General features: G+C 45.6%; 4 protein-coding genes across 5 annotated transcripts in view; 2 read left to right on the plus strand and 2 right to left on the minus strand.

The window, feature by feature from the left end:
- Positions 1-16,427: 16,427 nt before the first annotated feature.
- Positions 16,428-17,438, minus strand: mafaa (MAF bZIP transcription factor Aa). Its single transcript, XM_061078573.1, has one exon. It carries the CDS (start codon positions 17,436-17,438, stop codon positions 16,473-16,475), a length of 966 nt encoding a protein of 321 aa, XP_060934556.1. The 3' UTR covers positions 16,428-16,472.
- Positions 17,439-26,924: 9,486 nt separating this feature from the next.
- Positions 26,925-86,617, minus strand: zc3h3 (zinc finger CCCH-type containing 3). The gene is made up of 12 exons (XM_061078142.1): positions 86,567-86,617; positions 84,036-85,395; positions 83,622-83,794; positions 56,782-56,938; positions 47,509-47,672; positions 44,971-45,040; positions 43,669-43,824; positions 42,353-42,422; positions 38,859-38,990; positions 29,659-29,816; positions 29,392-29,549; positions 26,925-27,138 (listed from the first exon to the last, which is right to left on the minus strand). Exons 1-12 carry the CDS (start codon positions 86,610-86,612, stop codon positions 27,107-27,109), a joined length of 2,676 nt encoding a protein of 891 aa, XP_060934125.1. The 5' UTR covers positions 86,613-86,617; the 3' UTR covers positions 26,925-27,106.
- A 360-nt stretch (positions 86,618-86,977) lies between these two features.
- Positions 86,978-94,897, plus strand: cyldl (cylindromatosis (turban tumor syndrome), like). Of its 2 annotated transcripts, none has more exons than XM_061078381.1 (15): positions 86,978-87,243; positions 88,303-88,763; positions 88,962-89,234; positions 89,655-89,733; positions 89,811-89,992; positions 90,579-90,744; positions 91,028-91,175; positions 91,371-91,481; positions 91,662-91,753; positions 91,821-91,884; positions 91,983-92,115; positions 92,624-92,732; positions 92,824-92,942; positions 93,669-93,882; positions 93,957-94,897. In XM_061078381.1, the coding sequence occupies exons 2-15, from the start codon at positions 88,341-88,343 to the stop codon at positions 94,139-94,141; spliced, it is 2,298 nt and encodes a 765-aa protein (XP_060934364.1). In that variant the 5' UTR covers positions 86,978-87,243; positions 88,303-88,340; the 3' UTR covers positions 94,142-94,897. The 2 variants fall into 2 exon arrangements, with proteins under 2 accessions (XP_060934364.1, XP_060934365.1); XM_061078382.1 differs by having other exon boundaries at positions 89,814-89,992.
- Positions 94,898-107,372: 12,475 nt separating this feature from the next.
- Positions 107,373-122,500, plus strand: part of ghrhrb (growth hormone releasing hormone receptor b) — a 22,716-nt gene continuing 7,588 nt past the window's right edge. Inside the window, exons 1-5 of the mRNA XM_061078111.1 lie at positions 107,373-107,888; positions 107,986-108,061; positions 112,093-112,124; positions 113,731-113,833; positions 120,940-121,047. Coding sequence (XP_060934094.1) covers positions 107,373-107,888; positions 107,986-108,061; positions 112,093-112,124; positions 113,731-113,833; positions 120,940-121,047 — 835 coding nt within the window. The remainder of the gene's footprint in view (positions 107,889-107,985; positions 108,062-112,092; positions 112,125-113,730; positions 113,834-120,939; positions 121,048-122,500) is intronic.

Here is a 122,500-nt window from a genome sequence, read left to right on the forward strand (position 1 = left end):
CTTCTTCACGTCTCCTCTGTTCTTCTTCTGTGGTCCTCAGCCGCTCAAAGACTCCTTTTATCACACACGTCACACTTTCCACCGTCTTCAGCACATTGTGCGTTTGATTACACCTGTTTATGTGCTGCTGATGTTGTTTGCTCAGCCACTCTGCATGTGTGTGTGTGTGTGTGTGTGTGTGTGTGTGTCCATGATGCTCTACTGTGTGTGTGTGTGTGTCTCTTAAACCAACCTGCTGACTCCAGGTCTGTCCAGTTTAGATACAGAAACACGAGTTCACTGCTGAACCCGGGAACTCTCGTCCGGCGCTTCAGAGTTTGCTCTGATATAAGCGCTCGCTGTTTGCACTCGAGCTGCAGCTCCTGCGTGTACACATCCACACCGTGTGTGTTCTAGCTGCAGGCTCAACTGGATCAGGGTTTCTGCAAACACACACACACACACACACACACACACACACACACACACACGAACACACACTTAAGGCCTCTGGCACATTTCATTTTCTGCACAAAGATGCTTTAAAAATTTGTCTCAAAACGACTGAAACTGTAATTTCCTCTCGTCTTACCTTTACTCCAGGTGTGACATCATCTACCCAGCGGTCTCCCATGGCGACCAGATGAAAGGACAGAAATCGATTCAGTCGTCTGTCAATCATCTGTTTATCTGCAAAACTACAGTTATTTCCACATTCTGGAAATTTGGATCCTATTACCAAAGATCTTAAAACAGGAATAAATAAAAACAGCAGAATCACTTGAACTGAGACAAACACGACAATAAACACATTTATTTACAGTTTATATGAGAAACACAAACCTGAGCTGAAGTGAACAACGCCTGCAGCTCGTCACCTTTAAGAAGCTCCACTGAGCAGTGATCACTGTCCCTGCTCGTCTCTCCGGAGCCTCGGTCTTCTCACCAGGTCCATTCTGCTTCTTCATGTCCCTAAAGTCCTTCAAGTCAAACCCTGTCAACAATAAGAGAAACGATAAATTAACATTGTTGTTTCGCTGTATATTTCTCATGTAATCCTTCCACCTCTGGCCTTAGTTGAGATAACAACACTGGGATAAGAGCCTGAACCCTGGATACAGAGTCTGGGGAGTGTCCCCTGTGGTGAGTCCTGTCCCACCTGCGTCCCCCATGTCGTCCCCCAGGCCCACGTGTGTCCTCTGACCTTTGATGCAGCTCATGATTAGTTTTTATGAGGCCTAATGAATTCTTCTGCATTCTGCGACCTGCTCTGATGAATATTGATGACGTCCTGGTTTGCTGACATGCAGCTTCCCACAGAGACGTGATTATGACCCGAGGACGTCCAAGCCGTCCACGCACGAGTCGGCTGGAAGACGGACGAGAGGGACGGAAAAAACTCTGTAATTTACTTTACTTGATTTTGCAGTTAGTCATTATAAAACCAGGTTCAAGTTTAAAGAAACTTTCAATTGTCACTTTATGTAATCTTAATAAATATATGAGTGATCTTGGTGATCGGCTCCTCAGCGTGGACTCGTCTCCTTCAGGTGAGCTGTCAGTCATCAGCAGCACCTGGACTTAGCTCCGCCTTCAATAATTAAAGAAAATGGAAGTCAGAGATGGAGCGTCCCCATTAGAGCCACCTGTCCATCACAGAGCTGTCACACAAGGAGGAGGAGGAGGAGGAGGAAGAGGAGGAGGAGGAGGAGGAGGATCAGAGACATCTGTGTCCTCCTGCTTTGAGACTCAACCTGGAGTCAGAGGAACAACCAGAGAGAAACGGAGGGAGAGTTAAAGAGAAGGAAAAGGAAAGGTGGAACGACGGGAGCGGGACAGGAAAAAGGAGGTGTGAATAATTCAGTGGGGGGGGTCTGGCAGGATTTCATCTCTCTGTTGATCTTCACCTTCTCTGCTCCGGCTGCTTTTAAAACTCCTCGACCTCCTCACATCTCAGAACTGAGTTTCATCTGGATATTTGAAATCAGTAAAACTGAGATTTTTACAAAAGAATTCCAAAATGACAATTTAGAGACTGATGAAGAGGATGATGAAGAGGCTGAAGAAGAGGCGGAAGAAGAGGCGGAAGAAGAGGCTGAAGAAGAGGCGGAAGAAGAGGCTGAAGAAGAGGCTGATGAAGAGGCAGAAGAGGCTGATGAAGAGGCTGATGAAGAGGCTGATGAAGAGGCTGAAGAAGAGGCAGAAGAAGAGGCTGATGAAGAGGATGATGAAGAGGCTGATGAAGAGGCTGATGAAGAGGACGATGAAGAGGCTGATGAAGAGGCTGATGTAGTGGCTGATGAAGAGGCTGAAGAAGAGGCCGATGAAGAGGCTGAAGAAGAGGCTGAAGAAGAGGCTGATGAAGAGTTAGAAGAGGCTGATGAAGAGGCTGAAGAAGAGACTGATGAAGAGGCTGAAGAAGAGGCTGAAGAAGAGTTAGAAGAGACTGATGAAGAGGCTGATGAAGAGGCTGAAGAAGAGGCTGAAGAAGAGGCTGAAGAAGAGGTTGATGAAGAGGCTGGTGAAGAGCGGCCTGTCCACGTCTACGTCCCAAAGATCGAGTCTTGAGATACGTGTCGTTAGTTTATCGGGAGAAATTAATTAACAATTAGACTTTCAAAATAAAACACTGTCATTTCTGTGTCAGTTATTTTTTAAAGTCCGACTGTGATTAGTCGTTAAACGTCTGTAAATCTATAAGTTGTCTTTGTCTCCTTGTTCACAGACGGACGTCAGAGACAAACACAGTTAAAAGCTGGAAACACAAACATACAAATTAAAGATGTGCTTCTATAAAAAGTATTTTCATGAACTCGTTGTTGTTTAAATGAGCTAAAGCAGCAGAAAAGTAATTGAAAAAGAAAAGATCTTCTTCCTGTGGACGGACTGAGAGACACCTTTAAAGACCTTTAATGATCTGATTCTCTCCATCCTCAGTTCCTCTCATCACGTTTTCCTCCTGTCTCTGCTGACTCTGCATTTCTTCATCAAGAGTTGATACCACACACACACACACACACACAGACACACACACACACACACAGGAAATAGAAGTGTCTCTGTGGACAGTGTACGAGTCACAGCACTAAAGGCATCATGGGAGATAAACCCCTAATTGGACAGAGGAAGAGAGAAAGTCCGGTGACGCACTGGAGGTGGACAGACGGCAGAGAATAATAAAAGTGAGGAAAGACAGACAAGTGGATAGAAGAAGGTAAAGAGAAGGAGGTGAAGATTAAAGACGTTCCACTCGTCACCTGCAGGAGGCGACGAGGAGCAGGAAGCAGTTTGAATCCTTTAGTCCCTCAATTACAATATGAAACCAAAACTACCAGATCAGATGAAACTATGGAAGCTTCGGACTCTCAGGTGTGAAGACATGAAGTGAAGAATCTGGACGATGTGTTTTCGACCAATTAGGAGCAGCCTTCAGTCCCTCAGGTCACATGTCACAGGTCACATGACACATGTCTCCGGGCTGTGAAACGTCAACTGTGTCACTTTGAATGTGTTGTGATGTTTCCTGAAACTTAATTATGATTTATTCATTTAAAAACACTGTGGAGACAAGATGTTCTAATTATTAATGTGCATGAAGTGTGTTTGTGTTCCTGTGTGTGTGTGTGTGTGTGTGTGTGTGTGTGTAGTGGGGGGGGGGTGTCACTTTGCTGGATGGAGTGAGAACCATCTCCTTGGTAACTCAGCACCTTTCCTCTCTCTCTCCTCCTCCTGAAGTTGACCTCCCACTGAGAACACAGACACCCTTGTCACATCACATCCACCCCATCCAAACACACACACACACACACACACACACACACACACACACACACACACACACACACACACACACACTTCATGAATATTTCATCATCACTGGTCTTATGACATGCAGTATCAGAGCCGTGCAGAAACATCTCATCTGAGCCCCACAGTGACGGATTATTAACCCACCAGAGTGTGAGGGGGACACACACACACACACACAAACACACACACACACACACACACAAACACACACACACAGAGACACACAGAGACACACTTTCTCTTTTCCTACAGTTTTGTCTCCAGACTCGTCTCAAAAAGCTCTGAGAAGTTTCTACAAATGTTTTCTTCACATTTCAGATGAAGTGAGATTTGCATCTTCAGGCTCTGACCCGACTCGTCCTCTGTCCACCTGCGTCCGTCTGTCTCAACCCAGATTCATGTGTCTCCTGTTAATGTTCAACACCGCTGAGACGGATCGTGTCCTCAGGACGACGAGAGGACGAGAGACTGACAGAGACGCTTCTCACCACTTAAAGAAAAGGTGATAATTCATGTGTCGTTATTCTCAGCTCCGTTTATCTGCTCCTGATTGTTTCTGTTCCTGTCCTCAGATGAACCAGAGTCAGTGAACGACTCAAGGTCAACTACCTGTCTGTGGTTCTGTCTGTGTCTGATCTGACCTCTGACCTTTGGTCCCCGCCTGTCTCTTCATCCATTCGTTTCCACTGAGCCGTCACTCATCCATCGCTGACCTCACGTGCCCGTGGACGCTCGGTGGTCTGACAGGAAGTGGAAGATGAATCTGTCTCATCAGGACCAGGGTGGGCTTCCTCTCCGGGGGGGATTCCCCCCTGCGCCCCTCCTGACAGGTTTGATGAATCTCCCCGTCCCCTCGTCCTCGGACACAGATCCAGCACTGCTCCGTCTTCCAGAGGACGGAGACGCTCCTCAGGACTGTTCTGCTCTGAGGTCAGAAGAATCCAGATGTGAGGGTCACATCTTTTAGGCACATTGTGGTAACATGAGAGTGACCTGACAGATCATTTCATACTCGTATCTGTGAAGGATCGGTAAAATGAATTTGCAGAATAAACAATGCAGAAAAGATATTTATATTTTATATTAAAATTATGTTACACTCTTAATTCGAGCTCAAGATATTTAGTTGTATTTGTGTTTTCCATTTATTTATAGTTATTTATAATGAATTTTATGGTTAAAGAGTAAAATATTAAACCGAAATTACATTTCTGTCATAAATGTTTGATAACGACATCGTAGGAACCATTGTTTTTAATAAATAGGCCACAGATCAGGTGATTTATAAATATTAGAAATATTTTACCACCTTTTATCCATATTTGCCCCAAACATCGATTCCGTCACCTTTTAATTAAAACTCCTGGCTGCTGTCTGTCCCTGTTTCACACTTAATGTCGCATCAATGAAGGCAAAACACACACAAATATAAAAAAATTAAAAAAAATACACAACACATGGATCTGAAGGTTTATAGACATTGAATAGTTTGGGTTCCCGGGTCAGAAAAACATGTTTGAGTTAACGTGCAGATTTCTGTCCCGTCCCAGAACTGAAAGTCTCCGTTAAACACTCGTAACACAAAAGCTTTGTGTGTTTGTGTGTTTGTGTTCAGTTCAGAAGAGAATGTTTTTGTCGTCTGTCCTTAAATCTTAATAAAGCTCATGCAACTTTAATCCCTGTAAACAGGAGCAGGTGAGTGGACTGTGGAGGATGAATGATTCATGAGGGCCTATCTGACCGGGGGGGGGGGGGTGGGGTGGGGTGTGTGGGGGGGGGTGATCGCGTGTGACTGTCAACATGTTCACACACTGATGAGAATTACAGGTGGTGGAGTGAAGACAAACAGCAGGAGGAGGTGATGAAGAAGAGGAGCCAGACACATAGGAGACGAAGACGTCAACTTGGAAACACGAGGAGGTTCCAGATATTTTGGTGATGGTCATGTCCCGCCTCCTGCTGCTCTACAGGCTCCGCCCCTCGCCTGGATGTTCCCACATGTTCCTGTGTGAACGAGTCGGACACGACAACCTGCTGCTGCTTCACAAACACCAACTACATGAAAGGTTCCGGTGTTTACATCTGAAATCAACTTAAGGTCTAAAATAAGTGATATCGAAAGACGTTTTTAAAACTTGACGTCCAATCACACAACCAAAGGTGTTTGTAATGGTTTCAAATGTAATAATGAATAATAATAATGAGACAATATTATATAACGTAAATGATGATGAATTACAGAAGTGAGGTGGAGAGAAGAGTTCAAACTCGTCTGTTGTTTCCATGTCGTCGTGTGAATGTTGGATCGTCAGTTTCTGGAAAGTTACCGACTCGGCTCTCGTCTCACGGCCGGAGAAAGTGTTTCAAACTTTACACAGAACAACAGAAAAACGTTTCCTAAGAGAAGAAACCGCTTTATTTCCTCAAGGGAAAATGAAAACTGTGAATTTATATAAGGAATCGTGGGGATTTGGAAAAAGAAACGTGGAAAAAGACTTGACTTTGACCCAAGAAGAAGAAAAGAATGGACGAGAACCTTCATCAGAATCAGACTCTGAACGGAACAATAACACTTTAACAACCACAACAACAACAACCAGCAGCAGCAGCAGGAGGAGGAGTTACAGCAGCAGTAACAGCAGCAGCAGCGGAGGAAGGGAACAGCCTCAGTTTCAGCGTCTGGCCCCAAACTGCCAACATCCCTCACCACAAAAAACAGCCTCTAAATGAAAAGGCAACATGTCAGACAAGCAGCTCCTTCTCTTTCCCCGACTCCCTTTAGTTTCTCTCCGCTCTGCACCTCCTCCTCCTCCTCCTCCTCCTCTGTGACGGCTCGCCGAGCGGGAGGACGCCACGACAGCTCTCCTCACGTGCAGCACGCCGGCGCTGAGTCGGCGCTCCTTCACCACAAACACTTCTTCATTCTGTTTATTTCTCTTCCCGCAGCGCGAGTCCTTGTGCTCGGTATTAAACGGGCTAAATGAGGACATGCTTTTATAAGGCGGCGGCTTTGAGTGTACCCCAGTTTAAGTTACATCGCAGAAGAAAGACGAGCCGTCGCTTTCTGTTTCCTCGACACTCTCTGAATCCAGACGCTCACTCGCTGTCTGATATTCTTATTCTGAATTTAATTGAGACAAACTTTCAGGCAGGTGTACGAGAAACTTCTCAAACAAGTAGAGCGTCGCTCCTCCACCGAGGCTCCTGCATCAAACCAAGCTGCACAGACATGAAACCAGTGAAGACGTCAGACACAAAGATCCATGAATCAGCTGCTACAGTTCTTTCTTTGCCTCCAGGTTCCATCCTTCCTCTAAGTTCAATGGAAATTCATTTATCAGTTTATCCATAATTCAGGTGACAAACACACAAAGGAAGTGAAACCATCGCCTCTTGGTCGAAGGTGCAGATCCACTAAAGCTTCCTGTGTCTGGTTGTGTTTGACCTGAAGATGCAACCTGACACGAGGTCGGGTTTTATTCTGAAAGAGCTTCACCTGCAGACTTCCTGCTCGGGAGTCGTCCCCTCTCTTATCTCTGTCCTCTGAGTCTCTGTGTTGTCTCCTGACTGCTGCGTCCTCCTGCTACACAAACATGACACAACCCAGTTAAGAGACATTACACACTCACGCGCTGTCAGCCTGTCCTGGGGGGGGGGGGAGCCACCTTTTAGATGAGCATGAGTCCGGACAGTGTGTGTCTGCCTGTGGCTTCAGGTCCTCAGTGTGTGTGTCAGTGTGTGTGTCAGGCTCGGTGACGCCTCAGTCACTTCCACTCGGCTGCTTTAGCGTCTTCGCCACCGGGAGTCCCCACGCGACACTTTGCGGGCGGGGGGGCGGGGGGGCGGGGGGGTGACAGGGTGCAGGACAGCCGGGCGCCGCGGCCCTGGCACCTCGCTGTCACCAGGCAAACACTGATGGGCCCTCGGGACGCCCGGGGGACAGGGACGGGTCAGGAGACGAGTCGGAGGCTCACGAGTCCCGGAGTAAACGATGGAGTCGATCTGAGGAAGTGTCTGAAGGTTTCACCTCCGAGGAGCCGAGGCCTGAGGCCCGGGTCCGAGTCACTGAGCTCTACAGGGACTCAGGGGTCGGGGAGTTGTTCATATCTGACAGAGCGTCCTGAACAGTATTGCACAACCAAAACTCAACAATATATACCATCATGCATTGCGGTGGATGGGGAGAAAAATGGTGGAGAGACAAGAGGAGAGGAAACGTCTGAGTCTGTGTTTCTTCTCCTTCTTATCGTTACCACAAAAATCTGAATTATCGTGAGGATAAAGATGGGCAGGTTTATATTTGTATTTTATATTATACTAATATATCTGTTGATGTAGTTTAGATTTTTACGACGACACGAGACGAATGTGTGAGCTGTGATTGTAAAATATGGAAAAAGAGCAGAAACAAACTGCAGCAAACAAGTTTATTTCCCCATTGAAAAAACATTTTAAGACATGAAAATATCCAAAATACATCCCATCTCACATCTCCAGAGCGTCCTGAACAGTAGTGCACGACCAAAACGCAACAATAAATACCATCATGCATTGCGGTGGACTGGAGAAATATGGCGGGGAGACAAGAGGAGAGGAAACGTCTCAGTCTGTCGTTCTACTCCTTCTTATTATGGTATATTCTGGGCGGCCGAGATGTTGATGTTGTTGTGGAAGTTGATGATTATGAAGGAACCTCAGTGGACCTCTTGTTTGTATAATGTGTTTATTACACAGACGTTTCACAGGTCAGGACGGGCACCATGGTATACACGGAGAAATCACACGCCAATAGTGAAGTCTGACTATCGAACACGCAATATATATCGAGATATTGGTTCCGCCCATGACTTCAGGTTAATGACCTCTCACATAGGGGCTCTGACTAAATAAGGTCATGTTCTTGTACCTGATGCGTTACCACAAAAATGTGAATTATCATGAGCTATAGACGGACAGGTTTATATTTGCCGGCGTTTTCCCACAACAACTGTTTTAACATACTTATATATTTGTGATGGTAAAATATGGAAAAAGAGCAGAAACAAACTGCAGCAAACAAGTTTATTTCCACATTTAAAAAACATTTTAAAATCCAAAATACATCCCATCTCACAATGTTAAATAAATTGAAAATCTGTAGATAAAGTGAACGAGTTCTTTCCAGACTCACAAACACATCGTTCCACCGAGTTTCATGAGAATCTGCAAACTTCTCTTAATCCTGCTGACGAGAGAAGAGGAAATCAACAAAGAGAGAAACAAGAAAGCTGCTTTTTGGGGGTTTGTGTTCGAACAGAAAAGACTGAAGGAATGTGAGTGTTTCTGCTGGTGTGTGTGTGTGTGTGTGTGTGTGTGTGTGTGTGTGTGTGTGTGTGTGTGTGTGTGCGCTGCAGGAAGTGAGTCTGTGGTGTGGCTGCAGGCCAGGCTGAGTGGAATAATTGATTGCCGATTGACCCTCCACTGCCACTGAGGACAGTCCTCACCACTGCATTACAGCACCAGCTCCTCTGGTCAACAGTGTGTGTGTGTGTGTGTGTGTCTGTGTTCGTACAGTACAGTACAGTACAGTATGCATGTGTGTGTGTTTGTGAGTCATCGCTGTGACCACAAACCGCAGCCACACAAACAGAAGACAATTATGAAAAGAGAAAAAAGACCCGTGACACCAAGAGGTGAATGAAGTTTGAGAAATGAGGATTGAGACAGAAGTGCTGAATCACACAACCACACCCACACCCACACACACACACACACACACACACACACACACACACACACACACACACACACACACAGGGATGGGGAAGTGGAACATGAAGGGAAGTGATAGTGGTGGTTTTGGGGGATTCAGCAGGAACTCGACCCCTCGTTAAAAGGTCGACTCAGTGAATCTCCTCGTGACTCCGCCTCCTCGTCAACAGGGAACAGAACAACACCGGGGACTTTTCTTTCTGTAGGAGAATTACTGGAAACAAATAATGAGCACAAACTGCTGCAAAAGTACAAAACTGCAGCTCAGTAAATATAGAACAGTCGCTCAGTTATTTGCAATATCGCAAATTAGTGTGATAACAGTTATTCTGCTTTAAAGCTTTCAAGGAGAATATGTGGAGGTAATTTTCTCTTTATGGCAGATTGGAAAGTCTTTATTTTCCACTTCCTGGTTAAATGTAGTTTTCTGTCAGTCGCACACACACACACACAGACACACACACACACACACACACACACACACACTCCTCATGTCTCCGCTCTCATTTATTTGTTTGTTTGTTTGCCAGTTTGTTTATCACTGTATTTTCAAAGCACGGGACAGGGTTGGATTTGCTGTTCGGGCATATTTTCTCCTGTGATAGCATGTTTGAATTTGTCTACTCAGCATGCAGCGTGTGTGTGTGTGTGTGTGTGTGTGTGTGTGTGTGTGTGTGTGTGTGTGTGTGTGTGTGTGTGTGTGTGTGTGTGTGTGTGTGTGTGACAGCGTGGAGCCGGTGGAGACACACACACACACACACACACATCCAGGGGTCGCAGCAGCTCTACGGCTCTTTACACCGGAGCCAAATTGCTTCCCGGCCCCTGCCGCTCTGTGTGTGTGGGGGGGGGGGTCCCTCCAGCTCTGCAGCGCCCCCCACCCCCCCCACCACCCCCGGGGATCACTGCCTCAATCACCAGATCAGAAGTAATAATTATAAACACCCTGTGAGCATTAACAGCACGCAGGTGATTTATCAAAAATGTCGATTACATTTTGTGCAGGGTGACAACTTTTTAAAGCTGGACCCGTCCCCTGGGGGCCGGTCATGAGAACACACTTCCTGTTTCGGACCCCCGGTGTGGTGGTGCTAAATGAAAAGAGTGGCAGCGGGGACGCCATCATTAATACACCGACCAGGTTTTATAGATAAACAGGTTTATTTATTTCTGTTTCTGCTGCAGAACATTACACCTGGATTTCAACAGAAGCTCAGACAGAAGAATGAGATGATGGAGATGAATATTCTGCAACATGGAAGTCATGTGATTAATCATATTCATATAGAGACGTGTGCGGAAACAGAATCAATCCTTATTTAAACAATTAACTCTGATCTCAGGCTGGTTTGGATCTGAAGTAGAAAAGGTCTGAATGTTGGTCGAGTTCTGGAACCTTTCATAGTTTCACCATCAGGTGTTGGTTTGTTTCTCTTTGGTGACCGTGTGTGTGTGTCTGTCGTGCTGCACATGACATTGTGTTGTATGTGTGTTTACAACCTGAAAACAGACACACACACACACACACACACACAATAGAGCTATAACGGAGCTCTGTTAATTTGCACAGTGAAGTTTCCAGTTTCTCTGGTTGTTCCAGGACCTGGAGGAAAACCCACCAGGGAAAAACCCAGAGAGAGAAACACACTTCCTCAGTGGCTGGAAATCAAAGCTTCATTCTTCTGTGAATTGTTTTGAACTCAGTGGCAAAAAGAGTGAAATGGTGTCCTAAGTTTTTTGCCATTACATTGTGCAATCAAGGCTTATTTCATAATAATACGGGAAAAAAAACATGTTGATTATTCTCTTTTTCTTCACAGTCTGTGTGAACCTGAGGAATAAAACACGACTGATACGACTGATAACTCTCATTGTAAAGTCAATCTGATTTTAACCTTTAACCCCTGAAACCAGGATGTAGCTGCAGTGGCTGCATCTTCCTTAAAGATTTATCGTTATACACGAGATTAAAGTTATGATTTTCCATCGGTCTGAGCATCAGAGACAAACAGAGACGACCAGATGTTTAAAAAACACTTTGTTAAGAGAAAAGCTTCATATTAATAATCTAGAACCTCAAAACTACACTTTCACATAAAGCCACAAACTCAGAGTCAGGACCGCTGCACCCGACGGAGGCCGTGCTGCACCTCCGTCCTGTGAATTCTCTCCGTTATTACAGAGTGAACCTGGGGGGGGGTGGGGGGTGGGGGTGGGGGGGTCCCTGGAGGGTCTGACAAGAGCAAAAACAACAACAGGTGAAGGAGGAAGAGGCCGAGGTCGTTATCAGTCTTATTAAAAGGATGTGGATCTATCAGCAGCTCCCACTGTTTGTCTGGACGCTGTGTGTGTGTGTTTCTGTGTGTGTGTGTGTGTGTGTGTGTGTGTTTGTGTGTGTGTGTGTGTGTGTGTGTGTGTGTGTGTGTGTGTGTGTGTGTACTGTAGGTAAGCTGAGCCGAAGAGACGCTGACTGTGTTGAATCTCAGCAGCAGCAGCAGCTCCAGACGCCAGAGACACACTGCACCTCCTCTCCTCCTCCTCCTCCCTCCCTCCATCCCTCTCTTCCTCCCTCTGGGTCTCTCTCTCCGTCTCTCTCTCCGTCTCTCTCTCCGTCTCTCTCTCCGTCTCTCTCTCCGTCTTGCTCTCGCTGCTTCACTCGTTCTGCTTCTCAGACGCAGGTCCGACGGATGCTGCTCTGATTTATGGAGAAAAGACCAAGAGTGTAGTCATGGTGATCTCACACACACACACACACACACACACACACACACACACACACACACACACACACACACACTGCATACCACCATGATCTGTGTGTGTGTGTGTATGTGTGTGCTATACGCAAACACACACACACACACACTGTGATGATGGCTGTCACACGGCTCAATGTTTCCTCTGAGTCAGCAAAAGCAGGAAGAGGAGGAGAGGGATGGAGAGGCTGAAAGGATGGAGAGAGGGAGGAGGTGGAGGAGGAGGAGGAGGAGAAATATAAAGAGGAAATTAAAATTTAAACTGAGGTGAAAACTGCATTTTTCTTGCCTTAAAAAGATTTGATCACTTAGTTTAATTAGTTTGTGACACAGTGAAGAGAAATAAGAAATATGGTTCAGATAAATTGATAGCAGAGGGTTTTAAACTCTAATAGTTCATGTCTTACAAAATTAGGAATATTATATATATATGAGCACCGAGCTGCATAAAGGATCCATAACCTACTGGTTGTGTACGAGGATGCACACGTCTGTGATATCAGTAAATGTAGAGGAGAAATTAAAATATGTTTAAATAGGTTTAATGTTTTTATTTTAGGAGACTGATGTGTTGCAGAGAAGCTGATAATAAAGATGGAAGCTTTATAAAAATCTGACTTTAAGACGAAACCATCTCTGACAGTGAGAGACCGAGACCGAGACAGAGACAGAGACAGAGACAGAGACAGAGACAGAGACAGAGACAGAGACAGAGACAGAGACAGAGACAGAGACAGAGACAGAGACAGAGACAGAGAGAGACAGAGACAGAGACAGAGACAAAGACAAAGACAGAGAGAAAGACAGAGACAGAGACAGAGACAGAGACAGAGACAGAGACAGAGACAGAGACAGAGACAGAGACAGAGACAGAGACAGAGACAGAGACAGAGACAGAGACAGAGACAGAGACAGAGACAGAGACAGAAAGACGCTGCTCCACAAAGTCCAACATGAAACTCTCACGTTGAGCAGTTGTGTAAAATAAATCTGATTAAACACAAATACACAAACATGATCATCTGCACATGTGAACATGCACCTGCAGAGGCTGTGAGGCTGTGCACACACACACACACACACACACACACACACACACACACACACACACACACACCGGACCTGACGGCGGTGTCACATCAGCACCAACGCGGAGAGGCATGTGTCTCAACCCTGAGAGGAGGAAGAGAGAGAGAGAGAGAGAGAGAGAGAGAGAGAGAGAGAGAGAGAGAGAGAGAGAGAGAGGGAGGTAGAGAGCACTTAGTGCAGTTTAGGCCGCGTGCACGAGTGCGCGCACACAGTGGAGGGTATCATGCAAAGCTGCCTCGTGCACGCGCTCGGAACATGGAGTGAGAGAAAGAGAGAAGTGATCATCTACCTGGTGCGATGGCGAACAGAGTCATCTCCATTCATCCCTCCATTCATTCATCCCTCCATTCATCCCTCCATCCCTCCATCCCTCCATCCCTCCCTCCATCCCTCCATCCCTCCATCCCTCCATCCCTCCATCCCTCCATCCCTCCATCCTCCCTCCAGCTCTAGGCCTCTGAACTCGGATGCTCGTGCCCGCTCCTCCGCTGTTTCTCTTTCAGGAACAAAAATCTGGTAAAAATAAAATCTGTCCATTTCCCCCGGAGCTCAGAGCCGCTTCTCCCCGGACATGGAGCTCTGCTCAGCGGCCTCACGGACACACGGAGCCCGCTGATCAATCTAAACACCCGGAGCTGCTCCTCTCACACGGAAACACAGAATTCATAACACAATCAAAACTCGGCAGAGCAAAATTAAATGAAGGAAATCAGTAAATTAATTAATGCGGAAATTATTCACGTTATTTTGTAATAATTTGTGCGGGTTGTACGCACAGAAGCAACGGGCCTCTTGGTTTTAAATACGGGCCTTTTAAATAGATTCATAATAAAATAATAATTATAATAATAATGACATCTTTATTACACTGAATATTTTTACCTCAACAGTCTTTACATTTTATTATTTGTCTTTTCTCATCGCTCTAATTTATTTGGCACATTTTCGATTAATTTAAAACCTTAATAAACAGAATTGTGTTATTTCTATAAATCCGTAAAATATTTGAACATTTATTTTACACACATTTATCCTACAATATATATTATAAATAATTATGGTTAATTTAACGAGCTCTTTTATTTGAGTGGATTTATTTCATGTGTATTTTTTTGATCTTCATCTTTAAACCTGCACCGAAGCTGAGGTGGATTAAAATAAACTGAAATGTGTGACAGAGTCCGATCTTTAATAATTCAGAAGCAGGAAGTCTCCGCTGCGCTTCTGCTTTATTCATCCAGAACTCGACCTGTGCGACAATGACGCAGCAGCAGCCCGACAGATTTGGGACAGAACTTTTTATTAAACATTATGAAAACAAGATTCTCAACCACGTTCCACTTTGAAGGTTTTTCACTTGTCGACACGTTAGGACACGTTCATTGAATAAATATAGAAATCATATGTACAGATATACAGTCACTGTGCAGAACTTCCTTCTCCACGTTCCGCTCCGTTCATTTCGCGCAGTTTAAAATCAAAATCTTTTTCAGGAGGTTTCAGGAAAAAATTTACAATTCGAACCCAAAGAAAATTCATAATAAACAAAAGTTACAAGACGGAATTTGTAGATTTGTTTTTGAGGATTATTTCTAAAATTGGCTGCATTTTAAACAAATTAAATGTCAATTTTTTGATGACAAGGTTCAGATATTTTAAGCTGCGATTATTATTAACATCGAATTTATTGGAGGATTTTTCTGGTAGTTTTTCTGTGCATTTCGTTTTATTTTTTGATTTCTCTCTCCAGCCTCCAACAGGTGGAGCGACATCTGCACAGTATTGCACATCTGTCTGTGCAGCCGAGCAGCACCGGACCAGTGATTTAAGACACGCGGAGCCGCGGGAATCGAACCCACGGGCCCCGGAAACACGTTCCTCCACAAATACATTAAAAAGTAAAAAAAAAACAAAACCAACAAATAAAACAAAACAGAATCGTTAAAAACTAAGTCAAATCCTCAGGTTGGTGCATAGAGTTTTAGCAGCGAATGCAGTTCATCTAATAAACGAGATGTTCCCCCTCATCCAATTCACATCCAGGTTTTTCAGATTCATATCAGAAGGTTCCTATGAGAGTCGAACACAAAAGGTTGGATCTCTTCTTAGTGCAGTATAGGTTTTGCCTTTGACAGTTCAGCAGGAGGAGCAGGAGGAGCAGGAGGAGCAGGAGGAGCAGGAGGAGCAGGAGGAGAGATTTGCATGCTGTGTAACATACAAACATTTTGTATTAAGACATGTCGAAGAATCCAAGCAACAAAAGCAGTCGTCGTTTAAAAAGAGAGAAGGTTTGAAACCCCAGAGTTCTCTTCTCTACACGTTCTGTACAGAGTGGAAATAAATACACAATCTAAAATCTGGCTCAGTTATTCATCTCTTTTTTGTTCGTTTTTCTCTCTTTTTCTTTTTTAAAACAATAGAAAAGTTGATTGAAAACAGCATTAAGAGACGCGTCCGGTTTCTCAGCACATTGTCTCTCACGTCCTCTCAGGGTCCAGCGTGTGTGTGTGTGTGTGTGTGTGTGTTGTGTGTTGTGTCTTTTTTTATTCTTCATCTTCTTTAATGGAGGAACTATTTCTGGTGGCTTCTTGCATACCCAGGCCTTGAGGAAGAAGAGGGAGGAAGAGGAGGGAGGAAGAGGAGGAGAGAACCACGAGGCCATGCGTTCCATACATGTGGAGGGGCTGTGTGTGTGGTGGGGGGGGCTGTGGGTGGGGTGGGGGGGCACTGGAGGTTACCATACATGTCCTGCATGCAGGGTTGCAAAATGGGAAACTATAGACTTGCAGATATTGAACAGTCGCTTCTCTGCTTCAGTAGAAAAAACACAATCCTCCTCCTCTTCCTCCTCCAGTGTTAAGACCAAAGTGTGTGTGTCCGTGTGTGTCCGCGTCACTACACAAAACACCACACTACCGTTAAGACTCAAAAATGCGCACAAGGATTATTCTGTGCACCAGTGTTTGTGTGTCCAGATGTGTTTGTGTGTCTGAGGGAGAAACTGTCAACACCAGTACACACGCAGTTCATGTCCTGGTGGTGTTTGGGGTTTTTGGGTGGGACAGAGAGGGGGGGTGATGGGGGTCTCTACATGAAGAAGTCGCTGCTGCCCCCCCCCTGCTTCCCGGATGTCCCGTCCCTGCTGCTGAAGGTCCGGGTGGCCAGCTTCTCGTACTTGTCCTTGTACAGGTCTCGCTCCTTGGCCAGGCGCAGCACGTCCTGCTGCAGCTGCTCCACCTGCTGCGTCAGCGTGCACTTCTCCGACTCCAGCATGTGCCGCTGCTGCACGCGCTTGAAGCGGCAGGACTGCGCGTACCCGCGGTTCTTCAGGGTCCTCCTCTTCTGCTTCAGGCGGACCACCTCCTCCTTGCTGAAGCCCCTCAGCTGCCGGTTCAGCTCGCGCACCGTCATGCTCACCAGCTGCTCGTCCGAGAAGCGCTCCTCCAGCCGGTGGGCGTGGCTCCCCGGGTGCAGGTGGTGGTGGTGGTGGTGGTGGTGGCCCTGGTGGTGGTGGTGGTGGTGCCCCCCTCCGCCCCCTCCTCCTCCCCCCGGGGTGGTGGACAGGTCCTCCCCGGGGTAGCCCCCCTGCCCGTAGGCCTGGTGGTGGTGCCCGTGCCCGTGCGCGTGCGCGTGGTGGTGGTGCGCGTTCCCGATCAGCGCCTCCACCGCGTCCTCCGGGGTCAGGTTCAGCGCCTCCGGGTTGATGTGGTGCTGGTACCCCGGGATCCAGTACAGGTCCTCCAGCTGCGGCTTGCCGCCCCCCCCCAGGGTGGAGGTGGTGGAGCTGCCGCCGCCCCCCCCTCCGCTGCCCAGGCCCTGCGGGGGGGGCGGGGCGGCGCCGGGGCTGGGGTCGCAGCAGGAGGGCGAGGAGGGCACGGAGGAGCAGGGGGTGGAGATGGGGGTGGAGGACAGGGACCCGGCCGCCAGGCGGTGGCAGTAGGACTCCGGAGGCTCCTTCTTCACCTCGAACTTCATCAGGTCGAAGTCGTTCACGTACTCGATGGCCAGGGGGCTGCTGGGCAGCTCCGCGCTCATGGCGAGGTCCGAGGCCATGTCAGTCCATGCGAGGACCCCCCCCCCCCTCACAGCCGGACCCGGAGGACCCTGAAGACCCCGAGGACTCACAGGAGGAACCGCAGCCTGGGTGGTGGGGGGGTATATATAGACACACGCACACGCCCGGTGCACGGAGCTGCTGCAGGAAGGAGGAACTTATTCTGGCTGCTCGTCCCGAAGACCACTTCTAATTATAGTGGCGTGAACACACACAAGCGTGCATGTGGATGAGCGGGTCCACCTGCGGGTCCGGGTCCGGGTCCGGGTCCGGGTCCAGCTGCTGGTCCGGGTCCCGGAGAGGAAACTAGAGTCCGGTGGACCTGAAGACACCGACCGGTCGTGTCCTCGCGTCACCTCTGCAGCCCACGGGTCTCACAGGGGTTTACTGCCCCCCCCACGCAGCCTCAGGACCTGGTCTCCTCCTGGTCTCCTCCTGGTCTCCTCCTGGTCCTGGTCACCTCCTGGTCTCCTCCTGCTCCTGCTTTTCTCCTGGTCTCCTCCTGGTCTCCTCCTGGTCTCCTGTTCTCCTCCTGGTCTCCTCCTGGTCTCCTCCTGGTCTCCTGCTGGTCCGGGGTCTCACCAGTCTCCTCCCAGCATCCTCCTCCGGCTCCTGAGGGTCTGGACTCCGGGTGAAGTTCCGGTCCAGGGGGGGGGGGAAGTGTCTCCACCGGACACAGGAAAAAGTAAAAAGTCACTGTGTGCCAAAAAGTTCCAGGAGAAGAAGAAGTTCTCAGAGTCCACTTGGATCCACAGAGGAGCCTCGGTCCACAGAGTCCGGGTCTAACTCACAGGTTCGATCCCCGCGGTGCTGCCCCCCCCCTTCCCAGGGTGCGTGCTGACCTGACGTGTTGACTGTGTGTGTGTGTGTGGGGGGGGGTAAATTCCAGATGCGTGTCTCTCTCTCTCTCTCTCTCTCTCTCTCTCTCTCTCTCTCTCTCTCTCTCTCTCTCTCTCTGCAGACACGTAGAGTCACTGAGGAGCTGCACCGGGACCTGGTCTTATAAAGACTGCGTGAACCCCCCGCTGCGCAGACACGCCCACTCGGGGGTGGGACGGGCCAATGGGAGGAGAGAAGCCTCCCGTGAGGAGCCGAGCCGAGCCGAGCCGAGCCGAAGTGTGCCGAGCTGCAGCAGCGGAGAGAGAAACAGGTGCAGGAGATCCCTCCCTCTAGTGACCGAGCAGGTGCTACTGCAGGGGGGGGGGAGAGAGAGAGAGAGAGAGAGAGGGGGAGGAGAGGGAGAGAGAGAGAAAGAGAGAGAGAGGGAGAGAGAGAGAGAGAGGTAGAGAGAGGGAGAGGGAGAGAGACAGAGAGAGAGAGAATGAGAAAGAGAGAGAGAGGGAGAGAGAGAGGGAGATAGAGAGAGAGAGAGAGAGAGAGAGAGAGAGAGGGAGAGAGAGAGATGGAGAAAGAGATTTTTTTTTTGATTTTTCACAAACAATTTATTTATATATTCTTCATTTTATAAAACACTTGCTTGCATTATAATTCAAAATAAATAAACAAGAGTGCTGATGTAAAAAAAGAGAGAGAGGGAGAGAGAGAGGGGGAGAGAGAGAGAGAGAGAGAGAGAGAGAGAGAGAGAGAGAGAGAGGAAGGGAGAGAGAGAGAAAGGGAGAGAGGGAGAGAGGGAGAAAGGGAGAGAGAGAGAGAGAGGGAGATAGAGAGACCGAGAGAGAGAGCATGAGAGAGAGGGAGAGAGAGAGAAAGGGAGAGAGAGAGAGATCGTGTTTTCACAAATCAACACATCGAAACATTTAGACGCTGAGAAGTCATTTAAATATTCTATATGTTTTACTTTGACATTTTTAATCATATGTAACGTGTTTATATTTTAATGTGACTGAACACAATGTGTTTAATAAACAGCAAGTGGACAGAATCACGACAGATTTCACTAAAATATATAAAGTCTTTCCAATAATCACATGTTCACCTTTGACCCCTTTAATAAACCTATGGATTAAATTGACTGGTCCTGTTTGGAGACCTGCACAAAGGATCAGAGTTCAAAGAACAACTGCAAGAGTAAAAGAGCACAGATAATAAAATATAATATAATATAATATAATAAAATAAAATATAATACAATATAATATAATATAATATAATATAATATAATATAATATAATATAATATAATATAATATAATATAATATAATATAATAAAATAAAATATAATACAATATAATATAATATAATATAATAAATGATAAAACCCGGTGGAGGTATTTAAAACCATTAGAAACAGAAGTTTGAACATTAATATAAACAGAAGTAACGAGTCTATGAACTGAACTGAGGTCTGACTCTTAATAAACTCTTTTAAAATCTGTATTTTATATATTGGCTTTATTAAAAAGAGCTTATTGTTTCCACGGGACTCGGAGGAAGAGACCAGATCAATCAATCACAGATCGATCGGGACTAAGTGTGATTGGATCCCGGAAGTTCTTCTTCAGGGTTTCATTCCAATTAACCGCTTATTGGATCCGGGCTCATCATCCTCGCGGGTCGACGGGTAATGAAGCCTGCGTCGCATGCATCCGAGGGGCCGGAAGCACTGAAGCCCCGCCCCCCCTCCCCCCCCAGGGGTCCCATCACAGAGACGGATGCTTCCGGAAACAGAAAGTGCCTGCGCGGGAAAAAAAACAGGTGTCAACGAAGTTTAACTTGAAATCAGACGTGAAGAAGAAAAACCTGCACAAGTGCTGAGCTCCACTTCCTGTCTGAACTGACCATGAGACACCTGCCCCCCCCATCCATCCCTCCATCCCTCAAATCCTCTGGGCAGGATGAAAGGAAGAGCAGCAGATGAAGGGATGGAAATCATATGGAGGTATTTGAAGTTACGCTAAGTCATTAGAAGACGGGTTTTTCCATCAGATCAGCAGGAAGTGGCCGAGCTCAGCAGTCTGCATTGAAACGCTCCTTTAAGAAGATCTGCTGTGGTCCTTTCATTGTGAGGGGGGGGCGGCCGAGGGCTTGAGACAGGAATATTTGATGTCAGGGTTTTCCATTGTGCCTTTTGCATATCGGGACTTCGCTGCAAGTGCAGTTCTCCCGATTTAAGCCAAACGGACATCAGCAAGGTGGAGGATCCACTCGCCAGCCTCCAGGGGAAGAAAGGCCCGGCTGCAGGAGGTGGCTCCGGGTTATCTCAGGCCCGGAGGAGCCTCCCTTTGTCCGGGGGGGTAAGTCTCTAATGCCGCTGTGGAGGAATCAGCTGTAATTGTGCAGAGATGTGAGACGCTCGGCGGTGGAAGTGAGAGAGAGGCTTAGTTCAGTAATCAGGCGTTTCACCACATGGACGAGGAATCGCTCAGAGGAATCAGGTCTGTTCACCAGGGTGAGGAGAGGTGAAGCTGGAAGGAGGAAGAGGAGAAGCTGGAAGGAGGAAGAGGAGAAACTGGAGGTTTGATCACCACTTCCTGATTAACAGGATAAACTTTACTCACCAAAGTAAAAGCTGAAATCTGAGAACAGTGACCGTGTAGAAGTTGAAGACTCAGTGGAACCTGTGTGGACTAATGTGACAAGTTTCCACCAACATTTAGTTTGGTTATCAACTCTAATTAACGTCAAATGTTAAGGAAAACCTGCATAATATATCAAATATGAGTTTACATGAGTCTGTGTCTGAAAAGAAGCAGATCTGAGGTTCTACTTGGATAATGAGGAGCTGGATGGAGAGATGAAAGCAGAGAGGGGAGGAGAAAGAGAACTTCCTCAGAACCTAAAGATGATCGTAAAACTATCTCTTTTCACCTGTTTTCCACATGTTGATAAAGAGATGGTGTTATTATGGTGTTATTACCTGGAGGTTTTCTCCTGCTGGTCGGAGCCCGAGTGGGTGAAACTTTATTTCATAAAGATAGAGGTCAAGAAAATGGCAGAAAAAAGAGAGAGAGAAGGGGAATGACATGAAAAATGGATTTGGAAAAAAGGCCGAAGATAAAGCTACGTCGAGAGGAAAGTCAAAATCAGTTTGAAGCATCTTAAGGTTTCAGATTCTCCGACGCTCAACAAAAAGGAGTATTTTGTGTGCACAATATGGTTTTATTATTTTTATGTCTTGTTCTTAGGCAAGTGTTTTTAGTATTTGACCAATTGAACCAGTCACTTTGTTGCAGGAAAGGTTCTTATCTAAACGTATGTCCTCTTGCATTGTGTGATATTTTATGATCGAACCGGATTTTGGGCAGAGAAGAAACTTTAAACTTAACTTTAAAGTATATTTATTTAGGAATCTATTCCTGTGAGTTATAAAAAATAAGACTGACGGACAACTCCGCAAAAATAAGATCCAAGTGGTTAAAAACTGAGAATATGAAAGAAACAACTTTAATCTTAACATTAAAGTTAATTTATTTAAGAATCTATTCCTGTGATCTATAACAAATAAGACTGAAGGACAACTCCACAAAAATAAGATCCACGTGGTTAAAAACTGAGAGTATGAATTCAAGCTGAAGAGCAGAAACCTCCTGGATGAAGAATCACAGTTGACCTTTCCTTTTGTCTCCTGAGTCTCCGTGGACAGATGAGTTCTCTCCCTCCGTCTTCTCTCTCCGTCTCCGGCGCTTTTACTAAAAATTGAAATATTGATCTTAATTAGAGTTTGCCGAGCTCAGCAGCCGGCGTTGAGGGTTTGAGACAAGCGGCAGCAGACATCTGTCTCAGGCACTTATGTCTTCAGCACAGGAGAGGAGCTACGTGGGTGAGGAGGAGGAGGAGGAGGAGGAGGACAGGGGGGGGGGGAGCGGGTGAGAGGAGAAGAGTGATGGCCTCCTGTCTTCTAGCTTTTCTGAGGAACGTGTCGAGCTCTCCATCTCCGCCCCGCTGCTGTCGCTCCACCGGGGAGAGTCGCTCTCACACACACATCCATCCCGACTGAATGCACACAACGGGTCGTCATGACGATCTGTTCACGGCAGTTTCCAGGTCGCTGAACGGCCGTCAACCGACTCATCGGGTTTATTAGAGAACGAAGTTGGAAACGCACGAGTTCCACATCCTGAAAACCTCTTTCCTCTTTTTTAAGTACCGCTGTTTGTTCTTCTTTTACACAAAAAGATACCAGATAGTTTGTTTCCTCACTTACTCTATTGTCTTTACTTGTTCCCTTGTGAAGCAGCATTGATTCTGTCCTGCTGCCCCCCCCCCCCCCCCCGAGTCTCCTGTGGTGTGTTTGTTTGTCGTCTTGGTGAAACAGTAAATTAATACTGTAGATGTGAGACTCTCACTCTTAAACACACAAACTGTTTATTAATAGTTTTATTAGAGGCCTGAGAGGCGCTGAGCAGCGGATGAGTTACACGTCCCATCATCCTCTCTGTCTGTCCTCCACATGAAGACACTAACATGAGGACACTAACATGAAGACACTAACATGAAGACACTAACATGAGGACACTAACATGAAGACACTAACATGAGGACACTAACAGGAGGACACTAACATGAAGACACTAACAGGAGGACACTAACATGAAGACACTAACATGAAGACACTAACATGAAGACACTAACATGAAGACACTAACATGAGGACACTAACATGAAGACACTAACATGAGGACACTAACACGAGGACACTAACATGAAGACACTTACATGAAGACACTAACATGAAGACACTAACATGAAGACACTAACACGAGGACACTAACATGAAGACACTAACATGAGGACACTAACATGAAGACACTAACATGAAGACACTAACACGAGGACACTAACATGAAGACACTAACACAAGGACACTAACACGGGGACACTAACATGAGGACACTAACATGAGGACACTAACATGAGGACACTAACACGAGGACACTAACATGAAGACACTAACACGAGGACACTAACATGAAGACACTAACACAAGGACACTAACACGGGGACACTAACATGAGGACACTAACATGAGGACACTAACATGAGGACACTAACACGAGGACACTAACATGAAGACACTAACAGGAGGACACTAACATGAAGACACTCACACAAGGACACTAACATGAAGACACTAACACAAGAACACTAACATGAAGACACTAACATGAGGACACTAACATGAAGACACTAACACGAGGACACTAACATGAAGACACTAACACAAGAACACTAACATGAAGACACTAACATGAAGACACTAACATGAAGACACTAACATGAGGACACTAACACGAGGACACTAACATGAGGACACTAACATGAAGACACTAACATGAGGACACTAACATGAGGACACTCACACAAGGACACTAACATGAAGACACTAACACGAGGACACTAACATGAAGACACTAACATGAGGACACTCAAACAAGGACACTAACATGAAGACACTAACACAAGGACACTAACATGAAGACACTAACATGAGGACACTCACACAAGGACACTAACATGAAGACACTAACATGAAGACACTAACACAAGGACATTAACACAAGGACACTAACACGAGGACACTAACATGAAGACACTAACATGAGGACACTAACATGAGGACACTAACATGAAGACACTAACAGGAGGACACTAACACAAGGACACTAACATGAGGACAATCACACAAGGACACTAACATGAGGACACTAACATGAGGACACTCACACGAGGACACTAACATGAGGACACTAACACAAGGACACTAACATGAGGACACTAACCTCAGGACACTAACATGAGGACACTAACATGAAGACACTAACATGAGGACACTAACATGAGGACACTAACATGAGGACACTAACATGAGGACACTAACCTCAGGACACTAACATGAGGACACTAACATGAAGACACTAACATGAGGACACTAACATGAGGACACTAACATGAGGACACTAACCTCAGGACACTAACATGAGGACACTAACATGAAGACACTAACATGAGGACACTAACATGAGGACACTAACATGAGGACACTAACATGAGGACACTAACCTCAGGACACTAACATGAAGACACTAACATGAAGACACTAACATGAGGACACTAACATGAGGACACTAACATGAGGACACTAACCTCAGGACACTAACATGAGGACACTAACATAAAGACACTAACATGAGGACACTAACATGAGGACACTAACATGAAGACACTAACATGAGGACACTAACATGAGGACACTAACATGAAGACACTAACATGAAGACACTAACATGAGGACACTAACATGAGGACACTAACATGAGGACACTAACACAAGGACACTAACATGAGGACACTAACATGAGGACACTAACATGAAGACACTAACACAAGGACACTAACACGAGGACACTAACAGGAGGACACTAACAGGAGGACACTAACAGGAGGACACTAACATGAGGACACTAACATGAGGACACTAACCTCAGGACACTAACATGAGGACACTAACATGAAGACACTAACATGAGGACACTAACATGAGGACACTAACATGAGGACACTAACCTCAGGACACTAACATGAGGACACTAACATGAAGACACTAACATGAGGACACTAACATGAGGACACTAACATGAGGACACTAACATGAGGACACTAACCTCAGGACACTAACATGAAGACACTAACATGAAGACACTAACATGAGGACACTAACATGAGGACACTAACATGAGGACACTAACCTCAGGACACTAACATGAGGACACTAACATAAAGACACTAACATGAGGACACTAACATGAGGACACTAACATGAAGACACTAACATGAGGACACTAACATGAGGACACTAACATGAAGACACTAACATGAAGACACTAACATGAGGACACTAACATGAGGACACTAACATGAGGACACTAACACAAGGACACTAACATGAGGACACTAACATGAGGACACTAACATGAAGACACTAACACAAGGACACTAACACGAGGACACTAACAGGAGGACACTAACAGGAGGACACTAACAGGAGGACACTAACATGAGGACACTAACACGAAGACACTAACACAAGGACACTAACACAAGGACACTAACAGGAGGACACTAACATGAAGACACTCACACAAGGACACTAACATGAGGACACTAACATGAAGACACTAACACAAGGACACTAACACGAGGACACTAACAGGAGGACACTAACAGGAGGACACTAACAGGAGGACACTAACATGAGGACACTAACACGAGGACACTAACATGAGGACACTAACATGAAGACACTAACACAAGGACACTAACACAAGGACACTAACAGGAGGACACTAACATGAAGACACTCACACAAGGACACTAACATGAAGACACTAACAGGAGGACACTAACAGGAGGACACTAACAGGAGGACACTAACATGAGGACACTAACACGAGGACACTAACACGAGGACACTAACAGGAGGACACTAACATGAGGACACTAACATGAGGACACTAACATGAAGACACTAACATGAGGACACTAACAGGATGACACTCACATGAGGACACTAACATGAGGACACTAACAGGATGACACTAACATGAGGACACTAACAGGATGACACTAACATGAGGACACTAACAGGATGACACTAACATGAGGACACTAACATGAAGACACTAACATGAGGACACTAACAGGATGACACTCACATGAGGACACTAACATGAGGACACTAACATGAGGACACTAACATGAGGACACTAACATGAAGACACTAACATGAGGACACTAACATGAAGACACTAACATGAAGACACTAACAGGAGGACACTAACATGAAGACACTAACACGAGGACACTAACATGAAGACACTAACAGGAGGACACTAACATGAAGACACTAACATGAAGACACTAACATGAAGACACTAACACGAGGACACTAACATGAGGACACTAACAGGAGGACACTAACATGAGGAGTCACGAAGGACAAGAATGAAGAATGAATGTTAAAGTGGTGTCTTCAAATCTTCACACACTGACGGATGATTTGGGGGAAATTAAATTAACTGGATTTATTTCTCTACGGAGGAAAATGTGACTTTAACATAGTTGATCACTGATTTTAATCCTGAGTGTGTCTGTGGGTAATTTACAGAAAATAAATCTGGTGTGGAATAACTAGATTTAAACTTGTCTTCTTTTTCTTGATTTAAATATAAATATAATTTCTATGTTAAATATGATTTTATGTGAAAATTGGGGAAGTCCAAAAAGTTAGTTTTACTTAAAATGACAGAAACCATCTTTTAGATAAATTATTGTTTCACAAATTTGAGTTTTTAGTTTGGTCCATGTCCCAGCTGCTAACATGGAGGAAGACGTCCTGTCGTCCATCTTTATTTACAATCTACTTATTACTTTATTTCCTCTGTGGCAGCAGAACAAGTTACAGCTCAGACTCACTGTAGACGGACATGAGAACAATCACTAACCTACCTACATATTAAAGCTACACATTACCCAGAATGCAACAGTCCACAAACACTCACACGTGAAAAAGAGTCGGTGACACAACACACGGTAAAATTCAAACTTTATTTGTCTTTTTCTTGGACTTACAAAACCTGATCTGAGTTCCTGTTGTAAACATTCAACGTGATGTGATAAACCTGAAGTGATAAAAGCTCTGAGTTAAAACAGTTCAGAGGCAGAGACACAACCAGCAGACAAACCTGGAGACATGGTGCTCGTCCTCGTCTCACAGCCGAGGTTTGATCTGCAGCTTTTTCTCTGACGGGGGAACGACGAGAAGAGAAGAGGAGAAGAAACGGTTAGAAGAAGAAGACCAGGTGTGTGTGTGTGTGTGTCTGTGTGTGTGTGTGTTTTCTCCTGCGTGACTGACTCTGATCTACTATGTGTTGAATTCTGCTGAAACGCTGACTGATGACATCTCAGCTGATGAGTAAATGAGGAAGAGAGCAGGGATGGATGAAGGTGTGTGTGTCTGTGTGTGTGTGTGTGTGTGTGTGTGTGTGTGTGTGTGTGTGTGTGTGTGTGTGTGTGTGTGTGTGTGTGTGTGTGTGTGTGTGTGTGTGTGTGTGTGTGTGTGTGGCAGTGATACATTACATCACAGCTAATTTATGCAAAGTGAAGAGGAGCTTATTTGGCTGCGTTCCACCTTTAATGAGGCTCTGGGCGGTGTCGAGTGTTAGCGAGCGACCAGAGCGTCATTAGTAAAACTTAAGAGCACAAACCAACCGGTGCTCAGAAATCAAAAACTTCCATCCACACACAATTCACACACACACAGACAAACAAACACACATCTGCTAGAACAACGTTAATAGACCTGTGGGCCGTGTGTGTGTGTGTGTGTGTGTGTAGATTAGAGGGTTACACACGTCTCAGACCAGGTCAAAGGTCGAGTCCCTTTCCAAGCACTGAGGACTAAATATAAAACATGAAGGAAGAATGAAGAAGTGAGAGTGAAGAGGAATCTTCAGGTTCAATAAAAATAGTAAAAGATTCGTCACTGACCAAACTAAATTATTTTACATTTACACAATCAAACAGTTTTCAGCTGCTGTGTAGTTTGATAATTAATAAAATGGTTAAAACGTTTCACCACATCATCGTTAAGTCTCCTCGGTCGTTTTCATTTTGTTCATCAATGAAGAAAAACAAAATCTCTTCAGAAGAGATTAAATATTGAGTTATCTTCAGACTTTGATGAAATTAAAACTTATAAATTAATATTATTTAGAGAAAACTGTAGAAAACAACCTTGATAATAATAATAATAATAAGTAATTTCCTCAGTTCCTAAAACTCAGGATATGGACCAAAGAAGAACTTATTCAACTTTGGAGCAAATTACATGAAGGTCCATGTATTTTGTTTTAACTTTATCTGATCAATTATTGAATAAGAAATAAAACATATCCTGTGTGTGATTTGGTGCAGATCCAGATTGAATTTAAACGTGTTGGGGATGATAAGTTGGGGCTTGGAAGTATTTATATATTTATTCTTATTTGTAGTGAATTTCTCCTTTTACTCTCCAGGATTGTGTTTCATGCTGGAACAGGTGGTGGCTCTCAGCTCTGCGGTGGCAGCCCCTGTGTGTGAGTGAATGCAGCCGGGGGCAGGTGGATGGTCTGGCCTGGTGGGGGGGTGGGGTGGGTGGGGGGGGATCGGAGGGGGGGGCAGCCTCTCTCCTAATCCTCTATCTGTCAAGTCTGTCAACACAGAGCTCAGCTGTGCTGCTCCCAAAACCTAAATATTATTACCTCTGTGCTCTGAACAGTGTGGCTCCTCCCACGAGCATCATCAGTATCCAGACCCCTCCCCCCCTGAAGTTCTACAGCACATCAAACAGAGACACTCCCCTTTATCTTTCCAACTAATATCTCATAAAATGTTTGGGTCTGGATCCTTTCGGGAGTTTGTGTTTCTCCTGTGAAGCAGCAGATTGTTCCGGGTTCCGACTCAGGAACAGCAACAGGAACATGTGGGGAACATTCAGGCGAGGGGGCGGAGCCTGAGTACAGCTTCTACGTGTACCGCTCCTCTTCTTCATCCTGAGATATTTTATAATGATCATCATCACGTCCACTCGCTGGCTGTGAATGCTCCACACATGTTCCTGCTGTGTTCTCACATGGACTCTGACATTCTCCAGACAAGGAGGCTGCAGGAAAAGTTCTGACTTGGACGTTTGGGTTCTGTCACACAGAACCTGCAGAACCTTTCAGGAGAACGTCCGGACCTCAGTGTACATCTGTAAACAGCTAGAGACAAACAATCTTTCACACTCACATTCACATCTTAAGGAAATCTATAGTCTTCAAATCAGTTAAACAGTGGGAAGCAGTCACATGGAACCCAGACCCAGAGTCCTCAGGTTCAGACCCTGAACCTTCTCTGTTCTCCTCGGTGCCACCAGACCATCACCTGGTCCCCGGCTGCAGATCTTTTGAGTTTCATGCCACACACACTGAGGTGTTTCACTGCTGGTCACGGAGGCGCGGTGGGATTTGTTACCTTTAACCTGGGCGGTCTTGTCCGGCAGCGGGTCGGGGGTGTCCGGCTCCTCGGGGGAGCTGGAGAGGGAGATGAAGGACGGCAGAGCCAGAGGACCTCTGGTGGGCGTGAGCGGAGACGTCTGCAGAGCGTCGGGCATGACCACGGACAGACGAGGCCTGAGGGACACACACAACACACAATCACCAGGGATCAGAGTTGAACCTCATCACACAGAGGATGGTTTGTGTCAGTGATGATGAAACTCAAACAATCTGCTCCTCTGACCTCCTGCTGGGATCCTTGGGGCGTCCTCTCCTCGGTGGGACGCCGGGGCCGGAGCTCTGTTTGGCTCGTTGCCGGTGCTGCAGCTTACAGCCTTTTCCTTTCGGGCAGGAGCCGGACTTGGAGAAGTCGGGACACACCAGAGTGTGTTTCTTCTTGCACTGTCGGTGAGAGACAAGCAGAGCGTTCGGGTTCAAGTTCAGAAACAATTTGAATTGAGAGTCGTCGATAACCCTGCGTGTGTTTGGTCTCCACAGAGAAGAGAGCTCGTCATATTCAAACATCATGTCTCTTAAAACTACACCTGGATGAAGTCTAGGGACGGGAATCAGCAGGGAGCTCCCGATACGATACTATCACGATACTTAGGTGGCGATACGATATGTATTGCGATTCGATATTACGATTTCCTGGACTTTCTTTTGGTTATTTTTTTTTTTTAAATACTGGACCATGGAAAAAAAGTTGAATCATACCTTCAAATACAACACAGTCAAATTCACTTAAAGCTTTACAACTTTTTATTTAAAATATTAACATTAACTTAACGACTGCCGGGCAGCCAATAGAGAAAATAAATAAAAATGTGCCCTATTATTGTATAGCCCCTGTCAACTGCACACAAACTGACAGATTAAGAAATGTAAGCCACTTAAGGCTTCTTTTAAACAATAAATAAAAGGTAAATTAAATAGAATGAATAAAAGTTTACTTAAAATATAAACTTTGAAATAAACAAAGTAGGCTATTGTTGTTTGCATGTAGCCGATACAAAGCTAGTGTTTCTTGGGTGTGTTTAGATTCTTGTGCAAAAACAAGAGCTGGTCAACATGCTCTGGGGTGATGTTCCTCCCCCAATATACCCCCCGCGGTATAAACCAATAAATATGTTTTAAAAAAAAAAAAAAATGTAAAATCGTCATTCGCAAGAATCGCGATTTGTAACTGAATCGATTTCTACCCCCCATCCCTAATGAATTCACTCTTTAATCATGACTAAATCTGAGGATCTTGTTTAAACTGAAACGTCTCGAGCTGTGGATCGATGATCTCTCTTTGACGTCAGGAATCCTCCGACATGATTCCCTCGTGGGACAAAGAGCCCAAGTCCTGATTCGGTGCAACCTCTTTTTTTAATTTCCCCGAGCATAAGAGACGCCCAGTATCTCCTTTAATGTGCAGGTTGAGCAAGTGGGTCACAGCGAGCGTCATCCTGAGCAGCATTGTGCATGAGAGCGTTCACATTCATGTTTGCCACTGAGTGTGTGTGACAGTGTAATATGGGTGTAAATTGGAAGCCTCATTCTCCACGAGATCCGATCCCTCCCACCTGTCAGAGGAGCTAATTATATGCACTCTGGGGTGCAGGCTGCAAGGAGTGTGTGTGTGTGTGTGTGTGTGTCTGTGTGTGGAGGGGTGACGAGTGTGGGACTTGGAAGCAGATTGGTCTAGGAATAGTGTATTTGTGTGTGTGTGTTTCTGTGTGTGTGTGTGTGTGTGTGTGTTTCTGTGTGTGTGTGTGTGTGTGTTTCTGTGTGTGTGTGTGTGTGTGTTTCTGTGTGTGTGTGTGTGTGTGTATTTGTGTGTGTGTGTTTCTGTGTGTGTGTGTGTGTGTGTTTCTGTGTGTGTGTGTGTGTTTCTGTGTGTGTGTGTGTGTGTGTGTGTGTATTTGTGTGTGTGTGTTTCTGTGTGTGTGTGTGTGTGTGTGTGTTTCTGTGTGTGTGTGTGTGTGTGTGTGTGTGTATTTGTGTGTGTGTGTTTCTGTGTGTGTGTGTGTGTGTGTGTGTGTATCTGTGTGTGTGTGTGTGTGTGTGTGTTTCTGTGTGTGTGTGTGTGTTTCTGTGTGTGTGTTTCTGTGTGTGTGTGTGTGTGTGTGTATTTGTGTGTATTTGTGTGTGTGTGTTTCTGTCTGTGTGTGTGTGTGTGTGTGTGTGTTTCTGTGTGTGTGTGTGTGTGTGTTTCTGTGTGTGTGTGTTTCTGTCTGTGTGTGTGTGTGTGTGTGTTTCTGTGTGTGTGTCTGTGTGTGTGTGTGTGTGTGTGCGGTCTGGAGATCAATTTTCCAGGAACGCTCTGGACTCCTGCTCACCTCTCCCTGGAGCACCCGGCCCTGACTCGCTGCCACCAGAGCCCGGCTCAGCGCCCTCACACCCGTGTTCCTGCCCCCCCCACCCACCCCGACCCCCCACCCCCCCCGGTGCCAGGGCCAGCTCGCTGTCAGATGTTTCTCTGGATCATCTTATAGGGCTGCGGTTTGACACACATTTCCCTCAACAAATCAGACCTGCCACTGCCGGGGGGGGGATGACGCCCGGGGGGGTTTATATTCGGGAGTTGACATCACTCGCTGACCCCATCGGATCCGGTTATATCGTGAATCCTCAAATGTGATTTTTTTTACGGCGGCGACAGACTCGTTAAACTTGAAAAAATGATTATGAATATGATTACTCCCATTGCATTTTGTGACGATTAAAGTGCTGAGACCTGTGTGGAACATATCGACTGCTCTCGATCAGCAGGTAAACTGCCAATCACAGATTTGTTTTCAAGTACTCAAATTAACTGTTATTTGATTCCCCCCCCGGTGGCCGTGCCAGGAGCTTCTTTACTGCACAGCAACCTGCGAGTATGGAGGACCATACATGACTTAAGTATAAATAAATAAATAAATGTGGAAGACATTTATTTAGACATTTCTGTTGTTATTAACGTATTTATTTCTGTATTAATTAATTAATTAATTTGCTTTTTTATTTATTTATTTCTGTATTTATTTCTACATTTATTTATTTATTTATACTTAAGTCATGTATGGAGGACCATACATGACTTAAGTATAAATAAATAAATAAATGTGGAAGACATTTATTTAGACATTTCTGTTGTTATTAACGTATTTATTTATTTATTTCTGTATTAATTAATTAATTTGCTTTTTTATTTATTTATTTCTGTATTTATTTCTACATTTATTTATTTATTTATTCATACTTAAGTCATGTATGGACCATACATGACTTAAGTATAAATAAATAAATAAATGTGGAAGACATTTATTTAGACATTTCTGTTGTTATTAACGTATTTATTTATTTATTTCTGTATTAATTAATTAATTTGCTTTTTTATTTATTTATTTCTGTATTTATTTCTACATTTATTTATTTATTTATTTATTCATACTTAAGTCATGTATGGACCATACATGACTTAAGTATAAATAAATAAATAAATGTGGAAGACATTTATTTAGACATTTCTGTTGTTATTAACGTATTTATTTATTTATTTCTGTATTAATTAATTAATTTGCTTTTTTATTTATTTATTTCTGTATTTATTTCTACATTTATTTATTTATTTATTTATTTATTTATTTATACTTAAGTCATGTATGGTCCTCCATATGCGAGTGTCTCTGCATCTTCAGCTGGAGTTCACGTTTCCTTAATGGAGCCACAGCAGGGGTGTGTTATATATTTAAAGTTTTTGCTCATTTGACTGGGGAAAAAAATTAGGTTTCATTTGAAAATCGGTGTCAAATATGAAAGAGAATCTTTTATTTTTTTATTCAAACACATGTTAAGTGAGGTCACAGTAACTTTGATCTTTGACCTTCAGCTCTACGTTCTAGTAAATGTTGGTGTAATCGAGACGATCTCGAGATCCGACGTCTGTGAAACCTATCAACTGGTTTTTTAACGACCATCATTTTCAAAATAGATGTACAGCAGTTACGCAAAATCACAAGCAGGTTGTCTCTTATCGTATATGATTCAACATATTCATAACACGTCCGTTTGTTTTTTTTGTGTCGCTGCTGAAATATGAAACAACTCCTAAAAACACGAGTTAAAGCCGAAGCACTTCAGCAGATTGAGGAACGAAAAAAAAGTGTCGGAGGAATTGAGTGTCAAAGCTGCGTCCGCTCAGCACAGCTCCATTCATCCTCATTTTCATAAGAAGGTAGAGAGACAGGGACAGCAAGACGGAGAGAGAGAGACGGGAAATAGGAGGAAAAAGCCAAAGTGGACAGAACATCTTCATCCCGCACCAAGTTAACAATTTTCCACTTGATTTAAGGAATGCTGGGACATGTCCGGGGCCTATTAGAGAAGCTCTCTGCAGAGGAATGAACCTCCAGGAGTCAGCACATTCACACCGAGACAAGTGGCACGAGAAGTAAGAAAGAAAGGGAGAGAGAGAGCGGAGGGGGGGGGGCGAGAGATGGAGAAGACAGTAAAATAAAAAAAAAGAGCTGAGGAGAGAGGGGGGGGCATTACATGAATTTACATCTTGGCTAAAAAGTCGACACTCGTCCAGAGCAAGTTTCAGAGAGAGGAAGAGGAAACGAGTCAGAAGACTTCAGATCGATATCAGAACTGCTTTAAAAACACAACTTCTCCATTCATCCAGGGACAGAAGACACAGGGACAGAAGACACAGGAGACACAGGGACAGAAGACACAGGGACAGAAGAGGAAACCAGGAGGAAACGAGTCAAAAGACTTCAGATCGATATCAGCTCTGCATTAAAAACACAACTTCTCCATTCATCCAGGGACAGAAGACACAGGGACAGAAGACACAGGGACAGTAGACACAGGGACAGAAGACACAGGGACAGGAGACACAGGGAGAGAAGACACAGGGACAGAAGACACAGGGAGAGAAGACACCGGGACAGTAGACACAGGGAGAGAAGACACAAGACACAGGGACAGAAGACACAGGGAGAGAAGACACAGGGACCGGAGACACAGGGACAGAAGACACATGGACAGAAGACACAGGGGCAGAAGACACAGGGACAGAAGACACAGGGAGAGAAGACACAGGGACAGAAGACACAGGGAGAGAAGACACAGGGACAGAAGACACAGGGACAGAAGACACAGGGAGAGTAGACACAGGGACAGAAGACACAGGGAGAGAAGACACAGGGAGAGTAGACACAGGGACAGAAGACACATGGACAGAAGACACAGGGGCAGAAGACACAGGGACAGAAGACACAGGGAGAGAAGACACAGGGACAGAAGACACAGGGAGAGAAGACACAGGGACAGAAGACACAGGGACAGAAGACACAGGGAGAGTAGACACAGGGACAGAAGACACAGGGAGAGAAGACACAGGGACAGGAGACACAGGGACAGAAGACACAGGGACAGAAGACAGAGGGACAGGAGACACAGGGACAGAAGACACAGGGACAGAAGACACAGGGACAGAAGACACAGGGAGAGAAGACACAGGGAGAGAAGACACAGGGATAGAAGACACAGGGAGAGTAGACACAGGGACAGAAGACACAGGGACAGAAGACACAGGGACAGTAGACACAGGGACAGAAGACACAGGGATAGAAGACACAGGGAGAGAAGACACGGGGACAGAAGACACGGGGAGAGAAGACACGGGGAGAGAAGACACGGGGACAGAAGACACGGGGACAGAAGACACGGGGACAGGAGACACAGGGACAGAAGACACAGGGACAGAAGACACAGGGACAGAAGACACAGGGACAGAAGACACAGGGACAGAGAGATCCAGGGAGAGAAGATACAGGGACAGAAGACACAGGGACGGAAGACACAGGGACAGAAGACACAGGGACAGGGGACACAGGGACAGAAGACACAGGGACAGAAGACACAGGGACAGGAGACACAGGGACAGAAGACACAGGGACAGAAGACACAGGGACAGAAGACACAGGGACAGAAGACACAGGGACAGAAGACACAGGGACACCCGTCCATTCTCACAACTCTGTGAATCCGTCCTAATGGTTTCCTCACACACTTTGAGCACAAATTGATAACACGTCTTTAATAATTTAATCAGCGCTGGAATATTTAAATTTCCCACTGACTCTTATCTTTTCTTGCGGAAAAAAAGAAAAAAGACAAGAGTTGAAGAATACGGAGAAAGTGCAATAAAAAGGATTAGTTCACAGATTCATTAGACTAAACAGCCAATCAGATCTCTCTCCGTTACCAACTGGCTCGGGCGTGTAGGTCCAACCTGCTGAATCGGCTGAAAGCCCATTAATAAGAGCCAATAAAAGTTAACTATAGCCAACCGTCCACAAACTATACGGAGGAAAAGTTGGCAACAGACACTCAGCGAAGCCGGGGGTGAACGACCGGCCGCTTAATGTGTCCGAAACCAGAGAGGAGAGAACGTGTGAGTGATTATAAACTGATAGAAACTGAGAGAGAAGAAACAAGAGGGACAATTAGGAAAAACACAAACAGATCCTGTGAGGTGGAGGAGGAGACAAAGCCGGGTGAGGCAGGAGTCTGTGAAGGAGGAGGAGGAGGAGGATGGAGGGAGGAGGAGGAGGAGGAGGAGGATGGAGGAGGAGGAGGAGGAGGATGATGGAGGGAAGAGGAGGAGGAGGAGGATGGAGGAGCAGACTTAACCCCTGAGCTGCTGGAGTGTCTGCCTGGCCCATAGTGCCGTCCTCAGCACTTTTCCCATCTATAATTACTGCCTGCTATCCATCATAGAGCCACCAGAGCCTCACAGTGCAGCGCTCCACAAACACACACGCACAAACACACACACAACACACACACAACACACACACACGGGGAAAATCACAGACCTAAGCACTTCAGCTAATAGAATAAATATTAATATCCCTTTTGTTTTCTATATCCTCATTTCCCCATGCACTATTTAAATGAGGTCTGACAGTGTGAAAAAGCATCTGTTTCACACCCGACGCTCAACAACCAGCCGAGAGGAGGAGAGAGGGAGGGAGGGAGGGGGGGGAGACAGAGGAGGGGAGTGTATGTGAGGTGGACATGTGGACAGTGTGTGTGTGTGTGTGTGTGTGTCTCCAGTCATCTGGAGCTGGCTCTCTGTTACCCATCAGGTCCTCAATGTGTCACTCAGACATCACAGTTATGCCATTATGGACCACACCCCCCCCTGCAGCTGTTCCTGCCTGTGTGTCACTGTGTACAAGTGTGTGTGTGTGTGTGTGTGTGTGTGTGTGTGTGTGTGTCTGTGTCTGTGTGTGAGTGTGGTGGGGGGGTTATTGGTTACCTAACTACTTGTTTACCTAAGCCTCAGTTGAACTTCAGTGGAACCGTGTAAATATGTTTTACAAGATGATTTTACGAAGGAACTGACGGAGGTGAAGGAACTGACGGAACTGATGAAGGTGAAGGACCTGACGGAGGTGAAGGAACTGACGGAGGTGAAGGAACTAACAGAGGAGAAGTAACTGACGGAGGTGAAGGAACTGACGGAGGTGAAGGAACTGACGATGTAAAGGAACTGGCGGAGGTGAAGGAACTGGCGGAGGTGAAGGAACTGACCGAGGTGAAGTAACTGACGGAGGTGAAGGAACTGACGGAGGTGAAGGAACTGACGATGTGAAGGAGCTGACGGAGGTGAAGGACGATGTGACGGAGGTGAAGGAACTGACGGAGGTGAAGGAGCTGACGGAGGTGAAGGAGCTGACCGAGGTGAAGGAACTGACTGAGGTGAAGGAGCTGACGGAGGTGAAGGAACTGACTGAGGTGAAGGAACTGACGGAGGTGAAGGAACTGACGGAGGTGAAGTAACTGACGATGTGAAGGAACTGACTGAGGTGAAGGAGCTGACCGAGGTGAAGGAACTGACGGAGGTGAAGGAACTGACGATGTGAAGGAACTGACCGAGGTGAAGGAACTGACGGAGGTGAAGGAACTGACGATGTGAAGGAACTGACGGAGGTGAAGGAACTGACCGATGTGAAGGAACTGACCGAGGTGAAGGAACTGACGGAGGTGAAGGAACTGAAGGAGGTGAAGGAACTGACGATGTGAAGGAACTGACGGAGGAGAAAGATCTGACGGAGGTGAAGGAACTGACGGAGGTGAAGTAACTGACGATGTGAAGGAACTGACTGAGGTGAAGGAGCTGACGGAGGTGAAGGAGCTGACGGAGGTGAAGGAACTGACGGAGGTGAAGGAACTGACGGAGGTGAAGGAACTGACGGAGGTGAAGTAACTGAAGGAGTTGAAGGAACTGACGGAGGTGAAGGAGCTGACGGAGGTGAAGTAACTGAAGGAGTTGAAGGAACTGACGGAGGTGAAGGAGCTGACGGAGGAGAAAGATCTGACGGAGGTGAAGGAACTGACGGAGGTGAAGGAACTGACGGAGGTGAAGTAACTGAAGGAGTTGAAGGAACTGACGGAGGTGAAGGAGCTGACGGAGGAGAAAGATCTGACGGAGGTGAAGGAACTGACGGAGGTGAAGGAACTGACCGAGGTGAAGGAACTGAAGGAGGTGAAGGAACTGGCGGAGGTGAAGGAACTGACGGAGGAGAAAGATCTGACGGAGGTGAAGGAGCTGACGGAGGTGAAGGAACTGACCGAGGTGAAGGAACTAACGGAGGTGAAGGAACTGACCGAGGTGAAGGAACTAACGGAGGTGAAGGAACTGACGGAGGTGAAGTAACTGACGATGTGAAGGAACTGACGGAGGTGAAGGAACTGACGATGTAAAGGAACTGACCGAGGTGAAGGAACTAACGGAGGTGAAGGAACTGACGGAGGTGAAGTAACTGACGGTGTTGAAGGAACTGACGATGTGAAGGAACTGACGGAGGTGAAGTAACTGACGATGTGAAGGAACTGACGGTGTTGAAGGAACTGACGATGTGAAGGAACTGACGATGTGAAGGAACTGACGGAGGTGAAGGAACTGACGATGAGAAGGAACTGACCGAGGTGAAGGAACTGACTGAGGTGAAGGAACTGACTGAGGTGAAGGAACTGACGGAGGTGAAGGAACTAACGGAGGTGAAGGAACTGACGGAGGTGAAGTAACTGAAGGAGTTGAAGGAACTGACGGAGGTGAAGGAGCTGACGGAGGAGAAAGATCTGACCGAGGTGAAGGAACTGACGGAGGTGAAGGAACTGACCGAGGTGAAGGAACTGAAGGAGGTGAAGGAACTGACGGAGGTGAAGGAACTGACGGAGTCTCAAGAGAAACCAAACAGTCCCGTCTATTACTTTCTATTCACACCAGCACAGGTTAAATCTGCGTCTTTATGAATGAGAACAAACAGTCACTCCCATCGTCTCTCTCAGATTCTTCCTGACTAACCTGACTTAACAACATGTTAAATATCCTGATATTTTAAAGATGAATATGAGACCCTCCATGCTGAGAGGTGATATTAATGTGTGTACCTTCTCTCCCTCTGGACAGTAGCCTCTGACGAAGTCCTCACAGACCTGGGCATTGCGGGACACGTAGACGTGGCTGTAGGGACACTCGCTGTTGTTGCAGGTTCCCTTCAGGAAGTAAGAGCACACGGGCATCTGCAGAGGAGAAGGTGATCATCAGAAACACGGATCACTTTAATAATTATCATCATCATAACAAACAGTTTGGTCCCTGGTCTGTCTCCACTTTGTCCGTCCTCATGTCCTCATGTCCTCTCTCATCTCTAAACCTGACCAATCAGAGCAGAATCTGATTTATGACCCTCTGAACGTACAGTAAACAAGCTAAGGGTTTGTCAATGGAAACAACAACAAAAGACCTAGTTGAGACCATAGATATCATATATAAAGACTAGATGTCTCGTTCGACGGAGCCGGACGTCACCACATGGCGGCCATCTTGCTACGGGCCAGCTCGCTCACCCATAACACTGTGTTGGTAGTGGTAAATAACCATAACTTGCTCAATTTTCAACTGATTTTTAAACGATGTGGTTTGTTATAAACGTCAGAGATGTAGTTATGACACTGAGTATAGAAAATAACATAATTATTCATAAGTATGCAGTGTCATATCTACATCTCTGACGTTTATAACAAACCAAACTGTTTAAAAATCGGTTGAAAATTGAGCAAGTTATGGTTATTTACCAACACAATGTTAAGGGTGAGCGAGCTGCCCCCTGGCAAGATGGCCGCCATGTGCGGACTTTCGACTCCGTTGGCCGGCAACGCAGACGAGACATCTAGTCTTTATATATGATATCTATGGTTGAGACGAAGTGAAGCAGCAGAGGATCATGGGAGTTGTGGTCTTCAACACCAATGCTGATGAAAACCTAATTGACGTGACTCAGGCCCAGATGTTGTTCCCGTTACCTTGAATAAAAGTGGGAATTTCTCACTTTCTCAGTTTGTTGGAAACAATTGGAAAAAATACAAAACCTGCCAAATCATTTTAATGAAGAATTCTTAGATATTATATAGAGTTAAAGAGAAGGTGCTGATGCCTTAAGTCTGGTTCGCTCAGATGTCAGGTTTGTTGTGATTTGGTGCAAAACAAATAAAATGTAATTCAATGAAGTTCTTGGCTTTAACTTTCACTGTTGAAACTCCAATGCATGAAAACAAAGGGTTCAGACGAGTGTGAGAAGAGCGACGTGCCCGTGAGACAAAGAGTCGACGTGTTGAGACCACCAGATCAAACCAGATTCTACGGTTTGTAAACAAAGGTGTGGTTTGTGACGGACGCCGGCGCCGAGTGGCGAGCGCCAAACGCTCTGTGACACACACAGAGCAGCTAAATGACCTTAATTGCAGATGACAGTGGACAAGTGAGAGTGAATGTGTGTGAGTGAATGTGTGTGTGTGTGTGTGTCTGTGTGTGTGTGTGTGTGCCTGTTTATGTGTGTGTGTGTGTGTTTATGTGTGTGTGTGTGTGTGTGTGTGTGTGTTTATGTGTGTGTGTGTGTGTGTGTGTGTGTGTGTGTGTGTGTGTGTGTTTATGTGTGTGTGTGTGTGTGTGTGTGTGTGTGTGTGTGTAGGGAGATCTGCTGTTTGGCGTGTGAGGGCGAGCCTGGTGGAGGCCGCTCTAAATATACCTCAGTGAGGGGGTCCGGCGAGGGAAAGGTTGGGGGAGGTGGCTTGTGTGTGTGTGTGTGTGTGTGTGTGTGTGTGTATGGGGGGGGGGGATCAGTTTTACCTAATTAACTGCTGCAGAAATATTTATCCAGGCTGCAGCTCGTCCAGCTCTCATGATGTGTTTATGTGAACTGTATGTGTGCACAGACCGGGCCAGGGCAGGGGGGGGGGGTTGGTCTGGGGGTCTCGGGTGTGTGTGTGGGGGGGGGGTGAGATCAGGGGAGCTGGTGTCTGTTTTCGAGGTATTTGTGGTAGTAGGGGCACCGGGGGGGGGGGGCCAAGGAATCAGGATTCTGACTGGTCTTTACGTACAGAGTCCAGATCGGGTTTGGAGACCTGCCCCCCCCCCCGCACACTCCCCACATATCAGACCCCTCTCCCCTGCACCCCCCCACTGTCCCGTTTAAGGGGTCCACATGAAATTAGAGCGGGCCGAAGGTGGGGGGGGTGATGGGGGGGGCTGGTGTCATTACAAACAGACAGCTGGGCTCTCAGCGCCTGGAGGGAGAGTGTGACAACCCACACAGGTGCAGGGCATTGTGTGTCTGTGAGTGTGTGAGTCTGTGTCTGTGAGTGTGTGTGTGTGTGTGTGTGTCTGTGAGTGTGTGTCTGAGAGTGTGAGTGTGTGTGTGTGTCTGTGTGTGTGTGTGTCTGTGCGTAAAGACACATGTTGTAGAGTTGTTTGTCTCTGCTTTCCCTCTCTGGCTTCACTCTCTCTCTCAGAGTCCAGCTGGAGCTCTGGAGGTGACACACACTGATTCGCCCAAATGATCCGTTTAGCTTCGGTTAAATAACGATTCCAGAAATCAGAGAAAGTCTGAGGCTGTTTCCTGAGCTGCTTCCTCTTCTTCTTCTATTGTTTAATACCGTCTCTACTTCCTGTGACTGGTCCAAAAGTCCAAACCATCCAAACCAGTGTTTTCACTCTTCAAACCAACAGAACCATGGTTCAGTTTGATCCAGACCCAGAATTCTTCTTCTGGTCACTTCAGTAAGTTGGAGACTTTCCAATATTATAGAGAGAAACTCAACAGTTCCCACAATGAACAAACTCGTGGTGACAGTGAAGAGAAAAACATTCCCTTCACTTTCAGTTTAAACACATTTACTGAAAACTTTGATATCTTTGAGATTCACGTCTGTAATTCAATTAATTATTAGTTTCCGGGAGTTTTCTCTCAATAAAGAGTTTTATCCCGACTGGAACCAGGTGAATTGAATTGACCACCAGATGATTTACATACACCTTGTATGTATATCGATATTAAAATAAATCTTATTTTTCAGAAAGCAAGTTCCATTGGACATTTTCCCTCCTCGATAGATTAGTGGATTATTCAGTGGGGAAAAAAGTAAATTAAATTCCAAATGCTCAAGTTGAACTTTGCATTCAACTTTTAAAATCATTACGATGAAACTCTCTGCTCATCTACGAATCCTTATGATATTAATTTCAGCTCTAACACACAGACTGTGGCTGTTGATCATGACCCGGATCAGAATCATGGTTTCAAACTGCAGATCTTGTTCCTTGTAGCTGTGCGTGCAGACCCGAATGAGACACCTGTCCTCAACTCACATTTAAAAAGAACATATCACAACAAATGTCATCATGATGAATGTGTACATCGAACCGACCGGTGACCTTCAGTCACAAGTTCGACTCCCGATCGGGTCGAGTGTTCCTCACCCGTCCCTGCTTCATGGAGACAGGAGCCGAGCCAAGAGCACAAACACGATACATGACGGCCGTACCCGTACTGTCATCGTATATCTGTGCCCAACTCTGGCCTTTGGCGTGAAGACGTGTCTCTTACCTTCTCCTTCGCAACCTTATGGGAAAACGGACACGTCCCATCCGCCTGCTTGCACGTCCCGCGCAGAAACCTGCAAACAAACAAACAAGGCCGAGCCTGAAATATCACAAGGGCCGAGGAGTCTTCTGGGGTCAAGACGCTGTGAGCATCTTCTTCAGTAAACTGTCTGTGTTCCCAGAGAAGCTCAGCTGGTGATCGTGTTCTGTGCAGAGATAAGTTCTTCAGTCATTTCCTTGGTTTTTGCAACATTGATCTGGAGCAGGCTCGTGCAGCACCAGGTCTCCAGGACCTTGGTGTCACGTGCTGTGGGCCACGACTTTATTCTGCAGGAGATTCATTAGTTCCATGTCATCAAGTTTAAAATGTGCATCATTTGTCATAAAAAAGTAGAACAGTTGAGAGAACACAGCCCTGTGGGACGCCTGAGTTCACGTCCGACATGTTTCCACCAACACTGACCCTCTGGATGGCTGGAAAGGAAATCCCTTATCCCTTTATTAAGAACTAGATAATTTAGAGATCTTGTTAAAGAATATGCATCTTCATAGTAGCATAGAGACAGCATTGAGCTGAGTCAGCTTCGTCTGCACCTCGGTGGAGTTCAGGTGTTCGGCCAGAACTCTCAGAGACCAGAAATGATGGAGGTCATTGCAAACGGCCGGAAATCATTTAGCAAGCTTGCCCTTGGCTTTTTGAGTGTAGGTCTGATTATTAAAACTTTCCAGGACTTTGGAACTGTGTGCTTGTGTCACTGGAATCATTTTGTAAGAACTCCTTTCATTTGGGGGACACAGATTTTAAGAAGTCTGGCTTTTAGACCACCTGGGCCAGGGCCTGGGTTTTATAAGACTTCAGTTTTTAAGTTTTGGCAGCAACATATTCTTCATTTATGATTATTAATGCCTCTGACTTGCGTGTATCAGTGGAATCTTGCTACCGCAGCTCCATCTGCAGATTGCTACGGTGCAGACTGTGGACGGAGCAAATGTTTGGATATCGGGAGGAGGTGGAGTCGTGTCGTCCATCTTTATTAACAGTCTTTGAGTGACACGTGCAAGAAGATTTGATGGTTTGTTTCATGATGGATATTCTCTTTAGAAGCTGCAGCTGACTTCTCTCTTTCTATTGTTGTACCTGGGATTCTATTTATCAAAGAACCAGATTCTCTAGAGCAGTTGTTCATCTTTTCTGAACACTTCATGTCCATCAGAGCTCGAATCGGGACCTGACATAATTCACTAACACATGTAGTGTAAATAATTTCTCTCCTGTTGCTCGTCCCCCCCCCTTCTTGTGACATGTTGTGTAACTGTTACCTTGTGCAGACGGCCACCTTGTCCGGGTCGTGTATGTAGGGACAGGTGTTGCCGCGGTTACACTTGCCGAAGCGGTTGTAGTACATGCAGTACTGCTTCTCCTGCTTCTTCTGGTGAGCATGTCGGATGATGGCCAGGCTTCGCTGGACTGCTCGACTGGAATCAGAAGACAAACACAAACCACAAGTATCCACAGATCAATGAGCAGCCTGTTGCCACTGAAGAGGACAAACGATGCCAGGATGAGTTTCAACTCGCAGCCCAATGAGAAGCTTATGGGAAGCAGAATCCTCCCTATGCTAATTTTAATTTTAAGATTACTTCTGGCTTTGCAGCCTTTAGTTGACAGTGATGAAAGGCTGTTAATATTGGAGGGGAGGGGAGGGAGGGAGGGAGGGGGGGGGGATCAGTTGCTACAGCCTTGGCTGGATTTGATTACAAGATGGCATCGCTATATGAAGCCAGCCAACACGATGGCCCAGATATAAATGTCGTTAAAGTGCCCAAATTATGCTTTTCAGGTTTTTCTTTCCTTTAGTGTATCCCAGCTTTTTTATACATTTCAAAATTGTCTGTTAAGTAATTAGGTCCAAAGTTTAAAGGGACTCTCTGATACTGACGAGCCTCAAATGCGTGATTTACATTTTACATTCCTGGATTGTTTTCCATGAAGCTGCTACCAAGCTGTTTTCAGAATTGCACTAAAGTCAAAACATTTTCCTGAAAGGATCTGAGGGACGTGAGGACCCAAATGTTTCAGCAGCTACTTCACAACTTCTCCTGTTAGCCCCTCTGGTAAAAAGTCTATGTAAGAATACAGAAGGAAAATCGATGAGCTGTAAACAACAACACTGATCTTTCCACAGCAGAATTTATACGTCATGTCCCGCCTCCTGCTGCTCTACAGGCTCCTCCCCTGCTGCTATACAGGCTCCGCCCCTCGCCTGAATGTTCCCCACATGTTCCTGTTGGTGTGAACGAGTCCGACACTCTCCAGCTCTGTGGGAGTTCGGCCAACAGCTTCAACGGAGTATTTAAGACAGAGCGTAAAAAGAGGCGCCGCAGCCGTGAGCGGCCCGAGACAAATAATGAGTATTTTGAAAATTACAGCTCGTAAACCTCTTCTCGTAGAGCCTCAAATTAAAATCACGAACCTGTAAATGTCCATTAATACGGGCACTTTAATTAAGAAGTTGAAAAGTTGAATATGTATGCAGAAATGTTCCCACTACTCGTAGTAGAGTGCTTCTGATGAGAGGAGAGGAAACGTGTTAGAGCCGTAAATTAATAAAATGAACCTACCTGGCTAAGTGACGAGTGCTGGAGGGTCGGGTCCAAGCAGGACTGGAGCCGGGGGGGCTGGAGAACCGTCCTACATGTGGAGAACAGAGAACAACGTTTAATAAGCACGTCCAATCAGATTCAGAACAGGCAGAGACATTTCTTGAGCAGAACTAACGGCCCTGGGAACCGTTGGGTTTAAAAACTTCCCTGAGGACGACACTTTCCTCTGTTTTGCCTTTTTTATGATGAGTTAAGAAAATCTACAATACATGAAAATATGAGTTCATACTCCAGACATGTTCTGGTGCACGGATGATGACAGAATAAACCTGGCAGGACGGTTGATTTGTTTAGTTTTGTTATTGAAGCTGATGCACTCTATCTACCTCCAACAGTAAAACATGAAGCACCCACATTTAAAAGTGTATAATCTTGCTTTAACTCAAGTTAAATTGCCACATCTTCTCTAAATGACATAAAGATAATAATATTTTAACTATTTTTATCAGGCCAGACAGAACATGAGGTGTCTGAGTGTGTGGTTTGGTTCTGCAGCCAGAGGCAATAACAACCTAATATGTGAGTGGTTATTAATACCGTGCTGGTTTGACGCAGAGGTGCCAAAGCCAAACGTGACGTCCAGCTCCGTCTGAGAACATCATAAACACCATGTACCCGCTGCACTCCACACACAGAGGAGGGAGAGGTGTGTGTGTGTGTGTGTGTGTGTGTGTGTGTGTGTGTGTGAAGGGTGGGTGGAGGCCATGAATAGGAGCAGAGAAGAGGACACGGAGGTGAGGAGGTTGGGGTTACACATGGTGGTCGATCTAATTCGGACCGGACTGCTAACGGTCTTATCGAGTGCGAGCTGGGTTTGATTAAAGAGAAGCACATGATTACGAAGTCCACACAATAAACCGGTGGGACGATATGAAACCACAACTCCTGCAGAGAGGAACACCTGAGGCCGGTTTCTCCAGGAGGCTGGAGGGTCCGTGTTGGGATGCCGGTCACGAGCTCAACACAGTGGAGCTCTTCAATTTCCCCTGCAGGTGTAGCAGCTCCACAATGTGTTTTGTGTGAAGGAGAAGTGTGAAGGGGGTTAGAGGCAGATCCGGACTTTAATCTGCACCACCCCCCCCCTCGCTGCTCTGACAGATGACAAGTTTATTATTTCAGATGGCAAATCCACCCGGCGGTACTAAGTCCATTAGAGAGCATGTGGACGGAGCTGCAGCCACAAACATGAATAAACACCTGGAATCACCTCAGGTCTCCTGCTCTGTTCTCACAGGACTCGTCAGGAACACGGGTTCAAACCTCAGGAGCTTTTACTACTCACTGAAATCAGCTTGATCACTATTAAAAACCATTAAGTATCATTAAGTATTACACATTTTAATGATACCCCTGTTTCTTCTTGAATTTAAGCTCATACGTTGACCGATTCAAATCCAAACACTTGAGGATAATTGTCATTAATGATTAGGTCAGAATTACACAGTGAATCTGATTAAGTCAACTAACTAAACTTCTGAGGGTTAAAAATTTAAATACAACCTTATGTTTAGACACCAATGATCTGGATAAAAGTTGTGTTTCCACCCCTGTCTGTTTGTGTGTTTGTCTGAACGATTACACAAAACCTACAGATAAACATGAAACTTGGTGGAAGGTTTGGACCAAAAGGAAATCACTACATGTTGGTGTGGAGGAGGAAATTCTCGCCAATTTCCCAAGAAATGATTCATGGAACTCGAAGAAAACAATTCGACAAATTCAGGGGACTGGTGTGTGTGTGTGTGGTGCAGATAAAAAGCTAAATCTGAATCTTGCAGATTTAAATGTGGTTTCAGAGGCCGACTGTAAAGGGGACAGTATATACATAGTTTATCATTTTCTGATTCAAATCGAACAATCACTACAAGTCACTTGTGGAACAACACAACACCTGTGCACTTTGTTACCATGTCTTTCATTAATGATCAGGTCATAATTACACGGTGAATCTGATTCAGTCAACTAACTAAATTCTGAGGGTTAAAAATATAAATACAACCTCTTTGGACACCAATGATCTGGATAACAAGGACGTTGTGTTTCCACCCCTGTCTGTTTGTGTGTCTGTCTGAAGGATTAAACAAAAACTACAGATATATATGAAACTTGGTGGAAGGTTTGGACCAAAAAGGAAATCACTACATGTTGGTGTGGAGGAGGAAATTCTCGCCAATTTCCAAGGAAATGATTCATGGAACTCGAAGAAAACAATTTGACGAATTCAGAGGACTGTGTGTGTGTGTGTTTTCTGTGTGTGTGTGTGTGTGTGTGTTTTCTGTATGCGAGTGTGTGTGTTTGGTGCAGATATAAAAGGTATAATCTGAATCTTGCAGAATTAAATGTGGCTTCAGAGGCCGACTGTATAAGGGACAGAATATACATATACATTGTTTTTAATTTTCTGGTTCAAATGGAACAAATCACTACAAGTCACTTTGTTCCCATGTCTGACGATGATGACGAGGAGGAGGACCGGTGGGACGAAGGTCAGTTTACCTGCTCGGCTGATGGACATGTTGGACGCCACCGTGCGGGACAGCTTATTGGCCGACACCCGGTACAGGGATTCACCGATCCAGCACATGCTGCTCCCTCTCCAGTGAGGGGCGTGCGACGGGTGTCTGTCGTGGGGGGGGCGGAGGCGGTTCTGGAGGAAACTCCTGCGAGGAAGATGAAGAGAGGAGGAGGAGGAGGAAGAGAGGAAGAATATTAAAGTCATATATTCATGCGGTTAATTAAGAGATAATTACACTTTATTAAATGATTACATCTGTTCATTGAGCTCAGTTTACAAACTTCAGTTGTCGTCTCATCCCTCCCTCATCTCTCCCTCTATTCTCCCATCGTCCCTCCAGTTCTCCCACTACATCTCCCCTCCTCACTTTATGTTTCCCATCCCCCCCCCCCTCTCTCTCCCTCTCCCTCTCTCTCTCTCTCATGTCACAGCACTCTGTTAAATTGCTCCTCTAATGGAAAGGACGGCAGTGTGGAAATGGAGAGAATTGAAAAGAGGAGAGGAGGAAATCAATGAGATAATAGGCAGGGCAGGGGGCCAGAGCAGCGAGGTTGGCCCCTACACTGGAGTGTTGAGACCACACACACACACACACACAGACACACACACAGTATCACAACACACTTCTGCTATAATACAGTACAGTACACACACACACAGTCTACTGAGTGACTCCTGGATGGGGAACATGTGTGTGTCTGTGTGTGTGTGCGGTGGCTGTAGGTGCGAGTCTGAAGTGTGTGTGTGTGGGGAAGCTGGGTGGTGGTGGTGGGGGGGGTGCAGGGGTTATGGCGATAAATTGCGCTGTCCTGTCACTTCTGTTCGGGCTGTATCGGGCCGGCGTGCAGGGCGCCACTGGAGGTAATTTGCTGCCGTATTTCAGACGGGCTGGAAATGGGTTTGGAGCGAGAGTTCACGCCTCCCATTACAGAGGAAACAGAGGGTTACCCCCCCCCCCCCCAAACACACGCCACGCACAACACCACCGACACGGACGCTGAGCACGCCGCGGCGCCCGGCCAGCTGCTGCAGATAGGAACGAGAAAGAAAAGGAGAGCAAGTGTCCGCCGTCGGCTGCGTCCGTTTACCCCCGACTGCTCGCCATAACTCAGGAGGCACAGACACTCAGCGCCACTGATCACCGGCCGCCCTGCCCGGGGCAACTGCAGCCGGGGGAGCGGTAATGGAGGCTAATGCCGAGGCGCTGACTGCCACCCAGGGAGGTTTTAAACAAGGCTCCGGTGGCCTGGGGGGGGGCCTCAGTGGAGGTTAATGGGGATATGACATGAACAGTTAACAGAGAGGGCAGTTAACCCCGACACAGGGCCGCAGCCGAGGGGGGGGGGGTGAGCCCGGGGGTACGAGGCCCAGGCTGCTGCTTCCACACCGGGCTCATGATCGTCCGGCTTATTGCTCTGGTTTCAATCAGACACGCGTTTCCCATGTTCCAGGGCGTGGAAGTGCAAATTCATTACTGTTTCGATATTTTAATGTTTATAGAGGAGGTAATACACAGAGAGAGAACATGAGGAGAGAGAGAGGGGTCACATGACGCCCCGGTCACCAACATGCAGGAAGTCTACTTACATTACATTTCATTTAGCTCACGCTTTTATCCAAAGCAACTTACAGCAAGTGCATTCAACCCCGAGGGAACAAACCAAGAACAACAAGAATCAAGAAAGTACAATTTCTTCAAAAATAAAGCAAAAATACAAAATGCTATAAGTACGAGCCATTGAAGTGCTACTCCACATCTATGACCTGGCTGAAATGTTTTCAAAGACCCTTAGACGTGGATATTTACGTTTTTCATTTAGTAAATTATGGTATTTTTGTCAGTCAAATGGCCGAACAGCACCTTATGCTTTAGGGCGTGAATATTATGTGATTGACAGCTTGTACCATCCAATGGGTGCAAGTTGTATGTTGGCATGTAGAGTCCTCGAGATCTCACTCAGGCTTCACCCACCCCCCTCATTTCAAAATGGTGTTAAAGATGGCTCTGGACAAAATGCCAAAACTCAAGACTTCAAACCAAAGCATCAGTATTTCTCTTCATTCACTCAGGTGTAAGCAGTTGGATTTTATAATTTGAAAAACTCATTTGCACACACACTAACCCATACAGTCTAAGAGGTGATGTGTGTTTCTTCCCTACACACACACACTCCAGACGTACAGCCATGTGAGTGTGTTTCAGCCTCGGGTCTGACACCATTAGTGCAAACTGCCTCTGTGGGAGCAGTTACCTACGCAGGACGGTAATCTGCCTGTAATGAATGGAGGCCGGGAGAGAAGAACAGACACAAACAATGGAGAACACACAAATTAAAACACTTGACAGAGGTGGCGAGCTCCTCTCTGCCTCCAGACTCTCCTTGGCCTGTTCCCCGTGATGCCCTTGACCTCCAGGAGGATATCTGTTATCAGAGCGTCTCCAGGCCCGTCGGACGCACAAATCCTCCCCTGCTGGACAGCTAAGTTGTTTCAGGGGCGAGCCCTTTCAGATGGCGTCCACTGGGAGTATCTCTCCCCTCCGTCTACAAGGCCTGAGGGACACTTCAGCCCACTCGTTAGACAAATCCGTCAAACTGCTTAAAGCTCCACTAATCAATAGGTTCTGTTAATGATTAGTGACGAACACACATGAAATGATCACCAACATTTACTAACTGGTTCATTATCAGTGAGACAAACATTATTTCCTCTTTGGAATCAAATCAGAAGACGTTGAACAAATCCAATGTTCACTGTCGACCACGGCCCAATTTTCGGGACTTTTTCTAGATATTCCCACAGCAGAATATTTCTCATTTACAACCACAGGAACAGGAACAATGTCCACGGGTTCAGCCCTTACATCCAGTGCTTCCATCAAGTTAAGTGGAAATGAGTTCAGTAGTTTTATCATAATCTTGCTGATAAACAAACAAACAAACAACTGAAAGTAGCAGAAAAGGTATTTTAGTGTATGAAATAAGAAATTGTAGCTGAATCCCAGAAGTTCAGCTTTAAATGTCTAGATTTCGAATGAGGCGTCAGTCAAATCCAATTTATATTGAAATTACAGTGACTTTAAAACTGAAAAATCCTCACATCTGATGATCTTTACATGATGAATAACATTTTTTAACCAATCAATTAATCAACTTATTGTTTCAGTCCCTAAAATACAGTTTATGTACCGGAGGCGTGTTGTTGTACAAACAGAACAACAAGGGCTGGAGGTCAGAGGAAAAGAACAAGAACAAAAAGTCAACAAAAAAAAACTTGGAGGGTAGAAAAATGTAAAAAACAGACGACAAGGGCACAAAGAAACTCCCCTGAGATTAGTCTGCATGCATATGTGTGTGTGTGTGTGTGTGTGTGTGTGTGTTGCTCTGACCATGCGATGCACAGATAGAGGAGAGCACGATTCAGCACTACGGGCCGTTGATGAATGATCCGACTTTTGTTTTAGTGACAGGGAAGAATCTGGAGGGTCGGGCGACTGCTCAGGATAATGCTGCCCTCGTCCGTTTGTCTGCAACCCAAGCATTAGCCACGCTCATATTGGGAAACAGTTACCCTTGGAACAGAGCACAGCGAAAAAAACAGTCGTCTGGCTAATTCCAGCACTGCTGCTGTTCTCCGGGCACTTAAAGGAAAAAGCAAAACGATGTGGTCACACATCAGGATCCCATCAGATCCACCTGGACCCGACAGAATCCTCACAGAGCGGGAGGGCCGGACCCAGTGAGAACAGCAGCAGGAGACGCTCAGACACACAACTACACAGGGGACAAGTCGACTAATGTGATGAGTGACGAGCGAGTGAATGAATTGGGATATAAAAAAGGTGAATGAACGGGAGAGTGAATGCAGGAAGGAGGAGGGAGAGAAGTGAAGAAGAGGGAGCGCTGCTTCACTTTATTGCCCAGTCTCTTACATCCTGTGCTGATCGATACTGAAGCACTAAAGGAGATGAGCGCCTGGATCCAGTGTGTGAGTGTGCACCAGTGGAGACGCATACACACAGATTGTGTACTTATTTGGGGTTGGGGTATCTTGCCGTGTTGGGGGGGCTTCAACATTAATGGAAGGAATAAAATGGAGGAAATAATATGTGTTGTATGTAGGATGTGACAGAGAAGGCTTGTTAGATTTGATATGAAAAGAAATGGAGAGAGAGAAAAGGGACGGAGCAAACGCACGGTTACAGAAAATTAAAGACAGGATGGGGGGAGACAAATGGGGGGTTGGGGGGGAGGGGAGGAGCAGGAGATGAAGGGGGGATTAGGCTGTAATTTATCCTGCAGCGTGCATGCTTTACGGCTTTCTTATTTCAACTCCTGCTACTATTAATGGAGTTAATGTTGAGATTATATCTATTTCCTGGTGGCGGGCGGGGGGGCGGGCGGGGGGGGGGCTGAGATACTGCAGCAGATTCCTGCTCCTCTTCAAACTGCTGCCCGGCGCTAAATCACCCGCCGCGCTCGCCACGGCCGATAGCGAGCGCAGAGCAGAGCATGCTGGGTAAGCAGAAGCTCACTTCCTGTGCGTCTGGGAACAGGAAGTGACAACGACTCACAGCTGAACTGGGTTTGGATTGGATGTGTAGAAGGAATGTGGTATTTTAGGGATAAACAAACTAATTAAAATATGAAATAAACACAATGTCAGTCAGTTTTGTTTTATCGTCTGTTAGGCAACACCACAAAGTCAGTTACTGAATGAGAGTAATATCATCTTGCATATATTCTACAGTGTAGAAAAATCTCAAGACTCAGTTTATGTTTTCTGCTAAAATCACATCCCTTCTTCATATGAATCATGATTCTCTGTAAAATGCAAAAATGCAGTGACTCTGCTTTTATTGTCCTGAAAGAGAGAATGAAACAAATGAAACGTCGTTGGGCTTAAGACTCTTAAGAGTCACATCGGTTTTAAATGTTAACAGGTTAAGATTAATTTCTATTTTTACCTCTTCAAAGAAGGTTTTGTTTCTATTTGCAATTTTTGTCGGAAGCCGTCCGATTGAAGAAGGAGGCCTTCCGGGATATGATATCCTGGAGGACTCCTGACTCGGTTGCAGGGTACCGACAGGCCCGAAGGGCTGCAGCTGCTGCCGTGTCGGAGGCTAAGCAGCGGGTGTGGGAGAAGTTCGGAGAGGTCATGGAGAAGGACTTTCGGTCGGCACCAAAGTGTTTCTGGAAGACCATCCGGCACCTCAGGAGGGGGAAACGGGGAACCATCCAAGCTGTGTACAGTAAGGATGGGACTCTGTTGACCTCAACTGAGGAGGTCGTCGGACGTTGGAAGGAACACTTTGAGGAACTCCTGAATCCGAATAACACGCCCTCTATGTTGGAGGCAGAGCTCGAGGTTGATGGTGTTTCGTCGTCAATTTCCCTGGTGGAGGTCACTGAGGTAGTCAAACATCTCCGCAGTGGCAAAGCCCCAGGGATTGATGAGATCCAGCCAGAAATGCTAAAGGCTCTGGGTGTTGAGGGGCTGTCATGGTTGACACGCCTATTCAACATCGCGTGGGAGTCGGGTACAGTGCCAAAGGAGTGGCAAACCGGGGTGGTGGTTCCCCTGTTCAAAAAGGGGGACCAGAGAGTGTGTACCAATTATCGGGGTATCACACTTCTCAGCCTCCCTGGTAAAGTCTACTCCAAGGTGCTGGAAAGGAGGGTTCGGCCGATCGTCGAACCTCAGATTGAAGAGGAACAATGCGGTTTTCGCCCCGGACGTGGAACTACGGACCAGCTCTTCACTCTCGCAAGGATCCTGGAGGGGGCCTGGGAGTATGCCCATCCGGTCCACTTGTGTTTTGTGGATCTGGAGAAGGCGTATGACCGGGTCCCCCGGGAGAAACTGTGGGAGGTGCTGCGGGAGTATGGGGTAAGGGGGTCTCTCCTCAGGGCCATCCAATCCCTGTACTCCCAAAGCGAGAGCTGTGTTCGGGTCCTCGGTAGCCAGTCAGTTTCGTTCTCAGTGGGTGCTGGTCTCCGCCAGGGCTGCGCCTTGTCACCAATCCTGTTTGTGATATACATGGACAGGATATCGAGGCGTAGTCGTGGTGGGGAGGGGTTGCAGTTCGGTGGTCTGAGGATCTCGTCACTGCTTTTTGCGGATGATGTGGTCCTCATTGGATCATCGGCTTGTGACCTTCAGCACTCACTGGATCGGCTGGCGGCCGAGTGTGAAGCGGCTGGGATGAGGATCAGCACCACTAAATCTGAGGCCATGACTCTTAGCAGGAAACCGATGGATTGCTTACTCCGGGTAGGAAATGAGTCCTTAGCCCAAGTGAAGGAGTTCAAGTACCTCGGGGTCTTGTTCGCGAGTGAGGGTACTATGGAGCGTGAGATTGGCCGGAGAATCGGAGCAGCGGGGGCGGTATTGCGTTCGCTTTACCGCACCGTTGTAACGAAAAGAGAGCTGAGCCGCAAGGCAAAGCTCTCGATCTACCGGTCGATCTTCGTTCCTATCCTCACCTATGGTCATGAGGGCTGGGTGATGACCGAAAGGACGAGATCGCGGGTACAAGCGGCCGAGATGAGTTTTCTCAGAAGGGTGGCTGGCGTCTCCCTTAGAGATAGGGTGAGAAGCTCAGTCATCCGTGAGGGACTCGGATTAGAGCCGCTGCTCCTTTACTTAGAAAGGAGTCAGCTGAGGTGGTTCGGGCATCTGGTAAGGATGCCCACTGGGCGCCTCCCTTGGGAGGTGTTTCAGGCACGTCCAGTGGGGAGGAGACCTCGGGGAAGACCCAGGACTAGGTGGAGAGATTATATCTCAACACTGGCCTGGGAACGCCTCGGGATCCCCCCGTCAGAGCTGGTCAATGTGGCCCGGGAAAGGGAAGTCTGGGGCCCCCTGCTTGAGCTGCTCCCCCCGCGACCCGACCCCGGATAAGCGGATGAAGATGAGATGAGAGAGAGATGAGATTTTTGTCTGTTTTTGTTTATTTGCAGGATTTAAAAAAAAATACTCAACAGATGATCATTATATCTTAAGTGTCAGTTTGGGGACGGACCCAAGAAAAAATTACATTAAATTCAGATTGTCTTTCGGTGCGTTCTAACACTTCTTATATAACGTAAATGTGTCAGGTCTCATTTATAATATTAATTGATTCATTTATCTTGACTTTCAGGTACGATTCCAGATGATTGATCTTTACTGTGCAGCACCAGTTGATCAGAGAGATGTTTTAATGCAGCTGATTGTAGGACTGTTAACATCCGATTAGTAAAAATATATTCTGCAGTTTCCCTGAGGAAACGCTTTGGCTTCACTATTAGGATCAACACTGTTGTTTAATTTTTAAGTAGTTTGGATTGCTGTTAAAATCACTGCAACCCTCCAATAATACTGCTGTACATTTGTTGATTTTCTAGTCACACTAGTATGTACGCTTGTGTTGGACAGTTGAGAACATTGGCTGTTTAGTGTTGAAGGAAAAATAAGGATTTAAACCTTCCTAAAGTAAAGATTGGAAAGTTTTTAATAAAATAAATAAATTGATATGGGAAAGTTTGGCCTGTTCCACGACACTGTCTCGTATCTACACAGATGATCCTCTGTGTTTGGGTGTGGAATCATTCCCTCTGTTTCTCTGCTTGGCACAGAGTCAGAGTCAGAGATGGAGTGAAGAAGACGAGCACAGGGATCAGTGGGTGTGAACTCCCTGAGATGAAGAGCAGCTCTCAGTAGTAAAGAGCAGAGAACATGAGCTCCTGCTCCACTCGATAACCTCAAACTGATAAAAGTGGAGGCTCGTTGGACTCAAACAGACAGATAAGCATGAGAAAGGACTGGGGGGGGGGTGGGTGAGGAGGGGAGGGGTGATCCACCATCCCCAGGGACCCGACCTGTCCCCCCCCCCCCCACTCCCTATCTCTTCCCTCTCTTCTACACACTTGGTGATATTTCACAAGATGTCACGGGGCTCAAATTGAAAATCCCTTGATGAATCAATATTTACTGCAGCAGCTAAATGAATAGTAATAAGTCACCAGAGGCTGCGTCCAGCACAGTCCAGGGCCGGAGTCTCACCGAATCTGGATTACACAAATGAACCCCCATCCCCACCACCATCACACACACACACACACATACACACACACACACACACACAAATCCACAGGACGCTTTAATTATTAACGACTACACAAACAATAACTTAGAAGGATCCGTTAATTCAAATTACGCAGATGACATATTTTATCACTTGTGTTCATGTCACCGTATCGATATTTAAATCTACATCCAAACAAAAACATGAAGGGAGTCTCGGTATGAAATCTGTTTACAGTCTGGATGATGATCAATAACCTGGGAGGAGCAAGTTTAAAATCTGGATATCTTGAAACCATGGGACATTATAATGGAGCAAGAGAGAAAATGTGGGTTTTACCCTTTAAAAATAACTCAAACTGTAGAATATAATACTTAATAATAACTTCACTTTCCTCAGACTGTCTATTGCTGCAGCTGTATTCTCTCTGGCCTCCTGTCCAGGATCAACCCCACCTCTAACGTGTGTGTGTGTGTGTGTGTGTGTGTGTGTGTGTGTGTGTGTGTGTGTGTGTGTGTGTCTGTGTGTGTGTGTGTGTGTTTGTGGAGAGCAAACCGCTAACTCTCTGCACATTAACAGATCATGAAGCCCGACCGATCACAAACCTCATAACCAAAGTTTAACCCGTCTCTGTTCAGCAGCAGGAGAAGAAGAAAAACTACACAGAGAGATTATTAAAAAACATTTGAGACGTTAAGCTTTAATAAATACATATTAACTACCGGCCTGTTAAAGATTATTAACTGTGAAACCAGCTCATCACCGGTTTATATCCTGAGTGTGAATGAGGAGTGCAGAGACAGAGAGGATTAAAGTTAGATAAATGAAGGTAAAGGAAAGAGATTGGGTGGGGGGGGGGGGGTTGGCTGTAATGACATTACAGAACACCCCCCCCACCCATCATTCCTTTAGTCTGTATCTGTCCCCGGTGAGACGCTCGCCCTGCCGCGGTGAATTAATGTGAGGAGCACGTTGGTGTAAATGGTTTATTCTCCGGGTTATCTACTGTGGAAAAATGAGCGCCATAAATTCCCGACCTCTTCCACTCGTGCTCCACATGACGGTGACATAAAAGACAGGCCACGGCTCGGAGAGGAGAAATATTCACTGAGGAGACGCGTTAAACACAGAGCTGCAGGGGGGGGTGTGTGTGTGTGTGTATGTGTGTGTGTGTGTGTGTGTGTACCTGGCCGTCTGGATCCTCTTGGCCCTCCAGGACAGGGCCGGGTTGTAATGGTGGTTGTGGGCAGAGCCGGGCCCCGGGCGGGTCACCATCTTGTAGCGTGTCCTGAACACCCGCTGGGAGGCGGGGCCACAGTGGGAGGGAGAGGAGGAGGCGGGACCTGAGGACGGCAACGTTGGAGGATCGTTAGGAAAAAAGAAAAATCTAAATCGTATAAACGAAACACAAGCAACAGTTACACATCCAGTCAGTGTGTGTGAGCAAATGCACGTATACACATCCGTTTGAATGCACACACACACACAGACACACACACACACACACACACACACACACACACACACACACACACACACACACACACACACACACACACACACACACACACACACACACACACACACACACACAGACACACACTTCTGTCCGACTCTGGCAGGTGTGCGCTTTAATAAGCTTCACATATAAAAATGAGAGGGAATAACAAAGGCAGAATTTTTATGAGCCTAATAAATCATTTCCTCTGTCTCTCTGCTCGCCGCCGTCATCGCTCCCGCTCGCCGCTCATTCGTTATATCACTTCACAGATCCATCAGAAGAAGTGTTTAGAGAACAGAGATCCGAACAGGGGGAAAAAAGAGGAGTAAGTCTTTTTTATTTATTTATTTATTTGGCTGTGTATCCATCATGTTGTTTTATGATGGCCTGCGCTGGCTGACGTACTCAAACAAAGAATGGAATTTGCATCCGAGTCCCCGTTCACTAAGATTAAAGACTTCAGGAGTCACCAGCTTTCTGCTGGAGGCTGAGACACAGGGTCAGTGGATCAGAGGAGGATTCTGTTCCCTCACAGATCCAGGTCTATTTCCTTAGTTCTGAGCATCATTTCTATCAGTAATATAATCCAAGTTAAATGATAAGATATGATGGTTGATCTTCAGATAAAACATATTTTGTGAGGGCACTGAGAAATTGACCAAAACCTTCAGCTACTCAAATCATTTAGTCCTTGAGTACAAGTGTATGTTTGTGCTAAATGTGAAATGATTCCTTCAAGATATTCTGGGGATATGGCGTTCAAAAGGAAAAATAAAACCTGCTTTGTGAGGCCACCACGAACTTTGAACCACAATGTAGTCAGATTATTCTTGAGTCCAAGTATTCTTTGCTAGAAATTTGAAGAAATTCTCTCAAGGTACGTATGGACAGACAACCCAAAAACATATTTTTCATATTATATATATATATTCACAGATTCTGTTCTATCACAGGTCCAGTTCTATTTCCTTAGTTCTGAGCATCATTTCTATCAGTAATATAATCCAAGTAAAACCATAAGATATGAAAGTTGATCTACAGATATCACGTTCAAGAAAAACAAACGTACTTTGTGAGGCCACTGAGAAATTGACCTTTAACATTAAGCTACCAAACTCAAATCAATTAGTCCTCGAGTACAAGTGAATGTTTGTGCTCAATGTGAAATGATTCCTTCAAGACATTCTGGGGATTATAGCGTTCACAAGGCAAAATAAAACCTGCTTTTTGAGGCCAACATGACCTTTGAAACACAAGTATTCTTTGAAAATTCTCTCAAGGTACGTATGGACAGACAACCCAAAAACATAATATCGCCGGCGTAGAGGCAAACAAATAAATCCAAGACTTTTTAAGACCACAATAAATACAATTTTAAGAAATATGTAAAGTACTACAGATATAAAAGAATCAAACAATCACTTCCCGACAATTGATATCAAGATTTGATTGATAATTGGAGATAAAGTGAATTCTCTCTCAAACAAAAGACAGAAACAGTAGATATGCAAAGTGAACTGAGATACATTCTGACCGAGGTGTTTGTAAACCATCAGTTCCACCTTGTCTTGTTTGTAATTTTATAACAATGTGATAATATTTGTATCACTGACAAAGAACCACCAACAAATTCGCTTAGAAAACTAATTTCAAAGCAAGATGGAAGTTAAATGATGATAAAGACAATTAAGACCAACTCAAATGTATTAAGGACCAATTAGGTGTGAGCACCACCTGAAAGCTTTGTGTAGAACTGTATTCATAAAAAGCCTTGTATGAATTAATTCCCCACAAGCTGCTTCATATTTCCTGAAAAGATTTAAAAAAACCTCCTCGGCTACAGCGTGAAAAAAGCCCAGTTGTTCTTCATTTAAATAAAAAATGTCATTATGTGCGGTACCTTTGTCCCTCTTCCACCAATCCTTCACCAGGCTGGTCATGTGACAGCACTCTGTCTCTCTAATGAGTGAGGAGGCGACAGCGTGAGGAGACGTGTGAGCGGAGATAACAGACGAGTTGATTCTCCCGGTGAGGAGCTCCTCTCCAATCCTCCCTCTCACAAGACTTTAATTGCCAATTATCAGGATTGTTGCCATTTTAATTAGCGTCCAATAACAAACCGTGACCACGAGGGCTGCGGTGACAAATAATAAAATGATTCGATTTCCACTTCTACACATTACACCCTCTCTCTCTCTCTCTCTCTCTCCCTCCCTCCCACCCGCTCCCTCCACTCCTCCCCTTCGCTCTCACTCCCCCTCAGGCGCTGGTTTCATTTGTCGGCCGGGATGCAGTCGTGGATCAGATGGAATTCATCTCACACAAACATTTACCGCTGAATAAATCCCAGCGAGCTGAGGGCGCTGGTGCAACACTGGCTGCATGTTGGGGAAACACACACAAGTACACAAAAATACACTGTGCCTTTCCCATGTGCACACAGGAAGACACACAAGGCATGAACCATAGATTCTAGGGATAGAATTCTGTGTTACTGTACATGTTTGTTGGATGTTACATTAGCAGATGATGACTGGAGGGTAAGTTTCTACAAACACACTTTAAAACTAGGATTTGAATCACGGGAACAAAGCTTCTCTTTTTGTCAATGAGAATAAAAACCTCTGGCGTGTTAAACAGAAATAATGAGGCCACTGACTTTTGTGAACATTTGATCAGATTCAGTCGGGGGGGGGCGCTGTGGAGCCCAATCACAAAAAGAGTCTTCAATTATCCCGAGGCCCTTAACAATGTGTGTTAAGACGACAATAATAATGATAATAATAATAATCACTCGCAACAATAGGTGCTGTATCAGCAGAAACATTTTTTCTGGAACATTCAGGTGAATCTGGGTTTAGAGAGAAACTGTGGTTTTGTTCACAGCACATTGAAGACAAGAGGAAGCTGCTGAGTCGGCTGTTAGGTGTATTTTTTTGTGTTGACATTACAACAAACATTAGGACGAGTCTGTAAAGTCAACAGAAGAGTCGACAGTTGTGTGTGTTGTGTTTCATCTGATGTGTTTTACTGACGTGTGTTCCAACATCTCAGGAGATTCTATAGAATCACTGTTATCGTTTCAGAAGGTGAAGAAGCTCGGGATGAAAAACCAACAAATCAATTCTGACAGTTGATAAAGTTTTTGATTTACACATCCAGTTTGGAAAAGTGTATTATGGATAATTTCCAGTATTTAAAATGTTGTTTTGCAGATTTTCATCCAGCACTTTAAATATCAATCAATATTTGAAAAAACATTGGCACTAAAGTGATCATATTTATTCAATTCATCCCCAGATCGGTGGGTGTATTAGGTGAGTGTGTGTGTGTGTGTGTGTGTGTGTGTGTGTGCGTGTGTGTGTGTGTGTGTGGTGAGTTAGACACAGAGAGAGAGTATGTGGGTGGGTGCAGGTGTGTGGGGGGGGGGGGTAGTGTTCTGTACAGGATTAGTTGCCAGGCCTGAAGTCACTTTCCCCCCCACAGTCCATCTGTATTGCAGTCAGAGCTGCTTGGGCGTCCTGGCAGATGACAAATAGGTCTTGTCAAAGGTGCCCCCCCCCACCGCCTCCTGCACCCCCCCACCCCTGTATCTCTAACCTGCACCTCAATCTGACTCTAAACCCTTGTTCCAAACATCATGACACTCGCCACGCCGTCCCAACGCCGCTCCACCGAGACGATCGTTTAATGGCGTCTACAGTGAGCTGCCCTCTCGGTGTGTGTGTGTGTGTGTGTGTGTGTCTGTGTGTGTGTGTACGTGTCCTTCTATGCTTGTGTGGACACATTTTCATTTCAAAGCTACCAAGCATTTCATCAACGTGTGGGTCGACTGCAGGTCTGAGTAAGAACCTCTCGTGTGACACATGTTGACATGATGCACAGAAACCAGACTCACAAATAAGTGAAGATTACCTCAACGCATTGATTCTGCGACTTTCAACTTTCATTTTGCCGTTTTATTTCAAAATTGTAAATGAGTGGTGGGTAGTGTGAGGAGATTTTGAACAACCTTAAAATGAGTTTAAGGGTTTTTAAGATGGTCTGTGTTAGAACGACCTGCATCAAGTCTTGTTTTTACCATTGTTGGTGTTAAACTTTTATTAGCCTATTATTTTATTGATGACCTGATATTTTTGCTGTTTGTTAATATATCTGTACACGTTACATATATATTCTTGAGTGGCTTGAAATATGCCCAAAAATAAAATGTATTAGATCCATTATTCTTATTCTTATGACTTAATAAGTTAGATATAGGGGAGGTTAAGGTTAGGGTAAGGGGCAAGCGAATGCATTATATCACTGGGTGTCCTCACAACCCATGTAAACTGTGTGTGATTGTGTGTGTGTGTGTGTGTGTGTGTGTGTGTGTGTCAGCAGCGATGGATGGACGCTGCGGCTCTGATTGTAAACCACTGCAGGTTGTGTTGCTTGAGTGGCTCCGGGAGCAATGGGGTCTCAATCTTCCACTGTAGGACCGTGACCAATGAGCATGTGAACACACGCACTCACACACAAACGCACACTTACTCACACATACACACCTGGGGTCTCAATCTTCCCTTAATAGACCTTTGACAGTGGCCTGCCTTGCAGAGTGCGGGGGGGGGGGGGGGGGGGGGGGGGGACAGCGTTTGCAGACGCACGCAGCTCACACATCGTTCATCCATCTCTCGCTGACTCGCTGCCGTGAATCCACAGATAATCTCCTGCAGTCGCTCGGCGCTCGCTCATCGCTCCTCCTGCACGCCGCCGCCGTCTGGAGCCGGAGCCGCATCACAGGGCCGCTTCAACACACTCTCCTCACACCGATGTGCTCAGGCTGAGAGGTTTAGTTATATTCTACCAAGGTTTTGAGGTCACGTTTCATTGATTAATCTGCCGTATATATTGAAATCTCAGAAAACCCCATCAGTGTTTCTAAGGGATCAAGGTGCCATCTTCAAATTGCTTGTACTCAAAGTTTCAAACCCCAAACTTGGGGAAAGGATGTGATTAAGGTCGGGGAAGAACACAGAACATTTGAGTCTGGCTCCAGTAATTATTTTCCCACTTTCTTTAACATTGCGGGATAATAAGTTTTGCAGCATTTTCATTTGTTTCTCCAAAAACAATGAATGGATTTTAATGACAGAAACCGGACATGTTAAGAGGACCAATATTTATAAGTGTCAGCAATTTGGTGCAGATCTGGATACAAATCTTGATCTAGTGAATTTAAAAGTGGATTCATTAGGGGACTGTAGGGCCTTGGTGGACGTCTTCACTCCTCTCAAGTGCCCTCTTAGTACGGGGGGGTGATGCCAGCTTAATTGCTTCATAGCTGCGCATTCATTCATTAATTCAGCTCGCTCTGATTCTTCTTGCTCTCTTCCTCTCTCTCACTCTAACACAACACAACAGTGTCATCCATAGATATATATAAAGACTAGATGTCTCGTTCAACGGAGTCGAACGTCACCACATGGCGGCCATCTTGCTAGAGGCAGCTCGCTCACCCATAACATTGTGTTGGTAAATAACCATAACTTGCTCAATTTTCAACCGATTTTTAAACGATTTGGTTTGTTTTAAACGTCAGAGATGTAGATATGACACTGCATACTTATGAATAATTATGTTATTTTCTAAAAAATTGAATAATTTATGCAGTGTCATTACTACATCTCTGACGTTTATAACAAACCAGATCGTTTAAAAATCGGTTGAAAATTGAGCAAGTTATGGTTATTTAAAGAGTAAGTACCACTACAACACAATGTTATGGGTGAGGGAGCTCACTCTTGTAAGATGGCCGCCATGTGCGGACGTCCGGCTCCGTCGAACGAGACATCTAGCCTTTAAATATATCTATAGTGTCATCGAACACATGTGTAAACTCACACTGGGTAAGAACAACTGAATTTGTGAACTCAGACAAAAAAATGCATCTGTCCCAAGCTTTGTGATCGTATAAACGTTTGTTCACTATATCTGTGATTTCTATATCCAGTATTCACTATATTGAAACTGTATTAAAAACAGTAATTATGCTTCAAATGTCGTTTTCCAAACAAAATTCCACTTGTCTCCAACGTAAAGAAGTTGAGGCAGAAATCTGACACATTTCAAAATGTTTGCAAAGACCTCTGTAGAAGTAACGTGGCTGAACCAACCGCTATAAGTAAAATCAGAGTTTTATCTCCTCCCTCGTTGATCCTCCTTCAAACCGGTCTGATCCTGTTGAACAGAGGACTCCCCTCCACGCTGGGGACACATCACTGAGAGGTAGATGCTGCTTCGTGAACATTCAGCAGCAGCTGCAGCATCACATGAGTCGATCTGGAGAGAGTTGCTCTCGACTCACGTCCCTAAGACGACTGAGCCAGAGGTTTCAACCCGCCGGGCTCTCTGTTCCCAGCCCTCTGACTGGGGCTAGTGACAGGCCACTGTACTGCACCCCCCCCTCTACCATCCTCTTAGGGATCCCCCCCTCCGTACCTGACGGCTGATTCCAGGGAACAGCGGCCCTCCCTGGGAAGAGCCAATGGATAATAAATCTTGTTATTGACGGAGCCTGTCCCCCCTGACGTCCCAGGCTCCCGTCCCCTGGGGCTCCCGTCCCCTGGGGCTCATCCCCCGACTCCCACTGCTCGGCCGCTCTCACCGGAGACAGCGCTGCCATGCTAACATCAGACTTAACAAGGGAGTTACCACAATTTAATAACCCGCTGTAAGCCAGAGCGGTTATGATAATACGATCTGTGCATGTTTGACAAGCAGAGATACTTTCTGACAGACTACACCCGGAGATGTCATCAGAGTTTGATGCCCCACCCTGCCAACACAGATCTGCATTCCAGGGTCTTAAAATGACTGCATCCTGTAACTCATCGGAGTGGATCAAGTGCTCCTGGAGTACGGCTAGAATGTGAACGTTGCGTGTGAATGAGTTTAACACCGTGTTTCCTGAGAATTCAGGTCAGAGGAACGTTCTTCTCCATCACAAAAACTTATCACACATCCTCCTGTTCCCGGCTCTTATGGACTCTGCATCTGCTGCAAAGTAAAACGACTCTAGAAGCTTTTCTGTCTTTTAATACTCATGTCTTCCACAATCTGCCCTGTAGGAAACATTTTGCCATTTTAAACGATCAATAACGCATTATCACTGGTGTGTCTTATTTCCCTTATGTTGATTTCAATAGAATATACTGTTGCTCAAAGCTAGAGGCAGCTCTGTCTGTAGATTCTCAAAGTTCAGCTGATTCTCTCAGGACAACACAGACGATCAGTGGGTTCGCTGCTGCAGCACGGAGAGGTCGTCCAGCTGGAATCACGTTCTGATCCTGTTTGCTACAACTGATGAATAAATATGTGTTTTGAATATTTGTCAATATCTTTACCTGCTCCTTCGAGCTCATCATAGCAAACTGATGTTGGTCTAAATAAAATAAAAGTGTCATGTGTGCATCCAACAGCCATTTAAAAGTCAATTATCAATTATTATAGTCAATTATTTCCAGATCCTTAAATTATCCAAACTTTTATATTTTTCTGTTGTTTCAGCGCTACCAGTGACATCTAGAGTGTTACATACTAATAATCTAATATAATTTTAAGATTGATCTTAACAACAGGTGGAGCTTTAGGGATCCATGTGTTTGTGCGCCCCGTCCTTTAAGAACGACAACGTGTGACCTTAATTCAGTCGTGCAGACTAAAAACAGATCTGCCTTCAGAGAACCAGGTGATCCTGTACGTGTGATGACAGATGTCCCCACATTAATCAATCGCTCTCCAGTTATATATGTCGTTACCGAATCAACACCGGAGAATAAACAGTATAACGTTTTGAGGAGGTATCTCTGCGTGATGGACTAAGTCTTTTTACGGGAATACTCAGCGGCTGCATTGGAGTGAATGTGGATGAAGAGCTGGTCTGACACAAAGTGACAGGCTGATGGGAGCGGGGGGGCCCCTGGTGCACGCCATCAGCAGAGGCTGTCAGCCGGCGTGGTGGTGATGTCACCACAGAGGGGCGTGGTCAGGGGGGAGAGTGTGTTTTGGGTGGGAGGAGGGTTGTGGTGGTGGTGGTAGTGGTTAAGGGGGAAAAGGGGGGAATGGGGGTGGGGGGGGTTACTGGCTTGTGGCCTCGTCCATCATCGCGGTGGAGCCATCAGCTGTAACATATACCAGCTGAGCAAGGGGGGGGGGATTCTTCCCCTCTGGCGAATGCAAACACATATGTGTGCTGGGAGGTGGTTGCTATAGACGTGCTATGAGAAGTGAAGCGTTGATTTAAAATCACAAATAACATAATAAAAACAAGTTATTAAAAACTACAAAATGGCCTTAAACTAAAAAAATAACACTGGGTAATTAAAAATAAGAAATTAGAAGTTCATGAAAGTCCAGAAAATGTTTAAGTAATACTTTAACGTCATTGTAATACCACAACTAAGCCAAAAAGGTTGTTATTGTTCTTTAACGAAACATATATATATAAATAATACATAAATATATTTATTAATTAGTGTGTTTTATATTTTTGTGGGGGTCGTGTTGTACTTCAGGACGCAGCCTGTCTAAATGTTGTCCTCTTCTCTCAGTCTTTACACTAAGATTAGCTGATCACCTCCTTGTTTTAGCCTCATACTCACGACACACGCGAAGGAGAGCTGACCTTCTCATCTTCCTCCCGGGAAGGAAGTGAAAATGTGTAAAATGTGTTTCCAGAAATACACAGATTAGCAAATTATATAAAGAAAGAATAAATAAAGGCGCATTTACAAAAGGAAGTCAAATGTTGTATTGAAGAAAACGTTGCTGATCAGTTTGCTGATATTAGATGATTGAAGGATGGTGGTAAACAAGACTATGAATAGATCTCATGATCGCTGCCAAGTCTCTTCAGCGTGACAATGAGCCGCTCTCTCTGCAACAGGCACGTTTTAGTGGGAACCAAATAAGTATCGAGGTCTGACTCCCGTTCCTGAGGGGCGGGGGGGTAACTTCAGTGAGCCATTTAGCCCAGGGCCACCCATGACCTTTGAACATGATGGATTTGTAATCCGAATTAAAGTTATCTCTCTACATGATGATCTATACTTTCATAAACTTGATCATCTTAGAAGTTGAAACACGCATGATGGCCACACTGTTTACAACACAATGCAAGTCTAAGTAATTTTCCAGTGTTGAACGATACGTGAGGAGACCTGACAACATCCTTGATGAATAATTGAATGATAATAGCCTCTATATGTGCTTTTGCAGCGTAGACATATGCTCCCGTAGACATAATGAACATCAATAGCTTGAATAAGACATGACGAAAACACGCATTTCCAACAAACTCCACCTTGACCCTGACCCCGACCCCGGGAGCTGACAAAACCTTTAGCTGTGATTTGGGGACCTGGCGAGATTGTGATCCGACACAAACATTTCATGTGTCCGGTGACATGTGTGTCAGACACACACAGCGCGTCGTGTTTGGTGGAGTGGACGACTGTAGCTGTCAATCAGCAGATCCCATTAGACACCTCGAGAGGAAGAGCCCGGGGCTTTGTCCACTAAAGGTCTGCGATCATTACACATACGTGTGTGTGTGTCTGTTTGTGAGCACGCAGAGGGGAGGAAGGGGTGTGTGTGCGCTTGTGGGAGAGAGGGAAAACCTTGGGGGTAAGTGTGTGTGTCATAAAAACCTTTTCCAAGTGTGACTGGGGCACTTGAAGGTTAAGTGAGTGCATCACTAAAGGGCAACACTGGATTCCACCTGGGATGGGAGACTCTGCCCCGAACCATTCACATCAAACCCCAGAGGGAGAAGCAGCTCTGAGTCGGAGTGACGTGCAGGAGGAGAGGCGTGAGACGGCCGTTTCTCTTTTCTTTGTTTTTGATGCCGTGTTGACAACAACATCTCACAGAAGATGGAGGATTCATCTCCACTTGCTCCCACTAACCAGGAATGAAGCCAAACACAACCATCGTGTGGCGAAGGAGCCACTTGGACCCAGAGTTTGTGATCATAGAGTGAGCCCATCATTAAATAACTTATTAAAACCAAACTGATCAGAAACCATCTTCAAGGAAAAAGTATTTTGATATTTTTTTGTTTCTCCAAGTCCCACGGAGGAGGAGGGTTTATGATCGATACAGCAGCCAGCCACCAGGGGGCAACAGTGATGCTTTGACTTCACTGGTTCGAGAATCGTCAGTGACGCTGACCTCAAAACTACTTTCCTGATTTATTACCAGTTTAAAGTTTTCTATCCGTTCACATCTACTCAACATTCTTTCTCAACACTATTCCTATTTATTAATTCATCCCGTCTTTCGCTAACCTTAATTTATCACACATCAATTCAGCATGTATGACAGATGCCAAACAACCCGATTTAAAATCAGCATATCCATTAAATTATATGTCAAAGAGAAAACACTGACATCTTCATTTTTCAAATATACAATGTCCTGCTCAGTACACACGGACTCACAGGTTCTATGTGACTGTAATGACAACGGGAAATTAACATAATATAAAGTGTGGAAAGGAGGAGCTCTCACTGATGAACCTGAAGTGAATTCTTACCGTGATATTAAAGTCCCGTCAACTTTAAAGAGTTTTAAAGTGAGTTTAGTTTCAGCTGGTTGTTTATCAGTCCGGCTGCTACTTCACTGTTCTGCTTCACTCTCACATTCTTCTTTGTCTATCAACATGCAACTGGTTCTGTTACCAGTTCCTGCACCAGATTTTGACATTAGTAGGCTACCAGATCATTTAGTTGGAAAAGGGAGAATAGTGTGGACTGTGTATAAAGAAGAACATCATGTCAGCATCCAAACGTGAGGCCTAAGCATCTTGATCGATGTGATTTTTTTAGTTCAGTCCATGTCCCATCTGCAAACATGGAGGAGACGGGGTTTATGACTTGTACTGCTGCCAGCCACCAGGGGTCGATCAAGACACTTTGTCCCTGACCTGATGTATTATGATGTTTTAATACTCAAGAGTATAAATATATTGTATCGTGGATGTGTTGCCTGACAACGCTCGCCCTGGAGTAAAGTCCTGTAGAGAAAGAGGAGCTGCTGTGTGGATCCACACTCTGTTGCTTTGACTTTGTTTGCTCCCACTGAGTGACGGGCTGCAGACACACACACGGCCCTGTGGTCCTGTGCGTCAGTCAACCCGCACACGCACATTAACACACACAGAGGTGGCTCACTGGTGTAGATTTAGACCAGGGCCGAGGTTCTGGTTGCAGATGCCATCGCGGCGTGCATCCATCATGCTGCTTATTCTTCTGGGCCAGTGAGTGATGGGCCCCGGGCAGCCGGCCCTCCAACTTCTGTTTTCAGCCACTGACTGAGAGACAAGGAGGTGATGTACACGCCCGTTGGGAGACACACAAGCATCATGAATGTGTCAAAGTGTAAAGAGAGAAGGGGGGGTGTCCGAGAGAGAGAGAGCGCCACGCCGGCGAGAGGATGAGGCTGCTCGTCCGGAGTATTTAGGTCCTCTTTACACTCCGGTGTAAGCAGAGAAGCATCTCTCAGAGGTCGGAGCTCTGCACTGCCTCAAGGTCAACCAATCAAAACACCGGAAACAGTTTGTCACTCACTGAAGTTCTTACGCCATCATGTCGTCAACATCATGTCCCTTTCATCACTAGTTTGTCTTTTTATCCAGAGTTGAAACAATTCATTCACTTGTGGTGAATTGGGATGATGGATCATTGAACCTCACTGATACTCATGTGGCAGAAGGAAAGCAGAAGTCATGTTTCCATGCAGCCACCTTCCTGTTGGTGGAAAGCTTTGTTTAAAACCGTGGAGGCAGGTGAAGGATCATGTGGACAAATCGGTGTAATGTCTCCATGTCTAGTAACTTTGGCACAGAGTATTTTTGCTGTGACTTAAATAAACGAATTTACTGCTAGAGAGTTGATTGTTCATTTAATTGTAAAGCACTGAATTAATTAAAACCTGTATTGTTTACTGCCTCATGCTTTTTTTCTTGAGCCTCTTCGTGGCTATCCTTTGGTTATTACCTCCGAAGGGGAGGTTATGTTTTTTTCTGCATTTGTATACGTGTCTGTTATTTAGCAGAATAAGGCAAAAACTATTGGACTGAAAACCACGACACTAAAACCACCAGAGCCCAATAAATGTTGGTGCAGATCTGAATCAGGGGTGAATCCAGAATGAATCTCTTTCTTTAACACTTTATTTCCCAAGAATACTTCATGGATCTAGTTTCAGGTAAAGAGGCTGGTTCTCTACTGAGTGATGTTCCAGTTTGTTTCTTAAATGCAGTTTGATTTATTTAGTTTTTTGTCTGCTGGTTGTTCTGTTGTCAGTGTGAATGTTCTGAATAATTCTCCCCATTGCGTGTCCAATAATATGGAGTGTCAGTTTCCCCTGACCCTTGGCAGTGACAGTGACATTTGACCTTTGTGTCCTGATGTAAGTAAGAGGGCCGGCTGAAATAACTACACAACTCCTGGTTCCCTCTGGCCCCGGGCCCCTGGTCAGATCAGTAACAGCTCTGGACATGGCCGTGAGGGTTCAGGACTGAAAAGTGAGGGTTCAGGAGCTAAAGGTCAGCCAAGAGAAAGCAGGAGGACGGTGTGATGAGGGCCGGTCAAGTCTCCTGTCGACTCGGGTGCTAATTTGGTGAAGGAAGGAGGCCAAGGAGCTTCCGATCATTCGATCCTCCCGACGACCAGCAGGTGCTTTGAAGAAGTCAGGATCCAAATAAACGCTGTGACTACTTTCCACCTCTTTCTTCTTCGTTAGCTCTTTCTGGTAATTGGTCACTTTCTGCTGGCGTCAAACTTTCTGCTGTCAGGTCTAAACTGTGGACCTGATCTGTAATAACTCAGTGTTGTGACTCTCCGCGTCTACATGTGCGTCCTTAGCTCTGTCTGCCCTTCTCTCGTGCAGCATCCTCACCCACCCGCGGCCCCCTCATTCCGTGGTGGCACTCGTGGTGCAGCTGGCAGGGCCTAATTGGTCCCTTTGGGCCGGGGAAGAGCGGGCAGCAGCCCACTAAAGTGCTGATCGCAACCAGGAGGAGCGGGCATCTGCTTGGAGCAGTCACCGCTGCTGAACCACTGGCATAGTCACTGGCTCCAGACTCATACACAGGAGGTACTAATGAAGGTCCTTCAAAGGCACAGCAGACCTTCACAGAACAGCTGAAGGGCCTCGGCTAAACAAAGTTAAGATTAGATCGTGGGTCGTCCACTAATCCAAAAGGTCAGTGGTTCGATCTCCAGCTCCAGTCCGTCCATTTAGGATGTGACTGAAGCCTGATCTGCCACGAAGTCCCATCTCCGTATGGGTTCTGTGAATGTGACCTGAAGTGTGAAGTGCTTTGAGTGGACATTAGGACGAGAAAAGCATAATAATACGGTTAATTAATTTACTGTGTTGTCATTCGACGTGTGTAGATCATGTAACCGACAATGATATCAAAGATTAGTGAAGTAGAGATAATAGAAGGATACATAAAAACATAACTTGACCTAGACTCAGCCCACGGAGGTGATGACAACAGGACGTGCGTATGTCAAACTAAATCCTCTGGTGCACTCCCTAAATTACAACGTGAAACCAAAACCAGTAAACAACCGGAACGACATGGGAAAATATTAAACTTGGTTCAGACGATCAGGTTTTAATATGGGCTTAAAACAACTAGTGATACAAATAGAAGCGACCAAAACAGTAACATCAGAAAGAATCCCCTTCGGTCGGAGTCCGTGCATCAGTCACACGAGCCCCATCGCACACGAGCCCCATCAGAGAAGTAATCCAACACACACGACTCCAAACTGGTTGTTAATATGTACAAACTCATTAAAGCAAGAATGCAGTGAAAGACAAGCCTTGCTGTGAACCAGATAAGTGAGGAAATAGAAGCATGGTAATCCTCTCCAAAATAAACCAGAGGTCGGGAACCTCCAGTACACAAGCTAAACTGTAAGACAGCAGATATGCTATAGAGTATCACATGTGTGCGTGATACTTATACGGCTGCAGTAAACAGGAGCGGTTAGCATACTGATCTAAAGGTTTTCTTTAGAGTAAAGGTAACGAGATGACCTCGCCTTTCAACTTGATCATAGTAAAATGCCATGTACTTAGTATAGTACTGATACAAAAGACTATTGCATTAGTCCAACTAATTGTATGTGTTTTTAAGGGATATAATATGTTGCTGTAATTTACATGTATGCCTTTCTTTTTCTTTTTGTTTGTCTTTGTGCATAATGTCTCAGATTTTGCTCTTTAGAGCTCAGGAATGTTCAGAAGCTGGATTAAATGTGAAAAGTGCATCTGCACATCGGGGAACAACACAAAACATCAACCATGATTACTTGAAAATATTGACTTGTGCCTTTTTTTTTACTCTCTAACCATCTTAAACCACTTTTCATTTGAGAGTTTGAAATGTTAATGATGTTTATTTGCCAATCAGTTCCGGCATTACTGTCATCGAACAAGACGATCAATGATATCAGTGTGTGTCTCCACAGAGAGAGTGAGGTATTTAACAGATAAGCCCCCCAAAGACAGGACACAAATTAACCACACACACACACACAGACACACACACACACATGGAGAGAGAAGCCCCCTGGACAGGAGACAAATTAACCACTTCCCACAGAGCGATTCACCAGGGAGCAGGGGACAGTAAACGGCAAGTGATCAATACGGCCTTCTTCAGGGAAGCCCACACAATATCAGCTCCACATGTAGATACAACACAGGAGCATGTTCACACACACGTTTCCAGGGGACAGCACATCAATCCTGGTCATACACAGTATTCTAGGCTCGACTGATCGGACGTTTCTCTCTCTCTTGTCAGACAACGGGCTTTCTTCTTCTTCTTCTGCCCTCACCTCTTTTATTTTTTTCTTACTCCTCTTTAACTGTGAAGCTACAATGACAGGAGACAAACTAGCTATTTCCCCCCCGAGCAACTCACCAGGGACAGCAGAAAATGAACTGCCCCGGATCAATACTGTACTCTCTCTCACAGTCACTCTACCCTCCTCCACAGATGCACTGGGGCCCGGCGGGAGGGAGAGGAGGACACTTACAGTTTGGATTTGATTTCACACGCGGAAATAGGAATCTTTAACCTCAAAACAGCAGCTGGATTAAAGGGAGTTTGGTGGTTTAGTGAGTGTGAATAAGGAGAATGTTTCCTCTTTCATTCCCTGAGCGTGTGTTCTCTGTAACTCTGGTGAGTGAGTTCGATCTCCTGTGAGAAAACTGACTGAGTCACCGCTTCAACTGTCAAAATCAGCTCCAGTTGAAGAGTGAAGCTGAACTGTTTGTGAGAAAGACGTAACAGTACATTTTTATTAAAATCATCTTAAAATATGTAGAAATTCACGACAGTTTGTTGAGTTTGTAAAAGCGAACAAGTCATCATAGTTACCTGAACTATTTCTCATGAAACCCAAAATACCAAAAGGCAACAGTTCACTCCCCAATTAAGATGATAAGGAAGTTTTATTAAAGAAACTAATTTTCTTCCAGTTCTGCTTTGGAAATAAAATGATCTCAGATGTAAGCAGACGGATGGATTCACTGATCACTATGCAAATTGGTGGGACATTAAAAAAACTGAGAAACAGATTCTGCAAAATTACAGGAACACATTAATTCCAACTGCAAAAATTCTGCATTGACATTGCATATTCCTTGTTTATAGTATTCATGAAAATGTCCCACTGGATCCCAAACCCCCCCGACGAGGTTCACAGTGGATTGAGACTCGAACACAAGAACCTTCAGTTTAAATGTTGTGTTAAAGTGACAGGTTGTTGCCACGTAGTGAGCAGCCGCTGGAGGCTCCACCTGTTGCTCAGGTTGCTGAGCCAGCAGCGAACATGTGCAGAGCCCCCCTCTGCAGTTCACTGGCAGGAATGCAGCCAGATCTGCTGTTCATATGCAAGTCCGCGCACGTGTATGCATGTGTGCGTGTGTGTGTGTGTGTGCATGTGCTTGTCCTGGCTGTACACCCTGGCCTGCCCTCAGGTGAGTATTAATAGTAATGAATCTCGATTCTGGGTTTTCCTGCCAAGTGTCTGCTGGTCGGAGGAGACATGAAGGAATCCAGACCCTGTTGGACCAGTTCTGCCTCATGTCGGCCAACTTGGGATCAGAGTCAAACCTGCAGCGCTGTCAACAGGCTCTCAGACCACGGCTGCTAACCCACCACCAGCCAGGCTTTAAATTAGCAACAGACCGACCAAATCATCAAGACCTCATACATTCACTGATTATCTCATTTTCTTCAGTGATGCAGAGACGTTTATAAGCTCCGGCTGACGGCCAAGCAGACGACAACTCCAGCCAGCTACTTGATTACTGTATTTCTGTACTGTATATATTTCTAATTCCATGTGTTGGATAAGATAAGATGAGGCCTTGTCCCAGTGTAAAGAACAGCTAAAAGAAGAACTTCTTGAATAATAATGGTTTTATGTCTCCAGTTTCTAAATTGTGAGGATATGCTGCTTTTTCTCTGTTTTATATCATTGAATATTTAGTATCTCTAGGTTTTGGACGTTGGACGAATAAAAAACTGTAATTTGAAGACGTCACCATTGATATTGGATAATTTTAAGGAGTATTTGTCCCCAACTCACAGGACACGTACAATTCAAACCCTTGCATTTTCAATTATGCACAATGTTTTTCGTCTCATTGAGGATCTGCAGAAGTATTTACTTTGAATAATTTTCCCTTGTTGCTGTACTGAACTGAAAACATTAGTGTCCCAAAGTCACAACGGCCAAATTGAATGTCCCCATGCAGCCTGGTGAGACATTTGGTTTCAGGTCATGCCAGCAGGATGCAGAGTCAAAGCGTTGAGCCTCAATTACAGAACCAAAGACGACCAACAAATCCTCCCTCATTGTTTTGGCCTGTGCAGCGACCGTTATTAATATCACAACCGCAGCTCATAGTACGAGCGCTCCCTCCATCTCGGCTAACGCCCCTTTGCCCTCCACCACAACCCTGCTGGCACCGACCACAACCACGGCTTCCAGCGCCGGAGGAGCCATACCGACATGGTTACACTTCATTGCCGCCGATGCCAAGTCAGGCATCGTCACATCGTGCTGCTGTAAATCACACCAGCTGATTTCACTGGGAGCAGAGGAGGAAGTTGAGCCACCTGATGCTGCAACCTCAGTGTGTGTGTGAGCCTGATGCACCAAGTCACAGAGAAGAGCAACACACTCCCCCCAACCACACACAGGGTTCAGGACTCAATTACTCTGCTTCTGTTCAGAGCAAATCTCACTAATTAAATAGGTTAAGCATTAATTATTCAACCAGAGAGAGAGAGAGAGACCACTGAGAAAGAGAGAGGGTACAGAAGGAGCAGGGGAGGAGAATGATGGAAGGGGGATGCAGCGTTCGTCTCTGGCTATAAAACAATCCGCACCCAGCGCAGCTAATCAATACGGCCCTGCTGGAATTAGCAGTTATCTTTAAAACCCTTTAACAACAGCGTGCAGACTGACAAACACTCATCCATTATTAAACACCCAAACACAACCAGGCCGGGCGGAGCAGGAGGGGAGCAGGGAGGGATCCGTGAAGACACAGAGGAGTGTGGGAGGCGTGATAATGGGAGGAGGGTGAGGAGGTGGGAGGATGAATTGAGGGCGAGTTAAGTGAGATTGAGATAGAGGGAGAAACTGATGAATGATACAGAAAGAGGGCAGATAGAAGCTTCATTAAAAGGTGGCTCGTATTTTTTTTTACAGATTCTGACGTAGTTTCAATTAAAGTTTATTGTACTTCAAGTAAATTTTAAGTTGCGAAAATACACAAGTTCACAGATGATCCGACAGATTATAAACAAGAGAGAAGTTCATCCTTCTTATCATCCACTTTGTTTGGAGGCAAAACTTAAAGAATGTAGATTATAATCCTTCATTGCTCAGTAAGTGCAAAGACCCAACTTTTTTTTGTTAAATACAACAGAAATAATAATTGTTAAAATTAAAAACTGTGAATAAAGATGAACAATGACTCCAACTCATTTCACTTCCCATCTGGAAATGAAGCCCAAATATCCCAGATACAAACACTGACATCTTAAATCTATTTGGAGCCAGAGTCTGTGCAGTAATGATCAGGGAGGGTCGGTCTATGAATGAAGGTTATTTATGAATTTATCTTTAAAAAGAAAAGTTATATCTTCCTGCAAACACAAATAAGACCAATACTGTAACAAGAGGAAGAAGAGGAGGATCTAGTTGACAGGGCAGCTCTATAATTCACTTTACACCTGTCCATCATGTCTCTGCTGAAGAATCTGTCCCGCATTTGTTCCTAACCCAGACGACATTATTCCTAATGACTGAATTTGGGAAACACCTGTAGGGAGGTCGTGGTGGGCTTAAGAAGCCGACCCCCTGACCCCAGGCTGGGAGGTCAGGGGTGTCAGGGGAAAGTCGAGCCATTGGGCTTAGAAGTTCAGATGCCGGTGGAGCTGGAGACGCTCAGTCAAATACCTGGGGGGCCTCGGGGGGGGGTCGGAAAAAACTTAACTTTCCCCCATGGGAGGAACAAAGAGGTCAAGTGGTGACCCAGAGAGGGAAGGAGGTACTTAGATGGATGGCGAAGGGGCAAGAGGGACAAGACCGAAATAGACTTGGGGCTAGGGGGTTCGGGTGTCCAGGCCGGTACGACTGAAATGGAAAGTTGGAAAGGCTGAGAAAAAAAGAAATAAAAGAACATACAGAAGATAAGGGTTCGGGTTTCTCCTCAACGTGAGCAGGTGGGGGGGGGGGGGGGGGGGGGGGGGCCAAGGTAGAGATTTAAAAAAAATACACATACACAATGTGTATGTGTAGGAGATGGCGCTAATTCCTCTGGACAGGGAGGAGGTGGAGGAATAGTGTGAGGGTGTGGGGGTGCAATTACAGAATGTGACTGCAGATAGAAGAGAGAGAGAGAGAGAGAGAGAGTAGAGGGAAAATGATGGAAACTACTGAGGATTCACGAGAGCATTCACTTTCAACACAGCAACTAAAGACAAGAGTTCAAACTAATTTATAAGCACCTTATAAAATATCATGTGATTAAGAGTGAAGCTGAGATATTGTGCATTTAGAGAGTTACAGTGGTCAAATAAAGGATTAGTGCAGTTAGGATGATAACAATTCTGCCTAATTGGTTAAATGAATAGTTAAATAAGTTGCACTCCCAAAATGTAGCAGCAACAACTGAAATTCAAACACAATATTGTGTGTAGTGATAATTGCTATTTATTGATGTTTACTGTGGGATTTTAGCTTTGAAACAATTATAAACATTTGTCTGTGACCAGCTCCTCCAAAAAGTTCAAATTTTATCATCCAAAATCTGCTTTTATCTTCTATGAAAGATCATTTATATCTATGACTCTGTGACCCAAAACTGTGATGATTTGACCTGAACCCTAATTACATATCTAGAATGAGACCTGGAATTTGCCTGTTTTCATTGATCACTCCTTATTTGGTTCTTTCTGGTCATTAAAGATTAAAAACATGTTTACAGGATGTGATTTAAATGTACAGTACCCCGTTAATAAACAACCAGACCCTGAAGTCCTGAGGTCATAAACCATTTCTCCATGTCAACAGCCATGTCCAGTGCCCATATAAACCTGCTCTGTCCATAATGACCGACCAGTGACCACCCCCGGCCCCCCCCCACATCAGTCACACAATCCCTGCTCCACCATGTGTCCATGCCCGTGTGGTGCGTGTGTGTGTGTGTGTGTGTGTGTGTGTGTGTGTGCGTGGGACATAATTAACATGCCGAGCACTCCTCAGACTCTTTGCTCGTCTTCCCACGTAAACGGCAAAACCCCCAATGATTATTATGGTAACACATGAGTGTGTGCAGACATGTGGAGCGGGGCTAGAGGGGGATAGTGTTACTGTCATAGGGTCGGGGGGGTAATACAGCAGGTCGAGGGGCTGGGCAGATATACCAGCCTGCGCTCCAGCTGACAAAAGGTGAAGATTTATGGAGGGAGCCACCGACAGCCTCTGACTTTCCTCTCGCTGCTACAGGAACAGACAGCTTTATGTAACACAATACCACCAGAACACACACACACACACACACACACACACACACAAGAAACTGTGTAGATTGAGTTGCATTACTGTTGAACTTTGGAGATTTATAACTTTGGAAACATATTTTTAAACAGTGCAGTCTTTAAGTTTTTGCCCATATTACAATCATTTGTGTTTTATAAAAAACAATACTGGCATATTGTTGAATTGTGGGGTTTCATTATAAACATGATTGTCCTTTAAAATAAAATAAATACATTTTTAAAAAGTGAAACAGCAAATCATTACGCACACGTAGCTCCAGCCAACTTCTGCATAATCCTCAGCACCACTGTAATGTCACAAAGTCTAACTTACATGATTCTGAAGAAGAAATTGAAACAGATTCAGAAAGAACAGTCAAAAGAATTTGTCTCACTCCTATAACAACACTGGCGTTATTGTCAGGATTCCCACTCCTGTAGTTAAAGGTGGCACCCCCCCCCCCCCCGACCTGGGCCAAGCCATTTACCCATAGGTGACTCCTGGCCGGCCTGCCATGTGTTCTCAAATCATTAGTAGCGGCTGATCCTCGGCCCTGTTAGGTTTCTGATTTATCCCCGGCAGCCTGGCACATGGGCCACTCCTCTGGATACCAAGAAAACATTTACCTCCTTAACTGGGAAGAGAGTCACAGTCATCTCAGGCTAACATTTCAGGACTCAATAGTATTGATTACACATTTCAACACATGCCGCTCATTCCCCCTGAGTAGATGCACAGCGTACCCCCCCCATGACAGCACACTGAGCTCATCTGAAGAGTTCAGTACAAAACACACTGACCCAGTGGTTTGAAGAGTGGAAGCTGCAGAGCACGGCATAAAGTTGATATCTCTCTTAAAGATAATGTGTTCAACCTGTTGAGCGAGTTGAGACGTATTGAACCTAACTCATCGGTCACCTGACCCCCGCTGAGTGAAACAGAGAAGTGTTGACTCCGCTCTGTGTCCTCAGGAAACCCAGAGATGTCCGTGTGCATGTTCCTCTCAAATGAGTTGGAACTTTAATTATGGCCAGTTGACAGTTTGACGAGAGCCCGAGGAAAGGGGAGGACCAGGACACAGGTGGGAGGAGCTACACATTGCGGTCGGCGCAGGGATCCGTTCACTGGCATGGCACGGCTCCCCCGGGGTTCTGAGGTTAATCAAAATGCCAAATGTTACAGTGCACCACGGCAGGGAGCTATAACGAGCACGCCCTGCACAAGACACCAGCGTACACCAGAAACTGAATCATTCCTGCAACCGAATACACGTCCTGGTTATAGATAGTCACATAGATTAATGCACCGTGCAGGTTCGAGCTGATGCTAAAACACACGTAAAAAAACAAAGTAATTCTGCACATCTCCTTCTGTTGTTACCTAAATCATTACAGCAAGGAAGGATTTGTTTGCATGTGTGTGTGTCTGTGTGTGTGTGTGTGTCAGCTGGTGACAGATGTAAAGAGGAAGGAAGAGAGAGAAAGCCTCAGACAGTCAGACAGACAGACAGACAACAGGTCCACCTGTTTGACACAGAGAGCCTGAGAAAGTGCAGAGGAATGAGCAGAATGTGTCTGTGCGTGTGCGTGTGTGATTTGTATTAGGTTAAGGTCCTCACGGTGCAAATGTGTGTGTCGTCTAACTGATAATACTATGGGAACACTGGGGAATGGCATTTAAGGAACGGTATGTGGAAAAGCAGCTGATGGTAGAATCAAACACACACACACACACAAGCACAAACACACACACACGAACACACACACACACATAACTATAAAAATCATTTGGCCAATAAAAACTTCTGAGAAAAATGTGCATATAAACATATGATACAGAGCGAGGACTCAAGTGGGCACATAGCAACAATCAGTGTGTGTGTGTGTGTGTGTGTGTGTGTGTGTGTGTGTGTGTGTGTGTGTGTGTGTGTGTGTGTGTGTGTGTGTGTAAATGTGGGAGCGTGAGTCAGTGAGAGCAGCAGAGCTCAGGACAAGTGGCCTCAAGTGTGAAGGAAAAGTGGGAGAAACTGGAGCAAGTGTGAACCAGAGAGTGATGCAAATAAACAAACAAAAATAAACAGAGGTGTGTTGAGCCGGAGTCAGGACAGGACACACGGTGCTAGTGACGGCTAATGACTTCAAATTAAATGATTGAGCCAAAAAAAAACCTGGGGTGAGGTTTCGGAAATCTAAGCTCAAAAGAACTCGACCAATTAGAGTCAGACATCATGAGGTTTCAGCTCCGTTCCAACATGATGTTGTTGATCAGGTTTCTAACACGGGACGAACGTGAAACTGGAAGAACACACATATCTCAGGTTTTTTATTTCTTGGAACTTTAAAGAAGCTGCGATAAACTTACTTAAGATTAAAGTCAGTTTTAAAAAAGGGGCAAATTAGCATTTCAGAAAACTACATCCGTCCAATAGAAGGTAAAGTACTGATGAAGATGTTTTACATTGATCATAGAATAGTCAAATACTTATATTCATACCTCTACTATATATCATATCATATTATATCATACTCTCTGTATATTCTTTGTATATATAAGTCTATATACACATATTTATACATGTGTACATGTTATTATTATTATATTTACTATTATTATTATATATACTGTTGCTGCCATTATTACTATATGCTGCTATTATATTGGTATAATTACTATCATATATAAATATATATTATGTTATATTATATACTATATATACTGTACTATTTTTATATACTGTGTAACAATAACATTACCATCATATCATCAGTACTATTACCATCATCTTGCCACTGCACCTTATCTCCCTATTTATCTTGTGTTTCTATTTTTATTCTTTCTACCTCAATATTTTGTATTTTATTCTATTGTATTGTATTTTATTGTATTCAAATATACCGGCTGCTATGACGACTTAATTTCCCTTCGGGGATGAATAAAGTAATCTATCTATCTATCTATCTATCTATCTATCTATCTATCTATCTATCTATCTATCTATCTATCTATCTATCTATCTATCTATCTATCTATCTATCTATCTATCTATCTATCTATCTATCTATCTATCTATCTATCTATCTATCTATCTATCTATCTATCTATCTATCTATCTAAAAAGAGAATCACAGAATCCTAAAAGTAAGAGACGAGTCAACAGGTGCTTCTGCTGCTGTGTGGTAATAATATGACAAAAATCATATCCACTCAGTTCAGTAATTAGATCAGAAAAGACAACACCACATAAGGAATTATTTCCACATCTATAAAAATGTATCTGCAGTGAAGCGGGTGTCTGTCTGTACAACAGCGTGTGCAGGCAGATCCCTGGAGAAAGTGGAACATGTCAGCGGAGCTGGACCTGGATGCAGAGCAGCACTTGATTTATGGCTGAAACAAATGGGATCAGTGCAGGAGCAGTAACAGGATCCCTGACCGGGGGGGGGGGGGGGGATTCTTTTGTGGTAGTAATGGGCTCTGAGGTGTCAGAGGGTGGATGAGGGCAGCGTGTCGGTAAGATGATGCTGAGAGAGCAAAGGTGCCACCATCACAGAGCCTCTCCTACTGTAACACAAACAAGTCAACAATCTGACCCACACTGAGTGTGTGTGTGTGTGTGTGTGTACGTGTGAAACTGTGTTTTATGATTTACATAAACAGGAATAGAGACTAGAGCTGCTTTAGGGAAACTGTACAGGAGAAGGTAAATGACACTGTTCACTGTTTTGCTTTTAGCATTTTGCATTTCACTTTTTATATCTTTTATCTGTTATATCTTTTTTTATATAGTTATGTTTATGTCTACCTTGTATAAATATTAGAAAAAGTGAGTAAATAAGAAGTAAATAGTGAGTAAATATATTTATTGTTTTTTTACTTTTCTTATGTGTGGTGTATTTATTGTGTTTTAATGTTTCTATGTTCATTGTCTGCACCAATAACCAGAGCAAATTCCAGGTAGGTTTAAACCTACTTGGCAATAAATACCTTCTGATTCTGATTCTGATTCTGATTCTGATGTCCGAGTCAGTTGCTCTGAACATTTTCACAAACTTTCCCTACCACCCCCCCAACGAGCGAGTTGGTGTAAAACTGGAAGAACAGAAATATCTCAGGGAGCCGGACACGTAGTTATTGTATTTTCAGCAATTTCATTCTCATGACTTTACAAAGACAACTTCGACCTAGTGTTACACGATGCACAAAATGTTGTGACGTACGGTGGTGGGCTTAAAAAAAAAAAAAAAAAACTACAGGGGGAAGAAGGACTGGTAGGAGGGAGGAGGAGAAGTGGGGGGGGGGGGGGGGGGGGGGGGTGAGGGAGAAAAGCAAGCCGAGCGAGATAGAGACCTAAAACGCTCCGGAGGCCTGTCACATGGGCCCGAAGCCGCTCGGCTCAGCAATCCTCCGCTCGGCTCCGTCCCATCCTGACATTTATCTGTTTTATTAGATTATCTGGGCTACATGGCTGCACACACACACACACACACACACACACACACGCACACATATAGATATATACATGCACACACACACACACACACACACACACACACACACACACACACAGATATATACATGCGCACACTCCTCTTGATTCATTACAGCTTTAACTGCTTACTTAGGTTTATTCCCTCTTTAAATTAAACCACATATAACCAAGCACCTCGGGGAAACGCCCCCCCCACCCCCCCGACGGGAGCAGAGGAGGCTGCAGCCGGTCGTTGAGGAGGAAATTAAGAAACATTGTTTGCGAGTGTATTATCATGCATGTGTTAGTGGTCATAAGGTTGGTTTTAACGGGCTCATCTATAGGGACTCTGCTTCCCATCATTAGTAATTCAATTTGCTCTTTATTAGCAGCTCTTATCAGGAGCACAGACGGCTGCGAGCGGCTCGCCACACTCCGTCTTCCTCCGGGCTCACCTCTGCTCCACCTCGCCCGGCGCTCACACTCTGAATCCACATCTTTAATTAGGAGGTGCATGTGTTCCACGGCAGGTTTGTTCACGTGACATTAAAAAAACCCGGGGGGGAGTAATGATGAAGAGGAAGTTAAAGCAGCAGAAAAAGAGAAGCAGACTGATAGACACAGAGCCACGGGAAGAAATAAAGCCTAATGTTAATAGTGATGGCTTCTCTAATGTCTTCTGACTCCATTGAGTACGGGAGATTACAGCGAGATGGGCACGAGGCGTGGAGGGTACACGCAGAATGACCAGAGAGTTGGAGGGGCAAGTGGAGTGAGGGAGGGAGGGGTGGAGGGAGGGAGGAAGAGGGCTGTAAAAACAATGATTGCTTTCCATCAGGTTCGGCCTATATTCTACAGTTCGTTAAAACAATCCAATTTGCAAAAGGATAATTATGCATTAGCTCCTTTTTATCTACTGGAGGGAGAGCGGTGCCGGGGATGATAGCGGTGTCGCTGCCTGCCTCCACCTCCGCAAATTACCCGCTATCGGCACTTGTTCGCCATCACGGCTGAATTGGGCAATCAATTAACCCCCACACCCCCCCCCCTCCTCCTCCTCTTATAGCCGGTGTGTACTCCTCTCCCGTGACAGCCACTAACACAAAGCCCAGACAAGGAAGACATGTGTGTGAGCTGCTGCCCTCTACTGGACACCGCTGGAACAGCTCCAGCAGAGAAGCCAATTACTGAGACGCTTCGTCCAAAAGAATAAATTACACTCAAACATGTCAGTGGAATAAATAGTGTTTCACTGTTGTGTTACAGTGTGATGCACAAAGTTAAACTGACGGCAACATGTTGGAACTGATTCTTTTAGAATCATTCATTTATCACCAATAGCATCAATGTGAATAAGTCAAAAACTATGTTTGCACTATTATACAAATGAATACAGAATTTCTGCTGTTGCACCAGAGGAATCGTTGAACCATAACTAACCAGGTGAGACACAGACTTTCTCATCTGTGTGATGTTGTGAACTATTGGTTGGCAGCTCGTGAAGGAAATGAGTCTGCACTGTTCAGTTTACTAAGAGGTGAACTTAGTTTAACCTCAGTTGACAAGTCACCAGAGTTACAACATCTTTTACACACACTCACACACACACACACACAGCTGTTTTCCTTGTTAATGAATATTTGTGTGGACTCTACAGGTTGAACTCCCCGGTCACCGCCTATTCCAGAATATCTCTTCACCTTAGCACTGTACGTGCCCATAACTCTCTTACTGTATATATTGTTTTGTTTTATATTGTTTTATATTGTTGGTTAATGTCTGATTGTTATTTATGTACAGTGCACCAAACACACCAAGGCAATTTCCTGTTTGTGCAAATATACTTGGCAATTAAAAGAATTCTGATTCTGAAACTGCGTATAACAAAGTGTTATGCTGTTGTTTGTGTGTGTGCTCCTTACTCGTCCTTGATGAGGCGGGAGAGAGTCGCCTCAGCTTGTGTCGACCAAACGACACCAGCTCCCTGGAGGGCGTCCTCTTCACTCCCGAGGGGGTCCGGGTCCAGGTGTGGGACCGGCTCCGGGGGGAGAACTTTGCTGCTGACGAGCTGCTTCCTCTCTCCGAGCCGCCGGCGCTGTGGTCACAACACAGAGGGCAAGTGGGATCAGTGAGAGTTTACTAACGAGCTGATTACGCGAGGGAAAAATCCAGGTAAGCAACATATAGACAAAGTCTCACATGAACAAGGGCAGTGAAATATCTAAGCTGATACTCTGCTGCCACCTTCTGGTAACAGACAGTTATTAAAAAAAATCATAATTTAGAGCCAATAGAGCAGATTTAAAGGAGAATGTAAATTAGTTGGAGTTATTAACCTGTTTGCGGACTTCCTTATGATTTTCATCCTGCTGCGGAGCTTGAAACCCCCAGGGGAGTAGGAGGGGGGTGATGCTCGTTGAGGTGGAGATGGAGAAGCAACCAGCCCTCCTTTCATCCCCCTGTTACTTCTCTCTGCCGTCCAGTGGAAGGCGGATCTGCGACGAGCTGCTGCCGGCCCGGCACTAACAGCCCCGGGGGAACTCTGGCTCCCGGCCTTCCAGCGGTACCGGCTGCTGGGCGTGGAGCTGCTGCTCCGTTTCACTTTGCCACAGGGAGCGGAGGCCGATCTGATTCTCCTGGTGGCCTCTCCCTTCTCTGAAGCTCTCTGAGGGAGAGTCAGGACTTTGGGTGACAGAGGTTTTCGAGACGTCTTGGCTTGGGCTCCAGCGGAGGAGGAGACCCACTTGTACTTGGAGGTCCTTTGGGCGATGGTGACTGGGCTCAGCTTTCGAGGTAACTTCCTGACTGGAGTTCTCTTGCTGGATGAGGGGGAACCTCCACTGGAAGCTTTAGATGCTGAGGCTGTGGAGACATACACAACCTTCCCTGGGGATGAAGACACAGAACTAGCTGCTCTGGACTCCACTCCTCCCGAGTTCTGAGTCTTCACCCACGTGAACTTGGACTTTTTCAGAAGAGTCTTGGAAGATGGTTTCGCTCCCTCAGACACAGCAGGGGGCAGTAATGTGACATCACCAGTTGTAGGAACTACTGGAGTCGGTTTCCTGCTGGGTTTGCTGATCAGGGAAGGTTTGATCTGGACTTGGGTTCTGATCTTTACTGGAGAAGATGCCTCTGAAGAAACACCTGCCATCTCCTCTGGAACAACCTGCCTGGTTTCAGTCTTCTGCTCAAATCCTTGAGTCTGTCTGTGTTGAGTTTCATGTTTCAAGCTCGTGCCTTTCGAACTTTTATGAAGATCATCTGTGGATGGTTTCCTTGAAGCATCTTCTCTAATCCCTGTGGTGCTGCTCACATGTGCCTCTTTCTTCTGTTGGGCAATGCCTGACAATAGAGAAGATGTCTTGGTTTCATCTCCTTCCTCTCCTCTGCGGTGGCTGGGCAGGAGGACGCTGCGGGTTTCAGGTCGGGAACCAGACTGATGCCCAGTGGAGGAGGAGCTAACAGACGCTGGATGTCCGAGAGAGGTTTCATGATTCTTGTTCCTCAGCGAGTGTCTTCCTCTCCAACTCCCTCGAGTCTGAGGAGCAAAGGTTCTCCCTCTGGAGCTGTAAGGATGGACCTCAGATGTGCTGTGACCTCTGACCCTGGTGAACGTTGGAGCTGCTACATGCGTCTGCTCAGCTTCTGGGAACGGAGCATCACCATGGACACTCTTGTGTTTATTGATGAGATCTGGGGATTTACAAATGGGTGTTATTTAGTTGTTAAACACTTAAAATGTTGTTTAAAAAGAATAAGAATTAAGTGACTAGTTGATACAGAGCAACACATATTTTATAGATTGGTCTAATTGTTTGGCTTTTTGAGACTGGTTTTAAAACCTTCTTACAAACAGAGATTGAGTTTATTAAACTAAACAAATCCATACTAACCTTAATGGATTTGTTGCCATTGAATCCTGATAATGTTGATACTTTAACTCTTAAACTGCAGCTCAAATGCAGATCCCACAAATGATTCACACATTATTGATAACCGGGAATTAAGAATAGAGATTATCAACTCGGGTAAAACCAGAGTTACACAGGTCTCAGCCTGGGTGCTGTTTGAAAACCAGAGTGGTCTGACCTCAATATGCTGACATTAAATATAATATACTGTAAACTCTTTTGTCAGGCTCCTGTAGACTCTGGTTTTGCCCAGTGACCTGATTGGTCAAAAGTTAGGCCATTGACAACTACTGGTCTGTTTTCACTAACTTAACTAGGTTAGTGGTTCCACAAGTAAACCAATTTCAAACTAAAACCTGAAGTTACTGCGATAACCACAGATCCTGCTTATTAGTAGAACTCATAGAGGACAGTTTAACATAAGTTACTATGATAATTTATAAGTAACTAATAATACTTAAGTGTAAGGAGATATAGGACAATATGAATGTAATACTAATATATAAAGTGTGAAAACAAGAACACTATGTAGAGTGACTAGATTGTACATGAACTATGACGTAAATTAACATTACAGAGTAAAGAGAGTTAAACCAGAGTTAAAGCTGAAGTTACCTGGTTAAAACTACATCCTGTTTAACCACAGGATGTAGAACTACAGCTACAAAACTACATCCGGTTTAACCACTGGTTAGCTTAAAACGGTTGGTGACTAACTAACCAGTAACCAGTTAACCAGTGACTCACAGAGACTGGTCACAGAGAAAGTAACCAGGAGACGTTGAACGTGAGTAACGAGGAGAGTTCCGGTCAGTTCCGGGTGAGTTAGTTAGTGTGACGCTGGAGTAGACAAGTGACGTAGAGTTTAATAAGTTAGACAGATATTTATTATGTTCTATGTTCTATGTTTTATATTATTTGGCGGTGGGGGGGCACGACCGGAAGCGACTCACCCTGAAGAAGCTCGATCTGTCGCTGCAGCGCTTCTCGCTCCTCCATGTTGTTTACACCGGAACCGAAACGTCATCACTCCGCGGCTGCAACTACTAATGACGCACTTGGTACCGTCCAATCAGAGAGCAGCAATAGAGAGAGGGCTATTGGAGCCCCAGTGTTGTCTCGCAGGATGAGAGCTCAGTCGCACAGGTGCCGACATGTTGTAAACACTCTTTGATATGGAGCACAGCTGATGTATTTACATGATTTGTGATTTTCTCAGCTAATTTTTCATTAATTGGACGAAGTAGTTTTTTCTGTTTGGGTGTGTGTTCTCACTTCGCAATGCGTTGAGCTCTGCGGCCACCGTACAACCCAGTGTTAGCCTGTCAGACCGGCCTGAGGGCTTCACTCCTCCACGGTGAACCAGGACGTGCAGCAGAAATCAGCTGTTCTGACAAACTGCTCGTTCCGATCAAGATGTCAACACATCTGTGTTAGAGGAACATCTGGCTGCTCTGCACACACTCACACACACACAGACACACACACACACTCACACACACACACTGACACACACTGACACACACACACACATGAGGAGCGAGCTGAGCTGAACAGAGATGATGAGGAAGTGAAAGTGAAACTGCTCCGAACCCGAAGAAGAAACTTAGGAGAAACTGAACCAGTGAAGGTAAAGTTCACTTCGTTTCTCATGATCACTGTTCGCTCCTTTTACTTTAGATTCTACGTGTCGCTGTGGTGGCACTCCGACGTAGTTGTGTAACGTGTGTGTGTGTGTTTGTGTGTGTGCGTGTGTGTGCGTGCGTGTGTGTGTGTGTGTGCGTGGTGCAAGTTAACAGTCACATAATGGGAACAAAATCAAGTTCCCATTATGTGACATTATGTAAACCTGAGAGATATAAACTACACTTAACCTAAACTAAGCTTAAACCTGAAACGTGTCTTCACCTTAAAATTAAATGCTGGTTTAGGTTAAGGTTAGGTTATGACTCTCAGGTTTACACAGCCACAGAATAAGGACAAACAAACCCCCATTGTTTCATTTTAAGGTGAAGACAAGTTTTAAGATTAGCTTGAGGCTTAGGTCAAGGCTGGGTTAGGTTTAGGTTAAGTAAGGTTTAAGTGAAGTTAAGTTAAGGTTAGGTTTAGGTTAAGTGATGTTTAAGTGTAGGTTAAGTTAAGGTTCTGACTCACAGGCTCACACAATGAGGACAAAATCAAGTCCCCATTGTGTGAACAATTCATTTTAAGCTGAAGACAAGTTTTAAGTTTAAGGTGAAGGTTGGGTTAAGTTTAGTTTATGTTATGAATCTCTTCTATAGAACCTTTATTGAATCTGTTTTAACCTCCTGATCTGTTTCTGGCGTTGGATCCTCAACCTGCTGATAAAACCAGACTAGGAGCCCTGGAATATAATCTGCAGTAAAATCACCTGGATTTATCACATGTGATTTATAACAGATCCTTCAGAGGGTTCATGTTGTGACTGGTGTTACTTCATGTTTCTTTCATCCCAATCGCTATGGAAACACCCAACAGTGATTTAGAACTTTGCTCGTTTCTGGATGATTTGCCACTGTTGCACAAAACAGTTGTGTTCTACATTGCATATGTCTAAGTTTTTAAATGTTATATTTCCCTGTTCTTGCTGAAATGTGTTTTTTATTGTGGATGTTGTTGATTTTGTGTTTTTTGTGTCTTGATAAGGTGTGTGTTTGTGTCGTTACAGGACCCTGACACGCTGTTATACCTCCGGGCCTCAGCAGCATGACATCACCAGCCAACCATTACTTCATCATAACAGAAAAACCTGAATATTACTCACTGATCAAACCTGGACACATATGTTACATCTCTGAACAAAGGTTCAAAAGACAAAGCTCTTCTTCTAAGTTGCCGGTCTTCCCCGTCAATACATCTTCTTGCTTGGATTATGACATCGAGAGGAAATGCTTGTCGGATCTGCCAGTGAAGAGTGCCGAGCTGCTGCTGGCGCTGACAGATGATGCCGAGCGGCTGACGTGGTTCCGGGAGGGAGTTGCTCTCCAAACAGCTCTCGGACTCACGCCGGGCACTGTGGTGATGGTGCAGGCCGGAGAGGAGGAGCTGAGGGGAACCATCCGCTACATCGGAAGACTCCAGAAATCTCACAATCCTTTATCAGCCACTTTCTTTGGGGTTGAACTACAGGTGAGGCAGCACATGTTCTTGCTTTCCCTCACTGATATTTGTCTGAGCATCTCAGAAGCTGCTTTCAGACATGTACTGAACTCTGCACATTTTGTTCTGGATATTTTCCAGAACTCTTTCTCGTAAAATGTCAGAAATAAGATTTCAAAATGACACTGAAACCGAACCTGCTTCTGCTTTGCTCCTCTCCACCACCAGGGGACCGACCGAGGGAAAGGCGACAACGATGGATGCTACCGTAATGAAACCTTGTTCTCGTGTGCAAGAGATTGTGGCGTGTTTGTCCCGTTCTCCAGAGTCCGACCTGTGGTCCCCAGCTCACTGTCCCCGTCCGTCCCTGAGCCACAGCCCCAGGGAGAGAAGCTGTCCTCAGGGGACAGAGTCACGTACTACACCAGCAACAAAGCTGCTCATGGGATGGTGGTGGACGTGCTGGAAATGGAGGGACAACAATTTGTTCGGATCTCCACAGTAAGTAATGTCTCCGTTTTTCTTTTACTTTATCGGCAATAATAATAAAATATAAAAATAAAAGAGGTTCCTTGTTGCGATGCTCCTCTGGGGAATAACCAGCCACGCAGACTGCATCCTAATAATGTGGGACATTTGTGTTTTACTGGTTTTTACCTCTGCAGTTTTCACAGCATTTTGTGACATCGATATACGACAGTTACCAACAGCTTGATGCCCTTTGTTCCAGTGTTGAGACGGAACATATCTCATCTTTATTTGTATCTTCTAAATATGAGTCTCTGTTTGAGATGATCTCTTTTTTTCCATGTTTCTGTCTGGACACACGTTGTTGTCTTAGTTTGCTCCTGCTCCGCCTTCAGTCCTTTTAAGTTATCGGTTTGAAACACATTTGTAGTTTGTCTGTGTTCATGTTTCCAGGACATGGATGAACATGGGAAGATGGGAGGAGAACTGAGAGTTCCCCTGGAGTGTGTGGTGAAGGGAGAGGTCCTTGCAGGTCTGAACAAATATTCACATGATGAGTAATGAGGCTGTTTCTCATATGTGAGATGAATCTGATCCATATCTTCTCAGCAGAGGCAGAGGGGATGAATGTGGACGAGCCGCCGAGTGAACAGTACAAAGATGATCTCTACACGAGTCTGACTGTGAACTCTGTGGTGGAGGTGACGCTGGCTAAAGGAAACGCTTATGGAATCATCCGCTGGATCGGCAATTTGGCTGAAAAAGAAGAAATCATGGCCGGACTGGAGCTGGTAACATTCACACTGACAGATCCAGAAATAAAGAAGGACCAGAGTTTTTAATTCAAATAATATACAAAGTTTCAGGAGCAGGGTTTGAAGTCGTGCTTTGTGAAGCTGCAGCATTGAAACGTGAAATTCTGGAACTCATTTTAAATCTTTACGGATATTTATTAGGTTTAGATTCAGGATGTGACGATTCTACAAATCACAGGTTCAATTCAGACCTGGATTTCAGAGGCAACATTTAATTCATACTTCTATTTGAGTGTGTGTCTGCAATCTGGGTTATTATCTATCTGGAGCTGATCAAACTTTCACTACATGTGTGATCACTCGAACGTGAATGGACCATGAAATAATGTTTAATATTTACAAATCATACAGCTCACTCATTAATCATGTGTTAAAGTGTTGAAATATTGTGAAATGGAAACTGAGTGATTGCTCAACAGGCTCCGTGTGCAGCCGTAACAGCAGCTGAGGTTTGGATTTTAGAATCAAGTTTTTGTGAGTTGTGTGTGTTTGACTCTTGTCACTGTGTGTGTGTGTGTGTGTGTGTGTGTGTGTGTGTGTGTGTGTGTGTGTGTGTGTGCAGGAGTCAGACAGAGGAGTGAGTGACGGCACCTTTAAGAGCAAGCGTTACTTCACGTGTCCTCCCAAGAGGGCGCTGTTCGTGAAGCTGGTTTCCTGTCGTCCCGACTCGCGCTTCCAGAGCAGCTCAGCCTATCGCAGCGAGAAGATGCTCAAACTGGATGACACAGGTAAGAAGAGGATTCGATCAACTAACTTCAAATACTGTTTTCAGACCTGAACTCTGGAAATATTTGGTCCGGACATATTCTTTTCACATATGAAGAAGCAGCAGGAGATTCTTTCTAAGGTGACGTCTTTTTCTTCTTCATCCTGAGATACTTGTTTTCTTCTAGTTGAAGAAAATGTCCGTAGCAACTGATTCTAACATTGCATGACTGAAAAAGAATCACTTATTAGTAACTAATAACTAGTGTGTGTGTTTGTGCGTGTGTGTGTGTGTGTGTGTGTCAGAGGACGTTGACGAGATGGATCTCAGTTCAGGGAAGCTGGAGACGGTTCCTCCAATCAGCACTGAGCAGGTGAAGGAGATTCTGATCGGACAAATGAAAGGGATCCAGGGCCACTGCAACTCCTGCTACATGGACGCTGCCCTCTTCAGGTCAGAGACGTTATGACCAGGCTTCATCTCTTTAACTCTACAAGTCACAGAGTGATGCAGTTACAATCAGGGACCATCTACAAAACTCAAACTGATGCATTGAAGGATGCAGGGAGGTCAAAGTTCTGAATCAAACATGGCGTCTTGTTTTCCCTGTGGTGACAAACCTCCGTCTTCTCTTCTGTGTGTTCTCAGTTTGTTCTCCTGCTCCTCTGTGCTGGACTCCATGTTGTTTAAATCAACCGCACCTGAGGACGCCCCCATTCAGAAAACACTGCTCCGGGACATCGTCAACCCGCTGCGCAGGTGAGACCATCTGTCCTGAACCACCAGGGGGCCTCACACAGGTGGGACGTGTCTTAACTCTGGAGTTTTCAAACTGAAACGGGAGGAGCTAGTGGCACTCTCTCGATGCTCTTACACCATCCACTCAAGATGAAGCTTTTATATGTCATGATGAGGACGCTGGTGTTCTTCTTTTTGCAGTAAGGGCTTCGTGGAAGGGAAACACATCATGAAGCTCCGGCAGCAGCTGCAGAAACACGGCTACAGTCGCTCCTTCACCACGGATGAGAAGGGTGGGTGGAGCCTGCAGAACATGACTCGTGGTTTTGGTTCAAAGTGACTGTTGATGGTGTGTTTCAGATCCAGAGGAGTTCCTCATGGTCATCATGCACCATATTCTGTCCCTGGAGCCTCTCCTCAAGCTGTACGGTCACAGCACCTCCGTCACACACTTGTTGTAGCTTCATGTGTTGACTCGTCCGGACTCTGACTCCTCCTCCTCTCTCTCTCTCTCTCCCTCAGCTCGGCGGGCGGTGAAGTGCAGGAGAGTTACTGTTATCAGATCTTTCTGGATCAGAACCACAGCCTGGTGCTGCCCACAGTCCAGCAGCTGCTGGAGCATTCCTTCCACGGCGCAGGACTCAAACTGGCCGAGGTGAAATACAGAAGATACACTGATGTCTTGTGAAACATTCATATCATAAGTTGCAGTTATGCTTTATTATTATTTTCATGCCTCCATGACGATGCCACCAAGTGGTCACAAGCAGAATTTTCAGGTTCATTTATTCTATTCATTTACAGATTTGTAAATGAATTTCTAAATAAATAAGACTGAATAGTTTTATTGTACAGTTATTCATTAGTTTATGAATTATACTATTACCCTGAAACTTGACAACTAATGATTTTCATCAGCTGAATAATTTAATCAGCTGCTCAGAGTCTAATGAATCATTTAGTCGTGTCGTGATTCTGTAGAAAACTCAGCTGATGTAAATCTTTAAGTGTGATAGACGGATCTGATGATGCTTCTCCTGTAAAGCTGTGTGTGTCCAGCAGGCGTCTCTGTTGCACCGCTGCTCTCCTGTAGTGTGTGTGTGTTCATGTTTGTGTGTTTGTGTTTGTGTGTCACCCTCTCCTCTCTGGTTGTGTGGCTGCAGGTTCCGTCCTGCCTCATCCTCCAGATGCCTCGATTTGGAAAGAAATTCAAGATGTTTGACAAAATCATTCCCTCTCTGGAGCTGGACATCACTGACCTGCTCTCTGAAGGTGAACGCACACACACCTACACACACACAGGCTCACATGCTCAGCACACACAGACTCACAGGGACACATGGTGTGTGTGTGTGTGTTTCAGGTTCTCTGCAGTGCATGCTTTGTGGAACCGTGGCTGAGGTTCAGTGCACCGACTGTTTCAAAGATCCTGTTTTCAGTCAGACGGGATTTAAAGTTTTCTGCAGGACGTGCTCGTCTCAGGTTTGTGTCGTCGCACAAAACAATCAGTGTGAATTCCTCTTGTGTTTGTCATGATAAAGCTCTTGTTGTATAGAGAAGGTTTAAACTGACATCAGGTACGACAACACTTCACCTGTTCTGGCTGCAGCTCCGAGCTGTAACACAGGAAGGAATAATAATAATAATACATTTTATTTGGAGGCGCCTTTCAGAACACCCAAGGTCACCTTACATTAAAATAATACAAGATAAAAAGATAAAAGCATAAAAGATAGAAACAACATTAAAACAGAACTTCAAAAGTAAAAACAAGTGAAGTGCACAGGGTCCAGTTATAGAGAGTATGCCAGTTTGAACAGGTGAGTTTTGAGTTGGGACTTGAATGATGTGATGGAGTCTGATTGTCTTATGTGTGGGGGGAGGGAGTTCCAGAGCCTGGGTGCTGAGCAGCTGAAGGCTCGGGCACCCATGCTACTGAGGCGTGACGTGGGGATGGTTAGGAGTCCAGAAGAGGATGAGCGGAGGGTGCGGGAGGGTGTGTAGTCCTGAAGGAGGTCGTAAAGGTAAGTGGGGGCTAGGTTGTGGAGAGCTTTGTAGGTGAGGAGAAGGTTTTTGTAGTTGATGCGGTGTTTTACAGGGAGCCAGTGAAAGGACTGATGATGGATCTGCAGGTTGAGCTGGAACCTCAGCCTGTAAACGGAAGGATGGCTGACAGCTGCTTCCCTCACAGTGTGTGTTTCTCCTCAGGTGCACTGTCATCCTCAGCGGCAGTCCCACCAGCCGTCGGCCCTGGACGTCCCCGAAGGTTTCCTGGGTCGCCTGCCCCCCCAGACTCTGACCCGGGACAAGCTGGAGCTGTTCGCCGTGCTCTGCATCGAGACCAGCCACTACGTGTCCTTCATCAAACACGGGCCCAGCTCCGAGGACTGGATCTTCTTCGACAGCATGGCGGACAGAGAAGGTGAGCGCTCTGCCTTGTCCTCACGTGCGTCCCTCACACGAGTCCTCTGTGGCTGAGGTGTCTCTTGTGTTCAGGAGAGACGGACGGATTCAACATCCCCGAGGTGCGCAGCTGCCCGGAGGTCGGCACGTACCTGGAGATGTCTCGGAGCGAGCTCGCCAGGGAGGTGCCCAGAGACATGAAGGGCGTGGCCAAGCGTCTGTTCTGCGACGCCTACATGTACCTGTACCAGAGCACCAGCATGTGCATCTACCGCTGAGGCGCCGCCGGGACGACCTCCTCACAACAAGAAGAAAATCACTTCTTTGCTTTTTCTGTTCGTGTCCTGATGATTGTTTTTACTTGTTTGAGATTAAACATTTTCTGCTTTCGTTTATCAGATGTATAAATATTTTTTTCAATTATCCTGGGGACAAAAACTGACATAAGAATTTGTACTAAATGATTTAAAGGTGATGGAATCTACAGTTTGTATTGAAGCGATTTACACGTTACTCTGTAAATCAGTTTGCTCTTGATATTTAATGATTCACTTTAAAAGTTATATTTACAATTGTTATAGAAAAAGTGAATCCACCAAAGATAACAAATGTAAATAATTTAAAATTGTTAATTTGCTGAACTGTTGTATTTTCTGTCTTATGAGGGTTTGTGATGGGTTAGGGTTATGGAGCTTTTCATATTGTATCACAGGAAACAATCATTCCTCTTCCCTCGGATCCTGAAAAGTTTGAATTTGACTTCAGGAAACAAAAGGTGGATTTTTCAAAATAATAAAGATGCAGTTTTGCCTCCATCAGGTTCCTGAGCTGTTAAATACTGTGTGTGTGCTTCTGCTTCTCATACTCGAGCACAAACGATAAAACATAGTCGATATCCAACTTGTTTGTATTTTGCTTTGGAATAAGCTGTTGTTTTTCTATGTGTGGATATTTGTTTTGACTAATTAAATGAAGGGAAAATCAAAAAGGCAGAAACAAAGGAATATATTTAAAAATAAAACATTGTCAGTTGATGAGAGAGAACTCGTTTAATTTTGAATCAGATCTTGGAATGTTTTTATAACTTTCTCGACCTAAATAGTGAGATGGGACATTTTTTAAACCAATTTCCCAGAGGATAATTAATGGAACTTGTTGACTATACATAGAGAGGATATTTATGAGTGTGTGTATCTTGGTACAGTTACATTTAATATAAGACTGTTGGGTCTCGGTGACTCACATTTAGTTTAATCTGCTACATTTGGAGACTTGATGTTTGACTAAACTCAAGAAGAACTCCAGTTTATCTTTTCCATTTTCCTCAGAAGTCTGCACATGAAACCCATAGAGATAGAATCAGCTGATCTGTTTACAGACGTTTCACTTTCTAAGTTTATATCTGCTGATAGCAAAATGTTTAGTTTACAGCATAAATGATTCACTCTTCTTTATAGATATTTATAACAAAGTTTATTGTTGAGCTGTGAAATGTCAAACCTTAGTTTATAGATTTCTTTATCATAAGAGTTTGAAACGACATCTTATGAAGCACAGATATTGGACATGTCTCTTCCCTGGTATCAGTATCGGCCTCAGTCGTGTCCTCGTCTTCACCTCAGTTTGTCCCTGCTGGTAAACTCCATGTCTCCACCAGGTTTAATTTCACAAGTTAATTAAAACACCGACCATGTTCTTTCTTAATAAATCCTCTCACACGGTGACCTTGTCATCGCTCGTCTCGTCCTCGATCGTTAAACTTTACCGACTCCATGATTTCCGGTGACTTTGTTTCTCCTCGTGTCCCGGCCGACCTTCCTCCTGCTCCTGAGGAACACGTGGAAGCAGCGAACAAACAGGGAATTAGCTGTTTAACTCACTTCACAGGCTCCGGCTGACACTCGCAGCCTCGCTGGGATGTGAAACGTCTGCTCCACTCAGGAAACGACAAAACGCTGCTGTGTCAGCTTTGAAGTGCGCTCTGGTGAGGTGCCAGCCTCGGCTCTGAGCTCCAGCTCCACGTGATCTGAATACACAAGCAGGTTTCCTCAGAGTAGAGAGTCTCCTCAGGTCTCACGTCTCCTGCGTCTCATCTCCGCTCCACACGCTGCCTCCGCGGATACTTGTCTTGGTCCTGGAGGCTTTTGATCCTGCTGTCCGCCGTGCGTCCTCCTCAGATCCGTGGACGACCTCTGAGCTCGTTAGGCGCTGCTCTGTGATTGGTCGGGTGCTTTTATATACCCGCGGGCATCAGGGGTGGGGAGCTGGGGGGGTGGGGGGACTCATCCTGTGAGAGTTTATGCACGGCCCTGCAACTCGACAAAGCCTTTAATCTGACACGCTCAGCATTTTCAGTCATTCACGTCCTGCAGGTGTGTGTTTGCATAAAGAGTCCGAGCAGCTTCTCCTCTTGTGGTTGGAAGAAGATCACGTCTCTGTAGCTGTTGAGTCTTTCTACCTTTTCACTCACGTCACAGACAGGGAACCGTTGTTTAAATCTTTTCTTATTGGACCTGTTCACCTTGTTTGTGAGTCTGCATCCACAGAATATATTCAGGAGTCGTTCAAAAGGAAGGAAGCTTTACCTCAGGAGTAAACACACATAGATCTCCTTCCTCCTGATCTCAGGAAACATCAATTAGGTCTCGGTGACACACTTTGTTTTCTTCTTATCTGTTTCACATCTGAACACGTTAATTCTCAGGAAGCTTCAAACAGGAAAGAGAGAACAAACCTGATCAGCGGTGATGGACGAGTCACCGGGACGAGGGTCTGATAAAACAGACATGGAGCTGAGGAGATGTTTCCTGTTTTATTCGGTTTATTGTGAATTGATTTTTATTTCTGATCTGATTCCAGACTGTTGTTCTGAGTGGTTCTTTATTTCTTCTTAATAAAACATGTGCATTAAAGGTCAAACGTGTGTTAAAGCTTTAAAGACGTCTACTTTCCGAGTTCACCTTCAGTCAATGATTAATAAAAGAGCGTCATTTTCCTCCCTTGAGAATTGTTCCCGCCCCCGAGGATCAGGACTCTCACAGTCATGAGCTCTTTCAATTACTCACCAGCATCAGTGTGTGTGTTATTAAAACACACACACACACCACAGACTCACACAGTTTGTGTTCCTGGGTTTTTGTGCAGCTTCCATGTCCAGAGTGTGGAAGTAATTTGCACCTGCTTGGATGTGCTGATATTTAGATGTTATTAGAGATTTGTATATGTCATCCTGTGGGAGCCGGATGCAGATCCATCCATCATGAGCACATCAACCTCAGTCTGCTGGGATGCTTCCACCAAGAGAGGGGGGGGGGGCAGCTGACCGGGGTTACATCTGCATAATTTACCATCGTAAAGGTTAACGTGGTCTCGTCTGCAGCTTCCAATCGTCTCCCAGAGGTTTTTTGTTTCCATGTATTGCTTTCATACGTCAGCCGGGAGCCAGGACAGCTGAGGCATGTGAGACGGCAGCAGAGACACTGAGATCTGGTAGCACCGGCTGCACGAGGCCTGGTGGTGACACCGGCTGCACGAGGCCTGCTGGTAACACCGGCTGCACGAGGCCTGGTGGTGACACCGGCTGCACGAGGCCTGGTGGTGACACCGGCTGCACGAGGCCTGGTGGTGACACCGGCTGCACGAGGCCTGGTGGTTACACCGGCTGCACGAGGCCTGCTGGTAGCACCGGCTGCACGAGGCCTGGTGGTGACACCGGCTGCACGAGGCCTGGTGGTGACACCGGCTGCACGAGGCCTGCTGGTGACACCGGCTGCACGAGGCCTGGTGGTGACACCGGCTGCACGAGGCCTGGTGGTAATACCGGCTGCACGAGGCCTGGTGGTGACACCGGCTGCACGAGGCCTGGTGGTAACACCGGCTGCACGAGGCCTGGTGGTGACACCGGCTGCACGAGGCCTGGTGGTGACACCGGCTGCACGAGGCCTGGTGGTTACACCGGCTGCACGAGGCCTGCTGGTAGCACCGGCTGCACGAGGCCTGGTGGTGACACCGGCTGCACGAGGCCTGGTGGTGACACCGGCTGCACGAGGCCTGGTGGTGACACCGGCTGCACGAGGCCTGCTGGTAACACCGGCTGCACGAGGCCTGCTGGTAACACCGGCTGCACGAGGCCTGGTGGTGACACCGGCTGCACGAGGCCTGGTGGTGACACCGGCTGCACGAGGCCTGGTGGTGACACCGGCTGCACGAGGCCTGGTGGTGACACCGGCTGCACGAGGCCTGCTGGTAACACCGGCTGCACGAGGCCTGGTGGTGACACCGGCTGCACGAGGCCTGGTGGTGACACCGGCTGCACGAGGCCTGCTGGTAACACCGGCTGCACGAGGCCTGCTGGTAACACCGGCTGCACGAGGCCTGGTGGTAACACCGGCTGCACGAGGCCTGGTGGTAACACCGGCTGCACGAGGCCTGCTGGTAACACCGGCTGCACGAGGCCTGGTGGTGACACCGGCTGCACGAGGCCTGGTGGTAACACCGGCTGCACGAGGCCTGGTGGTGACACCGGCTGCACGAGGCCTGGTGGTGACACCGGCTGCACGAGGCCTGGTGGTAACACCGGCTGCACGAGGCCTGGTGGTAACACCGGCTGCACGAGGCCTGGTGGTGACACCGGCTGCACGAGGCCCGGTGGTGACACCGGCTGCACGAGGCCCGGTGGTGACACCGGCTGCACGAGGCCCGGCGGCGACACCGGCTGCACGAGGCCCGGCGGCGACACCGGCTGCACGAGGCCCGGCGGTAACACCGGCTGCACGAGGCCCGGCGGTGACACCGGCTGCACGAGGCCCGGCGGTGACACCGGCTGCACGAGGCCCGGCGGTGACACCGGCTGCACGAGGCCCGGCGGTGACACCGGCTGCACGAGGCCCGGCGGTGACACCGGCTGCACGAGGCCCGGCGGTGACACCGGCTGCACGAGGCCCGGCGGTGACACCGGCTGCACGAGGCCCGGTGGTGACACCGGCTGCACGAGGCCTGGTGGTGACACCGGCTGCACGAGGCCTGGTGGTGACACCGGCTGCACGAGGCCTGGTGGTGACACCGGCTGCACGAGGCCTGCTGGTAACACCGGCTGCACGAGGCCTGCTGGTAACACCGGCTGCACGAGGCCTGGTGGTAACACCGGCTGCACGAGGCCTGGTGGTGACACCGGCTGCACGAGGCCTGGTGGTGACACCGGCTGCACGAGGCCTGGTGGTGACACCGGCTGCACGAGGCCTGGTGGTAACACCGGCTGCACGAGGCCTGGTGGTAACACCCGCTGCACGAGGCCTGCTGGTAACACCGGCTGCACGAGGCCTGCTGGTAACACCGGCTGCACGAGGCCTGGTGGTGACACCGGCTGCACGAGGCCTGGTGGTAACACCGGCTGCACGAGGCCTGGTGGTAACACCGGCTGCACGAAGCCTGGTGGTAATACCGGCTGCACGAGGCCTGGTGGTAACACCGGCTGCACGAGGCCTGCTGGTAACACCGGCTGCACGAGGCCTGGTGGTAACACCTGCTGCACGAGGCCTGGGGGTGACACCGGCTGCACGAGGCCTGGTGGTAGCACCGGCTGCACGAGGCCTGGTGGTGACACCGGCTGCACGAGGCCTGGTGGTGACACCGGCTGCACGAGGCCTGGTGGTAACACCTGCTGCACGAGGCCTGGTGGTAACACCGGCTGCACGAGGCCTGGTGGTGACACCGGCTGCACGAGGCCTGGTGGTAACACCTGCTGCACGAGGCCTGGTGGTAACACCTGCTGCACGAGGCCTGGTGGTGACACCGGCTGCACGAGGCCTGGCGGTGACACCGGCTGCACGAGGCCTGGCGGTGACACCGGCTGCACGAGGCCTGCTGGTAAAACCGGCTGCACGCTGTACCCCTGCTCTCTGAGGAGCTGCCCGAGGGACGGCTGACGATTTATCCATCACAATGAGCAGAGAGATGAGTTTAACCATAATGGGAACATGAGACGTGGCTTTGAGTGAGAAACCAGCGATCGATCCCCCCCCCCCAGGCGGCAGCTCCTCCTCCCTGTGGATCACACGCTGATTTACAGCCTTAATATTGTTGCTTTAACGGCAAATCACCTCCTTAAAGAAACTGTAAAGTGTCCAGACACAGCTGAGGAGGACAAATCAGAAGGAAACATCCTCCACTTACACAAGAGGAAAGAAACATTTAAATCTTTTATTTCTATACAAGAAAGTAATTGGAGGTTTTTATCAAGAGGCGTGAACGAACTCAAGACCTTGAGACCACTTTCATTTACAATAACACATTTCTAATGGTTTCTGGCTTCGGTTCTGGACAGTGGGAGGAAGTGGAGACACGTCGTCCGTGTTTATTTTTCAGTCCATATTTCAATGTTTCCATGTTCTCTTCCTTCTCTCATAGAAGTTTTCGTCTTGTCGACTCTGCAGCATCTTGCCAGCTCCTCACATTTGTCCTGTGATGTCTCTGCAGCGTCTGTCAGGTCGGGACTGAAGCTGCCGCGACACAGAGAGGCAGCAGAGGTGTTTCAGGTCCCGAGCTCACATCAACATACGGTGACGTGCATTTCAATGCCACGCTGCATCTTAAACAACAAAAGCCTCTTTAATGAAAGGCAGCCGTCCTAATGGACAGAACGTGCTCAGTGTATACGTGCTTGGGGGGATAATGGTGATTAATGCGTGGCTTCGAGCTTTCAATTAGGGGACTCCATCAGGGAGAGAGGAAGCTGATTAACCCCGAGTCGTCTGAAAAGCAGCCGTCACCGTAAAGAAAGCTTGATGCTTCAGAGAAAAGTGTGAGCGCGGGAGACAAATGAAGCCTCGGTGAAAGGCACAGGAGTCAGGGCTGAGGATGGAGATATAATTAGAAGCCGGTTCTCTGTCTCCAACCTGATCTCCTCATTAAAACCTGTTTACAAGTCAGAACAAAGCTCGGCTGAAGGATCGCCGCTCGGCAGCACAGGAGAGACTCCAGCAGCCGTGGAGCCTGGTGGGACCTGAGGAGGCTGTCAACAGATTCAAAGAAAACAAAGACTATTGTTCCTTTGTATTTATTATACATATTCTGTACATGATTCTCACGTTGAGAATAGATAAACCCTTAAATCCAAGAATCAATAAAAACCTATAGAACCTAACAAAGGAGAGAACCCTGCTGTCCATCACTTCCCGTGCGTCTCCAGCTCCACAATTAAAGGTCCTGTTTAATCCTCCGTGTTAAAGAGAGAAGCTGGAATCTGCTCCGGATCGTTGCTGCCCCGAAAGCTTTTTGTTTTTGTTCTGCGTATTAGTCTCATCACAGAACTCTGCAGTATCACAGCTCTCTGTGTTCAAAGCTCCAGCCCCGACCACAGTGGAGCTGCTGAAGCTCAACAGCAGCTTCATTAAAGCAGCAGCATGATCAGCGTCCTCTTCACCAGCAGCAGGTCCGTCCCTCCAGGATGAGAAGTCTGTTTCCTCTTCTCCCCTTGGTCCTGAGCCAGGTCAGAGGTCAGAGGTCAGAGGTCGGCAGAATAAACACAGAGAGCAGACGAGTTTATTCAAATTAAAGATGTTGTTTGTCACTTTGGACCCCCGGTGGCTGCAGCACAGGTCATAAACCCAATCTCAATAACGAAGAGCAAAGAAAATCAGGTGCGACAGACGAAAGGCGTTTTCTGAGAGAGTGAGAGATTTATACTAATATCATTATGAGCTATAATGATGTTTATTGATTTCTAAGTGATGACGTCTGCGACTCATATAACAACATTTTCCGAGTTGAGATTGTGTTTCCCATTATTTCAACACCACAAGAAGTTGAGACACGTCCTCGTTGCTCTGACTTCACACCTCAGGTAACCTTTAATATCTTCTCCTACCGTCATATCGACATAACAATATTAAAGTAAGTGCATTTCCTTTCTGGCTCAGTTGTCCTTAACGTCTGATTCCAACATTAGTTTGAGGTTGGACACTTTATGTGGTTGCTGTCTTTCTGTGTCGTCCACAGGATGAAACATGGAAATCCTTCACAGCAGTTTAACTATTAACAAAGACCAGAGTCACATTTAAATCCTCTTCATCTCCTTTCATCAGCCCAAGCTCTTCTCTGAGGGTCAGCTAATAGCACGTTCAATCATTTAAAGTCTAAATGTCTAAATGTTAATTTATTATTGCTTTTTTTAAAGCTGTTGCATAACAATAACACTTGTGGAGACGCATTAGTGAAATAAAACAATGAATCCTCACCAAACAAACAGAAAGTTAATAAGAGACAAAGCAACAAAGATTAGGATTAGTTCAAAGTGTCCTCCAGTGAAATCATTTCACACTCTGAGGTAATGTGAAAGTCCGTCTGGCTTAACGGAAGTAGAAAGTATTAAACGTTGCATAAGAATGACTTTCAGTTTATTATAATTCAAATCCTCTTCATAAATTGTCTCCTGGTGAATTCCAGAGAGGAGTCTGAAGGTTATCTTCTCCCGAGTGTCAGAGGATCGTCAGTCGCAGGCGTCATCAGCCGCGGAGATCTCTCTCTCTCTGCAGCCAGCGCCCAGCCAGACACCAGGGGGGGGGGGCATGCAGGTGATGGACGTGTGTGGTGCACACGTCTGTGGGTAAAGGTCATGTTGTGCAAACTGCTGCTGATTAACAAGCAGGAGGCTTTTATTGTGAAGGAGAAGAAGAAGGCTCCTCTGCTGTGTCTCATCCAGGTTGTTGTGGAGCTGCAGCTCCATCACGTGTCAGCGTCTTGTTTCCCTGAGCTCAACATCTGGACACAGCTGGTTCCTCTCTGCAAAACACACAGGACCTCAGCTGCAAGTGAAGATAATCCTCAAACTACTCACAAGCTTCTATTCGCAGAGAAAAACAAACCTGTGTTTGAATGATGCGTTCATGGTCCCTGCATGATACATCCCATGAAGTTTCATCTGTATCACCAGCAGGTTGATATGTCTGAATCCTGAGTGATCACCATGAGATTTGATGCTGAAATTCCTCTTCTAACAAAGATGGATCTTCACTTCCTCCCATTGGACCAAAATATCCAGTACACGGGCGCTGCCATCTTGATAAAAAACTTTAATCTTGATGATGGTTTCCTACACTTGACATCTGTGTCACTTGTGTCCGTCCTAGGAGACGGATCCTCACATGTGTCTCTCTGAGGTTTCTACATATTTTTACCTGTTTAAAGGGACTCTCACCTTTGTTGCATTTTTACACTTTTTGTGGATAAGGTTAAATTGGTATTAATAAGGTAATGACACTCTAAAATGCAAGACAGACCCACCAGGAGTAAAAACAAACAATTATTTCACTCTCATAATATTTAGTGAAAACTTCAACCAATAAAATTCTTCGGACCGAAGGACCTTATTGGCCGAGAGACCTGTCTGTTTGCTGCATGGAAACAGACAGGAAGCCCGTCTGCTTCTTGTGGCGCATTCGGGCCCGCGTCATCATATGTGAATGTAAATGTATATAACTTACCGAATCCATTGCTTTGGTAAACAAAAACTCACGTGCGTGCGCGGAGGCAGTATGTCGTAAGTCTGCTTGTAAATAAAGTTTCTTCAAAAAAACACCGCGGATGGGAACGAGGGGGTGGGGCATTGGAGGAAGGCGGGATGATTTGAATGTGCTGTAATTCTCAAATGCAACAAAGGTAAGAGTCCCTTTAACAGGGTTTTTAGTAGTTTGTCCTGACTCTTGCTGAGGGTTAAGGACAGAGGATGTCTCACCATGTTAAAGCTCTATGAGACAAATTGTGATTTGTGAATATGGGCTATACAAATAAAACTTGATTGATTGATTGATTGATCTTGTGATAGTGACGTCATCTGGCTCGACCAATCAGGAGCCAGCTGTCAATGTTTTTATATCATCAAATAACAAATTAAAACTTATCAGACACATGAACACTTGAACAAACCTCATTCTGATACGATTCCAGATCATTTGGCTTCACTGCTTTGTTCAAGTTTTATTTGGATAAATATCATGAAATGGAAAAGCCATAAAAGAAAAAGAAATGTGATTTCTTCGTTGACATTAACTGATTGGATCTGACTTTTCTTTTGACTTTGTCTCGTTCCCTCAGATCTGAGACGTGCTGAAGTCCGGAGGTGACGAGTCGATACGTGACACACGAGGACGAGTCTGTCCCCTCGGCTTCCGCTGTCAGAGTCTCGCAGCTCGTCCCTGTGAGACGTCTGGGGACACGCAGCTGCAAACAGCAGGCGTCCGGCCGGGACAACACACACTCACACAAACACAGACACACACACACTCACACACACACACACACACACTCACACAAACACACTGTGCAGAGGAATGCTGCTCGCAGGCCAGAGCCAATCCACGAAGGAACAGAGGAGGACAAACATGGAGGAGGTCGACTGCAGCTCCAGTTGAGAGGCAGGGGTCCAGGTCAGAGGTCAGAGGTCAGAGGTCGTCTGATTCGACCTGCTTTACTGTACATCTCAGTTTCCAGTGGAACTTTCATCCATTCGGTCCACGAACCTTCAGAAGACGCTGACATTGAGATTTGATTAATTCTGTTCATGAAAGAAATCAAACCCGAGCTCCGCAGGTTTGTGGTGATAATCAAGTGAAGTGTGGTGATTTAATGAGAGTCGACCCGGGACAGGGACAGACACACAGAGGACAGATTGTCCCTGAGACAAAGTCAAACACATCTGATTATTCTATCTCCTTAATGCACTGTCACACACATTGTTCTGCTGTAACTGTGAGGACATGTTCATTCTCCTGCAGCTGGACGTCCAACATGTCCCTGAAGTGTCTCACACCTCCTGGACGTCCAACATGTCCCTGAAGTGACGTCTCACACCTCCTGGACGTCCAACATGTCCCTGAAGTGTCTCACACCTCCTGGACGTCCAACATGTCCCTGAAGTGTCTCACACCTCCTGGACGTCCAACATGTCCCTGAAGTGTCTCACACCTCCTGGACGTCCAACATGTCCCTGAGGTGACGTCTCACACCTACTGGACATCCAGCATGTCCCTGAAGTGATGTCTCACACCTCCTGGACGTCCAACATGTCCCTGAAATGTCTCCTCACACCTCCTGGACGTCCAACATGTCCCTGAAGTGACGTCTCACACCTCCTGGACGTCCAACATGTCCCTGAAGTGACGTCTCACACCTCCTGGACGTCCAACATGTCCCTGAAGTGTCTCACACCTCCTGGACGTCCAACATGTCCCTGAAGTGTCTCACACCTCCTGGACGTCCAACATGTCCCTGAGGTGACGTCTCACACCTACTGGACATCCAGCATGTCCCTGAAGTGATGTCTCACACCTCCTGGACGTCCAACATATCCCTGAAATGTCTCCTCACACCTCCTGGACGTCCAACATGTCCCTGAAGTGATGTCTCACACCTCATGGACGTCCAACATGTCGCTGAAGTGACGTCTCACACCTCCTGGACGTCCAACATGTCCCTGAAGTGTCTCACACCTCCTGGATGTCCAACATGTCCCTGAAGTGTCTCACACCTCCTGGACGTCTAACATGTCCCTGAAGGGACGTCTCACACCTCCTGGACGTCTAACATGTTGCTGAAGTGACGTCTCACACCTCCTGGACGTCCAACATGTCCCTGACGTGTCTCACAACTCCTGGACGTCCAACATGTCCCTGAAGTGACGTCTCACACCTCCTGGACGTCCAACATGTCCCTGAAGTGACGTCTCACACCCTGGACATCCAACATGTCCCTGAAGTGTCTCACACCTCCTGGACGTCTAACATGTCCCTGAAGTGTCTCACAACTCCTGGACGTCCAACATGTCCCTGAAGTGTCTCACACCTCCTGGAGGTCCAACATGTCCCTGACATGTCTCACAACTCCTGGACGTCCAACATGTCCCTGAAGTGACGTCTCACACCTCCTGGACGTCCAACATGTCCCTGAAGTGACGTCTCACACCTCCTGGACATCCAACATGTCCTTGAAGTGTCTCACACCTCCTGGACGTCCAACATGTCCCTGAAGTGACGTCTCACACCTCCTGGACGTCCAACATGTCGCTGAAGTGTCTCACACCTCCTGGACGTCCAACATGTCACTGAAGTGCCTCACACCTCCTGGACGTCCAACATGTCCCTGAAGTGTCTCACACCTCCTGGACGTCCTTAGTTACTAACCAGGAGGACCTCAGAGGACATTTAGGCTAACAACATGATGTAAATTATGTTGTTTCCAGTTGAATTTGATTTTTGGGGGTTTTTATTTACATTTGCATTTTAAATTGAATGATCTTATCTCTCTCGCTCTTCACAAACAAAGCCAAACACGATCTTGTGGTCAAACTAGGAAACGGAACCAGAAGCTTCCGGCTCCAGGCTCTCGTCCCTCGCTGACAGATCCTGGATCTTCACATGTGGAATGTTTACACACATCACCAGCGGGAGATCGACTGTAAACACACGTCGTCTTTACATACACACACACTGACAACAACTTCCTGTCCATTTACTCTGCAGGGGTTTACATGATTGGATGCAGCAGTTGACATGTGGGGAGGGTGGGGGTCAGTTCACTGGCTCCTCCCTCCAAGTCCCACCAATCAGCACAGGGAGCATCAACACACCTTTACACACCTGTTAGCTTTGTGGCTAAGAGCTGTTAGCTTTGTGCTGTGGTTATTGATGTGGTTGTGATTGTTGTTGTTGTTGTTGTTGTTGTTGTTGGTTCTAACATGGAGACACTCCTCAGCTCTCAGGTGCGGCCGTCTGCCGGAACATCAGCTTCTCTGGGAAAGTCAAAGACGATTAACCTCAGCAAGGTGCCAACACACACACACACACACACACACACACACACACACACACACACACACACACACACACACAGCTGCTGTCAGCCTTGTTTACTCCAGCTGTTTCCTGAGCAGAGACACAGTCAGGACCCAACATGATGGTTGTGTTTACAGTCATCAATATAGCGACCTCATTGTCAGATCCATTATGATTGTATCTGACTCGTCAGCTGAGTATTAACGAAGGTGAAGGACGTGTTGTTTCCAAAAGACACAGAAGAGAAGCTGCAAACCCACAAAGTGTTAAATCCGTCAGTTTGATTTAATAATTCAATTTTTTTCAGTGGAATCAAAGTTGTCAAAATGACCCAGAAAACAAATGTTTCTTTGTGATCCAGATGTTTTAGAAGTTTATTGTATTTATTCTCATTGTTTATCTCAACAGTCATGGAGAAAATGTTGTTTGTAGAAATTGAGCGTGAATGTTTATTGTGAGCTTTGAACCAGAAGCTTTCTCTGGTAGAAAATACTTTCTGTTTTAAAATGTGGGAGAACACAGGTGTTAATGAATGTGGGATAAATGGTCGTCTGTCCCAAATGTCCCGTCCTTGTGAACACGATATCTGAAGGACGCCTTGAGGGAAGTTCTTCAGACCTAGTCCCAACATTCAGTTGGACTTCTGGATGAAGGGATTAGATTTTGGTGGTCAAGGATCAAGGTGATGTCGTGGAAACCTTTAGAATGTCTCAAGAGAATCATTTCAAATTTTGGCACAAATTTTGGACTTGGACTCAGATTAAGGAACCAGGAGCTTTCAGGAACCAGGAGCTTTCAGGAACCAGGAGCTTTCAGGAACCAGGAGCTTTCAGGAACCAGGAGCTTTCAGGAACCAGGAGCTTTCAGGAACCAGGAGCTCTCAGGAACCAGGAGCCCTGAGGAACCAGGAGCTCTCAGGAACCAGGAGCCCTCAGGAACCAGGAGCTGTCAGGAACCAGGAGCTTTCAGGAACCAGGAGCTTTCCGGAACCAGGAGCTTTCAGGAACCAGGAGCTTTCAGGAACCAGGAGCTTTCAGGAACCAGGAGCTTTCAGGAACCAGGAGCTTTCAGGAACCAGGAGCTCTCAGGAACCAGGAGCTCAGGAACCAGGAGCTTTCAGGAACCAGGAGCTCTCAGGAACCAGGAGCTTTCAGCCACATCTCATATGGAGATGATCTGGATTCCTGTTGATAACCTGCAGGTTGATGTATTAACTGTTTGTCTCAGGACTCTCTGGGACACGGAACCTCCTGTGAGACACTTTGATGAGTTTGGACTAGGTCTGTGTGTCTCTGCAGTGTGAGGGCGTGTCCTTCTCTTCAGGGGGAGGAGCCCTCACCTTGTGTGGCGCCGTGGAGTCGATGCTCCTCGCGCGTAATGCGCTCGGTCTCCTGCCCGGCGGCGGAGAGACTCCTCGGCACAGTGGTCCAGCGGGCGGCTCGCTCCAGGGGACAGTCTCCAGCTGTGGACCTAGAAGAAGGACATGAGTGGTTTGATATAAATCACTGATTGAATCCTCGAGGACACCCAGACTTCTCCGTGCGCTCTTCTCCAAGTGGACGTGTCCGTGAGGGGTCGGAGGACATCATGAGGACCAGAGGTTCTGTCCCTGAGGGGTCGGAGGACATCATGAGGACCAGAGGTTCTGTCTCTGTCCTTCACCTGAGTCTGAGTCTGATGCTGCTGCTCTACTGGGAACCGGTGAGTCTGAAACCAGCGCTCCCAGTGAACCACTGGATCCTTCATAATGGTTATTTCTACCAGTCTGAATTATTAATTTCAAAGGACTGATGGGAATCGAGTGTTATACGATGTTGAGATTAACAGATGAATGAGAGAATACTGTGAATATTTAAACAGGATTCATTAAAACTATACTCAATAATATAGAGATTCTAAAATTTGTTAAAGATGAATCACCTCCTTTAAAACACAATATTTAAAATCCATGTGTGTGTGTGATTTATCTGCTTGTGTTCGTGGCTCACTGTGTACAGATACTCGTTATACATGTGTACTGGGATAATAATACTCGTGAATATGTCAAGCCCCAGTAGAGGCTGATGTTCAGGCTTAATTTGTACTTGTATATTTATACTTTAATATTTTATACTGTGAGATCCTGTGATATTAAAATTGATCAAGTGGGAGGAGAATACAATCATATTCCCAGTGAACCCATAAAGCAGTTAATAATAGAGAGTTTTATGTATTTATGGTTTGATTTGATGAGGACAGATACAAAATGGGAACAGCTGTCTGATGAAAGTATCACAGTGTTTGCATCAGATGATAAACTGTAGAATCAATACAGAGGGTTTTTATTAAACTATTACATCAAGTGTCGAGTTCCATCAGCTCTAATAAAGGATTATCTTATATTATCTTATCTTATCTGTAGTGTCTGGATGTGTTTACAGAGGCTGAGGACTTCAGTCATTAATATTAGAAAAACTTAAAATGCTGCAGTGATTCACACTTTGTGGTTTTCGATCCCGTATGATCACGGCCTGATTGTAGAGACGATTTATGGATCTGATCCCAGATGAGTGGTTTCACTGAGACCAGGTACCCGTCAGTCCTGAGTTCACCTGGTCTCGACTCTTATTTTCAGATTAAAGACTCATGAGCAATTTGGTGAATAAATAAATTGATGTGAAGTAAAACCCGGGGGACGTGTTTGTGCAGCTGCTTCCTGTCGTCACCGACCCGCTGCCCTGATGTTTGTCTGAAGAGAGTGGAATTCATTTTCATAATCTCCTCTCTGACGGATAATTTGTCTTGAGTGTTGTCAAATCCCTGCAGATCAATGCTTCATTATTTATTTTAAATCTAATTGTCTGTGAGGTTGATGGACGTGGCTTCGATGCTCCGGCTTCCAGACTTTTGTTCTGAGGGGTTTTAGTGTCGTGATGAGAGAAATCAACTGATTAATGAAACATTTGTTAAATATAAGAGAACATTTCAACAGCAAACAGGAAAAAAGACAGAAATTCCTCCAGTAAATATTGATTCTTACATTTTGGACACTGGCTTGTCTCTGCAGCCTTTGGACCAAACAGCAGCAAGAAGAACATTAATTCATTTATTGGCACGTTTGTCATTTTAATCAATGCAGAGGATAATGATTCCTCCTTTATTCCAGTGAATCGTTATTGGAATGCGTTTCCTTTATTAGCTGCTTCCATCAGAGACTCACTCATTGACTTGCGGGGTCACGATAATTACACTTAAGTGATGCAGGAGTTGTGTGTGTGTGTTGGTGTGTGTGTGTTGGTGTGTGTGTGTGTGTGTGTGTGTGTGTGTGTGTCTGCAGAGTTGTGAGGCTGGGTGTTGTTCAACGATTGACACGTTACTACACATCGTCTTTAAACGTTCCCCGGTGACCTGTAGTCGTGATGTGGTGTTCGATCCCTGTAGTGGTGGTGGTGCATGGTACTGCATCAACAAACACAGGAACCGCAAGTGTCTCCACATGAATGTTAACATCGCAGGTTTCAAGCTACTTGTTCAAAATCTGTTTATTGGCGTTTCTTAAATGTGATCCCATAGGATTGTGTATAAATATCATCAGAGGAATCTTTAAATGTCATTACAGTCATTTAACATCTCTTTCATATTGTGTTAGATTAAAACATTCTTTGGAATCGTTTGAATGGAGCTTGATCAACAAGTTCCCGTTAAATAATTAATTTACCGGTGACATTTAGAAGCCATTTGAAAAACCCAGGATCCATTATGAACTAATCACGTGAACGCTTGTGTGAATAAATTAATTGAAAATAATACTTTTCCCTTTTATCAGTTTCCCTTTTCATCTCTATCACAACTGAAATCACATGTTTACAAAACCTCCATTAAATTCAGATTCAGCTCAGACAGGTGAACTTTGAGGATTTGACATTTACGTCCGAGCAGTTTGTGCAAAGAGTTGATGAACTGTTATTCAATTAGTCTCAAAGCTCTCCGTCTTTGTGTCCTGGTTATAATAATTTAGAAGGTTTAAAAACGTTTTGTGAAAAATCTGTTCAGCAAATGTCAAGCGTTGCATCTGTTGTGATAGAAATCCACAGGGCAGATTTTTACAGAAGCTCCGAGGGTCGAAACATTTCACAAAACAACATTCAAATTGAAATGTTGTGTTTTACCACCGAGGCCAATGTAGATTAAAGTAAAACATTTTATTTGTATTAATATTTAACAGTGTGTGAGCAGCGTCTCACTGTTCACTGGGAACAAGCAGCTGCTTGAACTCATTTATACACAGCTGTGTAATATCATCATGTAGCACCATGTCAAATATTAATCTTCTAAGTAACTTGTAGCTATAATATTTATATAATAATACATGTATTGTATATGTGTAGAAAAATGAATAAATAAATACACACAGTGGAAATATTGACCTACTTTACAATAAATACGCATATCAGGTAGTTTAGGTCATGATTCAAAGAAGATGATTTTGTAGAAAAATGAGAAATGTTAACATAAATAAAATACGTAATTGTATTTTCAGGAAAGTTGATTAAAGATTAAACAGTTTCATAAAACCGGACTCAGACACGTTTCACAACAGCACCTGTGATGTGTCGCTGACCTGCAGGTCCAGCCCGAGGCGACTCGCCCCCCCCCCCCCCCCCCCCCCACACACCCCCGCCTCCTCAACAAGACGTTAAACCTTCAAATCAATTGTCAGAGCGAGCAGAGAGGAAATGAGGAAACGTCGTTTTCTTCAAAACGCAGGTGGTGAATTGATCGTTTATCAAATAACGAGCGACAGAAGTAAAACAGGATTTCTGTTTGTTTCCGGAAATGAAAGAAATGAAAGAAATGAAAGAAATGAGAGAAATTAAAGAAATTAAAGAAATGAAAGATGGTTTTTTGGCCTCAGGTCTTGAGAGATTTTCTTCAAACTTTGTTGTCCAGTTGTCTGTTCCATCATGACTGTGAATGTAACACGTCTGATAAGGACGGAAACTGCTCTGAGATCAGAAATGTCAAACTATCAAACCTCCTGTTTGTGACCCACTCCGCTCTCGTTTCCATGGTTACAGCCTCCTTCTGTCCTCCTCCTCTTTCACCAGCGACGGTTCTGCTCACGTGTTGTTGTTTTTGCTGCATTTTATTTATTTCTTTGCTCCACATGGTCTCATACAGTGTTGACCCTGCATTTCAGGACACACACACACACACACACAAACACACACACACACACACACACACACACAGCAGTGACCTGGTGGCTCGAGCTGACTGGCGCCCAGAATTAATTAATGATAAATAAATAAAATTGTGTTTCACCTCCGTCCCCTCCTGTCTCCTCGGCTGAATAAACATTCATCTAAATAAACCACCTGACTATAATGCAGCTGGTGATTATGATCCTCACATATTCGTTGTAGGAGTTGTTGAGAAAAGTTGGAAGAGTCTTCACATCTCTAAAACTCCATCGGGTTGTGTGGCCTCTAATCGTCCTGCTTCCATCTTGCTTGTATAAAAGGAGATTTGTTCCATAAACCAGCAGATCAGATCTGTCTCTACTGGTTTCTGTCTCTGTTGACGCTGCGTCTCCAGTTTGACGTTTTCATCCACACAGACTCGGGTGTTTAAATACACACAGTGGAAACATTGAGTCTCTTTACAGTAAATACTCATATCAGGTGGTTTATGTTGCGACCGTCCATTCAAAGAAGAGGATTGTGTTTAATTCAGAGTCATAATTCTCTTACTCTGTGATGTGGGAACTTATCAGGAAAACTTGAGCTTCTGTATAAAGTAGCAGATCCCGACCTGAGAGTCGTTATCGCCACAAGAATAAACACAACATGCTCAACAAATTCATTTACATACCTTTCTTCTTCGATTTTCTTTTAGTTTCTACTGTTTTCAGTCACGCTGCCTCTCCAGGTCTAAACACTAATAAGGAGATTAACATCTGTGAATAACCTGCTTCAAGGCGCAGCTTCACAAAAACAGTGTGAGAGCAAAGCTTGAGTGCACATTACAGATTGTGGATCCGGCACCTTTCACAAATACGTGTTTGCAAAGTGCACGATCCTATATGTTTGTATTAGTGCTTAAGATGGAAGAGCAGGCCACAGTTTGAATATATGCAACCGATACATCCTGCTTGCTCTCAACACGTGCACATGCAAACACCGCCTGTAGAGGAACTGGAGATTTTGTCATTTCTTTCATGAGCCACCATCGTCTCAGCTGTGTGTGATGGTGTGTTCCTCTCCGGCTGAAGTCTCCTCTCGTACCTGTGCACTCGATTGGAGCCAATTACTTCATTCAGTCCTGCGAGACGAAGGCAGTTTCTCTTTTGATTTGTTCACATGAATTTATTTATTGAAGAGGATTTCAGCAACCTAATCTTAACTCAAGTGTTTTAGGAAATACATTCAGGAGGAAGCAGATGAACGGCTCCTTTTGTTTAAATGGTGTTTGACACACATGACTCTGGAACACCTTCAGGCTGTTCACCTTCTCTCAGAGTTAATTCAGAAACACCAGGCACAAGGTCGAAGTGATTTTCCATTCTTTGTCTTTATCCCTCTGCCCCCTGCATTTAGAGTATTTCTCACAGAAACGTCAGGTAAACACTGATATAGACCCAGACACGTGGACATATGGACGGCAGCAGCTGCAGAGTAAAGCGTCCTCCATCGGGCCGGGAGGAGTTTGTGTCCAGCAGCAGCGAGCGTCTCCTCCCGTGTTGATCCTGGACGCTGCAGAGCCGGAGGTCACATGTCACGCTGTCCTGCAGGTGGAGGACCACGGCTCACACATTTCAAACCAAAGATGGCGGATAAAGAAGCGGGGGAGTGTTTTCTTTATGTAATCGATTGTGCACAGATGTAGTTTGGCACCAGGGTTCAGATGTTATATGTTCTGAGTGTTTTCATCCTCTGAGATGGTTTCAGGCCTCCTGCTCTGATCAGATGATGGTGATTGGTTCATCACTGGAGGGGGGGGGGGTTTCATGTGCAGCTGAGTGATGTTGACATTCTGTCTCTGTCTCTGTTCCTCAGACGGACGCCATTCACCCGGACTGCGCCCTGGTGGCTCAGCACATGAGAGCTGAGGAGCAATGCAACCAGATCCTCAAACAGGAGGAGACCAACCGCTCCTCCAGCACAGGTCAGCCCTCGTCTACACTGTGTAGTGGCAACAGAGACCTGTGACCTCTGACCTCTGACCTCTGACCTGTGCACACACCCTGGTGGGACAAATGTCAGGTCCCCTCAAGGTCGACCTTCAGTGTCACAGTACAATTTGGTTTTAGAGTTAATGTAAAATTAAGGTTTGGCCAAAGGATTTTACATGAAAACATTTATTTCATCCTAACTTTTGATTTAAAATCACTTTCATCATTAAAGCTCCATGATGGGTTCCGGACCCCTTGGGAGGTTGTTAAATTACAAATGTTCATAAATGAGTTCTTCAGGTTAGAAACGGAGATTGAGGCCTTTTATGGATTTTTCATGACCTGACTCATTTAAATGTAACACATCTAACATGTCCCTGTTGACTTTGCACAGTAGATTCATACATTTGAGTTCATTCACCACCGGCTAGAAGGATCTTTGTCCTTCCTCCTCTTCCTCCTCTTCCTCACCTGCTTCACAAGGTGTTAATACGAGTGAAAGGAAACTCGGTGAGCTCCCGCGTGCAGGAAATGGATTTCTGTTGAAGGTTCCTCATTAAAGGAGAATCATGAACAAGCTCTGGTTCAGGCCTCAGGGAATATTCCACTTATCTCAGCCTGCAAGAAAACTCTCAAAAGCACGTTTATTGATTAAGATTAAATCCATCAACATCCATTAGAACGAGTTTTCTGATCGTTTATTCTATTTTAGAACATTTCTTAAAGATCACATCTCTGTCTGACAGAAGTCATGTGTGAGCAAAAGATTAAAAACCATAGAAGGATGAAGGCAGGCGCTGATTAACCAGGATCTGTGGTGCTAGAGGCACCAGGCTCTGTGTGATAAGCTGAGAAACAAACTTTGGTCACAGTGACTCTGATGGAGGTGAGATGTGTTTCCACGTGTTCCATCCATGTTCCATCCATGTTCTATCCATGCTTCATTATTGAAACTCCAGCTCACACCTGAGCAGCTGCTTCCTGCAGCCGAGCGTCACTGCTCTTTAATCAACAGAGTAACGAGCCCATTCGCTTCCTGTTATCAAATTACCGGCCTTCGCTCGGCACAACGGAGAAAACAATCAGGGGAACTAATCAGGTGAGGAGCCGTCTGGTGTGAAGCTTCTGATTGGTCAGCCTGGTCTCGTCCTTCAGGTCTCGTCCCTCAGGTTTCGTCCCTCAGGTCTCGTCCCTCAGGTCTCGTCCTTCAGGTCTCGTACTTCAGGTCTCGTCCCTCAGGTTTCGTCCCTCAGGTCTCGTCCCTCAGGTCTCGTACTTCAGGTCTCGTCCCTCAGGTTTCGTCCCTCAGGTCTGGTCCCTCAGGTCTCGTCCTTCAGGTCTCGTCCTTCAGGTCTCGTCCTTCAGGTCTCGTCCCTCAGGTCTCGTACTTCATGTCTCGTCCCTCAGGTTTCTTCCCTCAGGTCTCGTCCCTCAGGTCTCGTCCCTCAGGTCTCGTCCTTCAGGTCTCGTCCCTCAGGTTTCGTCCCTCAGGTCTCGTCCCTCAGGTCTCGTCCTTCAGGTCTTGTCCCTCAGGTCTCGTCCCTCAGGTCTCGTCCCTCAGGTTTCGTCCCTCAGGTCTCGTCCCTCAGGTCTCGTCCTTCAGGTCTCGTCCTTCAGGTCTCGTCCTTCAGGTCTCGTCCTTCAGGTCTCGTCCCTCAGGTCTCGTACTTCAGGTCTCGTCCCTCAGGTCTCGTCCCTCAGGTTTCGTCCCTCAGGTCTCGTCCCTCAGGTCTCGTCCTTCAGGTCTCGTCCCTCAGGTCTCGTCCCTCAGGTTTCTTCCCTCAGGTCTCGTCCCTCAGGTCTCGTCCCTCAGGTCTCGTCCTTCAGGTCTCGTCCCTCAGGTCTCGTCCTTCAGGTCTCGTCCCTCAGGTCTCGTCCCTCAGGTCTCGTCCCTCAGGTCTCGTCCCTCAGGTCTCGTCCCTCAGGTCTCGTCCTTCAGGTCTCGTCCCTCAGGTCTCGTCCTTCAGGTCTCGTCCTTCAGGTCTCGTCCCTCAGGTCTCGTCCCTCAGGTCTCGTCCCTCAGGTCTCGTCCCTCAGGTCTCGTCCCTCAGGTCTCGTCCCTCAGGTCTCGTCCCTCAGGTCTCGTCCTTCAGGTCTCGTCCTTCAGGTCTCGTCCCTCAGGTCTCGTCCCTCAGGTCTCGTCCTTCAGGTCTCGTCCTTCAGGTCTCGTCCTTCAGGTCTCGTCCCTCAGGTCTCGTCCTTCGGGTCTCGACCCTCAGGTCTCGTCCCTCAGGTCTCGTCCTTCAGGTCTCGTCCCTCAGGTCTCGTCCTTCAGGTCTCGTCCCTCAGGTCTCGTCCCTCAGGTCTCGTACTTCAGGTCTCGTCCCTCAGGTCTCGTCCCTCAGGTCTCGTCCTTCAGGTCTCGTCCCTCAGGTCTCGTACTTCAGGTCTCGTCCCTCAGGTCTCGTCCCTCAGGTCTCGTCCCTCAGGTCTCGTCCTTCAGGTCTCGTCCCTCAGGTCTCGTCCTTCAGGTCTCGTCCCTCAGGTCTCGTCCTTCAGGTCTCGTCCCTCAGGTCTCGTCCTTCAGGTCTCGTTCTTCAGGTCTCGTCCTTCAGGTCCTTCATTAGCTTCGAGTGAAACACCTGGTTTTGAAGCGTTATTTGACAGGTCTCTTCCCACCACTGCTGTTTCTACTGGTCCAGTGACAGGAAACATCTGAAGCTGCAGGTACGAGTCACTTCAAACCCAAACTGACCAAAGTGACTTTCAATGAATCTGAGCAGAAAACAGGATTCAACCCATGTGACTTTATGTCTTTAAGGATATTTGAAAAACCCTCTAATATTCGTTTTTTTAGCTGCCGTTAATGAATTCCATTTTCCAGGAGCTCCAGATGTTTGCAGAGTCCAGTTCTGTCACTTCACATCTGGAGAGCTTTGATTTTTACTGGTCTGCTCATTTAACATCACAGCTGTGGGACCAGAACAATCTCAGTTTACACCAGTTTCCTTGTAGAAGAAGCCGGAGCAGATAAGTGTTATCGCTCCGTGTTCCTTTATTTATTCTGTCAGTAAACCAGCGTCTGTAACAAACTGTCTCTGCAGAACCAGACACAGGTTTGTGTCCACGAGGAACTGTTTTACATTTCATTTGATTGGTCTCCAGAGAATTTACTCAACTTCTAAATCGTCTAATCCTTCCTCTAATTCCACATTTCCTCATCCTGCCTCTGCCATGTTTTTTGAAGGTGACTTTAGCCGAACAGTCAACACAAGATTTCCCAGTTTGAACAGTTGGCCAGTCTTATCAAATTCACAGAACAGCTGACATTGTTCCTACGAGAACAATTTGGTGTTTAAATAAGGAAAAGCACTTAAATGATAGCAGAGGGCTCGGGACATAGAGGAAATAGCATTGGATATCTGGGAAATTGAGCAGTTTCCTTATTACTATGAAGCATATAGGGGGAAATAAACAGAAGCATTAAAGATAAAACCTTCAATAACACAGTCAGTCAATACAACCTGTATGTGTTGGCTTAGTGTTGACAAAGGGTAAAACACTGTTTCTATGGATCTAAACTCATGCTTGTTTATGCTTGATTCTGTTGTTTTATTGTTTTTATTTTATTATATTTATTTGCTTTTAGATTCTAGTGTTTCTCTTTCATCACTACTCTCCTCACTTCTCAGTTTGATTCCTTCTCATGAACCTCGTGTGTGAAACGACCATAAACCTTCTTGAATCTTGGTGATGAAACATGTGATGTGATGTCAACGGCAGCGTTTGGTCATGTGACCGTAGCCGAGCTCATTTTGCTGCTTGAGTCTATTCAGAGTGTGAAAATATAACTTTTTGCAGACAGGTTGTTACAGGAGCATGATCATCGTGTTCAGATGATTCTAATGAGGATTCATCAGGAGTGGAGGAGCGACTCAGGAGGGAGGAGGAGGAGAGAAGCTGAAGGGCAGCGAAATGACCAGGCTTCACATGAGTAACGTTCAAAACTGAAAGTTAGAGAGATGAATATATGTAGAGCTATATATATATATATATATATATATATATATATATATATATATATATAAAGAGAGAGAGATAGAGTTTGTCAATGTGGTTATATTTGGCTGTTGAGAGTTTCGCAGCATGAACAGGTCAGTGAAGTGAGAGAGAGGAAATGAGGATGTAACACACGAGTGGATGAACAGTGTGTAACGCTCCTGTCCATTTTCAAAGGATCCTTGTAATTAGAGCCGTGTGTGTGTGTGTGTGTGTGTGTGTGTGTGTGTGTGTGTGTGTGTGTGTGTGTGTGTGTGTCATAGGTAATAACAGCGACTAAATACCAGAGGGGAAAAGTTACCGTTAATTGAATTTATGAAATGATTGGTCTCTAAATGTATTAACATTAAATTAATAAACCGTGTTAGTAATTGATTCAATATTAAGAAGTTCAAGTGTTTTAATCTTATATCAAATTCAGATCGTAACACAACTGCTTCATATATTTTTTAATTTTATCTCCTCTTCATAATCTCTTTAGTTTTTCTTTATATCCTCCCAAAACTAATATTTTAAGTGACAATTTACAGATGGTATGTATATATGTCTGTATGCTATACTATTTAAAGTACTTCCTCATTTCTGTCGTACCAATCTGAGCCAAACTAGCTATGGAAAATATGCCTTTAAAGTTTCTGGATCTTCATGATCAGTGATGTCTGTGAGAGAGAAAGATATTTACCATGTGACTTTAAATTGAATTAAAATACGCCATACTGATGCAAAGGGTTCAAACCTGAGAAGCAAAACATGGTGAGTTTAATCTGAATACACTTGTAGATGCTCTCTTCAGAATAAAGCAGGAAGGTGCGAAAGCTGAATAATAGTTTTGTACGATTTCCTGCAGCAAAGAATAAACACCTGCTGCTTCTCTGTTCGACAGGTTGACCCCAAGATATCAAAACATAGGTTGATATGGTGGAAAGACAGTTTAAAGACGAGTGTAAGACTGTAATCTAACTCTTAAACCACAGTTATACATGTTCTACTTGATATATCAAAGGAAAATATTATCATTTCTCCTCCACTTCTTGTCTCTTGTCTGTTTCTCTTGATTGGAAGACGATGTCCGAGTTCTGTTTGGATGAGCAGAGTCTTGGGAGCAGGAGGTGTTTGGATCAGCAGAGCAGGACGAAGATTAGATTCAAACGGAGTAGAGACGTCTCAGTCTAAACAGATCATAGAGCAAACTTCATGTTTCCTCCTAATCCCACAAGCAAACTACGCCCCCCCGTCCTGAATCACTGATGAAGCTCTTGGTCCGTTTGATCATCTTCCCTCCGGCTCCTCAGTTTCTTCTCCCTTATCACACAGCAGTGTTTATTAAGAGGGTCGACGTTGTGGCCCAGGTCCCAGTGGATCCTCCTCCTCCTCTAATACTCAGAAGTATATGACAGCGGCTGCAGTTTGCATGAGAAACGTGTTTATTGAAGAGAAGAGAAGCTGCAGCCGGAGGAGGAATGAAACACTGATGACGGCCGAGGAGGTGAAAGTAAAGGTCGAGTCAGTTTCACCACATTGAGTCTGAAGTGGAACCACAGGTGTGAAAGGTGCTGGAGGGCGTCGGGCGTTCACATCTCGTCAATTCAGCTTTTGTCTTTTGAATAAAGTGAATCAAGAAAATTAGTTATGTTAGTTAATTAGTATAAATTAGTTTATGTTGTTGCACCTGTTCTGTTACTGGCAGTAAGATGAACGTCCTCGTCGAGGTGAAGACTCTTCTCTTTCTTCTATTGTCTAATGCTAACTTAACTTTCTGTAATTGGTTCGAATGTCATAACTATCTAAAATTGGACCAATCACGGGAAGTAGAGACAGCGTTAAACAATATAAGAGGAAGAAGAAGAAGAAGAAGAGGAAGAGGAAGCAGCTGCAGCCTTTACAACAGAAAGACTAATACGACAACTGCTCATGTTGCTCTGTGAGCGTTTGTACGTCGTTTCACCTTCTATGTGAAACGATGAAACAATCACATGAAAACTCTCAGCTCAGAAAAGGACTTATAATGAAATCCACGAGAAAAGAAAATATGCAAACTGTGCGGAGGTCTGAATAATGTCTGAAGCCACTGGAAGTCCAGGCGAGCATTGTGGGTAATCTTCTCTGAACCGATGAAATGATCAGAACATGCGTCGCTCCCTCTCTCTGGGCTCGGCTGCTCTGTGGCCACTTGCCTCTGGATGTGTGTGTGTGTGTGTGTGTGTGGGGGGGGGGGGGTCGGTGCGTGTCTGAGCATAATGATGCTGTTTAAGAATCTTGCATAACGGGCTGTCACACACTCCACGGACCCTCACAGGACCACCGGGACCCGGGGGAGAATATGTATGAAGAGCTGGAGGAATATGAAACCAGGCTTTGTGGTCTGGTCATGTGATGAACTAATAATCCTTTCAGCCGCCGCTCGCCGCTCGCCACTCAGTGTCACCAGCTCGGCTTTAATTGGCTTCTAATGTGGAACTTACTGAAGCTTCCTGCCGAGCTGGGATTCAAACAGCGGCTCCGAGGCCTTTGACCCCATGACGCTGGCGTTTCTTTACCTGGATCCATTAGCCTGGTCCCAATAACATGAGATGTTATCTGAGCTCCAGTGAACAAACAGCAGCTCTGATAAAAGGCCTGAACACCAACACAAAGGCGGTTGAGCGTCTCGTCCTGGTCCCCGGCTCCGGCTCCGCCTCCGGCTCCGGCAGCAGAACCAGGACCTGCAGCCGAGCCCAGAGCTGCTTCATTATGAATGAGAGCTGCTGGGGTTTAATTGACGCAGGGCCGAGCAGCTGTGATGTGCGAGGCGTCGTGGCGGCAGCGAAGAGACGAGAGGCTCCTCATTACTGCTCTCACCCCCCCACCCCCCCCCCTGTCAGCCATGTGAGGGGAGCAGCAGAGACAAAGCGTGGGCAGTGAACACGTCAGCAGGAGTTTACATGTGTTCAAAGTCCCTGAGAGAGTTTGAGATGAAGATCAGTCAGAATTAAATCAGATTCTTCATCATCCAGTTCCTTGTTTGGTTTGTTCTTCAGCAGGTTGACATAGAACCTGCTGGGTTCTCATTACGTTTCTCTTGTTAACTTCTGATAAATGTTGTTGTCCTCTTCTCTCTCAGGTTGTCCCACGGTTTGGGACGACATCCGCTGCTGGTCCCGGGCGGCCGTGGGTCAGGTGGTGAGCGTCTCCTGTGCCAACGTGTCCCAGCTGTTCGCCAACAACCAAGGTGAATCACTGACAAGGAGCTATTTGAAATAAGATATTAGAACCCGAATGATGTCGATTTTTGAAACACAGATATTAGGGACACTGATGTTTTGCCATATTATTTGGACATGATTCCTAAGATGATGTTTTCAAACCCTTTTGACTGAGAAATGCAATCCAGGTTTGATTTTTTACAGTTTAACCATTAACTTAAAATAACTATGAATACAAAGAAAACACAAATACTTCCAAATAAATAGAACCTCAATCAATTTGTAAAATATATGTTTTCATATCTTCAAATACAAATGTTTCATCTTGCAACTGATAAATCTCTCTCTTTATTCACAAAACGCACAAATAACCCATATTCATTTCTGTACTGATACATTGAACTCCTCTGACAGTTGAGCTGTTCGTGCACATTAACTCATTCTCGTGATATCATATTTTTGAATTTCTTAAAATCTGCTCCAAACATTCATTTCAATTCACTGACAAACATTGAATCAAATGTCTTGGAGGATTAAATGATGACGTGAGGTCGACTCAGTGACTTTATGTTCTGTACAAACACTTTTCTGGTCATTATTCAACATAAGTGAGGAGCAGAACATGTTTCCTGCATCTCGGCCGGTTGATGGAGGCGTAGAACCACGAGGCACAGATCTGTTTTCTGTGTGTGGAAGAAGAAACACTCGTATCACAGCAGATATGATTAGTAATTCTGCCAACAGTCATGCTGCTCTCTCTCGTTTGATCCTCCGCTGAGGTTGTGGGTAAATACTGACTGAAGGCCACAAGTCCTGGAAATAGCAGCGTGCATTCAAATTTTATTTTAAAGACACACAAAAAAAAACAGGCAGGTTTGAGTTTTCCACAATAATCAAGTTATCTTTCAGTTTCACCAGGTTATGTTAAAACATCTCATTTACAAGACGCCCACCTGCTCCAGATCATCCTGGTACCCCTGAACAAAATACTCTGAACAAAATACTCATATAGCATCATTATTTACAGATGTTCATACAGATGATTCTGGGAGATGAACAGTGACAGAAAACATCTGGTTGACATGTTGTCAGAAACAGATGTTGAAAAGTGGAGGAGACGAGGAAGAGGCAATAAAGAACTTTGCTCACAAGCTTAAAACCATAATTAACTTGATCACCTGTAGAAAAACCTAATAGTAGATATTTATTAAAACACGTATAGAGAAAACTCTTCATTGATTTTTGATTGAATATTTATTTAAGCCTCGGAAGACACATTGAGGGATAAGACCCTCATTTACAATGGTGCCGAGGGTACAATAAAAAAGTTGATACATTAAAAGTGAATACATTGAATAAATAGTAATGAAATAAATATGCATATATATATACACACAGTAATACAAGGTATAAAACAATTCGTCAATAAAATACTATAGCCAAGTCAACTAGCAGTTACATTCATTACTTCATCACAAT

This window comes from Limanda limanda, chromosome 9, assembly GCF_963576545.1.
Source record: "Limanda limanda chromosome 9, fLimLim1.1, whole genome shotgun sequence".
Taxonomy (NCBI): domain Eukaryota; kingdom Metazoa; phylum Chordata; class Actinopteri; order Pleuronectiformes; family Pleuronectidae; genus Limanda; species Limanda limanda.

Coding starts and splice junctions, on each gene's coding strand:
- mafaa (XM_061078573.1), bottom strand. CDS start 17,438: ATGGCCTCGGACCTCGCCATGAGCGCGGAGCTGCCCAGCAGCCCCCTG.
- zc3h3 (XM_061078142.1), bottom strand. CDS start 86,612: ATGGAGGAGCGAGAAGCGCTGCAGCGACAGATCGAGCTTCTTCAGG. Junction 85,396..86,566: donor ACAGATCGAGCTTCTTCAGG/GTGAGTCGCTTC, acceptor GTAAATCCCCAG/ATCTCATCAATAAACACAAG. Junction 83,795..84,035: donor ATAAGGAAGTCCGCAAACAG/GTTAATAACTCC, acceptor TTGTGACCACAG/CGCCGGCGGCTCGGAGAGAG.
- cyldl (XM_061078381.1), top strand. CDS start 88,341: ATGACATCACCAGCCAACCATTACTTCATCATAACAGAAAAACCTGAA. Junction 88,764..88,961: donor TCTTTGGGGTTGAACTACAG/GTGAGGCAGCAC, acceptor CTCCACCACCAG/GGGACCGACCGAGGGAAAGG. Junction 93,883..93,956: donor CAGCATGGCGGACAGAGAAG/GTGAGCGCTCTG, acceptor TCTTGTGTTCAG/GAGAGACGGACGGATTCAAC.